The sequence below is a fragment of the Pseudophryne corroboree genome, chromosome 12, assembly GCF_028390025.1.
Source record: "Pseudophryne corroboree isolate aPseCor3 chromosome 12, aPseCor3.hap2, whole genome shotgun sequence".
NCBI lineage: Eukaryota > Metazoa > Chordata > Amphibia > Anura > Myobatrachidae > Pseudophryne > Pseudophryne corroboree.
The window spans coordinates 150956487-151100665 of NC_086455.1; the positions used below are offsets into that span (position 1 = coordinate 150956487).

A 144179-nucleotide genomic window follows, 5' to 3' on the forward strand; every position below is an offset into this window, starting at 1 on the left:
GGAGGACCTGTGATTGGCCATTCGATCACGGAACATACGCGTAGTGAGACCAACATAATACAACCCACATGGGCACTTCAAGATATATATAATGAAATCAAGACGGCAATGTAAATGGTACTTTAATCGGATGGTTTTCCCAGTATGCGGGTGATTAAATGTCGGTCCTGTAATCATGGACCGACACGTAGTGCAACTACCGCATGAAAAACATCCCGGTTTAGACTGCATCAAAGCAGTCCACTGGGTTTTGATGGGATCTTCAGGAAATTATCTTGGTTTCATGAGAAGCTGTATGAGATTAGCTCCCCTCCTATAAGCCATCATTGGTACCCCTGTTTTCGTGAAGGGTATAAGGATTCATCTGATTTAATAATTGGCCAATGATGGTGTAATGCCTTTTTCAACCTCGCAGCATTCCCATCAAACTGTGTAGAAAAGATCAGACGATCTTGTGTTTTCCTTTTAGGCTTAGTGCCAGTAATTGTCTGTTCAGCTTTATGTCTGCACCCCCGTAACAATTTTGGAGAATAACCACGTTCTAGAAACCGTGTAGTGATCTCATTACATTGGTCATTTCTGCGTATAGGATCGGAATTCAACCTCATTACTCTCAAGTACTGTGAGGTCTGTAGACTCTCTTTTAGAGCTGAGGGATGATGACTAGTTGTTAATAGTAACTGATTGCGATCCGTAGGTTTACGGAAGAGAGTGTAGCTCAACTGTGTACCTGTATTCATGAGTCACATCCAAGAAGTTAATTTCCAAATAAGAGCTAGTTTGTGTAAATTTAATCGGGCTAGGCAGTGAGTTCAACTCCTCCACCATCTTAATAAATTCCTCCTGCGTCCCTTTCCACAATAAGAAGACATCATCGATGAATCTACGAAAGAAAATGATTAGATGCCCATATTTGGGGAATATATGTGTACTCTCGTACCATGCCATAAATAAATTAGCATATGCAGGTGCCAGATTAGACCCCATTGCTGTACCGGCTATTTGCATATAGAAATCCTTCTTATATACAAAGTGATTCTGCGTGAGTACCAACTCGGTCAGCTCAAGCAGGAACTCTGTGGGGTACTCAGCACAGGGTGTACGTTCAAATGCTGTCCTAAGCACTTCTAGTCCTGCCTGATGGGGTATAACAGTGTATAGTGAACATACATCGAGAGTGGCCAGAAGAGTTCCCCTGGTCACCTCGATGTCTGTCACATGTTGGAGAAAATCTCCCGTATCCCTAATATAACTAGGGATAGAACGAACCAATGGTTGTAATAAACTATCCAAAAAAATGGCAAGTGGTTGGAGGAGAGACCCCTCAGCAGCAATAATGGGCCGTCCTGGCGGCTGTGTAAGTGTTTTATGGATTTTTGGCAATAGATATATAATAGGACATTTAGGATGTTCAACAGTGCAAAATCGTGCCAGATCATCAGAGATCCATCTCTGTTCAAGGCCTCTTCTAATAGCAGCATCAACCTTCCGTTTGACCATAGGGACCGGATTAGCTTCAAGTTTGGCGTATGTAGTGGTGTCGGAGAGCTGTCTCATGACCTCACGGTCATAATCACCCCAATCCTGCACCACTACCGCGCCCCCTTTGTCAGCAGGTCTTATTACCAAATGGTTGGCTTCTCTAAGTTGATTGAGGGCAACGCGTTCGGGGGGTGAAAGATTGTCGTACAACTTTTTAGGTGTCTTTTCTTTAGTTTCATTTTGCACTAAACGTAAAAACGTCTTAATGCTAGAATTCGTGGACGGTGGGTCAAACGTGGATTTGACTTTAAACTTGGGACGGTCTCCACTAGGAGTAACGTCTTTGAAGAACTCGCGTAAACGCATAGTCCTACCAAATTTAAATTGGTCAACCGTTTGTTCAAAAGTATTAACCTCGCATGTAGGCACAAAGGAGAGTCCTTTGGAAAGGAGTCTCATTTGTGCCTCAACGAGGGTCGTAGTGGACAGGTTAAATACCATATTCAAATCCGTCTCCGACGGCCTCTTCTTCGGCCAGTGCCCACCTCTCCGCGTGTGCGGTCTATGCCGCTTCGGAGCGGACGGCTGTGCAGGGTATAACGATCTGTTTTTTGTTCTAAAAAATTAGATTCGTATTGTCCTTCATTGTACTCTGTATCAGAGGTGGACGCTGAAGAGATATATTCTCTTGACATTGGGGCAGTACGCTGTCGCCTATTGAGTAGGTTATTTCTCTCATTGGTATTATTGCCCAATAGCCACCTATACACCGCATGGTTAGTGTAATCATTGGCAACAGTTGACAGTTTTTTTCGCTTAAAGGAAATAAGGTCCTGCTTGTATTTGTCAATCTGCGTCTGTAGCCTCTCAGTCCAGTTTTGGGACTTGTTTTCCAAGAGTATAGCTGTGCCCTTGATTACAGTCTCTGCATCAACCTGTAATTTTTTAAGTTCCTGCCCAACTTCTTCCACCACTAAGGTGATGAGGTCTAGAGAGCACTTATTTAAAACCCCGCACCAGCGGCTACAAAAGACCGGGTTATTTCTTCCCAAAGTGGGGATGTTATTTATTTGAAAACCACGTGGGATTTGTTTTCTTTCGCACGTATTCAGACAAAAATTGCCCATGCAAGGTGAGGTCGACTTCTCTTTGTCTGTGTTTTAACAATTTGAAGAAAATATCAGCCGATGTCTCAGCTGGTAATGCCTCAAAATCAATTTTATCAAACAAAAGTTTCTCTACTTCATCATCCGTAAATGAGACCGTTTCAATCTCAGCTTTAGCTAGAAGCCCATCGTCCATTAAATACACCCCTCCTTGCGCCATATCTCTACCCCAACCTAAACTGTTCACTCTTAATGAATTACTCCAAATGTTTGGGAGAGAAAGAGTAGATTTCACATACATAAATTAATTAACAACATAAACTGCTTTCATAAGTATAACAGAGTATATAAATACTGTATATTGATCATTGATCATGTAAATGCCTGTGAAATGTATACACTGCCTATGCTTGAGTGATGGGTGTCAGGAAATGAGAGCTACCATTAGTAGTAGACCTCACAAATACAAATAGCGATAATCCTGCACTCATCAATAAAAAGTTCATCAAATAGTGGGTGCTCCTAATGGACCGAATCGGCCCACACACATACAGTAGAGGACTCCAAAAGATTTGGAAGGTGCACTCGTAATCTTAGCCTACCGCTGTTTGTCACTGTACTTCCTATGCAATCTATAGATGATGAGAGTGATATGGTCTCCATTGGTGGCAATGGGTACCCAACAAACAGCCTCTCCAGCTTCCATGAAGCCTTCCAGGACTTCATTGCTAGGTCCAGCAGCAACAGAGCAGAAGGCACCACTGGACCTCATTGGAGGGGATGCATTTGATATGCCGCCTGTCAGGATCCCGGCGCTCACCATACCGATGCCGGATTCCCGACAGCCGGCATACTGACAACTATTCTCCCTCTTGGGGTGTCCACGACACCCCTGGAGGGACAATAAATAGCGCAGCGCGCCACCATGCTTGCAGCGTGGCGAGCGCAGCAAGCCTGCAAGGGGCTCTTGTGCTCACCCCGCTGCCTGCATGCCAGCGGTTGGGATTCCGGTTCCGGGATCTCAAGCACTGGCATAACATATTACACCCCATCACTGCGATACTAAATAGATTATGCTGCTGGTGATAACCTACCAGTATATTTTTGGATTGTGGGAGGAACTGGGACAATATTCAAATTCCACACGGTTAAGACTGGGACAATATACAAATTCCACGCAGTTAAGGCCGTTGTGGGTATGGAACCCCTGCCCTAAGTGCTGTGATGCTAACCATTACACCACCCTTACTGCTTACATGCATTACATGCTTAATGATACCGCGTTGGCAATCGCATAGTCCAACCTGATGTGCAGCAGGTCAGATGGGAAGATGCATCCACCCAAGCTATCAAACGAGTGTTTTTTTTGGCACACACTATATGATAGTCATTATGATCCACCGTGGAACGCAAGATCTGCCAATATATCGTATAGTCTGTTCCCAGCTTTACTTGTGGAGCCAATGTGTGAATTTATTTTAAAAAATAAATAAAAATTGGTTAATGTGTGGATATTTACCTGGTGCTTTCCATCCTTGTGATGTCACAGAAACATTTGCCCACAATTCCTAGTATCCTCCATTTTTTACTAATGACATGAGGAGGTGCCTCTGTTGGCCAATAAAAGATGGTGCTACAGATAAGAATTGTGCGACCATATTCTTATGGTAGGCCGTCACATGTTCACATCCCTAAACTAGAATTCCGATATGCGTCAGAATGCTTTATCGGTTAATATCTTATGGTGTGTACCCATCTTAAGGAGTAAATGTAATGGCCTCCGCTGTGGTTTGCCGTGAGTCTGCCCGATGTTTTGAAGTGCAGTAGCAATAATTTAAAAGTTAAATCCAAGTGTTTGCGCTTTAAATGATTGCCCCTTTAAACCATCAAAAGATACGATCCGTAGTATTCGTAAAGGATAATTTATTGATTGAATGAGATTATTTTGCATAAGTGATGCTCAAAATAAATCCAGTATTTAAAGAGTTCAATTCCTTTCCATTAACTAATGGGTAATTATGTGAAGATAGTAAATGTCTTATTTATAAGATTTCTTACATACCTGACACATTGACAAGTTGATTTTAAAGCTTCAATACCAGCCAGAGCTGCAATACTGTATGCTGCAATTTTAGCTGGGCTCTGGCAGCTATGTAATATGCAGTACTGCGCCAAGACACGGTCAAGCTTGGCTGTGGCACAGGGGCACCAGTAGGACTTCCCATTCCTCTGCAAAATTAGTCACAAGCTCTGTATGGCGGGCACCCATGCCATGATGCCATCAGGGTGCATTGAACTACTGACTTCATGCAATTAGCCAGAGGACAAAAGTAGTCTGTTCATTGCTGGAGTTACCAGTGGGCAACCCGGCGGCGGGGGGAGTGAAGTTTCTTCTCTTACCCCATCACATGGCTCCATAGCAATGCATGCTAATATGGACAAGATTGTCCATGTTGGCCTGCATGCATAAGCGACCCGGCACCAACGATGAACAAGCTCGGGGCCGCACATCGTTCATCTTTGGTGCCTACACACTGAACTATATGAGCGAGAACATTCATATTGTCCAGTGAAATCACTTAATGTGTACAGCCTATAACTTCTGGGCTGTGCAGAGACTGCACAAACTTCTGTTTGTGCGGCACTCCTGCACATGCGATTTCCCCCACCCCCTGTAGGCGGCGACTACCTGATCGCAGGGATGCAAAGAACGCACCCTAGCGATCAGGTCTGAATTAGGCCCTTACGGGCCCTACACACTGAAAGATTTCAGTGAACGATATGAACATTCTCGTTCATTAATGAATGAGAACTCGTTCATATCGTTCAGTGTGTAGGCACCAACGACGAATGATGCGCGGCCCTGCGCTCGTTGGTGCCGAGTCGCTTATGCATGCAGGCCAATATGGACAATCTCGTCCATATTAGCATACACTGCTATGGAGCCGGCTGACGGAGGGAGTGAAGAAACTTCACTCACCCCGTCATCTCCTCCCCGCCGCCGGGTCGCCCGTCTGCCATATCGGCCGTCGGGCAGCTCGGCAGCGGGTCGCCGAGTCTGTAGAGCCCTTAGGGTTCTATTTCGTAAGCCTTGGATGGAGATAAAGTCGCGGGAGATTAAGTACCAGCCAATCAGCTCCTAACTGCCATGTCACCGTCTGAGTTTGAAAAATGAGTTAGGAGCTGATTGGCTGGGACTTTATCTCTGGCCACTTTATCCAAGGCTTAGTAAATAGACCCCTTAGTCCAGTGATGGCTAACCCTGACACTCCAGCTGTTGTTGAACTACACGTCCCAGCATGCCCTGTATCAGTTTTGCTATTTGGCCATGCTAAAACTGATGCAGGGCATGCTGGGATGTGTAGCTCAACAACAGCTGGAGTGTCAAGGTTAGCCATCACTGCCTTGGTCTGTTAAACCCCTCCTCATATAAATGCCTTGGACACATAAAGCTATACATACAACATACTGCAGCACATTATGTATCTGACGGTATACACTACATCATGGTCAGACAGTGTAATGAGTGCACGGAGAAGGGTGACACTAATCACTATTTACAGACTGCATTCATGTCACATCTAGTAGCGGTAAGTACTACACGACGTACTGCAGTAGCGTTATATACAGGGGCGTGTTTCATGTCACTGACTACTAGCCACACCCTCTCTCACTCTGAGCCGCATGTCATCTACTCATGAGCCACGCCGGCCGCCGTAGCCCTGTCACGTGGTGCTGGCTGAGCGAAAGATGTCCGGTAACCTAGCAACAGCGGACGCTGCTGGCTGCGCAGTACTGGAGGCTCCGGTCAGCGCATAGGAGGTGAGTCCGGGTGTGACTTACCGCTGGGCATGTGGACAGCTGTAGAGACTGACGTCACGGACATCGGCCCATGAAGCAGACACGCTGTGACTTGTGGTTCTGCAGCAGCTGCCATTGTGGTAATGTTTGGGTGGAGATGGTGCATAGTATGGAGCGCAGGCATGCAGTGTTAGCAGGCAGTCACTATGGGGTCTATTTACTAAGCCTTGGATGGAGATAAAGTACCAGCCAATCAGCTCCTAACTGCTATGCCACAGGCTGTGTTTGAAAAATGACAAAGCCGATTGGCTGTTACTTTATGAGTGAAATGGGTACAGTTGCATGCAGGGCCGGTTCTAAGGCTTCCAGCGTCCCGGGCGGGTAAAAGGGGCGTGGCTTCATACAGGGGGCGTGGTCAGTTACGCCCTCTGTACAGTAGTGAAATGATGTGCGGTGCACGATGACGTCATCGCGCACCGCACAGCAAAGGTCTTTTCCACGAAGACGCTACGCGTCTAGTTCCCTTCACAGCGGGGGGCAGCGGGACAGAGCGGGCAGTGGGGGGCACAGCAGCAGCGGATCTTGCCATGGTGCGGCGCCCTCCGGAAGGCGGCGCCCCGGACAAAAGTCCTGCTTGCCCGTGGCAAGATCCGCTACTGGTTGCATGATGTAAGCATAGATGGGTGTAGTGGGTACAGGTGCATGATGTAGGCACAGATGGGTGTAGTGGGTACAGGTGCATGATGTAGGCACAGATGAGTGAAATGGGTACAGATGCATGATGTAGGCACAGATGGGTGTAGTGGGTACAGGTGCATGATGTAGGCACAGATGGGTGTAGTGGGTACAGGTGCATGATGTAGGCACAGATGGTTGTAGTGGGTACAGGTGCATGATGTAGGCACAGATGGGTGTAGTGGGTACAGGTGCATGATGTAGGCACAGATGGTTGTAGTGGGTACAGATGCATGATGTAGGCACAGATGGGTGTAGTGGGTAAAGATGCATGATGTAGGCACAGATGGGTGTAGTGGGTACAGATGCATGATGTAGGCACAGATGGGTGTAGTGGGTAAAGATGCATGATGTAGGCACAGATGAGTGAAATGGGTACAGATGCATGATGTAGGCACAGATGGGTGTAGTGGGTACAGATGCATGATGTAGGCACAGATGGGTGTAGTGGGTACAGGTGCATGATGTAGGCACAGATGGGTGTAGTGGGTACAGGTGCATGATGTAGGCACAGATGGGTGTAGTGGGTACAGGTGCATGATGTAGGCACAGATGGGTGTAGTGGGTACAGGTGCATGATGTAGACACAGATGGGTGTAGTGGGTACAGTTGCATGATGTAGGCACAGATGGGTGTAGTGGGTACAGGTGCATAATGTAGGCACAGATGGGTGTAGTGGGTACAGTTGCATGATGTAGGCACAGATGGGTGTAGTGGGTACAGGTGCATGATGTAGGCACAGATGGGTGTAGTGGGTACAGGTGCATGATGTAGGCACAGATGAGTGAAATGGGTACAAATGCATGATGTAGGCACAGATGGGTGTAGTGGGTACAGATGCATGATGTAGGCACAGATTGGTGTAGTGGGTACAGATGCATGATGTAGGCACAGATGGGTGTAGTGGGTACAGATGCATGATGTAGGCACAGATGCATGATGTAGGCACAGATGGGTGTAGTGGGTCCAGATGCATGATGTAGGCACAGATGGGTGTAGTGGGTACATGTGCATAATGTAGGCACAGATGGGTGTAGTGGGTACAGATGCATGATGTAGGCACAGATGCATGAATGATAAGTGAAGTGGGTACAAGTGGCTGAAGTACAGAAAGATTATTAACGTTCAAACTTCCCAGACATGGAAAGATCTAGTCATTATACCTTAGCACCAAACACTTGGCACCGTGTCCTGTTTGGCTACACATGTGGGTGACCACACTGAATGGATCCGTAGCCCAGCATAAAGTGGTGGTCATTCAGTGACCCCACATATCAGCAGTCACTGTAATAGCAGTGTTCCTAATTTGATAAGCATAAGGCAGACACAGATTCTTGTGGCATCCCTCAGCTGTAATAACTTAGATTTGTAGTAAATTGAGTTTTACTAGATATACTGTAAGTTACACATATAGGGTTATATTTATTAAGTGGCTATTTTTCGAAGCAGACAATTTTCAGCAGTTTTTCTCACTGAATATAAAATACTGAATACAAAACTGTCCCAGTCAATATTATTGACATCTTAATTCCTGCAGGAAATTTCCCTGAAAATCGGTGGCTTTGCAATCTCGCCACTTATTAGTAGATGTAGCCTGTGAACTTTTCTTCATATAGACTTTTAACATATTTAGTTGCTGTGTCTTTCAGCTTTGGCGCCGTTACCTTGTGTGTTGTGAACACGCTAATGTTCTAGTTCTTGGCCATCGCTGTGAATGTTCTAATGCACTGGCTGCAGCTCGTTTCTCTTCTACCCAGTTTACTGTTACTTAGATAATGACAAAAACATTCTCATCTGAATAATTCCTTTTAGCTGAAACCTGGTTGCAGGAGATGGATATAGTGAAAGGAAGTCTGGATGACATTTCCAGGCCCGCCTCAGTGTCTCGTTCCCGTCCCGGAAGTCGCATCTCAGGTTCCTTCCAAGCGGATAAACCAAAAATAAATTCCACCGTGAGATCTTTGGAAGTGTTGACTCCAGAGTCTGCGGTTTCACAGGTACAAGTGGATGTTTTATATACTACTGTAAGTATCTTGTCTGTCCTGCCATTGTGAAGATGGTGAAGAGCATCTTACATGTGAACAAATACCCATTAATATCTGAAATCTGTTACAGTTAAAAGGGTCTTATCTAGGGTTGTGCAAGTGGTGCCATTGCACGGGGCGCAGGATTTTAGGGGCGTCACCATCACTGCCCCACGACACCTGCATGTGGCTTGCAGGGTGTCTGGAGCAGTACGTCCAATGGATGCTCAGGGCAGACACACCTGCAGCCTGTGGGGCATCCTTTTGATGCTTGAGCTAGTGCTCTACTTCCCAAAGCTGGTGACCACACCATGTAGGCGTGACATCATGACATCATGAGTTTAGGGGGTGGAGCTGGCACAGGGTTCCCTGCTGTCCTGCTAAGGGGCTGATAGTTATAGGCCACAGGATGCCACTAAAAGCTTCTTTGGGCTGAAGCAGGAGAGCTCTACTGAGCATGTGTGGTCCGACATAGCAGAGTGTTGGCCTCAGGTGGGTTGCAGAGGCCTCAGGATTTGAGGGCATTTGGCCAAGTTTGGGATCCTTGGACCTGGAGGATAACCCACTTTCCTTTGGGACCTGTACCAGCCTAGCTTCCTGTGCCCACAATAACTACACCAAGGGCATCGCCGTAAGACGCTGATTTTCTGGAGCCTGCGAGATGTACCTGTTACTCTTGTGTGGTTTCAAGTTCTGGTCTGTGGTGTTATTATAGCAGCTTACTGTTCTCGTAACACCCTATTCCTGTATCTCAGTTTACTACAATTTTGATCCACAGAACAAGACTATTATGCATATTGTCAGCACACAAACTCCCTTCCTACAATTGTATACAAATTAACAGGTCCTTGGCTTAATTTTGTAACTACTTATTCTTTGGGTTCTCAGGCTAAAAGGACCAATATATAATTTTTTTTAATTGGTAATCTGTTAACCTAGATCACATACCATAGCACAGCTCTCACTGTAGCCGGGCTCTCTGCGTAGCATAGCTCTCTCCATACCCAGACTAATTTCTGCAGTCGGGCTCTCTTTGTTGCGATCTCTCTCCATAGCATAGCTCTCTCTGTAGCCGGGCTCTCTCTGTAGCCGGGCTCTCTCTGTAGCCGGGCTCTCTTTGTAGCTGACCTCTCTGCGTAGCATAGCTCTCTCCATACCCAGACTAATTTCTGCAGTCGGGCTCTCTTTGTTGCCGATCTCTCTCCATAGCATAGCTCTCTCTGTAGCCGGGCTCTCTCTGTAGCCGGGCTCTCTCTGTAGCCGGGCTCTCTTTGTAGCTGACCTCTCTGCGTAGCATAGCTCTCTCCATACCCAGACTAATTTCTGCAGTCGGGCTCTCTTTGTTGCCGATTTCTCTCCATAGCATAGCTCTCTTTGTAGCCTACCTCTCTCCGTAGCATAGCTCTCTCCATACCTCGACTCATTTCTGTAGTCGGGCTCTCTTTGTTGCGATCTCTGTCCATAGCATAGCTCTCTCTGTAGCCGGGCTCTCTTTGTAGCTGACCTCTCTGGAGCATAGCTCTCTCCCTAGCCAGACTCATCTCTGTAGCCAGGCTCTCTTTGTAGCCAACCTCTCTCCGTAGCCGGGACCTCTCCATAGAATAGCTCTCTCTGTAGCCGGGCTCTCTTTGTAGCTGACCTCTCTCTGGAGCATAGCTCTCTCCCTAGCCAGACTCATCTCTGTAGCCAGGCTCTCTTTGTAGACAACCTCTCTCCGTAGCCGGGACCTCTCCATAGAATAGCTCTCTCTGTAGCCAGGCTCTATCCATAGGTGGGCTTTCTTTATAGCCGACCTCTCTTCATAGCTGGGCCTTCCATTTACAGGTGTAGAAAACTGAATACTGGTCTACTTCACAATCATTTATACAGGAAAAGGAGGATGGTGATTCTCAAGGGACTCAAATAATGACTGGGATCTGACTGAAAGCATTGTTTGTGCAAATGCCCTTTTAGCCACTTATTTCTTAATGCTTTATATATATATATTTCTGATCAACAGTGGGATCTAAATATGGATTCAGATGATGAGCAGTTGAGTTCTCCTGAAGGCGAGAAGACCCCACAGAGTGTTACAGAGATAAGATTAGAAAGGGATAAATCAATGATTACAGGAAATATGGAGCTTACCCACTCGCCAGAGGAACCAGGTAGGAAATGTTTGATTAAAAGAATATTTTTAGTGAACCCACTTCTTTGTTTTATTATACCTTAATCAAAGAGTATTTATGTGATACATTTTTAAATAAAACTTTAAAAAAATATGTTGTCTACTGCTCACCTGTAGTTATTTGATTAGCGATATATTTACTATTGGGTGGTATGTCAACGCACTTTGACCCGTAGTTTTAAAATGGTGTAGCAGTGTGCAGGTAAATGACATTACTGACACGTGTTCAGTGTGGCTGGAGAGCTCCGTTCCCACAGAGGAGAAAAAGCAGGTGTGACCACACCTAAGGCCTGCTGCAGAGTTGAGAGTCAGTGTGGAAGACGCTGCAGGCAGGCAGGACAGGCTGGGGCCTGTATGTTCAGTCCAAATGGGACTGTGGAAGCCAGTTAGAGCTCAGTGCACATGTTATATCTGCCCCCCCCCCCTGCAGTGCACATGGTTTTGCCCATCTGCTAACAAATTTGCTGCTACAATCAGGTCTGAATTAGGCCCTCAGTCTCTACCTACCATTAAGTACGAGTAGTTAGATAAGTGCCTGATGCATATGAGTCTGTAAACTATTGCTACTGTTTCTTTCACTGTGCAACTGTATACGTTTAAACTCCTATATAAGGTAATGCAGTAGTATGTCTCTCCTACATACTTGAAATGTATCTGTAGTTGAATATGTGCTCATATTGCTTATTATAATGTATAACCTGTGACTGATTGCTAGTGTGATTGCTGACTTTACTATTTCTGTCAGTTTCTGTGTATTCTGATCCTCAATGCTGGTGCAAAGCAGGGAGGGATTTATTATTTTATTATTTATTACCAGTTATTTATATTGCGCACACATATTCCGCACCGCTGTACAGAGAATATTTGCACATTCACATCAGTCCCTGCCCCAGTGGAGCTTGCCATCTATATTCCCTATCACATGTACACACAGACACATTCACGCTAAGGTTAATTTTGTTGGGAGCCAGTTGACCTACAGGTATATTTTTGGATTGTGGGAGGAAACCAGAGTACCCGGAGGAAACCCACGCAAGTACGGGGAGAATATACAAACTCCGCACAGTTAGGGCCATGGTGGGAATTGAACCCATGACATCAGTGCTGTGAGGCAGTAATGTTAACCATTACACCATCCGTACTGATTGTATGTCACTTTAACGAGTTTTAAAGTGGTTTCAGTCTCTAATTGTTTAGTTAACACTGTACAAGTGTGTGATTTCTTTATCATGTTTAAGAAAGGCAAGGGTGAAGAGGATACACTCTCCACAGCAGCACCAATACTCATTTCATGTTTGTCTTGCAAAGCTGGGTTAACCTCTCAGGATCTGGTTCAAAATGGATTATGTGCAAACTGTTTTAGCTTTTACCAAATCCTCCTGAATAACCAAAGGCAGGCACAGGTTCAAGATGAACCCCCATGGGCTACTTTTGCACAGACATTATTCAGTATAGCTGAGTGGATAATTTCTCCTATACCAGGGATAGGTTACCCTATTAACCCTTACATGCACCATTCCTCCTGGGGTTTATCACATCCAGTCCAGGAATCTGCAGCCTTTCAACAAAAACAGGCTGAAAGGCCGGTGGAAAGTAAATCACATGAACATGAAACAACATATTCACCGTCTACACATGTTTCAGATGGGGACTCGTCGGAGGATGAGGACTCATCACACTCCGGGTCTGCATACAGAGACGAGGATGAATGTCTCAGTTCAGTGGACATACCCAAGCAAATTAGTGCTATGAAAGCCATTCTATCCTTAGAGGAAGCAGCAGAGCCTTTGTTAAAATCTAAGGCACCTGCGTTTAAACGTCCCAAAACATGTAGGACTGAATTTCCTAGGTCAGAGCAGCTGACAGAAATTATGCAAGAGGCTTGGGTAACACCCATTAAGAAGTTTAGAATTCCAAAGAAATGGTATTCCCATTATCTTCTTCCAGCTGGGGACTGTTTAAAAAGGGAGATGGCTCCCAAAGTAGATACGCATGTCATTCAAATGGTGCGAAAATCTACTTTACCTCTGTCTTCAACATCATTAAATGATGTCACAGATAGGAAAATAGATGTTTGTAGAAAGCAAACAAACAAACAACCCATTTTCTCCTTGTCTGAGGCAATCATAAGACCAGCCATGGCTTCAGTCTGGATGGCAAAAGCAGTGGCAGCGTGGGCTTTCAATGGCATCTATAGAGCAAAAATCCCATATTGCACATATTAAACAGGCAGTTATTTTTATGAAAGAAACAGCCTTGGATATGGGTACAATTGCCTCTCAAGCATCAGCCTCAGCAGTAGCAGCTCGCAGAGCTGTGTGGCTATGTACATGGAAAGCTGACTTAGAATCCAAGAAGGTTCTGGAGTCTTTGCCTTTTACTGGAGATATTCTTTTTGGTAAAGAATTAAACAGTATTTTGGAGTCAGAAGCAGACTCCAAGAAAGTGAAGTTTCCTTCTACACAGAAATCCAAGTCTAGATTAACAGCTTTTCTGCCCTTTCGGACTCAAGGAAAAGCATAAGGAAAGGGTTATGGCAAAAAGTCTCAATCTGACAAGTCTGGTAAGTCAAAAAAGCATTGGGCTACCAGAGGGCCGGCTTTCAAGTCAGAATATAAGCTATCAGCCTGATGGTGCGGGCCTCCACCTAGAGGTTCCCACGTTGGGAGGCCGACTACTTCATTTTGCACAGATCTGGCAGCAGTCCATGACAGATGCCTGGGTGCAAGAAGCGGTATCTCACGGTTATGCGTTTGCCTTCAAGAAACTCCCTCCTCAAAGTTTTTTTTGTACCAGCCTGTCTTCAGTGAAAACTAAGGCCAGGGTTTTACAAGAGGCAGTTCAGAAAATGCTTCAGTCAGGAGTGATAATTCCAATTCCTACTGCGCAACGAGGACAAGGTTTTTATTCCAACCTGTTTCTGGTGCAGAAGCCAAATGGGTCGTTCTGGCCCATACTCAATCTCAAAGTGCTGAACAAGTACATTTGGGTGCCTCAGTTTCATATGGAGACTTTACATTTCATGGATTTTATGGTATCTCTGGATATCCAGGATGCTTACCTACATGTTCCTATAGCACTGTCCCATCAGCGCTATCTCAGGTTTGCTATCCTCCAGCAACATTTTCAGTTTCAGGCCCTGCCATTTGGACTAGCCACAGCTCCCAGAGTATTCACCAAAATGATGGTGGTTATGGTGGCTTATCTCCGTCAGCATGGGATAAGAATTTTTCCATACCTCGACGATTTATTAATCCTGGCACAATCTCAGGAATTGCTTCAGTGTCATCTGCAACAGACAATAGCTTGTTTGCAGAGACATGGCTCATAAATCGAGCTAAGTCGTCCCTGGCTCCATCACAATGGATGACTCACTTGGGGGCTATGTTGGATTTGGGTCTTCAGGGAGTAATTTTACCTCTGAACAAAATATCCAAAATTCAGTCAAGGATCCAGGAGCTGCTACACAGTCAAATGGCATCCATTCACGCAGCAATGAGTGTGATAGGATTGATGGTGCAGACATTCGACATGGTGGAGTATGCTCAGTTCCACTCGAGGCCTCTGCAATGTCTGGTCCTTTCCAAATGGAATGGGTTACATCAGACAGTAAAAATTCAGACTATGGTCCTTCCTCTGGAAGTAAGGAGGTCATTAGCCTGGTGGCTACATACATCTCAGCTGGACTAAGGGAGACCCTTTTGGATAACAGATTGGGACGTTCTGACAATGGATGCCAGTATTCAGGGCTGGGGAGCAGTGTCAGGAAGAAGTTGCTTCAAAGGGCACTGGACCAAGGAAGAAAGTTGCCTGCCAATAAATATATTGGAACTTCGGGCCATATATATGGCACTCATTCAGGCAAAGGACATTCTTCAGGGAAAACTATTTCAAATTTGCTCGGACAATGCAACGGCAGTAGCGTACCTCAATCATCAAGGAGGAACTCACAGCCAAAAAGCAATAAAGGAGGTAAGCCGCAAGTTAAGGTGGGCAGAACTTCATCATCCAGCCTTGCCCGCAGTGTTCATTCCGGGAGTCCTAAACTGGGAAGCAGATTTTCTCAGTCGACACATAATTCATGCAAACGAATGGGCTATACAACCCGAGGTCTTCCAGACTCTGGTAGACAAATGGGAGTTCTCGGAGATAGATCTCATGGTGTCCCTTCTGAACAACAAAGTTCTCGCATACGGGTCCAGAACAAAGGATCCCAGAGCGACTTTTGTGGATGCCCTATCAGTGAGATGGGACTTTCGTCTTGTCTATGTGTTTCCACCGATCGCCCTGTTGCCCAGGGTGATGCGAAAGGTAAAACAAGGGTAGGGCGCCATGATACTAATAGCTCCGGCCTGGCCAAGAAGACATTGGTACACAGATCTGCAGAAGCTGTGGATGGATGCTCCATTCCTACTCCCTCAACGTCCAGATTACTGTCTCAGGGTCTTTACTTTTACAAGCACCTGGATCGACTGACTTTGACGGCGTGGCTCTTGAGACTTCCATCCTGAAAGCAAGAGGATTCTCACAACAGGTAATCCAAACAATGCTCAGAGCAAGGAAACCATCCACAGCTCGCATCTATCACAGAATATGGCAAGCCTATATTCAGTGGTGCAAGAACAGGAAATTTGACCCTAGATCTTTCAGAGTTTCCAGATTCCTAGCATTCCTTCAGGCAGGAATGGACAAAGGTCTGCGGGTAGCTTCCTTGAGAGTGCAGATGTCAGCATTGACTGTATGGTTCAAAAAGAAAATTGCTAACCTACAGGATGTTCGTACTTTCTTCCAGGGAATGCTTCACATCCAACCTCCTTTTGTTCCTCCTGCATTGCCTTGGGATTTAAGTTTAGTCCTAAAGGCACTTCAAGTTTCTCCATTTGAACCACTAAAGCAAGTGGATCTTAAATGGCTGACAGCTAAAGTTCTCTTTCTACTGGCTATTACTTCAGCTAGAAGAGTTTCAGATTTAGGGGCATTAATATGTCGCCCTCCTTTTTATGATTTTTTATCCAGAAAAGCAGTTCTCAGAACCAAATCTGGTTATCTTCCTAAGGTGTGTCTAAATCCCACCTTAAAGAAGAAATTGTAGTTGTGGCCTTCCAAGGGCCGGCCCTTTTGTGCGGGAGATGCATCATTGGATGTAGTCCGGGCCTTAAGGATCTACGTGGATCGTACCAGTGCCATCAGAAAGACAGACACTCTTCGTTATCTACGGATTTCACAAGAGAGGATGGCCTGCTGACAAGCAGACACTGGCGAGCTGGCTTCGAATAACCATTTAATGGCATATTCTCAAGCTGATCTCCCTATTCCAGCTAATGTCTCTGCTCATTCTACTCATAAGGTAGGTCCGTCATTGGCAGCACAACGTGGTGCTTCAACTGAACAGATATGTAAGGCAGCCACATGGTCTTCCATTAACACATTCATTAACCATTATGCCTTTGATACCTTTGCCTCTCAGGACACTCAATTCGGGCAAAGGATTCTCCTGTCCAATCAGGAGCGACATTTGCTTTGGGACATCCCAATGTTTATCCTGTGGATAACCTGTGGACCCTGCAGGAGAAATATGTATTTATGGTAGACTTACTGTCGATAACTCTATTTCTCCTAAGTCCACAGTATCCACAGTGATCCCGCCCTGACGCACCCGATTTAAGGATCTTCTCACCTACTAACCTCTTCCTTCTTGTACGTAGTGTGTGCATGTGTGTTCTTCTCGCCTGATTAGGGCTCTCTATGATGCTCCTGTCTTGACCTTTGTAAAACAACTGAATTGCCAGAGCCAGGAAGCGGGGATATAGAAGACTGGCCCGTTGCATTCCGGGAGGCCAAAAGCTTTGATCGTAGGTGCCAATCTTCTGTCGCTACCTCATATCCCAATGTTTATCTGGTGGATACTGTGGACTTACCATAACTACATATTTTTGTGGCCACTTATTATGGCGCTTCTTTATTAAAGCAGCTTTGTGGTCGGTACAAGACCACATTTGTAAGTATGAGTGGTTTTTATTATGAGGGTACTGCAGAAGATATGCACTTTAGGGGACTGCAAAACGGCACAATTTACCAAGCTATGAAAACGTAGCATTATGGTGTAGGGCATTGTAGCTATAGGCTTTGGTATCGCAATTATTTTAGAGAACAGGGATCTTCTTTTAAATGACATACATTGTTTTATAACATTTTTGTGTGCCAGCCCTTTGGTAGATAAATGACGGATTGGTTTCTGAATTTACATAAGTACTGTAGACAAATTAGTAGTGTTTCATGGTGTGAAGATTGGGCCTAATTCAGAGTTGATCGCATCAACAAATTTGTTAGCAGACGGACAAAACCATGGCTCTCATTCCAAGTTGATCGCTACCTGCCGTTGTACGCTGAGTAGAGATCAGTAAAAAAAAACGGCAAAACTGCGCATGCGTATGCACCGCAATGCGCACACGTGGCGTACAGGTACAAAGAGCATCGTTGCTGTGCAATGCTTCTAGCGACGAATCCATTCGCACAGCCGATTGCAAGGAGATTGACAGAAAGTGGGAGTTTCTGGGTGTCAACTGACCGCTTTCTGGGAGTTTTTGGAAAAACGCAGGCGTGGCCGGGCGTTTGCTGGGCGGGTATCTGACATCATTACCGTGTCACTCGTCGCAGCAATCATCGCACAGAATAGGTAACTACAGGGCTGGTCTTGTTCTGCACAAAATGTGTTTGCAGCCGCTCTCTTGCCAGGCGTTCGCACTCCTGCAAAGCGAAAATACACTTCCCGTGGGCGGCGACAATGCGTTTGCACGGCTGCTAAAAGTAGCTAGCGAGCGATCAAATGAGAATGAGGGCCCATATGCACTACAGGTGTGTCAGATGTAACATGTGCAGAGAGAGTTAGATTTGGGTGGGTTGTGTTAAAACTGACATCTAAATAGCAGTGTATAAATAAAGCAGCCAGTATTTACCCTGCACAGAAACAATATAACCCACCCAAATCTAACTCTCTCTGCACATGTTACATCTGCCCCCCCTGCAGTGCACATGGTTTTGCCCAACTGCTAACAAATTTGCTGCTGCGATCAACTCTGAATTACCCCCATAGTAACGGGATCTCATCCTATTTCTCTGTGACGTCTCCATTAAAATAACAATTTCACATTCTTTTTTTAATGCAGAAACGGATGAGGAATTTCAGAATGAGTTGTATGATATTCCAGTGACTGAGAATAATGAGAGTGATGAGAAAGTCAGAAAAGACTGTACAGAAGGTAAGTAGCTACATTTAGTCCTGTATCAGAAGAATGTCTATATGGCGTATGGCGAACTGAGCTTGGAAAAACCCTCATATTTCAGGTTATCCCCCAAGTTATACAGTATGTAGCCTTTTAAACCCCACCAGTAGTACATATGGGAATGATATGCGTAGTAGAATCCGTAATAATATATGGCAGTATAATTTATTTCAGTTACCACACTCGTTGAGTCGGCACATAAAACAGATCTGTGTGACTTTGAAATCTATAAAACATCCTTAGATTGCGTATAGACGCCTATACACATTAAAGAAAGAATATGTTTATAATAAGATGTTTGGCAGCTGGCTCGCAGAATTAAGTCTTTCCTAAAATTATCAAAATGTTCCTTCAGCCTGATCTGTGGAGAACACATGTGCTCCTCATGGTTTATCTTCTAAATGTGGCACCAGACTGTTGTCTGCAGACCACATCAGGATGTGTGTGATAAGAGGGGTTCTAGGGAATAGTAATTGTTTCATCCTCTTTGTGGGTTGGGCTTTAACGCTTTATTCTTTCTCCTTACTATGGGGGTCATTCCGAGTTGATCGCTCCCTAGCAGTTTTTAGCAGCCGTGCAAACGCTATGCCGCCGCCCACTGGGGAGTGTATTTTAGCTTAGCAGAAGTGCGAACGCGTGTGCAGCCGAGCTCTGCAAAAACAGTTTGTGCAGTTTCAGAGTAGCTCTGAATCTACTCAGCACTTGTGATCAGTTCAGCCTATTCGTGTCCGAATTTGACGTCATACACCTGCCCCGCGAACGCCCAGCCACGCATGCATTTTTGCAAACACTCCCTGAAAACGGTCAGTTGACACCCAGAAACGCCCCCTTCATGTCAATCACTCTGCGGCAACCAGTGCGACTGAAATGCATCGCTAGACCCTGTGCAAAACTACATCATTCGTTGTGCCCGTACGTCGTGCGCGCACATTGCGCCGCATACGCATGCGCAGAACTGCATTTTTTAGCCTGATCGCTGCGCTGCAAACAAATGCAGCTAGCGGTCAACTCGGAATGACCCCCTATATACTAGAAAATGTTCGTTCTGTGTAGATTGCCACCACATCCAGAGCCTTCCTACGTTGTTACTAGCATCAGATTGTGGACCTGGCTGCTTGCTATACGATCAACAGGCTGCTCTAGGTCATTGCTTTTAAACTCTGGGGGTCAGATGTGCAAAGCCTTGAAGAATAATAAATTGCACGGTGATAAAGTACCGACCAATCAGCTCCCAACTGTCATTTTTCAAACCCAGCCTGTAACGTGGCAGTTAGGAGCTGATTATCTCTGACTTTATCACTGTGAAATTTATCAATTTTCAAGGCTTAGTACATCTCCCTCTGTGAATTGAAACAAGTAACTTTGAAACATTCTAGGTGGAGAGATTAGTGGGAAAAAACACAGCATAACCCAGTTTAATTGGATCCTGTCAGAATACCGACGCCGAGATCCCGGCTGCCAGAGGTCTCACATTTGAATGTGTAACTTTTTGTAATCAGCGTTACACTGAGTGCATATTGCCATAACTTCATTTAGTCACTAGATGGCGTTCCTGTCCAAACTTTCAACCGCAGAATGGAGTTTCGCAACCCCTGTTGAGTTAACTTTAAAAACTCCTTTATATATTTTTTTATTCAGTTACTTGTTTGTCATTTTTACATTTGATATGATTAATGGAGCAGAGTTTTTCAGGTAACAAATATCTATCAGAGCGATGTTTTTGTTTGGCTAATTATTACTATATTTTATCGTTTTCTACCATGAGCTAACGGTTCCTATATTTATTTTGAGTGGTGTTGATAAAATAAAAAATTCAAAATCCCCCAAAAAGATTGTCAATAAAAAGATTAATTATTAAAATGGCTAATTTTTAAATGCGATGTACTTCTGCATCATTGCCAAATCATTCCACAATGAATAGGAGACAATAAGAATACTGTCACACTGGGCCGTATCTGAGCATCCGTCTTATTAATGAACAGAGTATAGTCTGCATGGAATCCGACCTTTTCTCTATGCAGAAGATAAGGACTATGGGGGTCATTCCGAGTTGATCGCTCGCTAGCAGTTTTTAGCAGCCGTGCAAACGCTATGCCACCGCCCACTGGGGAGTGTATTTTAGCTTAGGAGAAGTGCGAACGCTTGTACAGCCGAGCTCTGCAAAAACAGTTTGTGCAGTTTCAGAGTAGCTCTGAACCAACTCAGCGCTTGCGATCACTTCAGCCTATTCGTGTCCGGATTTGACGTCATACACCCGCCCAGCGAACGCCCAGCCACGCCTGCGTTTTTTCAGAGACGCCTGCGTTTTTTCAGAGACGCCTGCGTTTTTTCAGACACGCCTGCATTTTTACAGACACTCCCTGAAAACGTTCAGTTGACACCCAGAAACGCCCCCTTTCTGTCAATCTTCTTGCGGCTGTCAGTGCGAAGGAAAACTTCGCTAGAACCTGAGCACAACCACAAAGAGCTTTGTACCCGTACATCATGCGTGCGCATTGCGGGCCATACGCATGTGCATAAATGCCGTTTTTTCACCTGATCGCTGCTCTGCGAAAATCGGCAGCCAGTGATCAACTTGGAATGACCCCCTATGGGGGAGATTTTGAGTCGCATCTTTATGCTAATGCTGCAGCTGATTCTGGTCTTACTGAGATGCCAACTGGCTATGGCGCAAATCCATCTCCGTACGTCTTTAGATGTACCAGTGGCCTCGACACCGAAACTTACACCTTCCTTATGGCAGGCTTAGTTTCTCTATTTGAACATAGATGTCATAGCATAAGCGATCCAATGCGCAGTTTCCCAATAAACCGAAAACTGTGCACATGCATAGAACGAGCCCTGATTGCATTGCAGTTAATCAAGCAGAGGCGTTTGGAAAGAGGGACGGTGGCGGCCGGCATTGCTGAAAACGGTGGTGTGACGCCCCTGTTTTCCAGGAGTGACAAGGCCAAGGACTGCGTTGCATATGCAGTTTCCTTGGCCTTGCAAGCCTCCCTGCAGCATGTAGTCTGAGTAAGCTACGGACTGTGACGCGTCGCAGTATTGCTATCGCAAATGCACGAAGGAGATGCTATGCACCGCCTCCTGCTTTGCATAGCCCTGGATTGCATTTGCAAAGCTGCTCGCAATTGCAAGCCATGCTGAATTAGGCCCGATGTCCCATATTTGCACTGAGGTCCCTGATGAAGATCTTACCCTCAAATGCATTGCAAACCCACCCTGTCTAGGAAGACAGAATTGCTCACAGCAGATGCTGCTCTAGTGCTGATGGTGTCAGTAGGAGGTGACATGGTGATGCTCCTCTGCGATCGGAGGATAGAAGGCCACCACGGCTCCTATTCACTCTCATCTTTCTTCTACTAAAAAGTAAAAGTTACATATAAAAATTAATGACCTTTAAACTATTATGTAAAAAAGGAAATTAATAAACAAAGTAAAGACTATAATGACACAATAAAAATAAAAACACTTTTATAAAAGTAACTGCTAACACTTTGTAATGTAAGTTCTCACAAGCAGGGCTCTCTGCCCTTATGTCCTTTTACTTCTCTTATTTAGATTATTTTCTACCCCATACTCCCGACAACGGCACCTCACCCTCAGTTTCTGACAACCCTGATGCTTATTTCCGTGTTGTGACCGCTGATATAGCAATGTTTGTATACCATGTACTTGTCCTGATTGTCTTGTAAGTCACTGTTTTCTTTTTTTGCTCATTTGTTTATGTGCTTTTTGTGACCATTTTTGAGTCAACCTTTGTACCTGTCAAACTTAAGCACTGTTGACCGATGTCCACCTCTTGACCCTATTGACCTTTGGTCCCTAACGACTTAATGCATATCGACCTTTTGACTGTCGACCTAGAAATTGTTGATCTATTAATCCACACCCACCCAAACTTTAACGCTAATGTTAACCCTAACCCTCCTTGAGCTGTCAACATTTGCAGGTGTCGACAATTATGTTGACATTTTAGCCATGTAAACTAATCAATATTGAACTTCTGTTCATGTTGACATACCAAACAGAGACATACTGACGGCATACAGACTGCGTCTAGACTGAATCCACAGTAAGGGTCTGATACCTTTAGCTTTATGATTATTATTCATTGCAAAAATACACCCAATTAATAGATACTGGGGTATATTTACTAAGGTCCCGATTTTGACCGAGATGACATTTTTTCTTCAAAGTGTCATCTCGGTAATTTACTAAACTCAAATCTCGGCAGTGATGAGGGCATTCGTATTTTTTTTGGAAGTCCAGGAAAAAAAATACGAATGAATACACCATCGGTCAAATACGCCAGCAAATTAGCAGAACTCTGTCATCTACTAAAAAGTGCAAATCTCAAAAGAGCCAAACACTGCCGTGAAAAATTACAAATCGTAAAAAAGTGATAAAAAAAACAACAGACCTGCTTTTTTGAGCCGTGATTGTATAGGCATGCACGGATCCATGAGATCCGTGCATGTATATCAGTGGGAAGGGGTGGGAAAGTGTTAATTTTAACAAAAAAAATTGCGTGGGGTCCCCCCTCCTAAGCATAACCAGCCTCGGGCTCTTTGAGCCGATCCTGGTTGCAAAAATATGGGGAAAAAATAGACAGGGGTTCCCCCATATTTAAGCAACCAGCATCGGGCTCTGCGCCTGGTCCTGGTTCTAAAAATACGGGGGACAAAAAGCGTAGGGGTCCCCCGTATTTTTGAAACCAGCACCGGGCTCCACTAGCTGGACAGATAATGCCACAGCCGGGGGGTCACTTTTATACAGTGCCCTGCGGCCGTGGCATCAAATATCCAGCTAGTCACCCCTGGCCGGGGTACCCTGGGGGAGTGGGAACCCCTTCAATCAAGGTGTCCCCCCCCCCCAGCCACCCAAGGGCCAGGGGTGAAGCCCGAGGCTATCCCCCCCATCCAATGGACTGGGGGAACCCCTGTCCATTTTTTTCCCATATTTCTGCAACCAGGATCGGCTCAAAGAGCCCGAGGCTGGTTATGCTTAGGAGGGGGGACCCCACGCAATTTTTTGGGGGGTTTTACACTATTTTTTTTTTTTTTTTTAAATGCACAATGAACCCCAGCACGGATCTCACAGATCCGGCCGTGATTCATTGTGTTAAAGTCGGCAGTGTTTTGCTAATCACTGCCGTAAAACACAGGGGAAAAAAACGAATGACATCGACATCGGAACAAACGAAAATGCAGAATACGACAGCTTAGTAAATTAGTCGTAATAAATTCAAAAAGTTGCAATTTTACACTTTCTATGTCATTCGTGATTGAACTTTGACCTCAAACGGAAAATTACGAATGTTAGTAAATATACCCCACTGGGAGTTATTTAGGTTTGTTAGCAAACCAAAAAAGTTAGCAATTCGGCAAAACCATGTGCACTGCAGGGGGGTGAGGGGGGGGGCAGATGTAACATGTGCAAAGAGAGTTAGATTTGGGTGGGGTGAGTTCAAACTGAAATCTAAATTACAGTGTAAACATTTAGCAGCCAGTATTTACCTTGCACAGAAACAATATAACCCACCCAAATCTAACTCTCTCTGCAAATGTTATATCTGGCCCACCTGCAGTGCACATAGGCGTTAAGCCGCCGTTTAGAGGGCGCGACGCGGCCCGGCCAACGCAGGCGTGGCCGGACCGTTGGGGGAGCAGTCCACAGCGGCTGCGTGACGGGAAGCGACGAGTAGCTCCCGGCCAGCACGCTAAAGCTGCGCTGGTCGGGAGCTACTCTTGAAGTGCAAAGGCATCGCCGCTGTGCGATGCCTTTGCACTTCTGCGGGGAAGGGGGGGGGGGGCGGCACTGACTTGCAGGTCGTCCCCCCGCGTGTCAGTGTGAATGATCGTAGCTGTGCTAAATTTAGCACAGCCACGATCAACTCGAAATGACCCCCAATGAGTCAGTTTGTCACTTATGGTTCTCTATAGCAAAAACAGTCTAGATATCGTCATTCCTCCAAGAGTTGCTTTGAAGGCCAATGTGAATAAATAGAAAAATATCACCTTATTTATGTGCAAGAAAGCCATTTCTATAAGACACTCAGGAGCAGATTTATTAAGCCCGGTGAAGTGATAAAGTGAAAGGTGATAAAGTACCAGCCAATCAGCTCCTAACTTCCATGTCACAGGCTGGGTTTAAAAAATGACAGTTAGGAGCTGATTGGCTGGTGCTTTATCACCTTCCACTTTATCACTTCACCGAGCTTAATAAATCTGCCCCTCACTCTCTTGGTGAGTTTCCTGGACTCAGAGCAGGCCCCGAAGGTTGTGTATGGTTGGAAGCCGAGTGTAGAAAACTTGGAGGTTAAATGGGGTTTCTCCTCATAGGTGAAATGGAACGTATTTATTGATAAAGGCACACATACACATCTGTGGGGCAGATGTATTAAGCCTGGAGAAGTGATAAAGCAGTGATAAGTTGAAGGTGATGACGCACCAGCCAATCAGATCCAACTGTTATTTTTCAAACCCGTGATGATTGGCTGGTGCGTCATCACCTTCCACTAATCACTGCTTTATCACTTCTCCAGGCTTAATACATCTGCCCCTGAGAAGCACAGTATTACAGTCACTGTCTACCAGTAGGGGCTGGTGAACATAATGAAGAGAGGAGACTGCGGAGAGTGCGCGGTGCAGCACTGGCATAGAGAGTCTCTGAGAGATGCTTGTAGCTATGGGTGTGGTATGCGTGACCGGCAGCGGAATCCCAGCGGGTGGGGGTGGCGCTGCAATGTGGGCTCGGTGGCGACCTGCGGTTGACACAGGTTCTATTCCCACTCTAAGGGTGTCGTGGACACCCACGAGTGGGAAAAGTCCCTGTTGGTCGGCATGCCGTCCGTCGGGATTGTGAAGGGGCGGGATGTAGCGGGAGGTTATCTGACAGCCGGTCACATGACTACATCCCAGATACAACATATGATAGTTGCTGCACTAGAGACAATGGACGTTCTGATGACACTTCTGTGTGGAGGGCTTACACAGCAGCACTTAATATACTGGAAACTGATAAGTGCCCGGTAATAGTGACTGGCCCTGAGAGTAACATTGGTTGGTCTATTTTAAAATCAGAAGGATAACCTATAAACAAATCGCAGATACTATCTATCAGTGATCAGGATTATTTAGGCAGAAATCTCTCAGAAAGGAGCGATTGCCAAGGGCCCTCATTCCGAGTTGTTCGCTCGGTAATTTTCTTCACATCGCAGCGATTTTCCGCTAATTGCGCATGTGCAATGTTCGCACTGCGAGTGCGCCAAGTAACTTTGCTAAGAAGTTTGGTATTTTACTCACGGCATTACGAGGTTTTTTCTTCGTTCTGGTGATCGTAACGTGATTGACAGGAAGTGGGTGTTTCTGGGCTGAAACTGGCCGTTTTATGGGAGTGTGTGAAAAAACGCTGCCGTTTCTGGGAAAAACGCGGGAGTGGCTGGAGAAACGGGGGAGTGTCTGGGCGAACGCTGGGTGTGTTTGTGACGTCAAAACAGGAACGAAACTGACTGAACTGATCGCAGTGCAGAGTAAGTCTCGAGCTACTCAGAAACTGCTAAGAAATTTCTAATCGCAATTTTGAGAATCTTTCGTTTGCAATTTTGCTAAGCTAAGATTCACTCCCAGTAGGCGGCGGCTTAGCGTGTGCAATGCTGATAAAAGAAACTTGTGAGCGAACAACTCGGAATGAGGGCCAATGTCTGGTCAGGAATCGATGGAACTGTGGAAATGACTCATGCTATTAGTACACAATTATACTTCACATATGTTTGGTATGTCCCTTTTTTTTTTTAAAACAAAAGTTTTTATTATTCTTTTTTAAATATACAAAAGCAGCAGTACAGAGGGTAGGCATGCTGCCTGCATAACAAATAGTGCAAACAGCATAGAAAAGAAAATGTACCCCGAAATCTAGAGTACAGCCAGTGGACCAAGTAACCAGCCCAAGACCCACCAGGCAGTCGCCACAAACATACCATAATATACGCACATCGGAGTTTGTAAAAGAGACCATGGGGTCTTGCTTAAAGTGTTTTGCAAGCATGTAATGTACTCCTTTGAGGCCGCAAAATGAAAGGGTGTCCCTATTTAATGACATATGTACCGTAAGTCACTGAATGACTCCTGAAGTATAGCATAGTGAGTAGGAGATGGTGTCAATGCTTGACAGCCATAAACAATAGAGATTTTACACAAACAGCCTGTTTATATCATACTCCTTTCTTATGGCAGGATAGAAGGGCCGTATAGTTAACCAGAGTGGTTATATGTTATATAATGGGATGCCGACAGTCCAAATACGAACAACCATTGACTGATGATCAAAATACCGACATGGTCAAAATCCTGACATGGTCAAAATACCGACATTTAAAATACCGACAAGGTCATAATACTGACATTTAAAATATCGACAGATCAAAAAGTCGACATGAGTTTTTAATTGAAACCGAATTGTTCACACCTCACCATCCCAGTGGACCTGGAGGGGGAATATAATAGTGTGCTGAGCGAGCCGTGCGAGGGGACACGGTACACATATATGGTACCCATGTCGACCTATACACACCCCAAAAAATAATGAAAAACGTGTGTCGACTTTTTGACCGGTTGACATTTTAAATGTCTGTATTTTGACCTTGTAGGTAGTTTGACCTTGTCAGGATTTTGACTGTTGGTCAATTGTTGTCGGTATTTTGACCGTTGGGATTTTGATTGTAGGTGTTTCATAATAAACCCTGTGACAGCCATCGCGATCACATGCATAGTGCAGGCAGTGGTTCTCACCTAGTGGTAGGCAGGACCCAGCAGGTAGCATCCAATCAGGGAAGGGGATGGGATTGTGTAGACCCATTAAGGGGTGGGGCTAAGCTAGATGCCCCCTTCTCCACAGGAAGAAAAAAAAACATCACCGATTGCTTTGCCATCGATGGTGGAGAGCCGTCGTTCGCCACCATTGATGGCAAAACTATCAATCATCGGCAAACCATCAATAGTTGCTAACCGTCGATGGTCAATTGCCATGCCTAGCAGGCAGTGGTTCTACTCTTTTGGCTGGTCTGTCCGGGCTGTCCCACTGTGTATGACACAGATGGCATAGGTTAGGGCAGAGGAAGGTAACCTGTGGCACTTCAGCTGCTGTGGAAACACACTTCCCAGCATGCACTGCCATAGTTTTAGCATGCCTTAACAACAAAACTGACAGGGCATCATTGGCGTCTCTATAATGGATGCAATGTGTGTGGTGCGCATGGGCCCCTGGGTACAGGAGGGGCCCACACCACACACATTGCACCCATATTTTAATACTTACCTTTCCAGAGCCCAGCATTGGGTGTTGCAGTCGTAGCGAAAATCACAGCCAAAGTGCGGGAGCCATGTTTCTGGAGACCTGTGCATGTGCAGTAGACTCCGGCACAACGTCGGAGACTACTGCGCTGTGCAGAGGAGGGGGCCCACCCAGAGTTGCACACAGGCCCCCTCCTCTGTTGAAAAGTCCCTGCAGGGCATGCTGGGAGGTGTGGATCCACAGCAGCTGGAATGCCACTCGTTGCCTCCCCCTGGCTTAAGGCATTATGGGCCTAATTCAGGGTTGATTGCAAAAGCAAAATCTTTCTCTAATGGGCAAAACCATGTGCACTGCAGGAGGGGGCAGATATAACATGTGCAGAGAGAGTTAGATTTGGGTGCGGTGTGTTCAAGCTGAAATATAAATTGCAGAGTAAAAATAAAGCAGCCAGTATTTACCCTGCACAGAAACAATATAACCCACCCAAGTCTAACTCTCTCTGCACATGTTACATCTGCCCCACCTGCAGTGCACATGGTTTTGCCCATTAGAGAAAGATTTTGCTTTTGCAATCAACCATGAATTAGGCCCTGTGTGTAACAAAACAAGGGTGCTGTCTGCTTCTGGTACAGGATAATATATGTGTGTGTGTGTGTGTGTGTGTGTGTGTGTGTGTGTGTGTATGTGTGTGTTTATGTGTGTGTGTTTGCATCAGCACCTTCAATTTAGTTTTCTATTCTAACTAATCAGATTGCACTGCTGAGCGGACCCAGAGTACAGAAGGTGCGATTGACCCTAAACTGGAAAAAGCCATCAAGAGGATGAAGGTTCTGGATGAAATTTTACATAAGAAGATTGAAAGGGAGAAGGAGGTCAAGGCTCAGAGCTTAGAGATCCGAAAACAACTGTGGGAAGGCTTCCAGGTAGAGGAATATGTCATGTGTACTTCTGGAAATTCTGCTATTTCTCTCTTTCACAGCATATAAAATGAAAATGAAGAAAGCAGGGGGTGCTGACATTCTAGTAATCAATGTAAAGGTATCCTGGCGGTAGCAGTCTGTGATTGAGTAAGGCAGCTGGTTTGGGGGTTGAGTGTGAGGGGGGGTACTTTCTCTTCCTGGCAGGAATTAACATAAAATAATAGTAAATAAATAAAACCTGAATTTCTCTGACGTCCTAAGTGGATGCTGGGGACTCCGTCAGGACCATGGGGAATAGCGGCAGGGGTGTATCTAGGGGTCCGAGCGCCCCTGGCAAAGTAAGGGGCTGGCGCCCCCCCCCTACAAACATTTGGAATAAAGTCTGAGTATTGGAAATGGGGCATGGACTTTTGGGGGAAGGGCGTGGACACAATAGTACTTCCAATTCAAATTATGCGACACAGTAGTGTCCCTTATTCGCATTACACCGCACAGTAGTGTCTCGTATTCACGTTACACCATCCCTCCCCCTAACCCACCTTTCCCACAGCCTGACCTTAACCTGCCCCCCCAAAAGCCTCTTCAGTGGTGCCTAACCCTAACCCACCCTTCCTAATCTCCCTCCCTGCAGCCTAACCCTCCCACCCTCACAGCCTAACCCTAACCATCCCACGTGGCTTGCCAGTGGAGACTTTGGCACCAACTCGATCCGGATTTTGGCATCCTGCATCGCTATCTATGTTGGGATGAAAGCATCAGCATTCCGAACAGTTTTGGGATGCTGGAATCAGCTTTCCGACCGCCGGGATGCCAAACGCCGACATCTTGACTACATCCTGAATGAAATGCTTAAATGGACCCAGCCATTAACCAAACACCATTAGTTGGATGGTAGAAGTGCTTCCTGTTAGAAGAAACATCAGGGTGCCTTAACTTCCAAGATAAAATGATCAATTATACAATTAACTGATATACATTTCCTTGAACTTGGCCTTGAAATAGGTAAGATATGTATTTTCTTTATTACACTCAACAAGTTAAAGTTTTCGCTTACTACTTACTTACATCTAACATGCATGAAAATTGTGTAGTTTTCCAGGTACTACAGTCCCTTCTCCCAAACACTGCCACTTTTTTTTATTATCTTCAACAACAAATAGATCTATAGCACTGTGCTATATAACTATTGCTGTGTATCTGGTGATAGTCTGTTACTGCCGGCGCGGCTCCGGTGTCCGTCAGCACCGCACTGCACTTGTGATCAGACTAGTGTCTGGCAGAACCGCACTTGTAATCAGACTCACAATAAACTACAGTTCCCAGCAGCCCTTGCTGCCGGGAGCTCCCAGCAACAAGGGCTGCTGGGAGCTGTAGTTTATTTTGAGTCTGAGTACAACTGCGGTGCTGCCGGACACCGGCGCCGCTCCAGCAGTAACAGACTCTCACCAGGTACAGTCTGACAGTACTGCTTTTCTACCCTTTGGCCGCGGGTGGCACAGCCAGGCAGCGCCCCCTCCTTGCCTGGCGCCCCTGGCGAGTGCCATCCTGGCCAATGGTTAGATACACCCCTGAATAGCGGCTCCGCAGGAGACAGGGCACAAAAGTAAAAGCTTTAGGATCAGGTGGTGTGCACTGGCTCCTCCCCCTATGACCCTCCTCCAAGCCTCAGTTAGGTTTTTGTGCCCGGCCGAGAAGGGTGCAATCTAGGTGGCTCTCCTAAAGAGCTGCTTAGAGTAAAAGTTTTGTTAGGTTTTTTATTTTCAGTGAGTCCTGCTGGCAACAGGCTCACTGCAACGAGGGACTTAGGGGAGAAGAAGTGAACTCACCTGCGTGCAGGATGGATTGGCTTCTTAGGCTACTGGACACTAGCTCCAGAGGGACGATCACAGGTACAGCCTGGATGGGTCACCGGAGCCGCGCCGCCGACCCCCTTGCAGATGCTGAAGAGAGAAGAGGTCCAGAAATCGGCGGCTGAAGACTTCTCAGTCTTTATGAGGTAGCGCACAGCACTGCAGCTGTGCGCCATTGCTCTCAGCACACTTCACACCAACGGTCACTGAGGGTGCAGGGCGCTTGGGGGGGCGCCCTGGGCAGCAATGAAAGTACCTATGCTGGCTAAAAATACATCACATATAGCCCCTGGGGCTATATGGATGTATTTAACCCCTGCCAGGTTGTCAGAAAAACGGGAGAAGAAGCCCGCCGAAAAGGGGGCGGGGCCTATTCTCCTCAGCACACAGCGCCATTTTCCTACACAGCTCCGCTGCTAGGAAGGCTCCCAGGCTCTCCCCTGCACTGCACTACAGAAACAGGGTTAAAACAGAGAGGGGGGGCACTTATTTGGCGATATTATTATATATTAAGATGCTATAAGGGAAAACACTTATATAAGGTTGTCCCTGTATAATATAGCGTTTTGGTGTGTGCTGGCAAACTCTCCCTCTGTCTCCCCAAAGGGCTAGTGGGGTACTGTCCTCTATCAGAGCATTCCCTGTGTGTGTGCTGTGTGTCGGTACGTGTGTGTCGACATGTATGAGGACGATGTTGGTGAGGAGGCGGAGCAATTGCCTGTAATGGTGATGTCACTCTCTAGGGAGTCGACACCGGAATGGATGGCTTATTTAGGGAATTACGTGATAATGTCAACACGCTGCAAGGTCGGTTGACGACATGAGACGGCCGGCAAACCAATTAGTACCTGTCCAGGCGTCTCAAACACCGTCAGGGGCTTTAAAACGCCCATTTACCTCAGTCGGTCGACACAGACACAGACACGGACACTGACTCCAGTGTCGACGGTGAAGAAACAAACGTATTTTCCACACGTTACATGTTAAGGGCAATGAAGGAGGTGTTACATATTTCTGATACTACAAGTACCACAAAAGAGGGTATTATGTGGGGTGTGAAAAAACTACCTGTAGTTTTTCCTGAATCAGATAAATTAAATGAAGTGTGTGATGATGCGTGGGTTTCCCCCGATAGAAAATTATTGGCGTTATACCCTTTCCCGCCAGAAGTTAGGGCGCGTTGGGAAACACCCCTTAGGGTGGATAAGGCGCTCACACGCTTATCAAAACAAGTGGCGTTACCGTCTCCAGATACGGCCGCCCTCAAGGAGCCAGCTGATAGGAGGCTGGAAAATATCCTAAAAAGTATATACACACATACTGGTGTTATACTGCGACCAGCGATCGCCTCAGCCTGGATGTGCAGCGCTGGGGTGGCTTGGTCGGATTCCCTGACTGAAAATATTGATACCCTTGACAAGGACAGTATTTTATTGACTATAGAGCATTTAAAGGATGCATTTCTATATATGCGAGATGCACAGAGGGATATTTGCACTCTGGCATCAAGAGTAAGTGCGATGTCCATATCTGCCAGAAGATGTTTATGGACACGACAGTGGTCAGGTGATGCAGATTCCAAACGGCACATGGAAGTATTGCCGTATAAAGGGGAGGAGTTATTTGGGGTCGGTCCATCGGACCTGGTGGCCACGGCTACAGCTGAAAAATCCACCTTTTTTACCCCAAGTCACATCTCAGCAGAAAAAGACACCGTCTTTTCAGCCTCAGTCCTTTCGTCCCCATAAGGGCAAGCAGGCAAAAGGCCAGTCATATCTGCCCAGGGATAGAGGAAAGGGAAGAAGACTGCAGCAGGCAGCCCATTCCCAGGAACAGAAGCCCTCCACCGCTTTTGCCAAGTCCTCAGCATGACGCTGGGGCCGTACAAGCGGACTCAGGTGCGGTGGGGGGTCGTCTCAAGAGTTTCAGCGCGCAGTGGGCTCACTCGCAAGTGGACCCCTGGATCCTACAAGTGGTATCCCAGGGGTACAGATTGGAAATTCGAGACGTCTCCCCCTCGCAGGTTCCTGAAGTCTGCTTTACCAACGTCTCCCTCCGACAGGGAGGCAGTATTGGAAACAATTCACAAGCTGTATTCCCAGCAGGTGATAATCAAAGTACCCCTCCTACAACAAGGAAAGGGGTATTATTCCACACTATATTGTGGTACTGAAGCCAGACGGCTCGGTGAGACCTATTCTAAATCTGAAATATTTGAACATTTACATACAAAGGTTCAAATCAAGATGGAGTCACTCGGAGCAGTGATAGCGAACCAGGAAGAAGGGGACTATATGGTGTCCCTGGACATCAAGGATGCTTACCTCCATGTCCCAATTTGCCCTTCTCACCAAGGGTACCTCAGGTTCGTGGTACAAAACTGTCACTATCAGTTTCAGACGCTGCCGTTTGGATTGTCCACGGCACCCCGGGTCTTTACCAAGGTAATGGCCGAAATGATGATTCTTCTTCAAAGAAAAGGCGTCTTAATTATCCCTTACTTGGACGATCTCCTGATAAGGGCAAGGTCCAGAGAACAGTTGGAGGTCGGAGTAGCACTATCTCAAGTAGTTCTACGACAGCACGGGTGGATTCTAAATATTCCAAAATCGCAGCTGTCTCCAACGACACGTCTGCTGTTCCTAGGGATGATTCTGGACACAGTCCAGAAAAAGGTGTTTCTCCCGGAGGAGAAAGCCAGGGAGTTATCCGAGCTAGTCAGGAACCTCCTAAAACCAGGAAAAGTGTCAGTGCATCATTGCACAAGGGTCCTGGGAAAAATGGTGGCTTCTTACGAAGCGATTCCATTCGGCAGATTTCACGCAAGAACTTTTCAGTGGGATCTGCTGGAAAAATGGTCCGGATCGCATCTTCAGATGCATCAGCGGATAACCCTGTCTCCAAGGACAAGGGTGTCTCTTCTGTGATGGCTGCAGAGTGCTCATCTACTAAAGGGCCACAGATTCGGCATTCAGGACTGGGTCCTGGTGACCACGGATGCCAGCCTGAAAGGCTGGGGAGCAGTCACACAAGGAAAAAATTTCCAGGGAGTGTGATCAAGTCTGGAGACTTCTCTCCACATAAATATACTGGAGCTAAGAGCAATTTACAATGCTCTAAGCTTAGCAAGACCTCTGCTTCAAGGTCAGCCGGTATTGATCCAGTGGGACAACATCACGGCAGTCGCCCACGTAAACAGACAGGGCGGCACAAGAAGCAGGAGGGCAATGGCAGAAACTGCAAGGATTCTTCGCTGGGCGAAAAATCATGTGATAGCACTGTCAGCAGTGTTCATTCCGGGAGTGGACAACTGGGAAGCAGACTTCCTCAGCACGACCTCCACCCGGGAGAGTGGGGACTTCATCGGGAAGTCTTCCACATGATTGTGAACCGTTGGGAAAGACCAAAGGTAGACATGATGGCGTCCCGCCTGAACAAAAAACTGGACAGGTATTGCGCCAGGTCAAGAGACCCTCAGGCAATAGCTGTGGACGTTCTGGTAACACCGTGGGTGTACCAGTCGGTGTATGTGTTCCCTCCTCTGCTTCTCATACCTAAGGTACTGAGAATTATAAGACGTAGAGGAGTAAGAACTATACTCGTGGCTCCGGATTGGCCAAGAAGGACTTGGTACCCGGAACTTCAAGAGATGCTCACAGAGGACTCATGGCCTCTGCCGCTAAGAAGGGACTTGCTTCAGCAAGTACCATGTCTGTTCCAAGACTTACCGCGGCTGCGTTTGACGGCATGGCGGTTGAACGCCGGATCCTAAGGGAAAAAGGCATTCCGGAAGAGGTAATTCCTACCCTGGTCAAAGCCAGGAAGGAGGTGACCGCACAACATTATCACCACATGTGGCGAAAATATGTTGCGTGGTGTGAGGCCAGGAAGGCCCCATGAAGAAATTCCAACTCGGTCGATTCCTGCATTTCCTGCAAACAGGAGTGTCTATGGGCCTCAAATTGGGGTCCATTAAGGTTCAAATTTCGGCCCTGTCGATTTTCTTCCAGAAAGAATTGGCTTCAGTTCCTGAAGTCCAGAAGTTTGTCAAGGGAGTACTGCATATACAACCCCCTTTTGTGCCTCCAGTGGCACTGTGGGATCTCAACGTAGTTCTGGGATTCCTCAAATCACATTGGTTTAAACCGCTCAAATCTGTGGATTTGAAATATATCACATGGAAAGTGACCATGATGTTGGCCCTGGCCTCGGCCAGGCGAGTGTCAGAATTGGCGGCTTTGTCTCACAAAAGCCCATATCTGATTGTCCATTCGGACAGGGCAGAGCTGCGGACTCGTCCCCAGTTTCTCCCTAAGGTGGTGTCAGCGTTTCACCTGAACCAGCTTATTGTGGTACCTGCGGCTACTAGGGACTTGGAGGACTCCAAGTTGCTAGATGTTGTCAGGGCCCTGAAAATATAGGTTTCCAGGACGGCTGGAGTCAGGAAAACTGACTTGCTGTTATCCTGTATGCACACAACAAACTGGGTGCTCTTGCTTCTAAGCAGACGATTGCTAGTTGGATGTGTAGTACAATTCAGCTTGCACATTCTGTGGCAGGCCTGCCACAGCCAAAATATGTAAATGCCCATTCCACAAGGAAGGTGGGCTCATCTTGGGCGGCTGCCCGAGGGGTCTCGGTTTTACAACTTTGCCGAGCTGCTACTTGGTCAGGGGCACACCCTGGCTGAGGAGGACCTGGAGTTCTCTCACTCGGTGCTGCAGAGTCATCCGCACTCTCCCGCCCGTTTGGGAGCTTTGGTATAATCCCCATGGTCCTGACGGAGTCCCCAGCATCCACTTAGGACGTCAGAGAAAATAAGAATTTACTTACCAATAATTCTATTTCTCGTAGTCCGTAGTGGATGCTGGGCGCCCATCCCAAGTGCGGATTGTCTGCAATACTTGTACATAGTTATTGTTACAAAAATCGGGTTATTATTGTTGTGAGCCATCTTTTCAGAGGCTCCGCTGTTATCATGCTGTTAACTGGGTTCAGATCACAGGTTGTACAGTGTGATTGGTGTGGCTGGTATGAGTCTTACCCGGGATTCAAAATCCTTCCTTATTGTGTACGCTCGTCCGGGCACAGTATCCTAACTGAGGCTTGGAGGAGGGTCATAGGGGGAGGAGCCAGTGCACACCACCTGATCCTAAAGCTTTTACTTTTGTGCCCTGTGTCCTGCGGAGCCGCTATTCCCCATGGTCCTGACGGAGTCCCCAGCATCCACTACGGACTACGAGAAATAGAATTATCGGTAAGTAAATTCTTATTTTTTCTGGATAACGAGTTTCAGGATAACTGATCCCTTTACTTAACGATGGTGGCCATATACAGTATGAGATAAAACTATATGGAGGTATAATGTGCTGTGAGACGTAGGCTGTGTGACCCAGTAAAGTAAATAGTCAATGAAATAAATTCTAATCTAGAATAATTCTAAACTAATTAGAGAGAATACACGGTGTGATGTGATGACCTGTTATCCAATAAATGTTATAGAAAAAACCCTGACAGAAATAAACCTTAAAAAGCATAAATCAACAGTAATGCGATTTGCTAGCAGACTGGACCGTCTGCCACCAAGAAGAATGAGAGCTTATAAAAAGCATCATACAGTATTTCATTGTAAACCACAGGGAGAGACAGCTTGTAATGTAAAATCTCCTTTGGATTCACGTTACAGGAGAGACGGCTCTTGGTCTCCGCTTCGGGTTTAGCAGGTTCAAACTTAATGAACATGTAACGCAGGATGATTCAGAGCTGCAAAGCCCTGGCTGATCAGAGTGTAACGTCTAGTGTTGTGATTGGACGTACAGTCTGTGATAGAAGCAGATGTTTTCCCATTGCAAAATAACCTTTTTTTAACTAAACTTGTACCATTTGTGTGTCCATAAACTTGTTACATCTGGTGGAGTAAGCACTGCATCATGTGTCAACCGGCAGGAATGGAATTCCTGTACCACATTATTTGTAGGAACAGAGGGGGTCATTCCGAGCCGTTCGCACGCAGCGGTTTATCGCTGCGGTGCGGAATGCGCATGCGCGGCGGCCGCAGTGGGCGTGTGCGACGTTGACCGGCGACAGCGGTCGCCGGGTTACGTCGCGGCTTAAGAAGAAAGCGGTCGCAGGACGGACCGCAAAGAAGATTGACAGATTGACGGACCGTTTGGAGTCGTTTTCGGGGAGTGGTGAGTAAAACGCTGACGTGCCCAGGAGAACGGAGGGTGGAGGAGTGACGTCAAAGCCGAGCCCATCATCGCTGGATCCATCGTACAGGGTAAGTATATCCAGGGCTACTCTTGTTCTGCTTGAAATTTTTTTCGCTTAGCAGGGCTGCACAAGTGATCCCAGCCCTGCTAAGCTAAAATACACTCCCCCATAGGCGTGGACTAGTTGATCGCAGCAGCAGCAAAAAGTTACTGGCTGCGATCAACTCAGAATGACCACCCGAGGGCCTAATTCAGCATGGGTTGTAGAAAAAAAATCATGTTTAGGGTTGCCCTCTGCAAAGGCAGACGGCAACCCGCCATCTTTTGGGTCGCAGCGGCTGCGTGTGACTTCACGCAGCCGCCGCGGCCCGCCCCGCAAACTGTCCGGACACGCCTGCGTTGTCCGGACCACGCCCCCAACACTGCTGCGTAGCCTGTCAGTCAGGCAGAGGTGTTCGCACAGGCGAGATGCCGTCGCATCAGGGCATCAGCAGGCAAATGCTGCCGCAGCAGCGTTCCATGTTGAATTAGGCCCAGAGTTGGCTGTAGATCTCTAGCTATATGAGAAGTAATGGGGCAGTATAACTTTGCTCCATTGGAAGTTTTATAGAAGGAGGGATGAGTCTGCTCTGGTAATAAGAAAGGTGAGTATTTTTAGAATATATGAACCAATATGCTCAACTGTAATGTAAAATTTTGTACAGTGTTCTATTGGTGGTGCTCCCGGAAATTTTTTGTAGGTACGGACTACACAATTCAAGAGGAAAGAAAAGACAAAAAAAGTCTCTTCCAGGAGCACTCCTTAGTATTTGTTTTATACAATCATGCAATTAATAAGGTAGTAGAATATCCAGCTAGGCATCGTTGGAGAGGGTACAATGCATATACTATAATTAGAGGGATATGTTTCTGGTTCAGACTAGGATTGAATTGGTATGGTGGTAGTGTTAATTTGATTAAAACTATTTGAGTAACACTATATTGACACTATTTGATTAAATAGTGTCAATATAGTGTTACTCAAATAGTGTTAATCAAATTTTTGTTATTGCTTCTTCTTTTATAGAATTAAAAGTTATGTTTTATAGTATATGCATTGTACCCTCTCCAACGATGCCTAACTGGATATTCTACTACCTTATTAATTGCATGATTGTATAAAACAAATACTAAAGAGTGCTCCTGGAAGAGACTTTTTTTGTCTTTTCTTTCCTCTTGAATTTTGTAGTCCAGAGGTTCTCAAACTCGGTCCTCAGGACCCCACACAGTGCATGTTTTGCAGGTCTCCTCACAGAATCGCAAGTGAAATAATTAGCTCCACCTGTGGACCTTTTAAAATGTGTTAGTGAGTAATTAATACACCTGTGCACCTGCTGGGTTACCTGCAAAACATGCACTGTGTGGGCTCCCGAGGACCGAGTTTGAGAACCTCTGGTGTAGTCCATTGGAAGTTTCCCTGTCCGACATTCTCTGCAAAAATTTTCAGTGTATGGATTTTGCTGGGTAGAGAATTCTATAAACCAATAATAGGCCAATTATTTGTAAATTGATGAACTCTATGTTCTTTAGAAGATAATCCATAATGTTCTGAGTGGTGTAGTTATAAACCATTACAGTATGTCCTTTGACTCTATCAGGGACAAAAACCAAAAACTACAGTATGCGGATAATAAAACAGCATATTTCAGTGCACAATTTAAGATGAACTTATTAACATATGCACATTTTATGTAACATCTCCTTTTCATTTTTGGTCCATTTTTGTCTAGTGGACTTCATACGATGAAATATTAAGTTACATGTGAAGGTCTGTATTGCTGTTTGGAATTAATGGACCATCCGCTGAGTTGCATTTTGTGTGCATGGAATTAAATATGTATTTTGGCTGTACACAGAGTTGTATGGAGATTTTTAGCCTGCCAGCCTATGTCCCTGCTCATGGTTTGCTACCCTTCTATATGTCGACTTTCCACCATCCGGGGCAGTATGGATGGTGTAATGGTTAGCATTACTGCCTGACAGCACTGAGGTCATGGGTTCGATTCCCACCATGGCCCTAACTGTGTAGAGTTTGTATATTCTCTCCGTACTTGCGTGGGTTTCCTCCGGGTACTCCGGTTTCCTCCCACAATCCAAAAAATATACTGATAGGTTAATTGGCTCCCAACAAAAATGAACCCTAGTGTGAATGTGTGTGTGTGTGTGTGTGTGTGTGTGTGTGTACACATGTGATAGGGAATATAGATTGTAAGCTCCACTGGGGCAGGGACTGATGTGAATGGCCAAATATTCTCTGTAAAGCGCTGCAGATTATGTGTGCGCTATATAAATAACTGATAATTAATAAATAAATATTGATATTGACCATGTTGACATTCAAAATGTATACAATGATGAAATGTCGACATGATAGAATATGGAGATATCGTCCCTGGTAACTCAGAGGTGACTTACCTGCTCCTGACAACTGCAGTGGCTCCAGCTGCTTCTTCTGGGTCCCAGTGATCATGTGATACCCCTTTTCCACTTACGATCACGGGTCGCAGCCGGGAGCCTGACACGGGAGCTGCCCCCTGCTGCGACCCGTGCTCGTCCCCTTTCCCATCAGCAGTCACAACCCGGCATATGCCGGGTTGGTGACGCTTCTAGTGACGCGGCAGGGGCGGCGCAGGGAGATCACATGATCTCCCAGCGCCGCCCTTCCATACAGTGTAAACGGGAGCCGTGTCGCATCGACACGGCTCCCGTTTACACTAGAACCCTACCCGGATCTTTCCCGTGTCCTACCCAGGTAAATAGCCGGGTAGGATTCACGGGTCACTTGATCCGGGTTGACCCTTTTCCACTTGCCAAAAACACGGGTAAATGCGCGCCCCCGTGCATTTACCCGTGTTTTTTGAGCTAGTGGAAAAGGGGTATGACTGTCAGTTGCAGTAGAGTTATCTGACGATGTTCTGGTGAGTCTTCTCCCCCTTACCACCTACCCTTAACCCTATACTCCCCTGTAGTTTAACCCCAGCCCTCCCCCTTGTGCCTAATTCTAGCCTCTCACTTGAGCCTAACCCTCCCATCCCGCAGGCTATCAGTAATGTCGACATTCTGACAGTTTACATGGTGGTGCTGACATTAAGGGGGGTATTAAATTGTTTGAAAAGTCGGTTGGGTGTCTATTTTTTCATGTCTATTAGATAGGAAAAAATAGACACCCAACTGACTTTTCAAACAATTGAATACCCCCCTAAGAATGTCGTCCATTTTCATTATGGCACTAATGACTTCTCCCCTTTCTACTTTGTTGAAGTGCACTCAGCGGTCTTGGTGCTGGTGGTACACCTGGAAACCATCATGTTTATGCTTACATCTAACTGGCCCACAGTTACGTCGACGCCCCACTGACCTTTGCCTTCGGTGCAGTGTCCCATTGCAGCCCAGTTACAGTGACAAGCGGAAATGCGGCTGAAATGTGTACGACTATATATCGCCTACAGTTGCATATGGTTGGCTCCGGGAGCGCAAACTTGCAAGTGATGCTCTGCTAATGGGCATGTGTTCAGTGCTGCGTCAGACCCAATAACTGCAGAATACTGGCCTGTCCAGTACGATGTCAGACTATGCTAATGGCTTTATGTATGTTCTCCTCTATAAGACACACCTTGGAGGTGATGCTATGTTAGTGCTATGCAGGAGAGCAATGCTACACAAAGCAGCACAATTATTTACTTCTGAGCTGGGGAAACATTCCTAGTTCTCTGCCAAAGTTTTGTTCTGACTCTGGATCTTCATTTAGTGACACAAACCACAGAAACTCAGTTGTTTGTGAGTTGCGGGTAGGCAAGCCTTTTGGTTCTCTTCTGGCATCATCTGCCGTCCTTGTTTCTCTCTTCCGGCTCCCTCACCTGTGTAAAGTCAGCATTTTGTCATGTTGCACAATACTTCCCTGATTTTGCATTTTGTCTCTTGTTCAGCATGTTGCGCAGTCTTCAGCACGCAGCCATGAGGAAGATGTAAATACGATTACATTTCTGGCACTGACCCCACAGCTGGATGATGGTAAAGGTAAGTTATGTATTATTGCTTACTGTAGGAGAGCTTGGTGCACATCTGCTGCTTGTTAGCTTAGGTCCTGAGTCATATGTGGTCACTATTTCTGCAGTTGAGCTATTATCGGCCAACTGCTCAATGCATCTGAGCCGCAATGCGCACGTCCTGCACATATGCACAATGCAGACCCCCAGCCAGACCATCCTGCATACGCTCACAATGCAGACCCCCAGCCAAACCATCCTGCATACGCTCACAATGCGACCCCCCAGCCAGACCATCCTGCTCATGTGCACAATGCAGAACCCCAGCCAAACCATCCTGCATACGCTCACAATGGAGACCCCCAGCCAGACCATCCTGCATACGCTCACAATGCAGACCCCCAGCCAGACCATCCTGCATACGCTCACAATGGAGACCCCCCAGCCAGACCATCCTGCAAACGCTCACAATGGAGACCCCCCAGCCAGACCATCCTGCATACGCTCACAATGCAGACCCCCCAGCCAGACCATCCTGCTCATGTGCACAATGCAGACCCCCAGCCAGACCATCCTGCATACGCTCACAATGGAGACCCCCCAGCCAGACCATCCTGCATACGCTCACAATGCAGACCCCCAGCCAGACCATCCTGCATACGCTCACAATGCAGACCCCCAGCCAGACCATCCTGCATACGCTCACAATGGAGACCCCCAGCCAGACCATCTGATGCATATTCTACTGTTCTGTCCTACTGTAAATCTGACACATATACTACTGTTCTGTCCTACTGTAAATCTGACACATATACTACTGTTCTATCCTACTGTAAATCTGACACATATACTACTGTTCCGTCCTAGAGTAAATCTGACGCATATACTACTGTTCCATCCTAGAGTAAATCTGACGCATATACTACTGTTCCATCCTAGAGTAAATCTGACACATATACTACTGTTCTGTCCTAGAGTAAATCTGACACATATACTACTGTTCTGTCCTAGAGTAAATCTGACACATATACTACTGTTCTATCCTAGTGTAAATCTGACGCATATACAACTGTTCCATCCTAGAGTAAATCTGACGCATATACTACTGTTCTATCCTAGAGTAAATCTGACACATATACTACTGTTCCATCCTAGAGTAAATCTGACACATATACTACTGTTCCATCCTAGAGTAAATCTGACACATATACTACTGTTCCATCCTAGAGTAAATCTGATGCATATACTACTGTTCTGTCCTAGAGTAAATCTGACACATATACTACTGTTCCATCCTACTGTAAATCTGACGCATATACTACTGTTCCATCCTAGAGTAAATCTGACGCATATACTACTGTTCCATCCTAGAGTAAATCTGACGCATATACTACTGTTCCATCCTAGAGTAAATCTGACACATATACTACTGTTCTGTCCTAGAGTAAATCTGACACATATACTACTGTTCTATCCTAGTGTAAATCTGACGCATATACAACTGTTCTATCCTAGAGTAAATCTGACACATATACTACTGTTCCATCCTAGTGTATATCTGATGCATATACTACTGTTCTGTCCTAGAGTAAATCTGACACATATACTACTGTTCCATCCTAGAGTAAATCTGACACATATACTACTGTTCCATCCTAGAGTAAATCTGACGCATATACTACTGTTCCATCCTAGAGTAAATCTGACACATATACTACTGTTCTGTCCTAGAGTAAATCTGACACATATACTACTGTTCTGTCCTAGAGTAAATCTGACACATATACTACTGTTCTATCCTAGTGTAAATCTGACGCATATACAACTGTTCTATCCTAGAGTAAATCTGACACATATACTACTGTTCCATCCTAGTGTATATCTGATGCATATACTACTGTTCTGTCCTAGAGTAAATCTGACACATATACTACTGTTCCATCCTAGAGTAAATCTGACACATATACTACTGTTCCATCCTAGAGTAAATCTGACGCATATACTACGGTTCCATCCTACTGTAAATCTGACGCATATACAACTGTTCTATCCTAGAGTAAATCTGACGCATATACTACTGTTCCATCCTAGAGTAAATCTGACACATATACTACTGTTCCATCCTAGAGTAAATCTGACGCATATACTACTGTTCCATCCTAGAGTAAATCTGATGCATATACTACGGTTCCATCCTACTGTAAATCTGACACATATACTACTGTTCTATCCTACTGTAAATCTGACACATAGAACAGTAGTATATCCTACTCTAAATCTGACACATATACTACTGTTCCATCCTAGAGTAAATCTGACGCATATACTACTGTTCCATCCTAGAGTAAATCTGACACATATACTACTGTTCTGTCCTAGAGTAAATCTGACACATATACTACTGTTCCATCCTAGAGTAAATCTGACGCATATACTACTGTTCCATCCTAGAGTAAATCTGACACATATACTACTGTTCCATCCTAGAGTAAATCTGACGCATATACTACTGTTCCATCCTAGAGTAAATCTGACGCATATACTACTGTTCCATCCTAGAGTAAATCTGACACATATACTACTGTTCTATCCTAGAGTAAATCTGACACATATACTACTGTTCCATCCTAGAGTAAATCTGACGCATATACTACTGTTCCATCCTAGAGTAAATCTGACACATATACTACTGTTCCATCCTAGAGTAAATCTGACGCATATACTACTGTTCCATCCTAGAGTAAATCTGACGCATATACTACTGTTCTATCCTAGAGTAAATCTGACGCGTATACTACTGTTCCATCCTAGAATAAATCTGATGCATATACTACTGTTCTATCCTAGAGTAAATCTGACGCGTATACTACTGTTCCATCCTAGAGTAAATCTGACGCATATACTACTGTTCCATCCTAGAGTAAATCTGACGCGTATACTACTGTTCCATCCTAGAGTAAATCTGACGCGTATACTACTGTTCCATCCTAGAATAAATCTGATGCATATACTACTGTTCTATCCTAGAGTAAATCTGACGCGTATACTACTGTTCCATCCTAGAGTAAATCTGATGCATATACTACTGTTCTATCCTAGAGTAAATCTGACACATATTCTACTGTTCTGTCCTACTGTAAATCTGACACATATACAACTGTTCCATCCTAGTGTAAATCTGACACATATACTACTGTTCCATCCTAGAGTAAATCTGACGCATATACTACTGTCCCATCCTAGTGTATATCTGACACGTATACTACTGTTCCATCCTAGAGTAAATCTGACGCGTATACTACTGTTCCTAGAGTAAATCTGACGCATATACTATTGTTCTATCCTAGAGTAAATCTGACGCATATACTACTGTTCTATCCTAGTGTAAATCTAACGCATATACTACTGTTCTATCCTAGTGTAAATCTAACGCATATACTACTGTTCTATCCTAGTGTAAATCTAACGCATATACTACTGTTCCATCCTAGAGTAAATCTGACGCGTATACTACTGTTCCTAGAGTAAATCTGACGCATATACTATTGTTCTATCCTAGAGTAAATCTGACGCATATACTACTGTTCTATCCTAGTGTAAATCTAACGCATATACTACTGTTCTATCCTAGTGTAAATCTGACGCATATACTACTGTTCCATCCTACTGTAAATCTGACACTTTCGGAAGACCACTTGTACTACTTTAACTACGCAGTTGACTATCCAACAATTCTTTGCGAGGAATATGAAATATGACAGCAGTTACCTTGTTACAAAGCGGATTACTGAGGCCATAACAACTATGTTGGTGTTATACGTGCGTCCGGTATCCGCCATTAGTGCAGTGGGATTTAGACAGTTGATGGACATATTGTGTCCCCGGTACCAAATCCCGTCTAGATCCTTCTTCACTAGGCAAGCGATTCCCGGGCTGTACAGGGACATTAAGGGTGTGTACACATGGTGAGATATTTTCTTTCGATTTTGACAATATAGTCAAAAACGCAAGAAAAGTTTGCAGATCGCAAGGTGAAAGTCACCTTGCGATCCCGATTCGGTCCCGATGCGCGGTCCCGCCAGGTCGGCATCGCAAGAAAAGATAGACTGTGCAGGCAAGTCGGTGTACTATCTAGTTCATCTCACATGTCAATGACATCTCACATAAGCCAAAATTGTAAGCACACATAGGGGGTAATTCCAAGTTGATCGCAGCAGGAAATTTTTTAGCAGTTGGACAAAACCATGTGCACTGCAGGGGAGGCAGATATAACATTTGCAGTGAGAGTTAGATTTGGGTGGGTTATTTTGTTTCTGTGCAGGGTAAATACTGGCTGCTTTATTTTTACACTGCAAATTAGATTGCAGATTGAACACACCACACCCAAATCTAACTCTCTCTGCAAATGTTATATCTGCCTCCCCTGCAGTGCACATGCTTTTGCCCAATTGCTAACAGAATTCCTGCTGCGATCAACTTGGAATTACCCCCATAGTCCATATCTCAAGAAAAGTTAGTCAAAATCTGTGCTATCTGGGCTCCAGGGAGTTCAAGGGAAATCGCAAGTGAAAATCGGGCATAGCAAGGATCTCACCGTATGTACACACCCTTAGAAAGATGTCCTCAGTGTCCTCAAAAATGCGGTTGTACCCACTGTCCACTTAACCGTGGACAAGTGGAGCAGGGCAAACTAAGGACTACATGACTGTGACAGCCCACAGCAACAACAGCAGTGGCACCAGCAGCAGCATCTCACAAACGCCAACTCGTTCCTAGGAAGGCTACGCTGTGTATCACCAGTTTCCGTAAAAGGCACATCGCTGAGAACCTTTTACAGAAACTGAGGGACATCATCGCACAATGGCTTACCCCACTTAGACTCTCCTGGGGATTTGTGATATCTTACAACGCCACCAATATTGTGCGTGCATTACATCTGGGCAAATTCCAGCATGTCCCATGTTTTGCTCACACAATTAATTTGGTGGTGCTAAATTTTTTGAAAAATGACAGAGGCGTGCAGGAGATGCTGTAGGTGGTCCGAAAAATTGCGGGCTACTTTCGACATTCAGTGACTGCATTCCGAAGACTGGAGCGCCAGCAAACACTCTTGAACCTGCCCTGAAGCAAGAGGTAGTAACGATGTGGAATACAACCCTCTATATGCTTCAGAGGATGGAGGACCAGCAAAAGGCCATTCAAGCCTATACATCCACCTATGACATAGGCAAAGAATGGGGAATGCACCTGATTCAAGCGCAGTAGAGAATGATTTCCATGTTGTGCAAGGTTCTCCAACCCTTCGAACTTGCCACACGTGAAGTCAGTTCTGACACTGCCAGCTTGACTCAGGTCATTCCCCTCATCAGGCTTTTGCAGAAGCAGCTGGAGAAATTGAAGGAGGAGCTAAGACAGAGCGATTCAGCTAAGTATGTGGGACTTGTGGATGGAGCCCTTTATTCGCTTTGCCAGGATTCAAGGGTGGTCAATCTGTTGAAATCAGATCACTACATTTTGGTCACCATGCTCGATCATAGGTTTAAAGCCTACATTGCATCTCTCTTTCCGGCGGAGACAAGTCTGCAGAGGCCTGCTGGTGAGAACATTGTCAGCTCAAGCAGAACGTGACATGTCAACAGCTCCTCCTTCATTTTCTCCTACAACTGGGGCTGCAAGGAATTTTTTTTTTATTTCCTAGCCGACCCGCTGGCTGTGATGCAGGGCAGTCAGGAGCAAGTTTTGACATCTGGTCGGACTGAAGCAGCTGCCAACAATTACTGACACTGTTGAAAGAATGGTGGAGGGTTATATCGGTGACAGCATCCAAGTAAGCATGTCAGACAGTCCGTATGTATACTCGCAGGAATAAATAGGCAATTTGGAGGCCCCAACACAAACTGGCTTTATTTGACCTAGGTTGCCCCCCCCCCCCTTCTCCAGTGTGTACTCCGAAAGAGTGTTTAGTGCAGCTGGTAACCTTGTCAGCGATCGGCGTAGGAGGTTGCTTCTACAAAATGTGAGAAGATGCTGTTCATAAAAATGAATTATAAATTCCTCCGGGAGGACCTTTACCAGCAATTGCCTCCAGAAAGTACACAGGGACCTGTGATGGTGGATTCCAGTGGGGACAAATTAATACTCTGTGAGGATGTAAACACTGAAGGGGGTGATGAATCTGAGGATGAGGACGACATCTTGCCTCTGTAGAGTCCGTTTGTGCAAGGAGAGATTAATTGCTTCTTTTTTGGTGGGGGCCCAAATAAAGCAATCATTTCAGCCACAGTCGTCTGGCAGACCCTGTCGCTGAAATGATTGGTTTGTTAAAGTGTGCATGTCCTGTTTATACAACATAAGGGTGGGTGGGAGGGCCCAAGGACAATTCCATCTTGCACCTCTTTTTCTTCTTTGCATCATGTGCTGTTTGGGGACTAGTTTTTTTGGGTGGTCTTCTAGTTGCCGGCGGCCGGACTCACGGCGCCCACCTTACCAGCGCCGGAATCCCGACCGCCTGCATACCGACAATTCTTCTCCCTCTTGGCCGACAATTCCCTCTTGGGGGTCCACGACCCCCCTGGAGGGAGAATAGATAGGGCGGCGCGTGTAGCGCCTGCAGCGTGGCGAGCGTGTAGCGCCTGCAGCGTGGCTCATTTGCGCTTGCCCAGCTGTCGGTATGCCGGCGGTCGGGATTCCGGCGCCAGTATGCTGGTCGCCGGGACCCCGACCGCCGGCAAACCATACCACACCCATTTTTTCAAGTGCCATCCTGTCTGTAACTGCAGTGCCACTCCTAGATGGGCCAGGTGTTTGTGCAACCCACTTGTGTCACTTAGCTTAGTCATCCAGCGACCTCGGTGCAACCTTTTGGCTTATAAACAATATTGTGAGGTGTTCAGTATAGACTGGAAATTAATGGAAATTAATGTTATTTTGGCTAATAATACTATAGGAACAAATACAATTCTAAATTCTGTGATTTTAGCTGTTTTTATGTTTTTTTTTCAAGAGAATCCAGATTCAAAACCAAAACCTGAACGGGTGGTTTTGGCACAACCAATCCAGATCCAAAACATGAACGGAGATCCAGATCCGAAACCAAAACACAAAAGCCGAAAACTGTCAGGTGCACATCTCTAACACACACACACACACACACACACACACACACACACACACACACACACACACACACACACACACACACACACACACACACACACACACACACACACACACACACACACACACACACACACACCCCCCCCCCCCCCCCCCCCCCTACCTATGTATCTACCCATATATACATACATACACACACACATATATAGATAGATAGATACACACACACACATACAAACGACAAAACGGCGGCACTCCGGTCAAAGATTCCTCAGTAGAACGGGCCTGTTTGCAACGTTTCAGCGTCCTTTATTGATGCTTTTTTCAAGATGTATACATCTTGAAAAAAGCGTCAATAAAGGATGCTGAAACGTTGCAAACAAGCCTGTTCTACTGAGTAATCTTTGACCGGAGTGCCGCCGTTTTGTCGTTTACATGGGGACGCGTCCACGGAGGGCACCCGGTAATATTTGTCTTTATATGTGAACCCGTGGAGTGCCGGATAATGGGTCTTAATTTATATATATATATATATATATATATATATACACACACACACACACACATGTACACACGTACACACATGCACAAAGCACAAATGGTATGTATGGCCAAGCATTATAGTATGAGTGGATTACCTGAATGGGTTAGCCGCAGTTTAAGTAAAACATAACCTCAGGTTTCCAACCTGGGATGAGCAGTGCACATGTCTCCAACTTCTAGCTCACCGGATAAGCATGTAAGCAGATTTTTGTAACGGAGCCAGTCCTGGCCTAATACCAAAATGGTGCGTGCTACTCTCACTGAGGATCTATTCTCCTAACCTGAAATGTACTAGTGAGCAAAGCAGTGGTTTCTCATTTCCTATTTGTGTGTAAGAACCAGATTTCCACTATAGCTGAGGTGATTTTATTGTATCCTTATAAAAATATTAGAACATTTCACACTAGTTCTTTGAAACTTCCAGTGAGTTGACCATAAAAGTGGGATTTATGCGGCTAAATTTGGATGTTGATCGTCCTCCTAAAACAACATTACATACACTTCCTTCCTGCATGAATGGCCTGCAAACAGCATCTTGTCAGTAATAAAGGTGGAAATACACCACATAGTACAGCTGCACACATATTAGCCTATTACGTAGGCTGAGAGTCGGTAGTTTTCGTGAGCACCTCTGTGGGCTGCAAGGGGAAAATGTTCTGTTGCTGGTTGTGATGTGTTGGTCCTGGACATGAGAGATTCAATTCAATCCCTAAGCAGACTATCACCAGAGCATGTACAAAGATATGGAGAAGTGCAAGCTGATGTCATTTCACATGGTAGCCAAGGTTGGTACTGACAGAACCAAGGCACGTTGTCTAACAGATTCCTTCATGTTCATCGGGGACCACTGTAAGGAAGTATGGACTTGCTGCAGGAAGTCTGCAGATCATGGTCCTCAGATCTTGACCCAGGGTATGACAAGCAGGCAAGTATAACTGAGTCAAACGTGGTGCTGAGCCAAGAAACAGAAGAAGAGTCAAACAGGCTGCAGGTTGGTATCCTACCAGACCGCAGTATGAGTAAGGAGAATCCAAAAGCCAAGGCCTGCAACGTTGGAACACAAGCGATGTACAAAATCAGAATACTAAAGAAGAATCCAATAAGCCAGGGTGTGGAACGCAGGCAGACACAGGGGGTCATTCCGAGTTGATCGTAGCTAGCACAGCTACGATCATCTTCCCAGACAGGCAGGGGACGCCCGGCACAGGGCTAGTCCGCCCTGTATGTCAGTCTGCCCCCCGCACAACTACAAAAGCATTGCACGGCGGCGATGCTTTTGTACTTGAAGAGTAACTCCCGGCCAGCGCAGCTCCTGCAGCTGGCCGGGAGCTACTCGTCGCTGCCCCGGGTCGCAGCCGCTGCATCCCCCCCCCCCCCACACACACATACGGTCCGGCCACGCCTGCGTTGGCCAGACTGTGCCCCGAAAACGGCGGCCAAACGCTGCCATGCCGCCACCTCCCTCCCAGCGACAGCCTCTGCCTGTCAATCAGGCAGAGGTGATCGCTAGGTAACGTCTGCCTTCGACTGTCTGGTATGCACCGGCGCACTGCGGCGCCGGTGCATGCGCAGTCCCGGCCCGATCACTGCAAACAATTGCAGCGTGTGATCGGGGCGGAGTGACCCCCTAAGAGACCTATTATTTTGGCACTGAATTGTGCACCGAGTTGCGTTCAAATATGCATTCCTGATTTGACTCAGTGATGTCAGCAGCCAGGTGACCCCCAATAGATAAGAAACCAGAAGTACATTGGGCCTTAATCAGACCTGATTGTAGCTGTGCAAAATTTTGCACGGCTACGATCAGCTACTCAGACATGTGGGGGGACGCCCAGCACAGGGCTAGTCCACCCGGCATGCCTGGCCCTAACCCTCCACACACACACACACAAGTACAAAAGCATTGCACGGCGGCAATGCTTTTGTACTTGACGAGTAGCTCCCTGCCTGCGCAGCTCCTGTGCGCTGGCAGGGAGCTACCCGTCGCTGTCCGGGTAGCTGCGGCTGCGTGTGATGTCACGCAGCCGCTGCGGACTGCCCCCCGCACGGTCCTGGCACGCCTGCGTTGCCCGGACCATGCCCCCAAACGGCGCACGTCAATCAGGCAGAGGCGATCGCTGGGCTGAGATGGCCATCGGTTGTCTGGCATGCGCCGGCGCACTGCAGCGTTGGTGCATGCGCAGTTCAGACCTGATCAGCTGCTGTGCGAAAACGCACAGCAGCGATTAGGTCTGAATTAGGTCCATTGTGCAAAGATAATACGCAGAGCAAGAGCGGGGACAGTGAGAAGAAGAGAGCGCTGGATGCCGGGTCACTGCTGGACACGGTTCCGGTATGAATGGTCGACCATGTTATGGTCGACAGTCATTAGGTCGACCACTATTGGTCGACATTGACATGGTCGACATGGACACATGGTCGACACGTGAAAATGGTCGACACATGAAAGGTCGACATGAGTTTTTTTACTTTTTTGTGTCGTTTTTTGCGTAAAGTGACTGGGAACCCCAATTAGTGCACCGCGTCCCCTCGCATGGCTCGCTTCGCTCGCCATGCTTCGGGCATGGTGCCTTCGCTCCGCTACTGCTTCGCTCGGCACAGTTTACCGTTCCAATCGTAGTCCACGTGGATCGTAAAGTATGGAAAAGTTCCCCAAAAGAAAAAAAGTTAAAAAACGCATGTCGACCTTTTCATGTGTCGACCTTTCATGTGTCGACCATTTTCATGTGTTGACCATGTGTCCATGTCGACCATGTCAATGTCGACCAATAGTGGTCGACCTAATGAATGTCAACCATAACATGGTCGACCATGTGAACGGATACCGCTGGGCACAGGGTCCAACATGTAACGGTACTCCCCTCATAAAGGGTTTGTTGAAACACTTTGAGAAGATGGGCTGCATGACCATCTTGACCCAGCTGTACTCCTTGGGTCCATAACCTATGCAGTCCAAGAGGCATTGTAAGACACCCTTGGAAACATGAGAATCCAGAATTTGATTGACCATGTATTCTTTGTTCCTGTTCTGGAACGGAAGGTGGAGGAGACGCGATTAATGACCAAAGGATTTCATGGATAAATAGGAAATACATTGAGAATGCAGTTACAGCCTAAAGGCTTCCTGATTAACCATTTCAAGAATTGTGAATTATGCAATAAAACAAAAAGCAAATTTCATGGAAGGGATTCGGAAATCAGGATTCCAGGTTGAAAGCCATACTTTATCACTTGGAGCCAGCTGAGAGGCTATACATTTCTTATCAGCAGAGGCCTTATATCAGTACTTCCCAACCTCAGTCCTCAAGATAAACTGACATTCCAGGTTTTAGTGATATCTATGCTTGAGCACAGATGGTTAAATCAAAATAACTAAGGTACTAATGAAGTCACCTGTGCTCAAGTATGGCTTTCTGTAAAATTTGGACTGTGCTTTAAGGTTCATGGTTAGGAACCCTTGTTGGCTGTTTCTGCATGTAGCACACACATACTGGACCATTTTATTTTCACACTGCAATTTAGATTTGAGTTTGGACGCTTCCCTTTCAAATCTTAATCACTGCATATTTTAGCATATTGCAGCCTTTTTTTTTTACCAAGGTGCACAGTAACTTGCTGTGCTTTACTCCCAACTCAGGTGATATATTTTCAAAGTAAAATGTGTCCTATAGCTGACACTGCACGTGTGTGGTAATGGCAAATGCCAGAAGAGCTGATGGGCCGGTCTGGCCACGCAGAGAGACCAAGACTGGCCAAGTAGCTCTGCTGTGCTTCCCAGCTCACAGAAACAGGGGTGAGCTGGGCAGCTCCACCTCCTGGAACTCTGCTCAGCCACCCGACATACAGAGAGACAGGATGTGCCGTGAGGCCAGGCACGCCCCTGTGCGCCGCACCCAGACAGTATTTTGCCAAGGCTGATTCACATCAAATCTGTACTATTGCAAGACTATTACAGCATACTTACCACTCTCCCGTGAGCCTCCACAGAGAAGATTGCATGGCGATCCCTCATCCCACCATTTTCTTTATGACATGGACAGGATTAAGGGGGATAATGTCATAAATTCCGGTTCCACAGGGAAGGGCATTATGATGCAATTCTAATAGAATTGCATAATTTTGGCCCCGCATACACCCATGATTCACCGCATTATGCAGTGAGGGGGAGGGTACTAATGAAAAGAGATGCCTGCCCCCAACAAGGATCAGCTGAACCTCTTCTATGGGATGTAACTTGAATGCGTTTTGGTAAACAGCTTAAATATCAAAAATTGTATCCGTGTCCAAATGGGATCCGGTCTGAAGATCAACACTATCTAGGTTGACAATGTTTAGGTCAACCACTATAGGTCGACAGTCACTAGGTCGACAGGGTTGGAATGTGCTAACATGTAACATGTGCTAGGTTGACAGGTCAAAAGGTCGACATGAGTTTTTCAATTTTTTTTTTCTTTTTTGGAACTTTTTCATACTTAACGATCCACGTGGACTACGATCGGAACGGTAATCTGTGTAATCGAAGCATGGCGAGCGAAGCGAACCATGCGAGGGGACACGGTGCACTAATTGGGGTTCCCGGTCACTCTACGAAGAAAACGACACAAAAAACATCATGTTGACCTTTTGACCTGTCGACCTAGCACATATCGACCTAGAAACCCTGTCGACCTAGTACCTGTCGACCTATAGTGGTCGACCTAAACATTGTTGACCTAGACACTGTCGATCTAATGATCCACACCCGTCCAAATCTATATGGACCTACCTGTAGATGCATTTCGGTCTTCAGGAACATGTCCACTGCTTGTATAACTCAGTCAGTAATAGAGGGCCTAATTCAGAGGTGGGCTCAGTGCCCATGTTAGAGCAGTTGGGCGATTATTTGCCCCTGAATGCCCCTACAGCACATGAATTTCCCTGACTGTATGACTCTATACTCTGTTGAGTACGGGTTCGCTGGCATTAGGAACAGCCAGGAAAAACATCGGCATTCTTGGGTAGTGACTGGGAGGTGGCCTGAAGTGAACTCAAAATAAGGCCTTCTCATGGGCATGTCATGTGTCTGTCGTTGGCGCGTCAATGCAAGCAGCTGCGTACTCGGGTGCAGTAACGCAGCAACAGAGGCCTGGTTTAGCCGCGGTTGAGAAGGAGACACTACGCTTGCCATAGGCTGGTGCAAGTGATAATGATGAGCGATGATGCTCCAATGGTGGCTTATTTACAATCACTGGCAAATTAACACCATCCATGCAGGGTCGGACTACCTGAGGCAGCAGCACACACATATAGCTTAGATTTATAGACTTTTTTCATTGCATATTGAACTGCCCAATCTTCCCCCGGAGGGATACCCGGTGCACAAACCGTCGCAATAGACCTGCCATGAACTGCTTATTCACAGACCAGGATCATCTGTGCTGGCAGAGCCCCGTGCCTCCTTTCTCAATGGAGAATGGAGCCCCCCTCTTTCAGGGTGCCTGCCTAGTGGACTAGCGTGGAATGTCTGCTTTACATCCCCAGCCTGTCCAACCAACACATCCCTCCCCTGGCTTCCACCCTCTGAAGAACCCAAGAGCTTCAAATCAGTGCACAGTAGGTTAGCAATTTGTACAGACTGACTGGTGTATCAAATCAGAGCTACTGTAGGCTTAATGTGTGCAACATCAGGGGTGGGGCTGGAACAGTGGGCGATGCCTCCCTGTTACGGCAGTGTCTGCATATGGGTGAATATATGCATTTAGCTCAGTGCTCGTATTCAGACGCAGTTCTGGCCGTCATGCTCAACACTGCAATCACTTTGGATTTGGATTTTTATATTTTTAAAAAGCATCTAAAATCAGGGCTACAATCAAACTCACGACAGGGGGAATTCAATTGCGGGTGAATACATCCACCTGACACAATCAAAGCGGCAATATAGTAGCTGCACTTTATTGCATTTACTGCAATTTGGCATTCAGCTGGGCAGGCGAAGGGTGCAAGATGCGGTGTCGTTGCCGGCGTTTTAACACCTCAGCAATGGCAATTTGCACACTATGCCTGGAATTGAATTCCCCCTTAAGCTCTGTGGGCTTGGCGTACACCAGCCATTCAGGTTAATTTACCCTACCACCATTTATAAATTCCAGCTTTGGTCTCTACATACTGTATAATGGAGAATATTCAGCACTAAGATTATATTACAGTTTATTATCTCATAGTTTATAGCGTGCTACATTTTGACCTTCTTGTTGCTTTGCTCAGCAGATTCCGCTGTCTTTGAGAAAACATTTCATCCATTGTTTCCAACTCAACTTCCTCCTGAAGACTGTGCTGCTGACCCAGATGCCTTACAAGGTAACCGCCTCCATTTATCAGCCTGATCAGCACCACTCGGTATTTACTAATCTCATGCATATAGAATCTTTAATCCTTATTTGACCCCAGCCAGCAAGACAAATGTATAGAAAATGTATGTCTGAGCGTTACCTCACCTAAAAAATGAAAGAAGCGTAAAGGAAATCCAAAATGCTATGAAACAAAATATGTTTTATCTTTACTTTAGTATTCAAGCTAGGCCAGTGGTTCCCAAACTGGGGTGGGGTGGGGTGGGGTGGAGGGATTGTGAGAATCAGAAGGTGAGAGATTGTGTGAGAGTTCTCCTGTCTTTATATAAAGTGCCAATCGTCTACATGGCAAAACCAGGTTTATTGGGGTCATTCCGAGTTGATAGCACGTAGCAACTTTTTGCTGCTGGTGCGATCAGCCTGGCGCCGCCTATGGGGGAGTGTATTTTAGCATAGCGGGGTTGCGATCGCTTGTGCAGCCCTGCTATGCTAAAAAAGTTTCACGTAAAACAAAACCAGCCCTAGACCTACTTACCCAGTGCGACGGATCCAGCGATGAAGGTCCCAGCTGTGACGTCAGACATCCGCCCTCCAAACGCCTGGACACGCCTGCATTGGACTCACCACGCCTGGAAAACGGTGAGTATCCGCCCTGCAACGCCTCCTGCCTGTCTGTCTTCTTGCGATCGCCGCTGCGGTCACTTTTCTCGCTGGTGGCGTCGCGGCCAGGTGACGATCGCCACCAGGTAACGACGCGCTTGCGCAATGCGTCCGCCGTGCATGCGCATTTCCGACCCGTTCACACCGCAGCGTGCGAACGGGTCGAAATGACCCCCATTGTGCCATGTAAATGATTGACACTTTAAAAAAAATGGAGAATTCTCCGAAAATCTCTCACTTCCTGATTCTCACACCCTAGTACATTCCCCCAGGGTGCCGCTGCGATACTACAGGTTTGTGGTTCAGCACTAAATCACATTTTTTATGGTCAATGTGATAAGCAAAACCAGTGCTGTTTGCTCATAAAATACAGAGAGAAGCGTAATAGCTGAAGGGTGGCAGGTGAGCACAATAATGCACAAATGTAATATGTCTCAATAAGAAACTTTTTGTCTAGGGGTATCAAGAAGAAACAATTGCTGATACTGTAGTGCGCCATGATTGAAGAAAGTTTAGGAACCACTGAGCTAGGCACTGAATTACTCGATGTCCAAAGTAGGGACTCAGGATTCATTTTATCATTAAAAAAAAGAATTCTAGGCAACTTCTGCTGCCAATCGAACCACCTGCGCCCACTTACTGACCCAATCCTGTTGTTCCTCCTACAGATCTTTAACACAGCAATCAGTTTGATCTATTAGCTGATAACTTTTTGGCCTCAATTACCCAATAGGCTAGCACAGTGGTTCTCAAACTCGGTCCTCAGGACCCCACACGGTGCATGTTTTGCAGGTAACCCAGTAGGTGCACAGGTGTATTAATTACTCACTGACACATTTTAAAAGGTCCGCAGGTGGAGCTGATTATTTCACTTGTGATTCTGTGAGGAGACCTGCAAAACATGCACTGTGTGGGGTCCTGAGGACCGAGTTTGAGAACCTGTGGGCTAGCAGATTATTCAGGGTCTCAGTGGTGGAAAGGCCAGCCAACAAGGGTCAGTGCCTGCAACTGGGTACAAATATGGTGGTGCATGTTATGCCCGGCAGTACATATTACGTTTGTCATAACGTTTGGACTGGGTCTAACATTTTTTACCATCTTTGTCGAGACCTGCTCATACTATAAGAGCCTACAAGAGCACCAGTGTCTGTCCCGCTAGATGTATTCTAATCCTTTGCACCAAGGTATCATCTACAGCAGGCATTCCCAACCGCAGTCCTCAAGGCACACCAACAGTGCAGGTTTTAGTGATATCCAGGCTGCAGCACAGATGGTTAAATCAAGATAACTGAGCTACTAAGTAAGTCACCTGTGCTGAAGCCTGGATATCACTGAAACCTGCACTGTTATGCCGCTTTCAGATCGCAAATGCCGGATCCCACCCGGTAAGAGAAACGTGTCCTTACCGGGTGGGATCCGGCATTTGCTCTTCTCTGCTGGCTTACCGACCCGGCAATATACCGGGTCGGTTGCCATAGTAGCGGGGGGTGGAGGCGGCGCTGGGAGATAAGCTCATCTCCTGCGCCGCCTCTCCCTATGCTGTGAATGGGAGCCGTGTCGCATCGGAACGGCTCCCATTCACACTGCACCTGACCCGGTATTCAACCCGGTAATAACCCTTCTTTTTAACCGGGTTGAATTACCGGGTCAGGCGACCCACTAATTCCGCAAAGGAGTTTCACATCGCACACTGACCCATTTCGACGCGGCAATATGCCGTGTCGATACCGGGTTATTTGTGCGATGTGAAAGGGGTATTAGTGTGCCTTGAGGACCGTGGTTGGGAATGTCTGATACACAGCAATGGGGTCTTATCGCCAATCATCAAATATCCACAGCAGGTCTTGTTTTCAGGATTTCTGTCTGCAGAAACAGGTGAGTTCATTTATTTTGCCGTGTCAGTAATTAATCCCAGCTGTTTCTACCCAAATCCTGAATACACGATTTGCTGGGGGTTATTGAGAATTGGCTTGGGAACCACAGATCTATACTGATGTGGTATAAATATATGTATCTCTGTATGCATATATATATTTATAAAGCTGTTGTCTCTGCTTATCCATGAAATTACAAGTGAACCTAGGGGGTAATTCAGACTGGATTGCTGCAGCGGCATCGATTGCAGTCTGAATTCCCTGCGTGTGCACCCCGGGAGCCCATTGAGAAAAGCATCTCAGGGCTACGATCTGTCAATCAGGCAGAGGCGGTCACGGGGCGGGAGGGGGCGTGCTAACCGCATTAGAACGCAGTTGGCGGGGTGCGGTCCAGGCAACGCAGGCATGTCCGGACCGTTGCGGGGGCGGGCAGTGGTGGCTGTGTGATGTCACACGCAGCCGCTGCAACCCAGGGTGCGGCGGGTAGCCGCCTGCAGCGCACAGGACCTGCGCTGTCAGGGAGCTACTCACCTGGTGCAAAAGCATCGCCACCGTGCGATGCTTTTGCACCCGTGGGGGGGGGGGAGAGGGGGGAGCAGAGCCAGACATGTGGGGCGGACTAGCCCTGTGCTGGGCGTCCCCCCGCATGTCTTAGAAACTGATCATAGATGTGCTAAATTTAGCACATCTACGATCAGATCTGAATTACCCCCTTAGTTAGCGCTATAGAAATATGAAGTTGTTTTCTAATAACTTTCATGCTCACAAACCAGAATGAACGCTCCCCAGTTATTGTAAGTCCCTCCACTCCTATTTGGGCTTCAGTTATGCATGAAATGCAGTTCAGATCCTGTGCAGTTATCTGACTGCATATGAGGCTTGAGTGGGACAAGAAGGTTGTTTTCTGAGGCCAGCACAAGTTATGAATGCAAAAACAAGAACAATTGTCAGCGCATATCCTTGCCAGTAAAAGATGTTTGTTCAGGATTTGAAACCATATCTCATATTTATATTGGGCAAGTTACAGTCCAGTATTTTACTGGCAGGTATACGCAGTGTCAGTCAGCCATTGATTATTCCTTCGTATTCAGAGTGCCTCAATATTTGCCATTCAGCTGGTCCCTTAGAAATGTAAGCCAAGCTGAGCATATTTCCGTTTGGCTTTGCTTGTATAATATCTAAACAAAAACAATAGGGGTCTGTGCAATGGGTCAAGGCCCCACTTTGGCCCTGCAAGCTGCTGATTACCTAAGCCTGTATTAGACTAATCTGGGTGATCATTATGAATGAACGCTAAACTGAATGCCGTGGCTGCAGCCTACAGGATTATTACACACAGGGCAGTCAAGAGCCGGGCTGGGCCCAGGTACTTTTAAAGGGGCGTGGCCTAATCACAGGAGGTGTGGTCATGTATCCTTAGAAAAAATACTGGAAAAATAGTATTTTAAGCACCACCGTGGCCACAGTGCAGCCCAGTACACAGCAGCGTGTGCTGGGCTGAGGAGAAGAGCTGCAGCTGCTGCTGTCAGGTAAGGGGGAGCGGGCCTGGGCCCCTACTGGACCCTCTCTGGGTCTCCATTAGACCTAGGCCTGGGTAATTTGTACTCTCCCCCCCCCCTCTCTCAGCACCACTGATTACACATCCACTATGGGTGGGCTTCATGCCACCCCCTTTGGCCACAACGCCTCCTCCTAAAGACAGGAGGAAGGCAACCCCCGCCTCCCTCCCGCAGACACGGTGGCCAGGCATTAGCTATGGAGTAGCCCACTGGGGCTTCTCGGCGCGCCCGCGGCGCAAGCTGAGGGTGGAGGCGAAGAGGTGGTAACAGTGTGCAGTCAGCGGCAGGCGGCAGAACCTAGCCAGCCACCCCACTGACCACTGAATGCTGGTGTCTGAGTAAACATATGGGGGAGCGGTGAACTAAGTGGCATCCATTATAGAGTCGAATCTCTGAGAGAGCAACCATTGCCATTAAAGTGGTGAGATCTACACAGAGCACTGCACCACACTCACCACATACTGTATATTGGCCCTCATTCCGAGTTGATCGATCGCTAGCAGTTTTTAGCAGCCGTGCAAACGCTATGCCGCCGCCGCCCACTGGGAGTGTATTTTAGCTTAGCAGAAGTGCGAATGAAAGGATCGCAGAGCGGCTGCAAAGTTTTTTTGTGTAGTTTCAGAGTAGCTCAAAACCTACTCAGCGCTTGCGATCACTTCAGACTATTCAGTTCCAGATTTGACATCACAAACCCGCCCAGCGTTCGCCCAGCCACGCCTGCGTTTTTCCTGGCACGCCTGCGTTTTTCCGCACACTACCTGAAAACAGTCAGTTGCCACCCAGAAACGCCCCCTTCATGTCAATCACTCTGCGGTCAGCAGTGCGACTGAAAAGCTTCGCTAGACCCTGTGTGAAACTACATCGTTCGTTGTGCCCGTACGTCGCGTGTGCGCATTGTGCCGCATGCGCAGAACTTCTGTTTTTTAGCCTGATCGCTGCGCAGCTAACAAAATGCAGCTAGTGATCAACTCGGAATGACCACCATTGTTTGATCAGTATAGTAGAGGAGGGAGCATACTGTGCTAGACAGCTGCCATGTGAAAGTTCTGGGACAGGCACTACCATATTTCTCACAGCTTTACTGTAATCTGTGTTACCCATAGTGACTGCTGGTATGATATCCCATTTAGTGGGCAAACCATATGTTGTCCTTATACTGCCCAAACTGCCACTGAGGAGGCTCTGACAGAGCCTGCTGGGAAATGGCTATTTATTTAGCTCGATGCTCAATGTGTTAGGAATCCATTTCTTGCACATAGCACTGAAATGTCTCGTTACGGCACTGTGTTTGCTGTCAATAATGTATTTGGAGTCATCTTATTGTCTGTCTTTAGGTAATGTTTCTGGCAGTGAAATAAGTGACTTATTAAATAGCAGCCAAATATCACATCAGAGGACAAAGCAAAGGAATAACAAAGGCAGTAAGAAAGCAGTAAACTTCATTCAAAGGAACATTGAGGTATGTTTTTGTTAAAAGTTTATATCACACAGAGATGTTATGAGTATTGGATGCTTTGGACTTGCAGCTCACTTGAGGTGAATTGCCAATTTTTAAAGTTATTTCTGATTTCCACAATTGCTCCTAATAGTCAAATGTTGCATGTAGGTGGTCATTCCGAGTTGATCGCTAGCAGCATTTGTTCGCAGCGCAGCGATCAGGCTAAAAAATGGCAGTTCTGCGCATGCGTATGCGGCCCAATGAGCACGCGCGACGTACAAGTACAACGACCGATGTAGTTTTACACAGGGTCTAGCGATGCATTTCAGTCGCACTGGCTGCCGCAGAGTGATTGACATGAAGGGGGGCGTTTCTGGGTGGCAACTGTCCGTTTTCAGGGAGTGTTCGGAAAAACGCAGGCGTGCCAGGGAAAACGCAGGCGTGGCTGTCCGAACGCTGGGCGCGTTTGTGACGTCAAATCTGGAACAGAATGGTCTGAAGTGATCGCAAGCGCTGAGTAGGTTTTGAGCTACTCTGAAACTGCACAAAATAAATTTGTAGCCGCTCTGCGGTCCTTTAGTTCGCACTTCTGCTAAGCTAAAATACACTCACAGTGGGCGGCGGCATAGCGTTTGCACGACTGCTAAAAACTGCAAGCGAGCGATCAACTCGGAATGACCACCGTAATCCCTACTCCTACTAACAGAAGAGATCGCATGGGGATTGTCAGTCCACTGCCCGTACCACACTGTCACGTCACAAAGCTTTATACAAATAAACAGCAGCCTCACAACTTGACATAGTGAGTGACAGACAAGGAAAGTTATTTGCCAAAGCTGTTTTGCACAGATAAAACCACATGTCTCAACAGGGCTAAGGGATGAGTCGCATCCTTTATCTTTTTTAAGAAAGTCTTGTTTTATACTTATTTTATTGTCTTATCAACAAGGGACAGCTTTCAGCCAGGAGTCCATGGCAAGATCAGAATTAATGCGTTTTTTTAAAGATTGTGTCAAGGTGGGTACACACTAATAGATATATCTGCAGATCAATTGATCTGCAGATATATCTATGGACGGATCGAACAGTGTGTTAGGCATACACACTGCCCGATCCGTCGGGGACTGACGTCATGTACGCGCCCGCCCAGTTCAGCTGTCAATCACCGCCGGCCGCCGCAGCATGTGTACGGGCGGTCGGCCGACCGCCCCGTACACACACAGCGACGCGCCAATATATCGGTAGATATATTGGCCGTCGGCTGTGCAGCGCGGCCGACGCGATACGTCTGTGAACGACGGAGTTCACAGACGTATCGGCCGTACACACTGGCCGATGGACCCGCGATATATCGGCCGTTCAAGAGAACGGCCGATATATCGACCAGTGTGTACGGGCCTTCAGTTTAAGATAAAATTTCCCATAATGCAATTTGAGTTTCCCTCACATTCAGTTTTTGAACCAAATACCATATGTGTCTTCTATAGAAAAAGGAACAACTCCCTATAATTTGACTTCCCCAGATGAGGTCATTCAGTTCTAGGCAGCATGTTGTAGACATGGCTTGGGGACTGGTCTTTTATTGCTGAAGAAGGTTAATATGTTATTAACATGAACTGTAGACATTTCAGAAATATAGGGGGTCATTCCGAGTTGATCGCTCACCAGCAGTTTTTAGCAGTCGTGCAAACGCATTGTCGCCGCCCACTGGGGAGTGTATTGTCACTTTGCAGAAGTGCGAACGCTTGTGCAGCAGAGCGGCTGCAAAATCTTTTTGTGCAAAACAAGACCAGCCCTGTAGTTACTCTTCGTGTGCGTCGATTCTAACGACAGAGGGACGGCTTTTGACGTCATACACCCGCCCAGCGAACGCCCAGCCACGCCTGTGTTTTTTCTGCCACGCCTGCATTTTTCTAAGCACTCCCTGAAAACGGTCAGATCACACCCAGAAACTCCCACTTCATGTCAATCTTCCTGCGTTCGGCCGTGCGACTGGAATGTTCGTTACACTCTGTGCAAACCCACAATGCTCATTGTATCAGTACGACGCGCCTGCGCATTGCGGTGCATATGCATACGCAGACATGCCGATTTTTAGCCTGATCGCTGACTGCGAACAACGGCAGCTAGCGATCAACTCAGAATGATCCCCATAGTGAGGAAAAAAATGTAATTCCGTACTGTGGGCTCTGGTACCGCCTGCTTGTCAGGAGTGTTTGTGGAGCTGTTCTGTGATTACTAATTTAGGCCGCGGGGAAGCAAATCGTGTTAGTGCTCCTGTTCAATGTGATGTAAAAGGCCTGTTATTGTTGGCAGTGCTTGCATTATCATTCAATTGTAGCCAAGCACTAATGAGATCTGACTGACTGTTTATATTACAGCTAGCCAAAGACGCTGGCTCCCAAGTGCTTCTCATGGATGACGAAAAATTACGACTGGAGCAGCTGCTGGGGGATATTCAGGATGGCTGGAGTGATGATGACGTTACGGTGAGTAAGTCATAGAAACGTAGAAAATATATTTTTTATTTTAGTTAAAAGCCACGTTTACTGGTACTTTGCTATTAAAGGTACTATCTTTTATTGCTGTTTTCTCTAACGTCCTAAGTGGATGCTGGGGACTCCGTCAGGACCATGGGGTTTAGCGGCTCCGCAGGAGACAGGGCACAATAAAAAAAAGCTTTAGGATCAGGTGGTGTGCACTGGCTCCTCCCCCTATGACCCTCCTCCAAGCCTCAGTTAGATTTTTGTGCCCGGCCGAGAAGGGTGCAATCTAGGTGGCTCTCCTGAGCTGCTTAGAATAAAAGTTTAAGTTAGGTTTTTTATTTTCAGTGAGTCCTGCTGGCAACAGGCTCACTGCTACGAGGGACTTAGGGGAGAGAAGTAAACTCACCTGCGTGCAGGATGGATTTGCTTCTTAGGCTACTGGACACCATTAGCTCCAGAGGGAGTCGGAACACAGGTCTCACCCTGGGGTTCGTCCCGGAGCCGTGCCGCCGACCCCCCTTGCAGATGCCGAAGTTGAAGAGGTCCAGAGGTCCAGAAACAGGCGGCAGAAGACTTTCAGTCTTCATAAGGTAGCGCACAGCACTGCAGCTGTGCGCCATTGTTGTCAGCACACTTCATACCAGCGGTCACTGAGGGTGCAGGGCGCTGGGGGGGGCGCCCTGGGCAGCAATGTATTATACCTTTTTTATGGCTAAAATACATCACATATAGCCCTTGAGGCTATATGGATGTATTTAACCCCTGCCAGATCTCACAAACTCCGGGAGAAGAGCCCGCCGTTTTAGGGGGCGGGGCCTATTCTCCTCAGCACACGGCGCCATTTTCCTGCTCAGCTCTGCTGTGAGGAAGGCTCCCAGGCTCTCCCCTGCACTGCACTACAGAAACAGGGTTAAAACAGAGAGGGGGGGCACTTATTTGGCGATATGATTACATATGTGAAAATGCTATAAGGGAAAACACTTGTATAAGGGGTTGTCCCTGTATAATTATAGCGTTTTTGGTGTGTGCTGGCAAACTCTCCCTCTGTCTCCCCAAAGGGCTAGTGGGGTCCTGTCCTCTATCAGAGCATTCCCTGTGTGTGTGCTGTGTGTCGGTACGTGTGTGTCGACATGTAGGAGGACGATGTTGGTGAGGAGGCGGAGCAAATTGCCTGTATTGGTGATGTCACTCTCTAGGGAGTCGACACCGGAATGGATGGCTTATTTAGGAATTACGTGATAATGTCAACACGATGCAAGGTCGGTTGACGACATGAGACGGCCGGCAAACAAATTAGTACCTGTCCAGGCGTCTCAGACACCGTCAGGGGCTTGTAAAAACGCACATTTACCTCAGTTGGTCGACACAGACACGGACACTGACTTCAGTGTCGACGGTGAAGAAACAAACGTATTTTCCTTTAGGGCCACACGTTACATGTTAAGGGCAATGAAGGAGGTGTTACATATTTCTGATACTACAAGTACCACAAATAAGGGTATTATGTAGGGTGGGAATAATCTACTTGTAGTTTTTCCTGAATCAGATAAATTAAAGTGTGTGATGATACGTGGGTTTCCTCCGATAGAAAATTATTGGAGGTATACCTTTTCCCGCCAGAAGTGAGGGCGAGTTGGGAAACACACCTTAGAGTGGATAAGGCGCTCACACGCTTATAAAAACAAGTGGCGTTACCGTCTCCAGATACGGCCGCCCTCAAAGAGCCAGCTGATAGGAAGCTGAAAAATATCCTAAAAAGTATATACACACATACTGGTGTTATACTACGACCAGCAATCGCCTCAGCCTGGATGTGCAGCGCTGGGGGGGCTTGGTCGGATTTCCTGACTGAAAATATTGATACCCTTGACAGGAACAATATTTTATTGACTATAGAGCATTTTAAGGATGCATTTCTATATATGCGAGATGCGCATTCTGGCATCAAGAGTAGATGTGATGTCCATATCTGCCAGACGATGTTTATAGACATGACAGTGGTCAGGTGATGCAGATTCCAGACGGCACATGGAAATATTGCCGTATAAAGGGGCGGTCCATCGGACCTGGTGGCCATGGCAACAGCTGGAAAATCCACTTTTGTTACCCCAAGTCACATCTCAGCAGAAAAGGACACAGTCTTTTCAGTCTCAGTCCTTTCGTACCCATAAAGGCAGGCGGGCAAAAGGCCAGTCATATCTGCCCAGGGTTAGAGGAAAGGGAAGAAGACTGCAGCAGGCAGCCCATTCCCAGGAACAGAAGTCCTCCACAGCTTCTGCCAAGTCCGCAGCATGACGCTGGGGCCATACAAGCGGACTCAGGTGCGGTGGGGGGTCATCTCAAGAGTTTCAGCACGCAGTGGGCTCACTCGCAAGTGGACTCCTGGATCCTACACGTAGTATCCCAGGTGTACATTGGAAATTCGAGACGTCTTCCCCTCACAAGTTCCTGAAGTCTGCTTTACCAACGTCTCCCTCCGACAGGGAGACAGTATTGGGAAAAAAATCACAGGCTGTATTCCCAGCAGGTGATAATCAAAGTACCCCTCCTACAACAAGGGAAGGGGTATTATTCCACACTATATTGTGGTACTGAAGCCAAACGGCTCGGTGAGATCTAAAAGATTTGAACAATTACATACAAGGGTTCAAATCAAGATGGAGTCACTCAGAGCAGTGATAGCGAACCAGGACGATATGGTGTCACTGGATATCAGGGACGCTTACCTACATGTCCAAATTTTGCCCTTCTCACCAAGGGTATCTCAGGTTCGTGGTACAGAACTGTCACTATCAGTTCAGACGCTGCCGTTTGGATTGTCCACGGCACCCCGGGTCTTTACCATGGTAATGGCCGAAAGGATGATTCTTCCTAAAAGAAATATGGACGCTTTCCTGATAAGGGCAAGGTCCAGAGAACAGTTGGCGGTCGGAGTAGCACTATCTCAAGTAGTTCTACGACAGCACGAGTGGATTCTAAATATTCCAAAATCGCAGCTTTTTCCGACGACACGTCTAATGTTCCTAGGAATGATTCTGGACACAGTCCAGAAAAGGATGTTTTCTCCCGGAGAAGAAGGCCAGGGAGTTATCCGAGCTAGTCAGGAACCTCCTAAAACCAGGAAAAGTATCAGTGCATCATTGCACAAGGGTCCTGTGAAAAATGGTGGTTTCTTACAAAGCGATCCCATTCGGTAGATTTCACGCAAGAACCTTTCAGTGGAATCTGCTGGGAAAATGGTCCGGATCGCATCTTCAGATGCATCAGCGGATAACCCTGTCTCCAAGGACAAGGGTGTTTTCTTCTGCGGTGGCTGCAGAGTGCTCATCTATGAAAGGGCCGCAGATTCGACATTCAGGACTGGGTCCTGGTGACCACGGATGCCAGCCTGAGTGGCTGGGGAGCAGTCACACAAGGAAAAAAATTTCCAGGGAGTGTGATCAAGTCTGGAGACTTCTCTCCACATAAATATACTGGAGCTAAGGGCAATTTACAAGGCTCTAAGCTTAGCAAGACCTCTGCTTCAAGGTCAGCCGGTATTGATCCAGTGAGACAACATCACGGCAGTCGCCCACGTAAACAGACAGGGCGGCACATGAAGCAGGAGGGAAATGGCAGAAACTGCAAGGATTCTTCGCTGGGCGAAAAATCATGTGATAACACTCTCAGCAGTGTTAATTCCGGGAGTGGAAAACTGGGAAGCAGACTTCCTCAGCAGGCATAACCTCCACCCGGGAGAGTGGGGACTTCAGCGGGAAGTCTTCCACATGATTGTAAACCGTTGGGAAAAACCAAAGGTGGACATGTTGGCGTCCCGCCTGAACAAAAAACTAGACAAATATTGCGCCAGGTCAAGGGACCCTCAGGCAATAGCGGTGGACGCTCTGGTAACACTGTGGGTGTACCAGTCAGGGTATGTGTTCCCTCCTCTGCATCTCATACCAAAAGTACTGAGAATCATAAGAAGGAGATGAGTAAGAACGATACTCGTGGTTCCGGATGGGTCAAGAAGGACTTGGTACCCGGAACTTCAAGAGATGCTCACGGAAGAACCGTGGCCTCTACCTTTAAGAAAGGACCTGCTCCAGCAGGGGCCTTGTCTGTTCCAAGACTTACCGCGGCTGCGTTTGACGGCATGGCAGTTGAACGCCGGATCCTGAAAGGGCATTCCAGATGAAGTCATCCCTACCCTGGTCGAAGCCAGGAAAGATGTAACCGCAAAACATTTTCACCGCATTTGGCGAAAATATGTTGCATGGTGTGAGGCCAAGAAGGTCCCTACAGAGGAATTCCAACTGGGTCGTTCCTACATTTCCTGAAAACAGGACTGTCTATGGGCCTAAAATTAGGGTCCATTAAGGTTCAAATTTCGACCCTGTCGAATTTCTTCCAGAAAGAACTGGCTTCAGTGCCTGAAGTTCAGACGTTTGTAAAAGGGGTACTGCATATACAGCCTCCTTTTGTGCCCCCAGTGGCACCTTGGGATCTCAATGTTGTTTTGAGTTTCCTAAAGTCACATTGGTTTGATCCACTCACCACTGTGGAATTAAAATATTTCACATGGAAGGTGAAGATTCTATTAGCCCTGGCTTCAGCCAGGCGTGTGTCAGAATGGGCGGCTTTATCATATAAAAGCCCTTACTTAATTTTTCATTCTGACAGGGCAGAATTGAGGACTCGTCCTCAATTTCTCCTTAAGGTGTTTTCTGTTTTTCACATGAACCAACCAATTGTGGTACCTGCGGCTACTAGGGACTTGGAGGACTCCAAGTTACTTGACGTTGTCAGGGCCCTGAAAATATATGTTTCCAGGACGACTGGAGTCAGAAAATCTGACTCGCTGTTTAGCCTGTATGCACCCAACAAGATGGGTGTTCCTGCTTCTAAGCAGACGATTGCTCGCTGGATTTGTAGTACAATTCAGCTTGCACATTCTGTGGCAGGCTTGCCACAGCCAAAATCAGTAAAAGCCCATTCCACAAGGAAGTGGGCTCATCTTGGGCGGCTGCCCGAGGGTCTCGGCTTTACAACTTTGCCGAGCTGCTACTTGGTCAGGGGCACACCCTGACTGAGGAGGACCTGGAGTTCTCTCATTCGGTGCTGCAGAGTCATCCGCACTCTCCCGCCCGTTTGGGAGCTTTGGTATAATCCCCATGGTCCTGACGGAGTCCCCAGCATCCACTTAGGACGTTAGAGAAAATAAGAATTTACTTACCGATAATTCTATTTCTCGTAGTCCGTAGTGGATGCTGGGCGCCCATCCCAAGTGCGGATTGTCTGCAATACTTGTACATAGTTATTGTTACAAAAATCGGGTTATTCTTGTTGTGAGCCATCTTTTCAGAGGCTCCTTCGTTGTTATCATACTGTTAACTGGGTTCAGATCACAGGTTGTACGGTGTGATTGGTGTGGCTGGTATGAGTCTTACCCGGGATTCAATATCCTTCCTTATTATGCACGCTCGTCCGGGCACAGTATCCTAACTGAGGCTTGGAGGAGGGTCATAGGGGGAGGAGCCAGTGCACACCACCTGATCCTAAAGCTTTTATTATTGTGCCCTGTCTCCTGCGGAGCCGCTAAACCCCATGGTCCTGACGGAGTCCCCAGCATCCACTACGGACTACGAGAAATAGAATTATCGGTAAGTAAATTCTTATTTTTTTTGTACGATGTGTACGATGGATGGTGTAATGGTTATGGTACTAACTGTGTGGAGTTTGTATATTCTCCCTGTGCTTACGTGGGTTTCCTCCAGGTACTCCGATTTCCTCCCACAATCCAAAAATAAACTGGCAGATTAGTTGGCTCCTAACAAACATTAACCTTAGCGTGAATGTGCGTGTACATGTTGTAGGGAGTGACCAAATATTTTCTGTAAAGCACTGCGGAATATGTGTGCTTTATATAATACCCCTTTCACACCCCGCCAATGCCGGATCGCACCCGGGAATTGGAAACGGGTCCTTCCCGGGTGGGATCCGGCATTGGACGCTGATGCTGGCTACAACGACCCGGCAGTATGCCGGGCGGGTTGCCATAGCGGCGGGGGGGGGGCGGAGCCGGCAGCAGGGACTGAGGCGGCGCTGGGAGATGACATCATCTCCGCGCCACCTCTCCCTGTTGTAGTGAACGGGTCCCGGGTACGCCGCCATTGACCCGGTATTCTTCCCAGGGAATAACACTGCTTTATTCCCGGGTTGAATTGCCGGGTCAGGTGACCCGGGATTTCGGCTATAGCACTTTCACACCGCACGCTGACCCGGGTGATACCGGGTTATTTGTGCAGTGTGAAAGGGGTATGGATAACTGGTAATAAATAAATAAATCATTTTTATTTTGTCATCACATTAACAATGTTTCAATAACATCTACGTAACAAGACTGTAACATTTTGGTTCGCAGCATAACAATGTTTCAATAACATTTACGTAACAAGACTAACATTTTGGTTCGCAGCATAACAATGTTTCAATAACATCTACGTAACAAGACTGTAACATTTTGGTTCGCAGCATAACAATGTTTCAATAACATCTACGTAACAAGACTGTAACATTTTGGTTCGCAGCATAACAATGTTTCAATAACATCTACGTAACAAGACTAACATTTTGGTTCGCAGCATAACAATGTTTCAATAACATCTACGTAACAAGACTGTAACATTTTGGTTTGCAGCATAACAATGTTTCAATAACATCTACGTAACAAGACCGTAACATTTTGGTTCGCAGCATAACAATGTTTCAATAACATCTACGTAACAAGACTAACATTTTGGTTCGCAGCATAACAATGTTTCAATAACATCTACGTAACAAGACTGTAACATTTTGGTTCGCAGCATAACAATGTTTCAATAACATCTACGTAACAAGACTAACATTTTGGTTCGCAGCATAACAATGTTTCAATAACATCTACAAGACTGTAACATTTTGGTTCGCAGCATAACAATGTTTCAATAACATCTACGTAACAAGACTGTAACATTTTGGTTTGCAGAATAACAATGTTTCAATAACATCTACCTATAAAAACTAACATTTTGGCTCACTGCATTTAAATTTGTATTTATCCAAATACTAAGTAGTGCTTAATACTGTATTGAATTAATGGATTGCGCCAAGATGGCTTTGATAGGATCTTTCTCCCCGATTTGTGTCCACCACAGAAATTCAGCTAGGTAGGATTTGTGGTGGTGGTGTCGTGCAGTAACTTTGTGCTTTTTGATGTGCCACTTGGCCGAACCCCACATTCACCTTTCAGCGTGCGGAGTGTGGGTGCCGCTGTACAGATCCAGGAAACGGTGACTGCAATTTACCTGGAAGTGCTTGTGTCCTGAACCTTCTAGTTTCCTGGTCTTGCAACCAGGAAGACATTATAGTTAAACAGCTAAAGGGAGGGGGGTGAGTCAGGGCAGAGCTAGGTAGCGCAGTAGATCTCCTGTCTTTCTCTTGCCCCAGGAACGCAACAGAGATAATTATCTGCGTTAAAAAAAGACCAATAATAGGTGATCCCATGTAGTCCCTTTAACAGCAAAATACTCCCTTCCAAATTTATGTAATCTTTTATCAGACATTTTATGAGCTATATTGTATTTTCTGTGTGTGCAAAACCATCTGATTATAATCCCTTTCCAAATTGACTCCTCTGATACTGACCCCTCATCATCTCCTAATAGAACTGCGCGGCTTCCGTGCCCAGTATCTACGAAGTTCAAGATTTAGTCAACCTCATCTGCATCTGTGTGCGATGGTTATCTCATTCTGGCTGACAGACAAAGTGCATTCATTGCAGAGGCGTTGATGGCTCTCATTGCATGGCATCCACGCTGACAGTGAGGTATTGATAGCTCAGTAGTGAATGAAGTTTACTTTAAGTGCTACTGTTAGCCATGGGGGGAAAACTATCTAATACGACAGGATTCTAAATAACTATTAGCATCTGTAGGGTTTAGAAAGAAAAAAACTCTTATGTGGACAGAGTAATAGGCCTTACACATTGGACGATATCTAAGAACGATATGAACGATATCGTTCAGAAATGAATGATATATCGTTCATATTGTTTAGCGTGGAGGCACCAACGATGAGCGATGCGCGATCCCCGCAGTCGTTCATCGTTGGTTTTTCATTGTTACACATAGCAAGGAAATTTGGACGATATCGTTCAACATTCAGATCGATCATCGTCCAAATCACACAACTCGCTGAGTGTATAGGGCCTAACAGTCCCTCTGGTAAATGAATAAGTGGATAGATGAAAAGCTGGATACTTATGGTGGAATAAAAATAACCCACTCACTGGACTCCAATCCGAGCCAAAAATAGTCTGATGATGCTCATAGCACTGTGTGATTGGGTGTAGACACTTAGTACAGCTCGGTTCATCTGTTGAGCTTTCTGCTGTTACTCTGTCCTCAAATCTTACGCGTTTCATCTCCACAGGTAACATAATAACATAGTAACATAGTAACTAAGGTTAAAAAAAGACAATTGTCCATCGAGTTCAACCTATTTGTGGTCTCCTATGCAGTCTTATTATAGGACTAGTTATTTTTATGTTAGGACTAGTTATATTAACTGTAATGCGTGTCTACGCACCATAACCCTTAATATCTGTATCCAATAGGAATTTATCTAACCCATTCTTAAAGGTGTTGACTGAGTCCGCCATTACTACTCTCTCAGGCAGGGAATTCCAAACACGTATTGTCCTTACTGTGAAAAAACTTTTTTGCCTCAATGTACGGAAACTCCTCTCTAACCTAAGCGAGTGACCACGTGTCCTCTGTGCTGATCTTATAGAAAACAGGTCCCTCCCAAGCTCTGTGTATTGACCCCTTATATATTTGTAGATGTTGATCATGTCCCCTCTTAGTCTCCTCTTTTCCAGTGTAAACATGCCTAGCCTTGCAAGCCTTTCCTCGTATTCCAGCATCTCCATGCCCTTGATTAGTTTGGTCGTCCGCCTCTGAACCTTTTCTAGCTCCAGGATATCCTTTTTGTAATATGGTGCCCAAAATTGCACACAGTATTCAAGATGTGGCCTCACTAATGATTTATATAACAAAAGTATAATACTCTCGTCCCTTGCATCAATTCCCCATTTATGCATGCTAATATCTTATTAGCCTTCTTTGCTGCACTCCTACTTTGGGTTCTGCTGCTTAATTTGTTATCTATGTGAACCCCTAAGTCTTTTTCCAGTACAGAATCCCCTAGTATTACCCCATTTAGTATGTAGGTGATTCTCAAAAAGATGTCAGCTAGTCACTTTCATTGCCTGGTAGTCACTGTCACCAAATTGTAAAGTCCTACAGCAAATATTTTAACATCCGTAACAGAAATAATTTGCTAATTGTGACTCAAAATCCAAACCTATTTGGGTGATAAAAAGTCTGGTGAAATATATATGTTAAAAATGATTTCTGTTGAACACAGGTTTTATTTCTTAGTAATACCAGAGAAGCGTTACATGATATATATTTGGTCACCTAAGGTACTGTTTTGATTGAATTCTATTCATTTTGGCTTTCAGACACATAAGAAAATTGCACAAGATTAAATAACTAAACTAACAGTCCCACTACAAACTACAATGTTGCGCATTCATAAGACAGAGACTTACGGCACCGTAATGTACTGCTGCAATAATAAATAGAAAGAAGAATATGACTTTCCACGTTAACGAAATGAAGTGCTGATGTAATATATAGAAAGGCCCCTTGTGATCTTAACTGCTCACTACGAATGTCTAGCTCTAAATGAAGGGTGTGTAATTAATGCATAATGGTAATACACACTGAATGTATGCAAATCCCAATGTTCTAGCTCCTTGCTCAGTCCAATGCAAAGTAAAAGCCAAAGTTTATGAGTCATTGACTTTATATGCAGCATAAAGCCGTCCCACATTTCCGTACATTAGCTACAATTTATTACCATGCTTCATTTCATTACTGTGATGGAAAGCCTGTTGAATTAAATCACTGGTGAGAGTCCCTTAAGGGGTATTGTGGAGTAGTAGACACTACGTGCCGCTGGCTGAGTAGCTGTGTAGCTTACTCATCCCCAATTCTCTGATACACCTCTTCTCTGAAAAGGTCTCAAATACTAAGTAATGGGTACAATTGTCTAAGGGGGTCATTCCGAGTTGATCGCTCGCTAGCTGTTTTTAGCAGCCGTGCAAACGCTAAGCCGCCGCCCACTGGGAGTGTAGTTTAGCTTAGCAGAAGTGCGAACGAAAGGATCGCAGAGCAGCTACAAAGTTTTTTTGTGTAGTTTCAGAGTAGCTCAAAACCTACTCAGCGCTTGCGATCACTTCAGACTATTCAGTTCCTGTTTTGACGTCATGAACACGCCCTGCGTTCGCCCAGCCACGCCTGCGTTTTTCCTGGCACGCCTGCGTTTTTCCTGGCACGCCTGCGTTTTTTCGAACACTCCCTGAAAACGGTCAATTGACACCCAGAAATGCCCACTTCATGTCAATCACTCTGCGGCCAGCAGTGCGACTTAAAAGCTTCGCTAGACCTTGTGTGAAACTACATCGGTCGTTGTAATAGTACGACGCGTGTGCGCATTGTGCTGCATACGCATGCGCGGAAGTGCCATTTTTTTTGCCTGAACGCTGCGCAGCGACCTAAAACAGCTAGCGATCAACTTGGAATGACCCCCTAACTCCCTAGAGAATATCTGCATTTATAACTTTTTAAGCTCTGAAGTTTGTGATATCAAAGGCATTAAATCTTACTTAAATTGCCTATGTGATGTATTAAATATACTGGATTATATTTCTGATCATACATTAATGTGCAGGAGACTCCCAAATTTCAGGGAGCTGTCCTGGACTCTTGAGAGCCTCCCACAACTGCCCACTGCAGAGAAGTGGTCAGTCGGGGGGCTTGAGAAGGCAATTCATGATGAGTTTCACTATCGTGGCCCCATCACCACTGCAGAATGCAGAGACTTGGGGGGTCATTCCGAGTTGATCGCTAGCTGCATTCATTCGCTGCGGGCAAAAAAAGGCACTTATGCGCATGCGTATGCAGCGCAATGCGCACACGCGTCGTACTAATGCAACGAACGATGTACTTTCACACAGGGTCTAGCGAAGCTTTTCAGTCGCACTGCTGGCCGCAGAGTGTTTGACATGAAGTGGGCGTTTCTGGGTGTCAACTGGCCGTTTTCAGGGAGTGTTCGAAAAAACATAGGCGTGCCAGGAAAAATGCAGGCGTGGCTGGGCGAACGCAGGGCGTGTTCGTGACGTCAAAACAGGAACTGAATAGTCTGAAGTGATCGCAAGCGCTGAGTAGGTCTGAAGCTACTCTGAAACTGCACAAAATTATTTTGTAGCCGCTCTGCGAACCTTCCGTTCGCACTTCTGCTAAGCAGATACAATACACTCCCAGTGGGAGGCGGCATAGCGTTTGCACGGCTGCAAAAAACTGCTACCAAGCGAACAACTCGGAATGACCACCTTGAGGTATTGGACCAAGAGTACGCAATTATCATGCTTATTATTATTTTTTTTTGTTATTCAAATAGCGCACACATATTCCGCAGCACTTTGCAGAGAATATTTGTCCGTTCCCATCAGTCCCTGCTGCAGTGGAGCTTGCAATCTACAGTATATTCCCTACAACATGTAAACACACATTCACACTAGGGTCCATTTTTGTTGGGAGCTAATTAACCTGCCCGTTAATTTTTGAATTGTGGGAGGAAACCGGAGTACCCGGAGGAAACCCACGCAAGTACGGGAAGAGTATACAAACTCCACACAGTAAGGGCCATGCAGAGTGCTGTACGGCAGTAATGCTAACCATTACACTGTCCACACTGCACTTTCCACCTTGTCTTCTTCGGCATATTCCAGAGGTATGGGTAAAAAGTCATCAAGTATGTTATCGACAATATATCAAGAAATCTATATCAATATATTAAGAAATCATTTGTAACCAAACTATAGGACATAAATTCACATTTCAGCAAAGAAGTGTTAAATGCATTTTGTTTCTAGGCCGATTATTCTCTTTGCCTGGTGCCTGGTGAAGGCTATACACCAGAACCTGGGGAACTCGAGGAGTTGGCAAAGATAGAAGCAGAACTGCAGATGTTCTCCAGTAGTAAAGAGACCATAGCAACCAGTAATTGTGACCCTGCTGTATCATCCAGAGATTCAATACAGGTAAATCATGCTTTATCATAACGATCTACAGTGATGAACAACTCTTTATTGGATTCATGTCTGCCTCGTAAGAGCTCAATGGATGCACACTTCTTCCAGTGATGATTTGGTCCAAGATTTGTGAAGACCTCAGAATGAAGAATTACAGCTGCAGGGTGTGCAGTGCACACGGGCCCATGAGGTCCTTGGTCCAGGGGACAGGTACCGCACACCCTGCACCTAGGACTGGCCATCGTGTGATCACCCCCTCTTCCCTGCACTCATCTGGTAGTGCCAGAGTCAGTGGGTAAAAGGCAGTGCTCACATCAATTATTTAAGTACAGATGGTGCAGGATCCATATAAATCAGTAGCCTATCCGTATATATAGGGGGTCATTCCGAGTTGATCGCACGTAGCAACTTTTTTGCTGTCCACGTGATCAACTAGACGCCGCCTATGGGGGAGTGTATTTTAGCATAGCAGGGCTGAGATCGCTTGTGCAGCCCTGCTATTAAAAAAAAGTCTTGTGCAGAAGTAGCCCAGGGTATGATTTACTTACCCTGTGCGATCGTTCCAGCGATGCAGGTCCCGGAATTGACGTCAGACATCCGCCCTCCAAACGCCTGGACACGCCGGCGTTCGACCATCCACTCCCAGAAAACGGTGAGTTGACGCCCCGGAATGCCTCCCTCCTGTCAATCTTCTTGCGGTCGCCGCTGCGACCGCTTTTGTCGTTAGTGGCGTCGCTGCCTGTTGACGGCAGTCACCGGGCAACGACGCGCCTGCGCAATGCGCCTGCCACGCATGCACAGAACAGACCCGTTCGCACCGCTGTGACAAAGAGCAGTGTGTGAACAGGTCGGAATGACCCCCATAGATAGCAAGGTCTGCGCACTTACAATTGGCTGAATAAAGGAAATAGATTTATTACTGAAAAGTATACATTACATCAGCATGATTTTCTGCATGCCCCTGTGAAGAATCATGCTGATGTTGGAGATACTGTATGTATATATAAGCTATATAAATAAACACCACAAAATAAATAATTTATGGTCCTTACTTCGTTATTAAGGGGCATATTTATCACAATCTGCATTTTTATTACAAATGTGATAAATATTTTTCATGTAAATTTGCAATGTTAAAATTAATATTATCACTCAATTGTACTAAAAAGCTCTTTCCAGGAGACGGGCTCCGATAATAGCCCATCCTGGTGAAGAAGGAAGCAGTATGATAGCATTACACTGCTTCCTGGTTCAAGTTCCCGGCAGCCAATGCGCATGCCTGGTGATTGCCCAGTGCTTGCCGCATCGGAGGGCCAACGGGGAGGGAGCTTCCGGCACTCGCATCCTTTCTATCTCCTCCAGACGCCTCCCGCTTCCTTGCAGCTGTGCAATGCCATACAGTCATGAATCAGGCCTGTGATACATTTGGGGGATCCTTAAGATTTGTGGCTATCCCCCAAACACGGCTGTTTTGGGGGAATTTCATGCAAATATTGTTTGATAAAATAGGCCCCTAATTACTTGAGCAGAATTCTAAACGTAGGATTTCACAATAAAATCTTTTTATCAGTATTTTTTTACATTCCGATGGCATGCGGAGAGCAGGATCAATGATACCCAAAACTGCCCATTCGGGTGTAAAGGGCACATAGGTTATTAAGTTAGCCTCCGCATATCCCCTAATTAGATGCCAAAAATATTGCACATAAAATCTACATTTGAAAATTATATATGTATATTTTTTTCATCATCTTAAGCTAGATACAAACGATATGTAGAGATAATATGGTAACTCAACAAAATAACATTTAAAAAAATTAGAAAACCTAACCCATTGGGGGCCGCTGGCTGGGTATTTGTTTTTAACCCAGGATGGGGAGATCTGAGCACTACTGTCTTTCCAAACTCATCAGATACGTCTAGGCTGAAAACACCAGCACACAACATATTTATTAACTCTCTATTAACATTTATTTATAGAGCGCCAGCAATATACAGTTGAGAACAAACCAGTAATAAAACGAGACAGGGTAGTAACAGACAGACAGAGAGGTAAGTGGTACGTTTGTTCCAAAGAAGAAAGTAGTATAGCTAATAACCATAAAATGCAAAACATACTGCTATTGGTTAGGTTATCTGAGCATCTAGTTGTGTGCAAGTTCCCTTTTATGGCTAGAAAGCAAACATAGGCACAAAACATACATGTAAATGAGAACTTATTCCGATTATACTGTTACTCTATAATACAATACTCCCTTTATTTCCTCATATCAAAGCAAGAAGATCCCCTAGGTTTTGTTGTTGATGGATTTTGGCATTCTCTTTAGTTATTACCCGCAGGATGCTGGTGGTATCCATCAAAGGGACTCTCATGTGATAGCATCCAGGTGCTAGGTACCACAGATTTAGCTATTATGTAGTGTTAGGACTGCTGATATCGGAGAAGCCTTGAAGTGGCTCAGCAGCTAAACATATGTTTGCAAACATGTGTGACTAATTCTCTGATTTCTATTACCAGATAGGTTCAGGTATGGTTGCAGGTAATTTTTAGTGTGCTGAAGGGAAATTTAGGGGTGGGGATTTGCACCCCACCCTCTCTGTCTGTTGTTTGTCTGTGACACCTCCCCCTTTCCAGCACCTGATACATAATTATCTCCAGGAATGACCGAGCAACTATCATTGTTTGTCTACCACAGATTTAGGTACAGGTCCCCAGGTGGCTGGCTAAGAAGTAAGTCTATTTCTAATGCTGGCGGTTAGTATCGCTGGGGTGATGAGCATCGATGGGCAAAGAGCCGTGATTGACAGTCTTTTCTGGGTTATTTGATAAGTAGGCCTCTTAGACTGTGGTGCTTCAGTATGAGCATGATTAATTAGAAGAGACACGTGTGTATTAATGCAGTTGATGATGAAATGGAAGGAAGGCAGTGGAATACACGATATACCACTGGGTGGCCATCCTACCCATACAGACGCCTTACTAGGGACTAAGAACATAGATATCTTTACATGAGTAGGGTTTATAGGTCATACAAAAAAAACAAGTTAGAAGTTAAATTGTTTGTGGTGGGCAGTTTATAGTTTAACAGTTAAACAATACAGTGAACTAGCCAGCTTTCATATACAAACGTACTGAGTAACAGAAAAATTATTCCAGTTTTACTGGTGGCACAATTGTAAGGGCACTATCCTCTAAACCTCTGACCCAAAGCATTTGAGGTTCCACCTCCCCCGCTTCTCTGGAAAGCTTTCGCTAACCCTAGCAGTGATGTGACTCCCCGGACTCCCTGGTATAATGGGAAACAAAAGTGTCCGTAAGGGTGTGCAGAAGTCTTCCCGTCGTCTCTGAGCCAGTTTAAAACTAGAGCTTTTTCCACTGTTTTTCCTGTGGGAGTAGTCTCATATTGCCCAGAAGAAGGCCTACCATTAGAAGGCCTTTTCCAGATGCTACTTGTCCACCATGCAGTCCCCTGTGGGATGCGGTCGGGATCTCGACAGTCAGATGACCGTCGGCGGTATCCCGACGGTCAGAATCCAGATGGATCCCGGAGGTAAGTACGGGGAATTAGGGATAGCCACTAGGGGGTAGGGTTAAGCTGCAGGCGTGGGGGGGGGGGGGGGGGTAGGGTTAGGCTGTGGGGGAGGTTAGGGTTAGGCCGCTGGAGGGGGGCGGTTTGGGTTAGAGGAGGGAATGTTAGAGTTAAGCTGCAAGAGGGGTGGGTTAGCATTAGGGGTAGGGTGAACTTAACGGGATCCATTGGGATTCTGCCATCGGTCTTCTGACTGCTGGGATCCTAACTGCCGGGATTTCCTACATACCCAACCCCCATGTGTCCCAGACTGTTTCGGGACTTAGGGTAGGGCCACACATAGCGGCCAAGAGGGTCCCGTTCAGCGGGACCCGCTTGGCTGGAAGGAGACTGCCGGATGACAGGACGGCGGGATTTCAATGAGAACACATACATTTCACAGGATCCGTGTGAACACAAATCTCCCCCCCCCCCCCCCCTTCCTCCCGGCCAAGCTTGGCTGCTATGTGTGGCCCAGTAGCGGATCTTGCCACGGGCAAGCAGGACTTTTGCCCGGAGTGCCGCCTTCCGGAGGGCGCCGGCGCCATCCGGAGGGCGCCGCACCATGGCAAGATCCGCTACTGCTGTGCCCCCCGCTGCCCGCTGTGTCCCCCGCTGGTCCAGTTGGTTCCCCGCTGTGAAGGGAACTAGACGCTACGCATCTAGTTTCCCTTCGTGGAAAGGACCTTTGCTGTGCAGTGCGCGATGACGTCATTGCGCACCGCACAGCATTGTGGGACTGACAGACGCTAGGGGTCATAATTGACCTCTAGTGTCTGTCTATGCCAGATCCGAGGAGAGGAGCGGCGCCGGCGGAGGTCTGCAGCGGTCGGGAGCGGGGATAGTAAGTATTATTATTTTTTTCTTTTTCAGCGGCGCTACTCTACTGTACAGGGGGCATAACTGACCACGCCCCCGTATGAAGCCACGCCCCTATTTCCCGCCCGGGGCGCCAAAACGGCAAGAACCGGCCCTGGTGTGGCCCTAGCCTAATGGGTCAATAATGAGTAAACCTTGAGGTTAATGGGCATTGAATACTTTAAATGGGGCCATCTTTAAGATGACAAGTGATTTTAACTTATCTTGTAAGGCTTATTTTCTATCCCTTCACCGGATACTGCAGGATATTTCCACGTGGTAACTAAAATATGGGAGCTGAAGTTGATCATAATCCTAATTTTCTGTATGGGGAATTTATGCCTATTTGGAATTCTATGGGGGATATTCAGTTGTTTGAAAAGTCAGATAGGTGTCTGTTTTTTCCTTTGAATTCCCCCCTATGAGTGACAGAAGTATGTTGGTTGGGAGTCTGTCACAGCTCACGTTGGAACAATGGAAAACATTACACCAACACTGTACTGTAAATTAATGTAGAGGTGTTAGATACCAGTGACAGGTTTTTTTCTGTAATCCCAGCACATATTTCTGTGAGTAATAGGTAAAAGTTCCGACCTGGTACTGCACGCAACGCTAATTCATGCAGATGTCTTGCTGGCAGACACTGGGATGTGCGACTTGCACAGTAATTATAGGTAATTCCTCTCGCAGGAAGTAAACACGCCAAATCCTTGCTGTCCAAGTTATATTTAAAGCCATAATCTAAGCCTTATAGGTGTCATTTCGTGGCGAACACAAGTGAAAATCTACACAAATATGCAATTAACCCTCGCCACATACTGTTTAATTTGAGTCTTCCACTTTTAGCACACTTGATTTATATCTGTGCGGTTTTGAACTTGTGTGCAGGCTACGACTTTAAAGAAATCTCCCAACCAAAAGCACATATTATATCGGCTGAACAATATTGTAAATGTATATTATCAGTGCTTTATTTTCCAGTGTTTGGTTTACTCAAGATCCAGCCCAAGCAGAAAGACAGTTTGCTTTTTTTTTTTATGCGCCTTTGTTAACGCTTGAGCCAGGGTGTGTGGGCCCCCCTCCTCTCCCGTAGCCGTCACGCCGCTGCCAGCGCTCTGAGCGCTGTAGACTCTGGCACAGTGGCAGAGTCTACAGCGCATGCGAAGAACTCCGAAAAATGGCAGCCGCGCCATTTTTTCGGAGTCCTGCACATGCGCTGTAGACTCTGGCACTGTGCCACAGTCTCTAGTGGTCAGTGCCCTAGCAGCGGCGCGATGGCTACGGGAGAGGAGGTGGCCCACACATGGTCAGCAGTAGACTCCGGAAAGGTAAGTATAGGAGAAATGGGTGCAGTGTGTGCGGTGTGGGCCCCTCCGGGACTCGGGCCCTTGTGCACCGCACACACTGCACCCGTTATAGAAACGCCAATGGTTTGAGCATATGATGCACATTATGTATCTGATACTGCAATGCAGTTCATGTAACGGCTCTTCTCACTTACATGTTTGCTAACCAGGAACAGATTACAGTGTGCTTTTCATTATATGGTCTGTATTAGTAAGGATCATGTATCACTGTTATATAGGATGTTAAAGTACTGGCAGCTTTATTGATACATACCTAAAGGATCTGTTTTTTCACGAAAGCAAAATTTGTGATATGCGGGTATTTATCTCAGGAGTAAAACTAGAATTGTTACAGGGGGCATTTTACCTTTTGCCTTTTATGAGAATGTTAAAATTCTCTTTATAGGCATGTTGTATAAGTTTAGGTTATTTTATATACTGTATATCAAACATCATGTATGTATCTTGCTCTAGGAAAGTCTGTATATTGCATTGACTCCTTTACTTGAATAAATATTATAATATCACTGTTTTATGTCCTATATCACACAATGGTTTTAATGGCATAGGTTCATGCTTTTGGTTTGTAATTAATTAGACAGTGTTACAGGATATTTAATTTTTTGTAACATTTTCAACACAAAAATATCTAAATACATAGGGTACAACTTACTTGTCATAGGCGTTCATTTGGGAGCCCGAGATCAGTCCCGATGCAACCGGTTCTGGTTCTCAAACTGACACCTATACCGAGTAATCTTGGATGTCCTCGTACCACCTCAAGATCAATCTTTCAAAAACTGAACTAATAATGGTGGTTATTCCGAGCTGATCGCTAGCTGCATTTGTTCGCAGTGCAGCGATCAGGCTTAAAAATGGCAGTTCTGCGCATGCGTATGCGGCGCAATATACGGGCACAACGAACGATGTAGCTTTGCACAGGGTCTAGCGATGCATTTCATTTGCACTGCTTGCCGCAGAGTGATTGACATGAAGTGGGCGTTTATGGGTGTCAACTGACCTTTTCAAGCAGTGTTCGGAAAAACGCAGGCGTGCCAGGAAAAACGCAGGCGTGGCTGGCAGAACGCTGGGCGGGTTTGTGATGTCAAATCCGGAACTGAATAGTCTGATGTGATCGCAAGCGCTGAGTAGGTTTTGAGCTACTCTGAAACTGCACAAAAATATTTTGTAACCGCTCTGCGATACAACTGTTCACACTTCTGCTAAGCTAAAATACACTCCCAGTGGGCGGCGGCATAGCATTTGCACGGCTGCTAAAAACTGCTAGCGAGCGATCAACTCGGAATGTCCACCATTATTGCCACCATGTTAAAAATAACATCTTCATGATGATGATCTCTTGGGCATTCGGCTGCATGACCTGCAAAACATGAACCGTGTCGGGTCCTGAGGGCCGGCTTAAGGCTCCTCTCATCTGATCACTGGCTTCCACCTCTGTGCCCCGTCATCTGATGTCTGCTGCAAACTGCCGTAACTGCCAGTTTACAGAAGACATCAGATGACCGGGGTCACAGTCCAGAAAGCTGGCTATCAGATGACCGGAGTCACGGAGGAGTGCACCGGCACACTGATCACTGCAATGGAGGCTACATTTTTTAACATTTTTTTAAAGTGATCAGCCTGTGGTTTTGTTATATACAAATTGCTGGTCTCAGGCAGTGGTTTCCAACTCTGCTCTGCCTGCCAGAGTGGAAAACAGAGTCCGGAACCAGAGGGAACCTGTGGATAACGCTGTCTCAGGATAGCGTTATTATCACAGGGCTTCATCCATTATTTTTTCACATTTTTTATAGAAAAATCAGCATTTCCCATTATAAGTATGGTTATTATTAAAACAAAAATGTGAGTTAAATGGTTTGGAGTAGTTTTTCATGAAAAGTGCTCTAAAAGCCCTTTAATAAATTTTCAGTGAGACTAAAGTAATGTGAGAACACCCTTTTTCACATTACTTTAGTAAAAAAAAATATTAATAAATATGCCCATAAGTGAGAAGGACTGTGTATCACGAGTCCCAGGAGTGACGCCCCCTTCTCTCTGTATGCCGAGCAGGGTGATGGGAGGTCGAGCTGCTTGGCCAGGCTTTCGGGCTGGGCCGCCCCATCAGGCCACAGAAGTGCCAGATGGCCAGTCAAGCCCTGCATGTATGGCAGCTGGATGGGGAGATCAGTTGTATCTGGCTTGGAACAATGGGACAATTTGAAATAAAATGATTACGCTGTCCAGTCCTTGCTGTCCACTTACTGTATTATACGAGCATGGCTGCATTTGTTACTGTACACAGCTGTTACCCTGAATGTTGCCTGGAGAATAGTATCGCACATTTACAGGAAGTTTAATACGTATGTGAATCATCAAACACCCCCCCCGTTATATTATCATCTGTTCACCGTCTTTTCAGGATGATTTCATGGACAAGTTTGGGAATCCTGAGACTGCACCTGGGGAGAAAGTTTTACGTTACGCCAGGGAGCTGCGGGAACAGAAGATACGTCTGAAAGAAATAGACCAGCAATTGGAAGACATAGTGAGAAGCAGCGCTACGCCAAGTTGTGTATCTCGCTACAGCGCTCTGTTAAGTGAATCATCTGTAAATATGTCACAGTGTCAGCATACTGCTTTGGAAATCTCGTTCTCTAAAAAGCCAGAGTCCTCAAACACAGAAAGTGGTTCAGAGTCTAAAGTGTCATTTTTTTAAATTAAATAATATATTTCATGTTTGAGTTACTTTTCATTTTTTTTTTTTTTTTTACATGGTGTGATTTTTATTAAAGATTTTCACCCACAAAGAAATGTAATAACGAATCATTCATGAAGCGTGGCAGACAGGAATAATGGCTTGTGACAACACAAGATGTTGCTCCTGGTTCTGAGTCACACGCTACTGCAACCACTTTAGCGACTTTTGCCGTAGTTGTGTCTTTACCTTTATGCTAATGCCGGTATAAGCCCAGCCCTGGTGTACAAGCGTGCGCCTGTGACTATATGCTAATGCTGGTATCAGCCCTTCCCCCGGTGTACAGGTGTGCGCCTGTGACTATGTGCTAATGCTGGTATCAACCCTTCCTCTGGTATATAAGCGTGCGCCTGTGACTATATACTAATGCTAGTATCAGCCCTACCCCTGGTATATAAGCGTGCGCCTGTGACTATGTACTAATGCTGGTATCAACCCTTCCTCTGTTGTACAAGCGTGCGCCTGTGACTCTATACTAATGCTGGTATCAGCCCTACCCCTGGTATATAAGCGTTCGCCTGTGACTATATGCTAATGCTGGTATCAGCCCTTCCCCCGGTGTACAGCTGTGCGCCTGTGACTCTATACTAATGCCGGTATAAGCCCTTCCCCAGTGTACAAGCGGGCGCCTGTGACTATATGCTAATGCTGGTATCAACCCTTCCCCCAGTGTACAAGCGTGCGCCTGTAACTATATGCTAATGCCGATATAAGCCCTTCCCCAGTGTACAAGCGTGCGCCTGTGACTCTATGCTAATGCTGGTATCAACCCTTCCCCTGGTATACAAGCGTGCGCCTGTGACTATATGCTAATGCTGGCATCAACCATTCCCCTGGTATATAAGCGTGCGCCTGTGACTATATGCTAATGCTGGTATCAGCCCTTCCCCTGGTGTACATGTGTGCCTGTGGCCTGTAACTATATGCTAATGCTGGTATCAGCCCTTCCCCCGGTGTACAAGCGTGCGCCTGTGACTGTATGCTAATGCCGGTATCAGCCCTTCCCCCGGTGTACAAGCCTGCATCTGACTCTTCAATGACTGGGATTCCCACTTAGAGTGTCTTTAGACTGTAATACCTCTTGGTACACCACTATTGATTGCACCATCGAAACTTGCATCAGCCCTATGGTATGTGCTGATTTTTCATCTGAGTATGGCCTCCACTTTGAGTGATTTAATATCTGTGTACATCAGTGGTTCCGAAACTGGGTGCCTTGTGGCACTAGCAAGGGTGCACGGGGTTGGTGGTCCAGGACCAATTAAAATTATTTATGGTCAACGTAATAGGCAAAACCAGTGCTGGTGGCTTCCAATCATAACATATGTAGACAATCAGAAGTTGTTCTTGTTCCTCATCACATAACTGACCCTGAGGATGACATATAAACACATGTTACTTAATTCAGGACTTGCCAAATTTTTCTAAAATCGAGGAGCCAGGATAAAAGTATCTGAGCTAGTGTGCATACGTATAAGTCACACTGCACAATGACGTAACTGTAATTATAAAGAGGCTACTTACTGTACAGCATTGTAGATGGAGATGATCATGATACCAGCAACTTACAATGACATGAAACCGAACACGTAGATGGTTCTGCTGAAATCAGCTTACAATCTTAAACGTCTGGGGAACGCATGATAGATAGCGTACCATAGACTTGCACTGGTGGTGGACAGTAGATAGTAGACTCATTTTAAAGCTTCCATTGGCAACTGACAATTTTCTGTAGCTTCCGTTGGTAGGGTACAGCTTGAGTGAGAATAGTCGATAGTGGGTGGAAACAGGAAGTGAAGAGTTGTGGCTGCTGCCACCATAGGAACTGAGGTCTTCATGGATTCTGGTTCTTCATCTCTGGGTGGTCATTGGGCTTGGGAAAGTCATTAAGGAACTGACTGAAATTTGATCTCCAACTGTTTAAAAGGAAAACTTTGTGTACAGATTGTTTTTATAAATAGTCAATTTAAGGGAACTAATATTTTTAACACAAAAGCCACATTTCAATGTTTGGTGTGGTCCATCTGGCTCAGTACATTAATGGGACGAAAATTAAATAAAATAAATATTTTTGTGATTGATTGGTTGATTTACAGTCACAACGATCCTTGGAGAAAACAAAAATATTTAAATATAAATTGTTTGTTAGTCTTATGAGATTACTAATTCCTGTTGATCCTGCCTAGCTGTAGGATACAACAAATAAATCCTTAATAGCCCTTTGCATAGTTAAATAAGTCAGCGGAAGCTCTATGTAGTGGTTGCTAAAAAATGTTTTATTTGGCTCTACGCAGAATAACAGTGTGGGAATTACTTCTATTCAATGACTTCAGATACAAGAAAGCCAAAATCATATAGTCAGACAATGTTACATCATCCAGATTAACGGAAACATCTGCAGTATAACAAACAGATGAATATATTCATGTCTCTGAGGACTTTACATGGTTTAAAAATTTTTTTATATTTATCATCCTGATTATGAATTTGACATATAAAATTCTTAAAATATAAGTCTACAGAATCATTTTAAACTAACAATCTGGAAATATTTACTTTCTTTAGCAGGTATCAGGGCAATTTCCTGTTCTCCTGATGCCAGGGCCGGAGGATCGTGGGAAATCCAAAAAGTTGCAAATCCTCGATTTGCTGATTCCGACCACTTATCGGGATTGCTGAATCTGGGGATTTTTAACATGCTGTAATTTGCAGATTCCCATCCGGGTCGCCACTCATTGTTGTTCGCAAATCGAAAGCAGGGAATCGCCAGATGATGTATGGCCCACATTAAACAGAATTGATGTTTGTGTGAATTTCTACCTAGCTAGTGTCTGACTGTATACAGATAAAGACAGGCATATGTAATATTGTGAGTAAATATACTGTTAATATTAATTTTTCTTTAATGCAATGGGGAGATCATAAGGATTATAGGGAAGTATTGCAGCAGTGGTTGGTAATTAATGAAAGCTATATTGAAGCTCTATTGCAGTGCTTGTCTAGTCCTTATGTACTAGACAAGCACTAGCTATTTAATAGTTTGGCCGGAGACCCCACCCACGTGGCCAAGATGGCGGTTGCAGTTAATCCTCATGCTGAAGCTCCATTTTAAAATTAACTAATGGTGCCAGGACCAGTGTATATAAAAACAAGATATTTAAAAACAGTCCTGTGTCCCAGTTTAGCAATGCATAGATATTTCAAATGTTGAAAACCTTATTCTCTGGCTATCAGACAGTATTGTACTTTTGAAGAATATCTGTATGCTGTGTTGTCCCAAGCACCTTTGGAAGGGACTAGCCTTTTTAAATACTTCTAAGCAATAAATATCTTATCTTAAGACGCCTGTATCTGCTTGTATCCTGTGTCTACCAGAGGAGCACCAAACGCTCCTCCATTCTCTAGATGTTCTGGATTGAGCCCAGTGTCTCCAAGCTGAAACTCTTTGCCAGCTGCTCCGTGCAGACTGGTCCATAGTGAGGGAACCATGGGAATTAACCAACGCTACCCAGATGGTGTTGCTGCAACGTATCCACACATACCCAGAGTTAGGTGGTTACAGATGCCAGTGATAGGAGTCTGGTGGTGGCAGTGAGTTACCCACCCACTACGTAGTAGGAGGAGTCAGTAACAGGCGGGCGATTACTGATGGTGAGAGAGAATCCCTAGGAGTGGCGAAGCTCGTTCACTCAGGGAAGAGTAACCACTCTCTATTCTATCAGTATTTCTCTAACGTCCGTCAGGACCATGGGGATTAGCGGCTCCGCAGGAGACAGGGCACAAAAATAAAGCTTTAGGATCAGGTGGTGTGCACTGGCTCCTCCCCCTATGACCCTCCTCCAAGCCTCAGTTAGGTTTTTGTGCCCGTCCGAGCAGGGTGCAATCTAGGTGGCTCTCCTAAAGAGCTGCTTAGAAAAAGTTTTTAGGTTTTTTATTTTCAGTGAGTCCTGCTGGCAACAGGCTCACTGCATCGAGGGACTTAGGGGAGAGAAGTGAACTCACCTGCGTGCAGGATGGATTGGCTTCTTAGGCTACTGGACACCATTAGCTCCAGAGGGATCGAACACAGGCCCAGCCATGGAGTCCGGTCCCGGAGCCGCGCCGCCGACCCCCCTTGCAGATGCCGAAGATTGAAGAGGTCCAGAAACAGGCGGCAGAAGACTTTTCAGTCTTCATGAGGTAGCGCACAGCACTGCAGCTGTGCGCCATTGTTGTCAGCACACTTCACACAGCGGTCACTGAGGGTGCAGGGCGCTGGGTGGGGGCGCCCTGGGCAGCAATGTATAATACCTTTTTTATGGCTAAAAATACATCACATATAGCCCTTGAGGCTATATGGATGTATTTAACCCCTGCCAGATCTCACAAACTCCGGGAAAAGAGCCCGCCGAAATAGGGGGCGGGGCTTATTCTCCTCGGCACACAGCGCCATTTTCCTGCTCAGCTCCGCTGTGAGGAAGGCTCCCAGGACTCTCCCCTGCACTGCACTACAGAAACAGGGTAAAACAGAGAGGGGGGGCACTTTTTTGGCGATATTACTATATTTAAGCTGCTATAAGGATACAACACTTATATAGGGTTGTTCCCATATATATTATAGCGCTTGGGTGTGTGCTGGCAAACTCTCCCTCTGTCTCCCCAAAGGGCTAGTGGGGTCCTGTCTTCAATAGAGCATTCCCTGTGTGTCTGCTGTGTGTCGGTACGTGTGTGTCGACATGTATGAGGACGATGTTGGTGTGGAGGCAGAGCAATTGCCGGTAATGGTGATGTCACCCCCCAGGGAGTCGACACCGGAATGGATGGCTTTGTTTATGGAATTACGTGATAATGTCAGCACATTACAAAAATCAGTTGACGACATGAGACGGCCGGCAAACCAGTTAGTACCTGCCCAGGCGTCTCAGACACCGTCAGGGGCTGTAAAACGCCCTTTACCTCAGTCGGTCGACACAGACCCAGACACGGACACTGAATCTAGTGTCGACGGTGAAGAAACAAACGTATTTTCCAGTAGGGCCACACGTTATATGATCACGGCAATGAAGGAGACTTTACATATCTCTGATACTGCAAGTACCACAAAAAGGGGTATTATGTGGGGTGTGAAAAAACTACCTGTAGTTTTTCCTGAATCAGAGGAATTGAATGATGTATGTGATGAAGCGTGGGTTAACCCAGATAGAAAAGTGCTAATTTCAAAAAAGTTATTGGCATTATACCCTTTCCCGCCAGAGGTTAGGGCGCGCTGGGAAACACCCCCTAGGGTGGATAAGGCGCTCACACGCTTATCAAAACAAGTGGCGTTACCGTCTCCTGATACGGCCGCCCTCAAGGATCCAGCTGATAGGAGGCTGGAAACTACCTTAAAAAGTATATACACACATACTGGTGTTATACTGCGACCAGCCATCGCCTCAGCCTGGATGTGCAGTGCTGGGGTGGTCTGGTCGGATTCCCTGACTGAAAATATTGATACCCTGGATAGGGACAGTATTTTATTGACTTTAGAGCAATTAAAGGATGCTTTTCTTTATATGCGAGATGCTCAGAGGGATATTTGCACTCTGGCATCGAGAGTAAGTGCGATGTCCATATCTGCCAGAAGAAGTTTATGGACGCGACAGTGGTCAGGTGATGCGGATTCCAAACGGCATATGGAAGTATTGCCGTATAAAGGGGAGGAATTATTTGGCGTCGGTCTATCGGATCTGGTGGCCACGGCAACTGCCGGAAAATCCACCTTTTTACCTCAGACCCCCTCCCAACAGAAAAAGACACCGTCTTTTCAGCCGCAGTCCTTTCGGTCCTATAAGAACAAGCGGGCAAAAGGACAGTCATATCTGCCCCGAGGCAGAGGAAAGGGTAAGAGAGGGCAGCAAGCAGCTCCTTCCCAGGAACAGAAGCCCGCCCCGGGTTCTGCAAAGCCCTCAGCATGACGCTGGGGCTCTACAAGCGGACTCAGGAGCGGTGGGGGGTCGACTCAAGAATTTCAGCGCGCAGTGGGCTTGCTCACAGGTGGACCCCTGGATCCTGCAGGTAGTATCTCAGGGTTACAGGTTGGAATTCGAGAAGTCTCCCCCTCGCCGGTTCCTAAAGTCTGCTTTGCCAACGTCTCCCTCAGACAGGGCGACGGTATTGGAAGCCATTCACAAGCTGTTTTCTCAGCAGGTGATAGTCAAGGTACCCCTCCTACAACAGGAAAAGGGGTATTACTCCACACTATTTGTGGTACCGAAGCCGGACGGCTCGGTAAGACCTATTCTAAATCTGAAATCTTTGAACCTGTACATACAAAAATTCAAGTTCAAGATGGAGTCACTCAGAGCATTGATAGCGAATCTGGAAGAAGGGGACTTTATGGTGTCCCTGGACATAAAAGATGCTTATCTGCATGTCCCAATTTGCCCTTCACATCAAGGGTACCTCAGGTTCGTGGTGCAAAACTGTCATTATCAGTTTCAGACGCTGCCGTTTGGATTGTCCACGGCACCTCGGGTCTTTACCAAGGTAATGGCCGAAATGATGATTCTTCTGCGAAGAAGAGGCGTATTAATTATCCCTTACTTGGACGATCTCCTGATAAGGGCAAGGTCCAGAGAACAGCTGGAGGACGGAGTAGCACTAACCCAAGTAGTGCTGCAACAACACGGGTGGATTCTGAATTTTCCAAAATCTCAGTTGACCCCGACAACACGTCTGCTGTTCCTGGGAATGATTCTGGACACGGTTCAGAAAAAGGTGTTTCTTCCGGAGGAGAAAGCCAAGGAGTTATCCGAACTTGTCAGGAACCTCCTAAAACCAGGAAAAGTGTCTGTGCATCAATGCACAAGAGTCCTGGGAAAGATGGTGGCTTCTTACGAAGCGATTCCATTCGGCAGATTCCACGCACGAACTTTTCAGTGGGATCTGCTGGACAAATGGTCCGGATCGCATCTGCAGATGCATCAGCGGATAACCTTATCGCCACGGACAAGAGTGTCTCTTCTGTGGTGGTTGCAGAGTGCTCATCTGTTAGAGGGACGCAGATTCGGCATACAGGACTGGGTCCTGGTGACCACGGATGCCAGTCTGAGAGGCTGGGGAGCGGTCACACAGGGAAGAAACTTCCAGGGAGTATGGTCAAACCTGGAGATATCTCTTCACATAAATATACTGGAGCTAAGAGCGATTTACAATGCTCTAAGCCTGGCAAAACCCCTGCTTCAGGGTCAGCCGGTGTTGATCCAGTCGGACAACATCACGGCAGTCGCCCACGTAAACAGACAGGGCGGCACAAGAAGCAGGAGAGCAATGGCAGAAGCTGCAAGGATTCTTCGCTGGGCGGAAGATCATGTGATAGCACTGTCAGCAGTGTTCATTCCGGGAGTGGACAACTGGGAAGCAGACTTCCTCAGCAGACACGATCTACACCCGGGAGAGTGGGGACTTCATCCAGAAGTCTTCCACATGATTGTGAACCGTTGGGAAAAACCAAAGGTGGACATGATGGCGTCTCGCCTCAACAAAAAACTGGACAGGTATTGCGCCAGGTCAAGAGACCCTCAGGCAATAGCTGTGGACGCTCTGGTAACGCCGTGGGTGTTCCAGTCAGTGTATGTGTTTCCTCCTCTGCCTCTCATACCAAAAGTACTGAGAATCATACGGCAAAGGGGAGTAAGAACGATACTCGTGGCTCCGGATTGGCCAAGAAGAACTTGGTACCCGGAACTTCAGGAGATGCTCACGGAAGATCCGTGGCCTCTACCTCTAAGACGGGACCTGCTTCAGCAGGGACCGTGTCTATTCCAAGACTTACCGCGGCTGCGTTTGACGGCATGGCGGTTGAACGCCAAATTCTAAGGGAAAAAGGCATTCCGGAAGAGGTCATTCCTACACTGGTAAAAACCAGGAAGGAGGTGACTGCACAACATTATCACCGCATTTGGAGAAAATATGTTGCGTGGTGTGAGGCCAGGAAGGCCCCCACGGAGGAATTTCAATTGGGTCGATTCCTACATTTCCTGCAAACAGGATTGTCTATGGGCCTCAAGTTGGGGTCCATTAAGGTTCAAATTTCGGCCCTGTCGATTTTCTTCCAAAAAGAATTGGCTTCAGTTCCTGAAGTCCAGACTTTTGTAAAAGGAGTACTACATATACAGCCCCCGGTTGTGCCCCCAGTGGCTCCGTGGGACCTTAATGTAGTTTTGGATTTTCTCAAATCCCATTGGTTTGAGCCACTCAAATCGGCGGATTTGAAATATCTTACATGGAAGGTAACCATGCTACTGGCCCTGGCTTCAGCCAGGAGAGTGTCAGAATTGGCGGCTTTATCGTATAAAAGCCCATATCTGATTTTCCATTCGGACAGGGCAGAACTGCGGACGCGTCCTCATTTTCTGCCTAAGGTGGTGTCAGCGTTTTACCTGAACCAGCCTATTGTAGTGCCTGCGGCTACTAGCGATTTGGAGGATTCCAAGTTGCTGGACGTTGTCAGGGCATTGAAAATATATATTTCAAGGATGGCTGGAGTCAGAAAATCTGACTCGCTGTTTTTACTGTATGCACCCAACAAGCTGGGTGCTCCTGCTTCTAAGCAGACGATTGCTCGTTGGATTTGTAGCACAATTCAACTTGCACATTCTGTGGCAGGCCTGCCACAGCCTAAATCTGTCAAGGCCCATTCCACAAGGAAGGTGGGCTCATCCTGGGCGGCTGCCCGAGGGGTCTCGGCATTACAACTCTGCCGAGCAGCTACGTGGTCGGGGGAGAACACGTTTGTAAAATTCTACAAATTTGATACCCTGGCTAAAGAGAACCTGGAGTTCTCTCATTCGGTGCTGCAGAGTCATCCGCACTCTCCCGCCCGTTTGGGAGCTTTGGTATAATCCCCATGGTCCTGACGGAGTCCCCAGCATCCACTAGGACGTTAGAGAAAATAAGATTTTACTTACCGATAAATCTATTTCTCGTAGTCCGTAGTGGATGCTGGGCGCCCATCCCAAGTGCGGATTGTCTGCAATACTTGTACATAGTTATTGTTACAAAAAAAATCGGGTTGTTCTTGTTGTGAGCCGTCTGTTCAGAGGCTCCTACGTCGTCATACTGTTAACTGGGTTCAGATCACAAGTTGTACGGTGTGATTGGTGTGGCTGGTATGAGTCTTACCCGGGATTCAATATCCTTCCTTATTGTGTACGCTCGTGCGGGCACAGTATCCTAACTGAGGCTTGGAGGAGGGTCATAGGGGGAGGAGCCAGTGCACACCACCTGATCCTAAAGCTTTATTTTTGTGCCCTGTCTCCTGCGGAGCCGCTAATCCCCATGGTCCTGACGGAGTCCCCAGCATCCACTACGGACTACGAGAAATAGATTTATCGGTAAGTAAAATCTTATTTTTACTTTGAAACAAACAGAAAAGAGACGGATTAAAAAGATACCCACGTAATCTTTTCTTGTCTATTCTTTATAAATATTTATGTAGCACCATCATACTTCAGCACATTACAAGTGGGGAAAAACATAGTAACAAGACTGGTTACTAACAGAAAGATAAAAGTGTCCTGCTTGCAAGCTTACATCATATACAAAAATAGAAGGTTGATATACAGTATGAGATTAAATGTCACATATGGCAGAATGTTCCAGCCAAACTGAAATGGGACAAAGCATGGGATTTGCTTTGTAGTTCTTTATTCACTCTTTACATTTCAGTCAGGTAGACAACGTGGTTCATTCCGAGTTGATCGCACGTAGCAACTTTTTGCTGCTTGTGCGGTCAACTTGACGCCGTCTATGGGGGAGTGTATTTTAGCATAGCAGAGCTGCGATCGCTTGTTCAGCCCTGATATGCAAAAAAAGTTTCCTGCAAAACAAGACCTACTTACCCTGTGCGACGGATCCAGCGACGAAGGGAATGACGTCCGACATCCGCCCTCCAAACGCCTGGACACGCCTGTGTTCGGATCTCCACACATGGAAAATGGTGAGTAGACGCCCCGGAACGCCTCCTCCCTGTCAATCTTCTTGCGATCGCGCTAGCGATCACTTTCTTCTTTGTTCTGCCCGCTGCCCGGCGTGCGTGCGCAATGCAGCCGCCACGCATGCGCTGTTCCGACCCGATCGCACCGCAGCGAAGAACCGCTGCGTGAGAACGGGTCGGAATGACCCCCAACATACAGTTTGATCTACCTCACCTGTCAAAATTGCCATATTTTTTTTTTGTGGTTTGACTGTTTTACAAAGCGCATGTTCATTCATTGCACCTTCCATTTGAATCACATTTAGGACCCGATTCTAACTAATCTAGTGGTACATGTAGCCTAGCAGGTGTACCTATGTCATTCAGAATGGCTTGTCATTGTTAGCACTTAAAAATGTGTTATTATTTTGCTGTAGAAATCGCAGATGTCGGCATTCTAATTTAAACAGCAATTTAAGCCTTTTCTTTTTTTTATTTGTGCAGCCGTCCGGAGTATTTTACATAGCAGAGAGCAAATACTGTCCAGAATAACTTGTCTTTGTCCCAGCATCTCTGGCGTCATGCCCGGAGTAATGTAACTATATTGAATCCCACCCTGATGATAGACGCAGTCTTCCCCTGACAGGTATGTTCAACCTCACGCTGCCTGAGTTACCTTATTAGTAATGTTGATTGCAGACATTATCACCTGTTGATGAATACTGTTCTATTGAGCTTTTTAATTACTTTGTGAAGAAGAGGCTCAGTAAAGTCGCATTGGGAATAGTTCCATACATCGCAAGCTGTGTTTACTTTCATTTCCTCGAAATGTATGTAGATACAATATAATAATACATACATTGAATTTGACCTGATTGCATGTCTGCACTTATAATGATGTGGAAACTAATACATATTGATTGATCTTTTGACGTGATACGCAGGATTTTTTTATCATCTCTTGTGTGCAAAAGTCATCGACATTTTCCAACAATAAATCAATCATTGTGGCGGATGAGCGCTACTCGGCTGGGCTGATGATACTGGAGTGGAGCAGTAAGAGTTAACGTTCCGCTTCACTGGCCAGTATCTGTAGTGGCGATCAAGAAGAGTTCCAGAATTAGCCTTTCTCTGACGTCCTAAGTGGATGCTGGGGGACTCCGTCAGGACCATGGGGAATAGCGGCTCCACAGGAGACAGGGCACAAAAGTAAAAGCTTTAGGATCAGGTGGTGTGCACTGGCTCCTCCCCCTATGACCCTCCTCCAAGCCTCAGTTAGATTTTTGTGCCCGGCCGAGAAGGGTGCAATCTAGGTGGCTCTCCTAAAGAGCTGCTTAGAGTAAAAGTTTTGTTAGGTTTTTTTATTTTCAGTGAGTCCTGCTGGCAACAGGCTCACTGCATCGAGGGACTTAGGGAAGAGAAGTGAACTCACCTGCGTGCAGGATGGATTGGCTTCTTAGGCTACTGGACACCATTAGCTCCAGAGGGAGTCGGAACACAGGTCTCACCCTGGGGTTCGTCCCGGAGCCGCGCCGCCGACCCCCTTGCAGATGCCGAAAAGTGAAGAGGTCCAGAAACCGGCGGCAGAAGACTTTTCAGTCTTCATAAGGTAGCGCACAGCACTGCAGCTGTGCGCCATTGTTGTCAGCACACTTCATAGCAGCGGTCACTGAGGGTGCAGGGCGCTGGGGGGGGCGCCCTGGGCAGCAATGATAGTACCTTATTCTGGCTAAAAATACATCACATATAGCCCCTGGGGGCTATATGGATGTATTTAACCCCTGCCAGGTCTCAGAAAAACGGGAGAAGAAGCCCGCCGAAAAGGGGGCGGGGCCTATTCTCCTCAGCACACAGCGCCATTTTCCCTCACAGAAATGCTGGTGGGAAGGCTCCCAGGCTCTCCCCTGCACTGCACTACAGAAACAGGGTTAAAACAGAGAGGGGGGGCACTTATTTGGCGATATGACTATATATATTAAAATGCTATAAGGGAAAAACACTTATATAAAGGTTGTCCCTGTATAATTATAGCGTTTTTGGTGTGTGCTGGCAAACTCTCCCTCTGTCTCCCCAAAGGGCTAGTGGGGTCCTGTCCTCTATCAGAGCATTCCCTGTGTGTGTGCTGTGTGTCGGTACGTGTGTGTCGACATGTATGAGGGCGATGTTGGTGAGGAGGCGGAGCAATTGCCTGTAATGGTGATGTCACTCTCTAGGGAGTCGACACCGGAATGGATGGCTTATTTAAGGAATTACGTGATAATGTCAACACGCTGCAAGGTCGGTTGATGACATGAGACGGCCGGCAAACCAATTAGTATCTGTCCAGGCGTCTCAAACACCGTCAGGGGCGTTAAAACGTCCTTTTACCTCAGTCAGTCGACACAGACACGGACACTGACTCCAGTGTCGATGGTGAAGAAACAAACGTATTTTCCTTTAGGGCCACACGTTACTTGTTAAGGGCAATGAAGGAGATGTTACATATTTCTGATACTACAAGTACCACAAAAAAGGGTATTATGTGGAGTGTGAAAAAACTACATGTGGTTTTTCCTGAATCAGATAAATTAAATGAAGTGTGTGATGATGCGTGGGTTTCCCCCGATAGAAAATTATTGGCGGTATACCCTTTCCCGCCAGAAGTTATGGCGCGTTGGGAAACACCCCTTAGGGTGGATAAGGCGCTCACACACTTATCAAAACAAGTGGCGTTACCGTCTCCAGATACGGCCGCCCTCATGGAGCCAACTGATAGGAGGCTGGAAAATATCCTAAAAAGTATATACACACATACTGGTGTTATACTGCGACCAGCGATCGCCTCAGCCTGGATGGGCAGCGCTGGGGTGGCTTGGTCGGATTCCCTGACTGGAAATATTGATACCCTTGACAGGGACAGTATTTTATTGACTATAGAGCATTTAAAGGATGCATTTCTATATATGCGAGATGCACAGAGGGATATTTGCACTCTGGCATCAAGAGTAAGTGCGATGTCCATATCTGCCAGAAGATGTTTATGGACACGACAGTGGTCAGGTGATGCAGATTCCAAACGGCACATGGAAGTATTGCCGTATAAAGGGGAGGAGTTATTTGGGGTCGGTCCATCGGACCTGGTGGCCACGGCAACAGCTGGAAAATCCACCTTTTTTACCCCAAGTCACATCTCAGCAGAAAAAGACATCGTCTTTTCAGCCTCAGTCCTTTCGTCCCCATAAGGGCAAGCGGGCAAAAGGCCTGTCATATCTGCCCAGGGATAGAGGTAAGGGAAGAAGACTGCAGCAGGCAGCCCATTCCCAGGAACAGAAGCCTTCCACCGCTTCTGCCAAGTCCTCAGCATGACGCTGGGGCCGTACAAACACGTGCGGTGGGGGGTCGTCTCAAGAGTTTCAGCACGCAGTGGGCTCACTCGCAAGTGGACCCCTGGATCCTACAAGTAGTATCCCAGGGGTACAGATTGGAAATTCAAGACGTCTCCCCCTCGCAGGTTCCTGAAGTTTGCTTTACCAACGTCTCCCTCCGACAGGGAGGCAGTATTGGAAACAATTCACAAGCTGTATTCCCAGCAGGTGATAATCAAAGTACCCCTCCTACAACAAGGAAAGGGGTATTATTCCACACTATGGCCCTCATTCCGAGTTGTTCGCTCGGTAAATTTCATCGCATCGCAGCGATTTTCCGCTTAGTGCGCATGCGCAATGTTCGCACTGCGACTGCGCCAAGTAAATTTGCTATGCACTTAGTAATTTTACTCACGGCTTTTTCATCGTTCTGGCGATCGTAATGTGATTGACAGGAAATGGGTGTTACTGGGCGGAAACAGGCCGTTTTATGGGCGTGTGGGAAAAAACGCTACCGTTTCCGGAAAAAACGCAGGAGTGGCCGGAGAAACGGAGGAGTGTCTGGGCGAACGCTGGGTGTGTTTGTGACGTCAAACCAGGAACGACAAGCACTGAACTGATCGCAGATGCCGAGTAAGTCTGGAGCTACTCAGAAACTGCTACGAGGTGTGTAATCGCAATATTGCGATTACTTCGGTCGCAATTTTAAGATGCTAAGATTCACTCCCAGTAGGCGGCGGCTTAGCGTGAGCAACTCTGCTAAAATCGCCTTGCGAGCGATCAACTCGGAATGAGGGCCTATATTGTGGTACTGAAGCCAGACGGCTCGGTGAGACCTATTCTAAATCTGAAATATTTGAACACTTACATACAAAGGTTCAAATCAAGATGGAGTCACTCAGAGCAGTGATAGCGAACCAGGAAGAAGGGGACTATATGGTGTCCCTGGACATCAAGGATGCTTACCTCCATGTCCCAATTTGCCCTTCTCACCAAGGGTACCTCAGGTTCGTGGTACAAAACTGTCACTATCAGTTTCAGACGCTGCCGTTTGGATTGTCCACGGCACCCCGGGTCTTTACCAAGGTAATGGCCGAAATGATGATTCTTCTTCAAAGAAAAGGCGTCTTAATTATCCCTTACTTGGACGATCTCCTGATAAGGGCAAGGTCCAGAGAACAGTTGGAGGTCGGAGTAGCACTATCTCAAGTAGTTCTACGACAGCACGGGTGGATTCTAAATATTCCAAAATCGCAGCTGTCTCCGACGACACGTCTGCTGTTCCTAGGGATGATTCTGGACACAGTCCAGAAAAAGGTGTTTCTCCCGGAGGAGAAAGCCAGGGAGTTATCCGAGCTAGTCAGGAACCTCCTAAAACCAGGAAAAGGAAAAATGGTGGCTTCTTACGAAGCGATTCCATTCGGCAGATTTCACGCAAGAACTTTTCAGTGGGATCTGCTGGGAAAATGGTCCGGATCGCATCTTCAGATGCATCAGCGGATAACCCTGTCTCCAAGGACAAGGGTGTCTCTTCTGTGGTGGCTGCAGAGTGCTCATCTACTAAAGGGCCGCAGATTCGGCATTCAGGACTGGGTCCTGGTGACCACGGATGCCAGCCTGAAAGGCTGGGGAGCAGTCACACAAGGAAAAAATTTCCAGGGAGTGTGATCAAGTCTGGAGACTTCTCTCCACATAAATATACTGGAGCTAAGAGAAATTTACAATGCTCTAAGCTTAGCAAGACCTCTGCTTCAAGGTCAGCCGGTATTGATCCAGTGGGACAACATCACGGCAGTCGCCCACGTAAACAGACAGGGCGGCACAAGAAGCAGGAGGACAATGGCAGAAACTGCAAGGATTCTTCGCTGGGCGGAAAATCATGTGATAGCACTGTCAGCAGTGTTCATTCCGGGAGTGGACAACTGGGAAGCAGACTTCCTCAGCACGACCTCCACCCGGGAGAGTGGGGACTTCATCGGGAAGTCTTCCACATGATTGTGAACCGTTGGGAAAGACCAAAGGTGGACATGATGGCGTCCCGCCTGAACAAAAAACTGGACAGGTATTGCGCCAGGTCAAGAGACCCTCAGGCAATAGCTGTGGACGTTCTGGTAACACCGTGGGTGTACCAGTCGGTGTATGTGTTCCCTCCTCTGCTTCTCATACCTAAGGTACTGAGAATTATAAGACGTAGAGGAGTAAGAACTATACTCGTGGCTCCGGATTGGCCAAGAAGGACTTGTACCCGGAACTTCAAGAGATGCTCACAGAGGACTCATGGCCTCTGCCGCTAAGAAGGGACTTGCTTCAGCAAGTACCATGTCTGTTCCAAGACTTACCGCGGCTGCGTTTGACGGCATGGCGGTTGAACGCCGGATCCTAAGGGAAAAAGGCATTCCGGAAGAGGTCATTCCTACCCTGGTCAAAGCCAGGAAGGAGGTGACCGCACAACATTATCACCACATGTGGCGAAAATATGTTGCGTGGTGTGAGGCCAGGAAGGCCCCACGAAGAAATTTCAACTCGGTCGATTCCTGCATTTCCTGCAAACAGGAGTGTCTATGGGCCTCAAATTGGGGTCCATTAAGGTTCAAATTTCGGCCCTGTCGATTTTCTTCCAGAAAGAATTGGCTTCAGTTCCTGAAGTCCAGAAGTTTGTCAAGGGAGTACTGCATATACAACCCCCTTTTGTGCCTCCAGTGGCACTGTGGGATCTCAACGTAGTTCTGGGATTCCTCAAATCACATTGGTTTAAACCGCTCAAATCTGTGGATTTGAAATATCTCACATGGAAAGTGACCATGATGTTGGCCCTGGCCTCGGCCAGGCGAGTGTCAGAATTGGCGGCTTTGTCTCACAAAAGCCCATATCTGATTGTCCATTCGGACAGGGCAGAGCTGCGGACTCGTCCCCAGTTTCTCCCTAAGGTGGTGTCAGCGTTTCACCTGAACCAGCTTATTGTGGTACCTGCGGCTACTAGGGACTTGGAGGACTCCAAGTTGCTAGATGTTGTCAGGGCCCTGAAAATATAGGTTTCCAGGACGGCTGGAGTCAGGAAAACTGACTTGCTGTTATCCTGTATGCACCCAACAAACTGGGTGCTCTTGCTTCTAAGCAGACGATTGCTAGTTGGATGTGTAGTACAATTCAGCTTGCACATTCTGTGGCAGGCCTGCCACAGCCAAAATATGTAAATGCCCATTCCACAAGGAAGGTGGGCTCATCTTGGGCGGCTGCCCGAGGGGTCTCGGCTTTACAACTTTGCCGAGCTGCTACTTGGTCAGGGGCACACCCTGGCTGAGGAGGACCTGGAGTTCTCTCACTCGGTGCTGCAGAGTCATCCGCACTCTCCCGCCCGTTTGGGAGCTTTGGTATAATCCCCATGGTCCTGACGGAGTCCCCAGCATCCACTTAGGACGTCAGAGAAAATAAGAATTTACTTACCGATAATTCTATTTCTCGTAGTCCGTAGTGGATGCTGGGCGCCCATCCCAAGTGCGGATTGTCTGCAATACTTGTACATAGTTTTTGTTACAAAAATCGGGTTATTATTGTTGTGAGCCATCTTTTCAGAGGCTCCGCTGTTATCATGCTGTTAACTGGGTTCAGATCACAGGTTGTACAGTGTGATTGGTGTGGCTGGTATGAGTCTTACCCGGGATTCAAAATCCTTCCTTATTGTGTACGCTCGTCCGGGCACAGTATCCTAACTGAGGCTTGGAGGAGGGTCATAGGGGGAGGAGCCAGTGCACACCACCTGATCCTAAAGCTTTTACTTTTGTGCCCTGTCTCCTGCGGAGCCGCTATTCCCCATGGTCCTGACGGAGTCCCCAGCATCCACTGCGGACTACGAGAAATAGAATTATCGGTAAGTAAATTCTTATTTTCAGTGCCACTAATTATTATACTAGAATAATAAAAGACATTCTTGTTTAATAAACAGTTCAGGTCTCTGCCTTGAGTATGGCTTAGTCAGGAGTGAATAAAATAGACATGTATATTTCTAATCATTGTATGAGTTGCTTTATCCTGTGTACACCAAGGTTAAGTATTGTGGTATTTCGTTCAGAAAACTTCTGAGTGTCTGGGGCCTGGCACATGCTGGTTTGTGTACAGGGTCGGACTGGCCCACACAGGTACAGGGGAAACCACCGGTGGGCCCCACTGCCTGGGGCCCCTCCTCCTCCTCCTCTAGGGATCAGGTTCCAGACTGTGCACATGAATTATACATTATACATATGTTACCTTATACTGCACAGGACTATGGTGTATTCTCTACAGTGCATTGCCAATATTTATCTGGTACATTATCATGCACGCACTAGAAGTATTTATATATTTGTCAAGGGGCCCAGCCCATGCACTCACTAATGGTTAGGCAATCCAATGTAACAGCTGGCCACACCCCCTCTGGAGACTGACACACATGGGCCCCTAACACTGCATTCCCCGGTGGGCCCTTCATGCCCCAATCCGACACTGTTTGTGTATATGTCAGAGACGATTGGCACTCCATAACACGCAAGGCCGGTTCTAGACCATGTGGAGCCTAGGGCGAAAATTTCCTTTGGCATCCCCCAACCTCAAACAACCTTCCCCCCCTGGCCAGACCAGCCACATGTCCTACATAACCAGTAACTGGTCCTACATGTAGTGCTGTGCATGTGCTAAGCCAGTGGTTCCCAAACTATTTGAAATCACGGCACCCAAGATAATTAGAATTTTTTTTACCTCACCCCTAGGCCAAAAGTTTCTTATTGAGAAGTTTAGAAATAAATATTAAATGAAGTAAATTGTGTTTATATCATCCTTAGCCTCAGTTATGTGGTGAAGGACAAGATTTGCTTCTGTTTGTCCACTTATTTTATGATTGGCAGCCACCCGTACTGGTGTTGCCAATTACATTAACCATAAAAAATGTGAATTGGTCCTGGAACACCAACCCAGGGCACCCCTGCAAGTGTCCCGAAGCACCTTCGGGTGTCACGGCACACAGTTGGAGAACCACTATGCTAAGCTGTAAAGAGCCTGGCACATTGTGATTGTGCTTGGTTAGCAGAGACTGGGTGGCCAGAGAGCATGGGAAATCCCTGTAATCAGGGAGATACATGGAAAAAGTGATCAGGGAAATCCCTGTAATCAGGGAGATACATGGAAAAAGTGATCAGGGAAATCCCTGTAATCAGGGAGATACATGGGAACAGAGATCACATCACATACTGTACAGAGCCAGCTGTTAGCGGAGCCCAGGGTAAGTTGCACATGTTATAAATGAAGTGGTATGTAACATACATATAGCATGTACAGATGGAGCCACATTTATCTTGGCCTTTAATAGGATTAATTTAACCAGGGCAGTCAGACTTAATCCCCTGCTGTAAATACTTAATCCCCTGATGTATTGTTCTCTCTTATTGTGTTGCAGCTGAGAACAATAGATGAAGGGTTTATGCTAATAAACCATGGTGTGACTAGGCGCAGCAGAGAAGCCAAGATAATTGTGGCTTCATCTGTATGTAATAGTGTGCAGAGAATACGGCATGGTACTGCATGTATATACTTACAGTTAGAAATACCGTGTCAGGAATCACATGGGTAGGGCATAATCCAACACACTTTATTTCCACCTCAGGCAGGATACAGCTTCACATTCAGGTTTTGCAGGGCAGGTTTTACAGGCAGTATAAACAGCAGTATAACATTCCAAGTTCTGGTTATCACAAACAGTGCATATTCCAAATGGCTCCTAACATAACCCCAGACTCCCCCAAGCTATCGCCTGACCACTTGCTGGCATGAGGAGCAGTGACCTACTGAACAAAACACATTTTTAAAGACAGCAGACAAGATTAAGTGATTAGCCCAGCTGTGGCTTGCAACAGACTCAGCTAAAACCCGGACTGAATTCCATCAGACCTGTCACTGGTGTTCAAATCCTGCAAAATCCTGCCGTTCCACATTGACATCATGTGGAATCATGCTGTCCCTGCCACAATACTTTTTACTTACATGAAACAGCAGAACACCGCTTCAACTAGCACCACCTGGATGAGATCCCCAAACCAGTCAGTGAGCATCCTATTTTTGTAGTCTTGCGAGGCGGCTTTTGCCAGCTCAGTCATATTTGTGATCACTTGTTGAAGGATGGTATATTAACCAGATAGAAAAAAAATTAAACTGGTATCACAGGGTTAATGGCAGTTACAGGTTGTAACAGTTGTCCAGATGCAGCCAGAAGCATCAGGGTTATGCTGGTCATTGTGGTGCAGCAGGTATGTACAGTACTCAATGGTGGCAGTAGCAGGATGCTTAATATAGTTCATAATTGTGGCACAGTGTAATCTGGGGGTCTCATGGTGCCTCCTATTATAACGGAACACTAAGGGGTATGTTCACTCAACAGGATACCAAGGAGGAATGACGTGGCAGTGAGACGCACATGCACAAAAGACACGTCGGAGGTCACGCCTCGATGGAGAGCCTGTGTATCTTAGTGCTCTGAAGATGATGTTCGGGGTAACTGTGGCTGAGCCCCTGGCCACAGCTTTCTGGGCAATATTCCTGCCAGATCTGATTACACAGTTCTTTGGTGACACCTTCTGTCAGTTGACGGACCCAGAGTCCAGTTGTTTTTTTCGTATCTACTATATGGCATGCTGTGTGTTTCCCTCATCATCCTTCTTTTCCCAACACCGGATTCTATTGTAATTTTACTGCTGTTGTCCCACTCTCTATAGGAGATTTAAAGTGTAATGTGGTCATTGGAATTTTGGCTGACCAATCCAAGTCTATTTAAGACTATTTAAAAATGATCTGGCATATAGTCTGGTGGCAAAATATTCCGCTCCTACATTTACCGTCAAGGTAAATGTAGGAGCATTTAGTCAGTGTATGGTGTATTGTTCCTTCAGAAATAAGAGAAATACTGTACAATTACAGTACCTAACTGTGCTCATATTTGAATCATACACATAGTAACAATAAACATACATTGCCAATAGATATAATTATGGCGTAATCAAACGTTAAAATATGGATTGTTCATGTGAATTCCCTGTGTGATAGCAAAGCAATGAATCTCTGCTGACATACAACTGCGGGCTGGATTCAAAGAAGTACTAATACAGCTGCAAGTGCAGTTTTATACGCAATGCAACTGCAGATATTAGCAAGTGAAGCTGCCATCCAGAAATCAAAAGAGATGCCTACCGCAGCCTATTTGCAGGAATGGGAAACATCGACAGCTCGAGTAGGTCTACGGCTATGCAGACTGGCCATGGCAGTATTCACGCAGGCGCCATGTTTTTGTACGCTACAGTCTGCAGCTGACACAGACACATGCCACAAAAACAGCCATGACACGACTGTGTTTTAACAGCCACTCCCGACTAACACCATGTTAACACCCCAAAATGGTCACTTCCTGTCAATCACTTTGCGCAGGAATCCTTACTAGGTGTAGGTCTGCAGCGACACCTAGATGCATGTGCAATGCGATTGCAGCACACATGCAGTCTGACGATAATCGGTTCCATTGAACATCGTCTTTGCGTACTTCTCTAAATCAAGCACTGTGTCCTGTCGTAAAAAGGGTTGTTTCTACTAAAATAGACTTAGGGCGGTATTCAAATGATATATCACGCCCAATCTCCTTTCTAAAGTGATCCCAGTTATCGCGCCTATCGCATCCATAGTAATAAGGTTTATCTGCGTAAAGGGCTGGGCGCCCTCACTACACCAGGGGTAGCGAGCTGAAATGATTATACCATGCCCGTTAGCAGAAACAGAACGGGTGTGGAATAGAGTGAAAAGAATTGAATACCGCCCATAATCTCTCCCTTATCTAAAATCCACCTGTGAGATAACCTTATGATGAATTTATTATAGACATATGTACTAAGATTTAAGGTTCCTTTAAAGTCCCCCCAAAAATATGAAAATATGTGAGTTCTAGGCTTCTGTTTTTATCTTTAAGAAACTGTCTTGCACCTTTAATTGTGTAATTTTATTATCATCTTTTTTTAATACATAAAGCATTGTAACTGTTTTTGTCAAAATAAACTACATTTAATAATATTATGTCTTTGTGTCCTTAAAGGATTTTTTGTGCTAGACATATTTGGTTAATTATAGCTGCTAGATAAATAGATACGCAAAAATGTTTGGTCTGTGACTGCTTCATAAATGTTTTTGAATCACGGAGCCTTAGAGTATCAGCATGTCATCCCTAGGACAAAAGTTTCTGATTGACAAATTCAGAGAAAATAATTTAAATAACTTGTACTTACCTGTCATCTTTGGGCTTAGTAATGTGGTGGTGGACAGGGTTTCGTGTCTGTTTGTGTAATTGATGACTGGCCGCCATGAGAACTGGTTTGCCTATCACATTGACTATAAATAATTTGATTTGTTCCGGGACCACCAACCTGTGGCACCCAATTTCGGAAACACTGGTCTACGATATCTCTGGTCAATTTATGTTTTGACTATAGTAGATATGAGTTAGGGACAACAGAAATAGTTCCCCATAGTGTTAACTTTGGAAACAAATCTTGGTGGTGGCAGTATTTAATTATTATCATGTTTGAGATATAAAAGTGAGTTTAAATTATTTTATTCATTTAAAACGCAACTTATGCAGTCTCATGTGTGTGCTATATATCATTATACAAAAAACACAGATCTAAAGGGGTCATTCCAACCTGATTGCACGCTGCCATTTTTTGCAGCGCAGCGATCAGGTCACTACCGCGCATTCGTATGCACCGCAATGCGCAGGCGCGTTGTACGGGTACACAGCGGATCGTTGCTGGGCGTTTGATTTAACGAAGAATCCATTCGCACAGCCGATCGCAAGGAGATTGACAGGAAGAAGGCGTTTATGGGTGTCAATTGACTGTTTTCAGGGAGTGGTTGGAAAAAACGCAGGCGTGTCCAAGCATTTGCAGGGTGGGTGTCTGACGTCAATTCCGGGACTGGATAGGCTGAAGTGATCGCAGCGACTGAGTAAGTTCAGACCTACTCAGAAACTGCACAAACTATTTTTGTAGTGCTCGGCTGCACAGGCGTTCGCACACTTGCAAAGCTAAAATACACTCCCCAGTGGGCAGTGATTATGCGTTTGCACGGCTGCAAAAAGTAGCTAGCGAGCGATCAACTCAGAATGACCCCCTAAGTTAAGGAAGCCAAAGGTGTAAAGTAACAATAAAATCTAATTCCGAATACCATGCACTCTGAAAGTTTATACCCAGGGTTGTGCAACAGTGTTTATATACAGACATTCCATCCATAAGTACTTCTGGAGGTTAAATTACTATTTTATTAGCTGTGTTATTTATTTTTTTCAGATGAATTATAAGAAAAGAGTTTAAGATACTGTAATTTCATTATGATAAATAACTGCAGTAGCATGGTACTAATATATATGATTATTTTGATCTCAAGGGAAATGACTTACATTTGAATTGTGGTTTCCCTTGGCATTCCCTGCATATATTAGCACTTATTTAGGGCACAATATACTATTAATATATTGATGCATACCATGGGCAGTCTAGAATTTACATGATAATTAGTAGATGAATGCCATTACATCACTAATCCTTTTAAATCCCATTGCTCTCATTGAGAAAATTAACTGCACAGGATGTTGATGTCTTAGAAGAATGAGCTTTAATCAAATAAGAGCCGGCTCCAAAAATATGACAAAATGAATTACTAAACTAAAAACCACATGTTGAGCTACACAAAGGTAGTAAAGTCTGCAGGCATAAAAGTAACTAGAGATAGGGCAACATTGTACATTCAGTAAGGCTTTCATTGCAGTTGTAATGTGGGAAATGTGCTAAGGAAATATATACTGAGTGGCTAATGGATGATTGCAGATGTTATTGATATTATCCTTTACTAAAAGGTAACAGAAGGATCGGTTGCACCTTACAGAATGCACATACATGCCTACATTTCATTTCTCCCTTCTGGAAAATGCCTGGAAGGGAGATCCACCTCACTGCTGATGGGGGTGGTGCCAGGCACATCTTGTCATTATAACCCACCCCTCTAGGCATAATGCCACAAATCGTGGGCACACAGACATAGCCAAGCTCAGCTTGGCAGCGACTAGGCGCACCCGCGGTCCATTTGGCATAGGGCACGTGCGTGTGTATAATCAAACCCCATAGGCTATGGTGCGATTGCAGGTGCACATAGTCGCAGCCTGGTGTACCCAATGGCACCCGCGGCATTGTGCATGTGTTCCCGAGCCGAGGGATGAATTAATGCGGCTACTTCTGTGCGAAATGTGGGCGAGCTCAAAATGATTCATAGAAGTGTGACATGTTGACCCACTGCTCCTCATAGACCAGTGATTCTTGGCATTATCCTCCCTGTTCTACTCATTTCACTTAGAAATTCGGAAGTCTCCCAGACGTTCCAGGACAGTAGGTAAGTATTTTATGATACAGTGCACACATAACAGGATATAAAGTCAACAAACATTAACATAGAAACATAGAATTTGATGGCAGATAAGAACCACTTGGCCCATCTAGTCTGCACCTTTTTTTGGTGGTCAATCCGAGTTGATCGCTAGCTGCATTCGTTCGCTCTGCAGTGATGAGGCAAAAAAAGGCACTTCTGCGCATGCGTGTGTGGCGCAATGCGCACGCGCAATGTAATATTACAACGAACGATGTAGTTTCACACAAGGTCTAGCGAAGCTTTTCAGTCGCACTGCTGGCCGCAGAGTGATTGACATGAAGTGGGCCTTTCTGGGTGTCAACTGACCGTTTTCAGGGAGTGTTCGGAAAAACGCAGGCGTGCCAGGGAAAACGCAGGTGTGGCTGGGCGTGTTTGTGACGTCAAAACAGGAACTGAACAGTATGAAGTGATCGCAAGCGTTGAGTAGGTATTGAGCTCCTCTGAAACTGCACAAAAAAAATTTGCCGCCACTCTGCGATCCATTCGTTTGCACTTCTGCTAAGCTAAAATACACTCCCAGTGGGAGGCGGCATAGCGTTTGCATGGCTGCTAAAAACTGCTTGCGAGCGAACAACTCGGAATGACCCCCTTTATCCTTTAGATAATCTCAACCCTTTTGAAAGCAGAACATACAGGAGACAAATTAATTTAAACATGGTAGCCAATAAGTACACATTTATTCACAGTCACCATGATTACAACATCAGTGCAGCATTTCCAGGCTAAACCTGTAGCCTAGTTGCCACGGATATGAGACAGGTTCAGATCCACTGTTAGCAAGGAAGGGGGGGGGGGATGTGAGGTTTGGGTTGTGGGTTCTTATTATACTCTTTTGTGCATTAGTTTCAGTTACAGTTATATAGGCTTTGAGTTACATTGAATTACATTGGTTCCATTACATCCCCCAACAAGCCCTCCCATTGGATATTCTGGGAAAGGGGAAAGAAGTTTCTTTTCTCTGAATTGCACATTTCCTTGTCTCGTCCTCGCCAGTCATGTAGTTAAAGCAGATGGGTTCATTAATAACATACAGTATAAGTATAAGAAAATGGCTGCAAGTGTTACAAAATGGCGACTATAAATGAAGAACATGAAGTTGACTTTCTCAACTCCCTTCTTTTGATTAATTAACCTATTTATTTATTACCAGTTATTTATATAGCACACACATATTCCGCAGCGCTTTACAGAGAATATTTGCCCATTCACATCAGTCCCTGCCCCAGTGGAGCTTACAATCTATATTCCCTACCACATGTACACGCATTCATACTAGGGTTAATTTTTGTTGGGAGCCAATTAACCTATCAGTATATTTTTGGATTGTGGGAGGAAACCCACAGGGAGAATATACAAACTCCACACAGTTAGGGCCATGGTGGGAATCGAACCCATGACCTCAGTGCATTACACCATCCGTACTGCACCACACTCTGCTCCACGTACAAATAGACCTATTATCCTGATCTCCTGTTGTCCTGACATCCTGGTAAGAAGTGACTTTGTAGGGGTCATCAGCAAGCACCCCCCCCCTTCCCCTTAAAAGCTCGGAGACTGCATTTATACTGGAAGGTGGGGAGGGGGTGTTAGGGTACAAGCCCAGAGAACCTGTGTTGACAATCCCATCCCTATGTTGTACAGTATCAGAAGCCCAGGGCTTAATTTAAAATGAGTTTACAGCTGTCCCTGGAGTTCCAGATGAGTCTGCAGTCTCCCATAAGAGTCCCAGTGGATTAAGGGGTCTATTTAATAAGCCTTGGATGGACATAAAGTGGACGGAGATAAAGTGCCAGCCAATCAGCTCCTAACTGCCATGTCACAGGCTGGGTTTGAAAAATGACAGTTCGGAGCTAATTGGCTGGTACTTTATCTCCATCCGAGGCTTAGTAAATAGATCCCTAAATGTAGGTAACATAAACTGGTGGCTTCCTCCTGTGCATACAATCTAGCTGGCAGGTGAGATAGCACCTGTAAAGGATTGACAAGGACTTGGGCCACACAGTTTATTTTTGGATTGGGTATACTACAGGGCCATGGGGTGGATACTGAGCTAGAGCTGCCAGAACAGTGCCAGTGTGAGGTTCCCCTATAGGAACCCTTTTCCCTTAGAGCTCACTGATGGCCCACTGGTATGCTGCTGTTGCCAGAATTTAAGCATGTGGTAGTAGAGTCTTCACTACAGTGGACTTCTGTATCACAATAAAGTGCATAATTAGAGACTTGAGGTCATTAAAATATAAAAAACATAATTCACAGTTAGTGGCCCAGACCAGAGTCGGACTGGCCCACAGGGGTACCAGGGAAACCACCGGTAGGCCCCACCACCTGAGGGCCCACTCCTTCCTCTAGGGATCAGGTTCCAGACTGTGCACTTGTATTATACATGGTAGATATGTTGCATTACATGTTGCATTACACTGCACTAAACTATTGTGTATTTTAAGCCTCTGTGGAGGCTGGCCACACCCCCTTTGAAGGCTGGCCACACCCTTAAGTATGGGCTTCTATCACTGCATTCCCCCGGTGGGCCCTTCATGCCCCAGTCCGACACTGGCCCAGACACAGGGATACAGGGACATGCAATGTGTCAGACTGCTGGTTATGTCCTGACGTCCAGGTGTACAAAACAGATTACGTGAGCAGGAAATCCAGGACCACATCAGGTGAGTCAGATTTAGGCACCAGGCTCGAGGCAGACAGTAATCAGATAGCGTAGTCAGGTTCAGAGTCAGACAGGGCAGTGGCAATCAGATAGAATAATCAACCCTGGGCAGTCAGTGGCAAGTGCCAATTAGATGCAATAGTCTGCTCTAGGCACAAGGTCAGTAAAAAGTAAATCAGACAGAGACAAATTAAGAAAAGCAGCAGACCGAGACTAGTAACAGAAAATATAACCAGTGCTATGCTAAGATACTGCCAGATATAAAAAAAAGGACTGGCTGCCAATATAAGCCCACCTTTCTGATAGGAGCCATTGGGATCATGTTACCAATACACACATATTTTGGCTGCTTGGGGGATGCCAGGGCCGCCCAGCAGCAATGTGAGGGACCAAGGCCTCAGTACCAAAGGGGCATATGGTACTACAGCTCCAGACCTCCACATACAGATAGGCCTATTATCCTGATGGCAAGGTGATAGCTGCACAGCTGAAAACACGGCCGGCCATAAATGGTAGTCTTAAATTGTATTTCTATTTTTCCTCACACAGTTTTGTAATTTCTCTGCTTTTACATACAGTATTTAGTGAGACATTGAGGCTGATAGTGTACGGGGTGTAGAATACCCACATGGCACCTGCTACACCCTCAGGTCAATGTCACCCTTAATCTGGCTTTGTATCATACTTGCCTACCTGACCCTCTCCATGAGGGAGAAAATGCTCTGTTCCTGGACTTTCCTGGTAATGTATGATTGCCATCACCTGTGGTGAAACACCTTTCTTATCAATTAACTAGCTCACCACAGGTGATGGCAATCATACATTACCAGGAGAGTCCAGGAACAGAGCATTTTCTCCCTCATGGAGAGGGTCAGGTAGGCAAGTATGTTTTAGCCACCTGAAATAGTGGCTCCTAGATCCCTTTACTACTTATTAGCTACCATACCACTTTCATTGATACTATAGTCAGCCTTTGTATTATGCAGAATTTAGCATATTTATGGCATTAAACTATAACAGTTATACTCTAGACCAGGCATTCCCAACCGCGGTCCTCAAGGCACACAAACAGTGCAGGTTTTAGTGATATCCAGGCTTCAGCACAGATGGCTAAATCAAAATAACTGAGGTACTAATTAAGTCACCTGTGCTCAAGCCTGGATATCCCTAAAACCAGGACTGTTAGTGTATCTTGAGGACCGAGGTTGGGAAACACTGCTCTAGACCACAGGTTCTCAAACTCGGTCCTCAGGACTAGAGATGAGCGCCTGAAATTTTTCGGGTTTTGTGTTTTGGTTTTGGGTTCGGTTCCACGGCCGTGTTTTGGGTTCAAACGCGTTTTGGCAAAACCTCACCGAATTTTTTTTGTCGGATTCGGGTGTGTTTTGGATTCGGGTGTTTTTTTCAAAAAACACTAAAAAACAGCTTAAATCATAGAATTTGGGGGTCATTTTGATCCCAAAGTATTATTAACCTCAAAAACCATAATTTACACTCATTTTCAGTCTATTCTGAATACCTCACACCTCACAATATTATTTTTAGTCCTAAAATTTGCACCGAGGTCGCTGTGTGAGTAAGATAAGCGACCCTAGTGGCCGACACAAACACCGGGCCCATCTAGGAGTGGCACTGCAGTGTCACGCAGGATGTCCCTTCCAAAAAACCCTCCCCAAACAGCACATGACGCAAAGAAAAAAAGAGGCGCAATGAGGTAGCTGTGTGAGTAAGATTAGCGACCCTAGTGGCCGACACAAACACCGGGCCCATCTAGGAGTGGCACTGCAGTGTCACGCAGGATGGCCCTTCCAAAAAACCCTCCCCAAACAGCACATGACGCAAAGAAAAAAAGAGGCGCAATGAGGTAGCTGTGTGAGTAAGATTAGCGACCCTAGTGGCCGACACAAACACCGGGCCCATCTAGGAGTGGCACTGCAGTGTCACGCAGGATGTCCCTTCCAAAAAACCCTCCCCAAACAGCACATGACGCAAAGAAAAAAAGAGGCGCAATGAGGTAGCTGTGTGAGTAAGATTAGCGACCCTAGTGGCCGACACAAACACCGGGCCCATCTAGGAGTGGCACTGCAGTGTCACGCAGGATGTCCCTTCCAAAAAACCCTCCCCAAACAGCACATGACGCAAAGAAAAAAAGAGGCGCAATGAGGTAGCTGACTGTGTGAGTAAGATTAGCGACCCTAGTGGCCGACACAAACACCGGGCCCATTTAGGAGTGGCACTGCAGTGTCACGCAGGATGTCCCTTCCAAAAAACCCTCCCCAATCAGCACATGATGCAAAGAAAAAGAAAAGAAAAAAGAGGTGCAAGATGGAATTGTCCTTGGGCCCTCCCACCCACCCTTATGTTGTATAAACAAAACAGGACATGCACACTTTAACCAACCCATCATTTCAGTGACAGGGTCTGCCACACGACTGTGACTGATATGACGGGTTGGTTTGGACCCCCCCCAAAAAAGAAGCAATTAATCTCTCCTTGCACAAACTGGCTCTACAGAGGCAAGATGTCCACCTCATCATCACCCTCCGATATATCACCGTGTACATCCCCCTCCTCACAGATTATCAATTCGTCCCCACTGGAATCCACCATCTCAGCTCCCTGTGTACTTTGTGGAGGCAATTGCTGCTGGTCAATGTCTCCGCGGAGGAATTGATTATAATTCATTTTAATGAACATCATCTTCTCCACATTTTCTGGATGCAACCTCGTACGCCGATTGCTGACAAGGTGAGCGGCGGCACTAAACACTCTTTCGGAGTACACACTTGTGGGAGGGCAACTTAGGTAGAATAAAGCCAGTTTGTGCAAGGGCCTCCAAATTGCCTCTTTTTCCTGCCAGTATAAGTACGGACTGTGTGACGTGCCTACTTGGATGCGGTCACTCATATAATCCTCCACCATTCTATCAATGTTGAGAGAATCATATGCAGTGACAGTAGACGACATGTCCGTAATCGTTGTCAGGTCCTTCAGTCCGGACCAGATGTCAGCATCAGCAGTCGCTCCAGACTGCCCTGCATCACCGCCAGCGGGTGGGCTCGGAATTCTGAGCCTTTTCCTCGCACCCCCAGTTGCGGGAGAATGTGAAGGAGGAGATGTTGACAGGTCGCGTTCCGCTTGACTTGACAATTTTGTCACCAGCAGGTCTTTCAACCCCAGCAGACTTGTGTCTGCCGGAAAGAGAGATCCAAGGTAGGCTTTAAATCTAGGATCGAGCACGGTGGCCAAAATGTAGTGCTCTGATTTCAACAGATTGACCACCCGTGAATCCTTGTTAAGCGAATTAAGGGCTCCATCCACAAGTCCCACATGCCTAGCGGAATCGCTCCGTGTTAGCTCCTCCTTCAATGTCTCCAGCTTCTTCTGCAAAAGCCTGATGAGGGGAATGACCTGACTCAGGCTGGCAGTGTCTGAACTGACTTCACGTGTGGCAAGTTCAAAGGGCATCAGAACCTTGCACAACGTTGAAATCATTCTCCACTGCGCTTGAGACAGGTGCATTCCACCTACTATATCGTGCTCAATTGTATAGGCTTGAATGGCCTTTTGCTGCTCCTCCAACCTCTGAAGCATATAGAGGGTTGAATTCCACCTCGTTACCACTTCTTGCTTCAGATGATGGCAGGGCAGGTTCAGTAGTTTTTGGTGGTGCTCCAGTCTTCTGTACGTGGTGCCTGTACGCCGAAAGTGTCCCGCAATTCTTCTGGCCACCGACAGCATCTCTTGCACGCCCCTGTCGTTTTTTAAAAAATTCTGCACCACCAAATTCAAGGTATGTGCAAAACATGGGACGTGCTGGAATTTGCCCATATTTAATGCACACACAATATTGCTGGCGTTGTCCGATGCCACAAATCCACAGGAGAGTCCAATTGGGGTAAGCCATTCCGCGATGATCTTCCTCAGTTGCCGTAAGAGGTTTTCAGCTGTGTGCGTATTCTGGAAAGCGGTGATACAAAGCGTAGCCTGCCTAGGAAAGAGTTGGCGTTTGCGAGATGCTGCTACTGGTGCCGCCGCTGCTGTTCTTGCGGCGGGAGTCCATACATCTACCCAGTGGGCTGTCACAGTCATATAGTCCTGACCCTGCCCTGCTCCACTTGTCCACATGTCCGTGGTTAAGTGGACATTGGGTACAACTGCATTTTTTAGGACACTGGTGAGTCTTTTTCTGACGTCCGTGTACATTCTCGGTATCGCCTGCCTAGAGAAGTGGAACCTAGATGGTATTTGGTAACGGGGGCACACTGCCTCAATAAATTGTCTAGTTCCCTGTGAACTAACGGCGGATACCGGACGCACGTCTAACACCAACATAGTTGTCAAGGCCTCAGTTATCCGCTTTGCAGCAGGATGACTGCTGTGATATTTCATCTTCCTCGCAAAGGACTGTTGAACAGTCAATTGCTCACTGGAAGTAGTACAAGTGGGCTTACGACTTCCCCTCTGGGATGACCATCGACTCCCAGCAGCAACAACAGCAGCGCCAGCAGCAGTAGGCGTTACACGCAAGGATGCATCGGAGGAATCCCAGGCAGGAGAGGAATCGTCAGAATTGCCAGTGACATGGCCTGCAGGACTATTGGCATTCCTGGGGAAGGAGGAAATTGACACTGAGGGAGTTGGTGGGGTGGTTTGCGTGAGCTTGGTTACAAGAGGAAGGGATTTACTGGTCAGTGGACTGCTTCCGCTGTCACCCAAAGTTTTTGAACTTGTCACTGACTTATTATGAATGCGCTGCAGGTGACGTATAAGGGAGGATGTTCCGAGGTGGTTAACATCCTTACCCCTACTTATTACAGCTTGACAAAGGGAACACACAGCTTGACACCTGTTGTCCGCATTTCTGGTGAAATACCTCCACACCGAAGAGCTGATTTTTTTGGTATTTTCACCTGGCATGTCAACGGCCATATTCCTCCCACGGACAACAGGTGTCTCCCCGGGTGCCTGACTTAAACAAACCACCTCACCATCAGAATCCTCCTGGTCAATTTCCTCCCCAGCGCCAGCAACACCCATATCCTCCTCATCCTGGTGTACTTCAACACTGACATCTTCAATCTGACTATCAGGAACTGGACTGCGGGTGCTCCTTCCAGCACTTGCAGGGGGCGTGCAAATGGTGGAAGGCGCATGCTCTTCACGTCCAGTGTTGGGAAGGTCAGGCATCGCAACCGACACAATTGGACTCTCCTTGTGGATTTGGGATTTCGAAGAATGCACAGTTCTTTGCTGTGCTGCTTTTGCCAGCTTGAGTCTTTTCATTTTTCTAGCAAGAGGCTGAGTGCTTCCATCCTCATGTGAAGCTGAACCACTAGCCATGAACATAGGCCAGGGCCTCAGCCGTTCCTTGCCACTCCGTGTCGTAAATGGCATATTGGCAAGTTTACGCTTCTCCTCCGACAATTTTATTTTAGGTTTTGGAGTCCTTTTTTTTCTGATATTTGGTGTTTTGGATTTGACATGCTCTGTACTATGACATTGGGCATCGGCCTTGGCAGACGACGTTGCTGGCATTTCATCGTCTCGGCCATGACTAGTGGCAGCAGCTTCAGCACGAGGTGGAAGTGGATCTTGATCTTTCCCTAATTTTGGAACCTCAACATTTTTGTTCTCCATATTTTAATAGGCACAACTAAAAGGCACCTCAGGTAAACAATGGAGATGGATACTAGTATACAATTATGGACTGCCTGCCGAGTGCAGACACAGAGGTAGCCACAGCCGTGAACTACCGTACTGTACTGTGTCTGCTGCTAATATAGACTGGTTGATAAAGAGATGTCTATGTAACTATGTATGTATAAAGAAGAAAGAAAAAAAAACCACGGTTAGGTGGTATACAATTATGGACGGACTGCCTGCCGAGTGCAGACACAGAGGTAGCCACAGCCGTGAACTACCGTACTGTACTGTGTCTGCTGCTAATATAGACTGGTTGATAAAGAGATGTCTATGTAACTATGTATGTATAAAGAAGAAAGAAAAAAAAACCACGGTTAGGTGGTATACAATTATGGACGGACTGCCTGCCGAGTGCAGACACAGAGGTAGCCACAGCCGTGAACTACCGTACTGTACTGTGTCTGCTGCTAATATAGACTGGTTGATAAAGAGATGTCTATGTAACTATGTATGTATAAAGAAGAAAGAAAAAAAAACCACGGTTAGGTGGTATACAATTATGGACGGACTGCCTGCCGAGTGCAGACACAGAGGTAGCCACAGCCGTGAACTACCGTACTGTACTGTGTCTGCTGCTAATATAGACTTGTTGATAAAGAGATGTCTATGTAACTATGTATGTATAAAGAAGAAAGAAAAAAAAACCACGGTTAGGTGGTATACAATTATGGACGGACTGCCTGCCGAGTGCAGACACAGAGGTAGCCACAGCCGTGAACTACCGTACTGTACTGTGTCTGCTGCTAATATAGACTGGTTGATAAAGAGATGTCTATGTAACTATGTATGTATAAAGAAGAAAGAAAAAAAAACCACGGTTAGGTGGTATACAATTATGGACGGACTGCCTGCCGAGTGCAGACACAGAGGTAGCCACAGCCGTGAACTACCGTACTGTACTGTGTCTGCTGCTAATATAGACTGGTTGATAAAGAGATGTCTATGTAACTATGTATGTATAAAGAAGAAAGAAAAAAAAACCACGGTTAGGTGGTATACAATTATGGACGGACTGCCTGCCGAGTGCAGACACAGAGGTAGCCACAGCCGTGAACTACCGTACTGTACTGTGTCTGCTGCTAATATAGACTTGTTGATAAAGAGATGTCTATGTAACTATGTGTCACGAACCTCGGGCAGCGGCGACCGCGCTTGTCCCTGCGGGTGGCCTGGTCTGCCCGGCGCCTCTCTTCCCCTGTCAGTCTCCGGCTTCAGCGGCGGGTCGGCGCTGCTCTCCGGCGGCTTCCCGGAAGCAAGGGCGCCGCCATCACAAGCAAGGGCAAGGAGGCGGAGCAGGTCTGACGTCACCTGCCTGCTCCGCCAATCAGGCTAGGGCGGGGAATTTAAAATCAGATACCAGGCAGAGATCCGATGCCTGAGTATCTTCGTTTCTCCTGTGGAAGCTATGATCCAGAGCTCCCTCGTCCCTGCAAGCATCCTGTGCTTCCAAGCATCCTGTCCCTGCAAGCATCCTGTGCTTCCAAGCATCCTGTCCCTGCAAGCATCCTGTGCTTCCAAGCATCCTGTCCCTGCAAGCATCCTGTGCTTCCAAGCATCCTGTCCCTGCAAGCATCCTGTGCTTCCAAGCATCCTGTCCCTGCAAGCATCCTGTGCTTCCAAGCATCCTGTGCCTACAAGCAACCTGTGCTTCCAAGCATCCTGTGCCTACAAGCACCTCCGTGCCTCCAGTTACCTCCGTGTCTCCAAGCACCTCGTGCCTCCAAGCACCTCCGTGCCTCCAAGCACCTCCGTGCCTCCAAGCACCTCGTGCCTCCAAGCACCTCGTGCCTCCAAGCACCTCCGCGCCTCAAGCACCTCCGTGCCTCCAGTTACCTCCGTGCCTCCAGTTACCTCCGTGCCTCCAGTTACCTCCGTGCCTCCAAGCACCTCCGTGCCTCCAAGCACCTCGTGCCTCCAAGCACCCCGTGCCTCCAAACACCTCCGCGCCTCAAAGCACCTCCGTGCCTCCAGTTACCTCCGTGTCTCCAAGCACCTCGTGCCTCCAAGCACCTCGTCCCTCCAAACACCTCGGTGTCTCCAAACACCTCCGTGCCTCCAAGCACCTCCGTGCCTCCAAACACCTCCGTGCCTCCAAGGGTCTCCCCGCACTCCCTGTACTCCCAGTACCTCAGTGCCTTCAATACCACAGTGTCTCCAATATCTCAGTACCCCAGCCTTCATTATTTCTACAAGTCTTGTCTTACAGGAGACCTACAAGAATTCCTCTGGGCCTCCCGCCTGCCGTCTTAGTTCTGCATGAGGAAGACCTACATCCGGCCATCTCTACTACGACCCAGTGGCGGTTCCTCTTCCCGGTCATCGGAAGAAGCCCCGAGTCCACAACACTCCCAAACCAGGTCAGTGATAGTATACTCAGGCCTCATGGACTCGGGGGATCGGAACACGGACTCTAGTGCCATCCAGAACCTGGCTTCTCGAGTGCAAAGTCAGGAAGCAGCACAAGGTCAGGTGATGCAGTACCTCCAGCAGTTGTCCGGGCGTCTGGATCAGATTCAGGCGTCTCTGGCCTCAGTAATTCCGGCTCCTGTTCCAGCAGTCGCACCAGTTGCCGTTGCCAGCAATGTTCAACCATCGGCCGGTGTCACTCCACGCCTTCAGTTGCCTACTCCGTCCCGCTATAATGGGAATCCCAAAAATTGTCGTGGTTTCTTGAACCAGTGCGAGGTACATTTCGAGCTACTTGCACACAACTTTCCTACAGACCGGTCCAAGGTAGCATATATTATTTCTCTGTTGGAAGGTTCTGCTTTGGATTGGGTGTCTCCATTATGGGAACGATCTGATCCCATGGTTTCCAACTACACCAACTTCATCTCGTCCTTTCGAAGGATTTTCGACGAGCCCGGCAGAATGACCACTGCTTCTTCCGATTTGCTCCGTGTTCGGCAGGGCGCCCGTTCCGTGGGCCAGTACGTGGTTCATTTCCAGACCATTGCTTCCGAACTACGCTGGAATAATGATGCCCTGAGAGCTGCCTTCTGGAACGGTCTTTCCGACCGGCTGAAAGACGAGCTGGTTACTAGAGATCTGCCGGATCCATTAGAAGATTTGATTTCCCTTTGCGTCAAGGTGGATCTTCGGATGCAGGAGCGTGGAAGAGAACGTAACCGTTCGGATCGTTCCAGGTTCCGGAATCCTACTCCTAGGCCGGTGGCCTCACCTAGCTCAGATGAGCCCATGCAAATTAACCGCTCCCGACTGTCTCCGGAAGAACGACAGCGTCGTCGTGAGGGTAAACTCTGCCTTTACTGTGGAGCCGCAGATCATTTTCTTAAATCTTGTAAAGTCCGTCCGGGAAACGGGCAGACCTAGCTTGTTCCGGAGGAGTCAAGCTGGGAGTTACGACAAAAGCTTCTCCAACTTCGGACTGCTTGCTTCCAGTAACTCTAGTCTCCAATTCAGTCTCCAGGTCTTGTGAAGCCCTATTGGATTCCGGAGCTGCAGGGAACTTCGTTTCTTCCTTCTGTGCCCAAAGTTTGGGTTTAAAGTTACGGCCTATCGAGCGGCCAATTTCACTGACGGCTATCAACGGGACTAGAATTTCCAAAGGTCTCATAATGTGGCGCACGGGGCCAGTTAAGCTGCGGGTCGGGGCTCTACATCAGGAAGATTTGGAACTCTTGGTAATCCCAGAAATGCCCCATGATCTGGTTCTTGGAATGCCTTGGCTGAAAAGTCATAACCCCCACATCGATTGGAAGTCGTCACAAATTCTGTCCTGGAGTTCCTTTTGTCACACTAATTGTCTTACTCCTGTTTGTCCGCTCCGTGTTACCTCCAAAACGGATGAAGAGCACATTCCGGAGGCATATCAAGGGTACAAGGACGTATTTTCGGAACAAGCTGCTGACCTGTTACCACCTCACAGGCCTTGGGACTGCCCTATTGACCTTGTCCCAGGGAAGACGCCACCTCGTGGTCGCACATATCCTCTGTCTCTTCCCGAGACTCAAGCCATGTCGGAGTATATTAAGTCCAATATGCTCAAGGGATTCATTCGCCCCTCTTCCTCCCCTGCTGGTGCAGGCTTCTTTTTCGTGAAGAAAAAGGACGGGGGGTTGAGACCATGCATCGACTACCGCGGCCTAAACGACATTACTATTAAGAATAAATACCCCTTGCCACTAATCACAGAGTTATTTGATAGGGTTCGTGGTGCCCGCATTTTTTCAAAACTCGACTTGAGAGGAGCTTATAATCTTATACGCATCCGAGAGGGGGATGAATGGAAGACTGCCTTTAATACCCGAGATGGGCATTACGAATACTTGGTGATGCCGTTTGGTCTTAGTAATGCTCCCGCGGTTTTCCAGGGATTCGTCAACGAAATCTTTCGTGATATGCTGTATCAGAGCGTTGTGGTATATCTGGACGACATACTGATTTTTTCCAAGAATCTTGTCGAACACAGGACTCAAGTCAAAGAGGTGCTACACCGTTTACAAGAGAATCATCTCTACGCCAAGCTTTCCAAATGTACCTTTGAAGTAACATCTATTCCGTTCCTCGGTTATGTCATCTCGGGGACGGAGCTTCGCATGGATCCGGAAAAGTTGTCGGCCATTCGTGATTGGACTCAGCCTCTTTCCCTGAAAGCAATACAAAGGTTCCTGGGCTTTGCGAACTACTACAGGAAATTCATTAAAGGTTTCTCCACCATTGTTGCACCCATTACTGCCCTGACGAGAAAGGGTTCTAATCCTAGTTTGTGGCCTCCGGAAGCCATTGTAGCTTTTTCTCGCTTAAAGTTAGCTTTCACGACGGCTCCAGTTCTCCAACAACCAAATTTCGAGGAACCCTTCTTCTTAGAAGTTGATGCATCTTCAGTCGGGGTGGGGGCTGTCCTCTCCCAGCATTCCTCTGATAAGAAATTACATCCGTGTGGCTTCCACTCTCGTAAATTCTCTCCAGCCGAACGAAATTACTCTATTGGAGACCAGGAACTCTTGGCAATCAAATCTGCCTTGGAAGAATGGAGATATCTTCTAGAAGGGGCTAAACATGTGTTTACCATCTACACGGATCACAAGAATTTACTGTACATCAAATCCGCACAATGTTTGAATCCTCGCCAAGCGAGATGGGCACTTTTCTTTTCCCGATTCTCGTTCATTATCAAGTACCGTGCCGGGACTCTCAATATTAAAGCAGATGCGCTTTCCCGTTCACAGGTTCCCACAGACGAGGATGAACCTCCGGAGCGGGGTTTAATTCTGAATCCAGTTTCTGTCTCTGCTGCTTTAACTACTCCAGCTCCTCCTCCTGGAAGAATGTCCGTACCAGCTAGATTCCGCCCAGGAATACTACGGTGGGTCCATAACTCCAAGTTTTCCGGTCATCCCGGCGCTCAGAAGATGTACAAGTTTCTGCAAAGGTCTTACTGGTGGAACACCATGAGGAAGGATGTACAAGATTGCGTTAATTCATGTCCCCAATGTACACAACATAAATCTCCTCGTCTGCCTCCTGCAGGGTTACTTCGTCCTCTGCCTATCCCTGTGAGACCCTGGACTCACATTTCCATGGACTTCATCACTGACTTGCCCTGTTCCAAGGGTTGCAACACCGTTTGGGTTATCGTTGACCGTTTTTCGAAGATGGCACACTTTGTGCCCTTGACTGGTCTTCCGACAGCACCGAAACTGGCTCTATTGTTTATCCGAGAACATTTTCGTTTGCATGGGTTGCCACAAGAGATTGTTTCTGACCGTGGAGTACAGTTCACCGCCAGGTTTTGGAAAGCCCTTTGTTCAACTCTACACATTAAACTTAAGTTTTCGTCGGCTTATCATCCCCAAACAAATGGACAAACGGAACGAGTCAATCAAGATCTAGAGACTTTTCTTCGGTTGTATCTCTCTCCTTCACAGGACAACTGGGTGGAGTTGTTGCCTTGGGCGGAGTTTGCCCATAACCATCTGTTTCATTCTTCCACTGGGGAATCACCATTTTTCGTCAACTACGGGTTCCATCCCCGTGTTCCGGAATTTCCAAGCCTTCCGATAATAGAGGTTCCTGCTGTAGCGTCCACTCTACGACACTTTGGACAAATTTGGAGAAAGGTTCATGCTAATCTTAAGCAGGTTTCTGTTCGGTACAAGTTCTTTGCAGATAAGAAACGGCAAGCCGCACCTCAATATAAAGTTGGGGACAGGGTATGGCTGTCCACACGGAATCTCCGGTTGAAGGTGCCCACCATGAAATTCGCTCCAAGGTTCATCGGTCCTTACCCTGTGCTACAAGTCTTAAATCCTGTGGTCTGTAAACTGGGTTTGCCTGCCCATCTTCGCATACCTAACGCCTTCCATGTTTCTCTACTCCGTCCCCTCATACTGAATCGATTCCACTCAGCACTCCCAAGGCCAACGTCCGTAGTGGCAGAAGCTGGAGCGGAGTTTGAAATCAAAGCTATTCTGGACTCTCGTTATCTTCATAAAAAATTACAGTACTTGGTGGACTGGAAGGGTTATGGACCTGAGGAGAGAAGTTGGATTGGGGCTACTGAAGTAACGGCTCCTCGTCTGATTCGGATCTTCCACTCCAGACATCCGACTAAGCCCGGGAAGTGTCCAGGGGCCACTCCTGGAGGAGGGGGTACTGTCACGAACCTCGGGCAGCGGCGACCGCGCTTGTCCCTGCGGGTGGCCTGGTCTGCCCGGCGCCTCTCTTCCCCTGTCAGTCTCCGGCTTCAGCGGCGGGTCGGCGCTGCTCTCCGGCGGCTTCCCGGAAGCAAGGGCGCCGCCATCACAAGCAAGGGCAAGGAGGCGGAGCAGGTCTGACGTCACCTGCCTGCTCCGCCAATCAGGCTAGGGCGGGGAATTTAAAATCAGATACCAGGCAGAGATCCGATGCCTGAGTATCTTCGTTTCTCCTGTGGAAGCTATGATCCAGAGCTCCCTCGTCCCTGCAAGCATCCTGTGCTTCCAAGCATCCTGTCCCTGCAAGCATCCTGTGCTTCCAAGCATCCTGTCCCTGCAAGCATCCTGTGCTTCCAAGCATCCTGTCCCTGCAAGCATCCTGTGCTTCCAAGCATCCTGTCCCTGCAAGCATCCTGTGCTTCCAAGCATCCTGTCCCTGCAAGCATCCTGTGCTTCCAAGCATCCTGTGCCTACAAGCAACCTGTGCTTCCAAGCATCCTGTGCCTACAAGCACCTCCGTGCCTCCAGTTACCTCCGTGTCTCCAAGCACCTCGTGCCTCCAAGCACCTCCGTGCCTCCAAGCACCTCCGTGCCTCCAAGCACCTCGTGCCTCCAAGCACCTCGTGCCTCCAAGCACCTCCGCGCCTCAAGCACCTCCGTGCCTCCAGTTACCTCCGTGCCTCCAGTTACCTCCGTGCCTCCAGTTACCTCCGTGCCTCCAAGCACCTCCGTGCCTCCAAGCACCTCGTGCCTCCAAGCACCCCGTGCCTCCAAACACCTCCGCGCCTCAAAGCACCTCCGTGCCTCCAGTTACCTCCGTGTCTCCAAGCACCTCGTGCCTCCAAGCACCTCGTCCCTCCAAACACCTCGGTGTCTCCAAACACCTCCGTGCCTCCAAGCACCTCCGTGCCTCCAAACACCTCCGTGCCTCCAAGGGTCTCCCCGCACTCCCTGTACTCCCAGTACCTCAGTGCCTTCAATACCACAGTGTCTCCAATATCTCAGTACCCCAGCCTTCATTATTTCTACAAGTCTTGTCTTACAGGAGACCTACAAGAATTCCTCTGGGCCTCCCGCCTGCCGTCTTAGTTCTGCATGAGGAAGACCTACATCCGGCCATCTCTACTACGACCCAGTGGCGGTTCCTCTTCCCGGTCATCGGAAGAAGCCCCGAGTCCACAACACTCCCAAACCAGGTCAGTGATACTATGTATGTATAAAGAAGAAAGAAAAAAAAACCACGGTTAGGTGGTATACAATTATGGACGGACTGCCTGCCGAGTGCAGACACAGAGGTAGCCACAGCCGTGAACTACCGTACTGTACTGTGTCTGCTGCTAATATAGACTGGTTGATAAAGAGATGTCTATGTAACTATGTATGTATAAAGAAGAAAGAAAAAAAAACCACGGTTAGGTGGTATACAATTATGGACGGACTGCCTGCCGAGTGCAGACACAGAGGTAGCCACAGCCGTGAACTACCGTACTGTACTGTGTCTGCTGCTAATATAGACTGGTTGATAAAGAGATGTCGTAGTAGTATGTATGTATAAAGAAGAAAAAAAAACCACGGTTAGGTGGTATACAATTATGGACGGACTGCCTGCCGAGTGCAGACACAGGTAGCCACAGCCGTGAACTACCGTACTGTGTCTGCTGCGACTGGATGATAAATGATATAAAAAATATATATATATCACTACTGCAGCCGGACAGGTATATATTATATATTATATAATGACGGACCTGCTGGACACTGTCTGTCAGCAGAATGAGTTTTATTTTTATAGAATAAAAAAAACAACAACACACAAGTGAAGTCACACGACGAGTGTTTAACTTTTTCAGGCAATCACAATATAAGTATACTACTAACTATACTGGTGGTCAGTGTGGTCAGGTCACTGGTCAGTCACACTGGCAGTGGCACTCCTGCAGCAAAAGTGTGCACTGTTTAATTTTAATATAATATTATGTACTCCTGGCTCCTGCTATAACCTATAACTGGCACTGCAGTGCTCCCCAGTCTCCCCCACAATTATAAGCTGTGTGAGCTGAGCAGTCAGACAGATATATAATATATATAGATGATGCAGCACACTGGGCTGAGCCTGAGCAGTGCACACAGATATGGTATGTGACTGAGTCACTGTGTGTATCGCTTTTTTCAGGCAGAGAACGGATATATTAAATAAACTGCACTGTCTGGTGGTCACTCACTATATAATATTATGTACTCCTGGCTCCTGCTATAACCTATAACTGGCACTGCAGTGCTCCCCAGTCTCCCCCACAATTATAAGCTGTGTGAGCTGAGCAGTCAGACAGATATATAATATATATAGATGATGCAGCACACTGGGCTGAGCCTGAGCAGTGCACACAGATATGGTATGTGACTGAGTCACTGTGTGTATCTCTTTTTTCAGGCAGAGAACGGATATATTAAATAAACTGCACTGTCTGGTGGTCACTCACTAGTAAACTCTCTGCACTCTCTACACTTCTACAGTACTCCTCCTAGTCCTAAGCTCCAGTAAATCTCTCTCTCTTATAATCCAAATGGAGAGGACGCCAGCCACGTCCTCTCACTATCAATCTCAATGCACGTGTGAAAATGGCGGCGACGCGCGGCTCCTTATATAGAATCCGAGTCTCGCGAGAATCCGACAGCGTCATGATGACGTTCGGGCGCGCTCGGGTTAACCGAGCAAGGCGGGAGGATCCGAGTCTGCTCGGACCCGTGAAAAAAACCATGAAGTTCGGGCGGGTTCGGATTCAGAGAAACCGAACCCGCTCATCTCTACTCAGGACCCCACACGGTGCATGTTTTGCAGGTCTCCTCACAAAATCACAAGTGAAATAATTAGCTCCACCTGTGGACCTTTTAAAATGTGTCAGGGAGTAATTAATACACCTGTGCACTTGCTGGGATACCTGCAAAACATGCACTGTGTGGGGTCCTGAGGACCGAGTTTGAGAACCACTGCTCTAGACCATTGCTATCATCTACATACAAGTACAGTACCATCTGTCTTTCTGGTCATCCCCAAATCCTAACGCTGCATCATTTGTAAGAAAAGGATAAAAGGATCTTTTTTAGTACTGTAGTGTAACCAATCATTAATGACCTCTCGTTCTGAATATATTTTATTTTTCATGTATTACAACTATTTGTCGACAGTCCTTTAGCCAATATTGTGTCCACTCAGCCACCTTGGAATCAGGAGTGCTCAAGCATATTTTACCAACCTTGTTCAGAGCTGATACTGACATCTAGATAAGACACGTCTACTGCTCCACCTTTATCTCTTATCTTAGTCACCCAACAAAAGTGTTTTACTTTGTTTCTACAGAGATCTTGCACCTAGGGATTATTTTTGGAAAGGGTAATTGTAGCTGTCCACGTGCTTCTTACATGTATAAGGGCACAAGGGCTCTTGTTATGTCCGCACCTGCCCGTGCCATCTGGATTTCTTATTTGCCGGTAGCACGTTTGTGCTGGGAAAAGACCACTAACTGGAAATGTGAAGAAGCCTTGTTATAGGCAGACAAACAAGACTTAAGGGGGGTACTCACGGAGCGATCGCTGCTTAAAAAATCTAAGCAATCTTACTAGATTGCTTAGATTTTAAGCATGATCGCTCCGTGTGTACTCCTCACAGCTATCGCTATCACTGGTGCTAGATTGGCCTGCATGCAGGCTCAATCTAGCAGGTCGCTCATTTCACCCGCTGGGTGAAATGAGCGCCCCCCCCCCCCTCACCCCGTCTCCCCCCGCACGCTCAGCACACATCTCTCCCCATATTGGGCCGTGAATACGGCTCTTTACACACTTTCCTAATTGCACTTAGTTGTAGCTGACAGTAAAGGCCAGTACTCACCTGCAGATGTGGGAGAGGTGTGTGCTGAGCGTGCAGGGGGAGACAGGGGGGGGGGGGGGCGCTCTTGCATGCAGGCCAATCTAGCACCAGCGATAGCGATGCGTGGGGCTGCGCATCGCTATCGGTGTGAGGGGTACACATGGAGTGATCGCTGCTTAAAATCTAAGAAATCTAGGGGGTCATTCCGAGTTGATCGCTAGCTGCTGTTGTTCGCAGCGCAGCGATCAGGCTAAAAATTGGCATTTCTGCGCATGCGTATGGGCCGCAGTGCACACGCGCAATGTACTTTCACAAAAAAAAACAATGCAATTTCACACAAGGTCGAGCGACGCTTTTCAGTTGCACGGCTGATCAGTGAGTGATTGACAGGAAAGGGGCGTTTCTGGGAGGTAGCTGCCTGTTTTCCGGGAGTGTGCTAAAAAACGCAGGCGTGCCAGATAAAAACGCAGGCGTGCCTGGGGAAACGGGGGAGTGGCTGGCTGAACGCAGGGCGTGTTTGTGACGTCAAAACAGGAACTAAACAGTCTGCAGTGATCGCAAGGTAGGAGTTGGTCTGCAGCTACTCAGAAATTGCATGAAAATATTTTGGAGCAGTTCTGTGAACCTTTCGATCGCTATTCTGCTAAGCTAAGATACACTCCCAGAGGGCGGCGGCTTAGCGTGTGCAATGCTGCTAAAAGCAGCTAGCAAGCGATCAACTCGGAATGAGGGCCCTAGTCAGATTGCTTAGATTATAAGCAGCGATCGCTCCGTGAGTACCCCCCTTAACCGTGCACACTGTATTAATGCTAGAGTGATACAGTAAATTGTGAGATGGTTGACCTTCATGGGAGCCATACCAAAGTCTTCATTGTTCGTCCAGTATAGAGAACCAACATTGTGTGAACAGAGTAATGGGCCGGATTCTGAGTCACATGCAGCAGCATCTATTGGAGATCGCCCATTGGTGTGTTTATGCAAATGCCGTTACAAGTTCCTTCCCTTGTGTACATCCCTAGGGCTACATGTGTAAGGACTGAGATGCCCATTTGCAGCTTCTGTACAAGTAGTAATACAGATTGGTGCTTAGATCACACTATCTGTTGCGCCATCGAAGCTTGCAAAAGCCATGTGACGTTTCTGATACAGTCTTTGCGTGTACAGTGGGGATCGAAAGTTTGGGCACCCCAGGCAAAAATTCATTTTAATGTGCAAAAAGAAGTCAAGGAAAGATGGAAAAATCTCCAAAAGGCATCAAATTACAGATTAGACATTCTTATAACATGTCAAAAAAAGTTTGATTATAGTTCCATCATTTACACTATCAAAAGAACAGAAAACAAAAAATGGAGTCTGCAAAAGTTTGGGCACCCTGCAGAGTCAATACCTTGTACTGCCCCCTTTGGACAGCTGAGACCTGGCAGTGTCATGGATTGTTCTCAATCATCGTCTGGAAAGACCAGGTGATGTCAATCTCAAAGGTTTTAAAAGCCCAGACTCATCTGACCTTGCTCCAACAATCAGCACCATGGGTTCCTCTAAGCAGTTGTGTAGAACACTGACACTGAGAATAGTTGACGCTCACAAAGCAGGAGAAGGCTATAACAAGATAGCAAAGCGTTATCAGATGCCCATATCCTCTGTACGGAATGTAATTAAGAAATGGCAGTCATCAGGAACAGTGGAAGTTAAAGCAAGATCGGGAAGACCAAGAAAAATATCAGACAGAACAACTCGCAGGATTGTGAGAAAAGCAAGTCAAAATCCACGTTTGACTGCATGATCCCTCCAGGAAGATCTGGCAGACACTGGAGTTGTGGTATACTATTCCACTATAAAGAGATACTTGTACAAATATGGTCTTCATGGAAGAGTCATCAGAAGAAAAACTATTCTATGTCCTCACCACAAAAATCAGCATTTGAAGTTTGCAAATGAACATATAGACAAGCCTGATGCATTTTGGAATAAAGTTCTGTGGACCAATGAGGTTAAAATAGAACTTTTTGGCCGGAATGAGCAAAAGTACGTTTGGAGAAGGAAGGACACAGAATTTAATGAAAAGAACCTCTGTCCAACTGTTAAGCATGGGGGTGGATCAATCATGCTTTGGGGTTGTATTGCAGCCAGTGGCACAGGGAACATTTCACGAGTAGAAGGAAAAATGGATTCAATAAGATTCCAGCAAATTTTGGACGCTAACTTGATGCCATCTGTGAAAAAGCTGAAGTTAAAGAGAGGCTGGCTTCTACAAATGGATAATGATCCTAAACACACCTCAAAATCCACGGTGGATTACATCAAGAGGCGTAAACTGAAGGTTTTGCCACGGCCTTCACAATCTCCTGACCTCAACATAATTGAAAATCTATGGATAGACCTTAAAAGAGCAGTGCGTCACAGACAGCCCAGGAATCTCAAAGAACTGGAAGACTTTTGTAAGGAAGAATGGGGGAAGATACCTCAAACAAGAATTGAAAGACTCTTGGCTGGCTACAAAAAGCATTTACAAGCTGTGATACTTGCCAAAGGGGGCAGTACAAGGTATTAACTCTGCAGGGTGCCCAAACGTTTGCAGAAGCCATTTTTTGCTTTCTGTTCTTATGAAAGTGTAAATGATGGAAATAAAATCAAACTTTTTTTGACATGTTATAAGAATGTCTAATCTGTAATTTGATGCCTTTTGGAGATTTTTCCATCTTTCCTTGGCTTCTTTTTGCACATTAAGATTAATTTTTGCCTGGGGTGCCCAAACTTTCGTTCCCCACTGTACACTCTGTGTAATGCATGCGCCGTAGGCGGTGGCATAACTAGAGGCTTGGAGGCCCCTGGAAATCTCTAAAGGTGGGCCTTCTATTTAGGTTCAGTATGATTTCCCCGGGCGGGATGCTGGCCATCAGTATACCAACAACGGCATCACAGCCACCAGTATGCCAGCAGCTGGGGGAGCCCAAAGAGTCCCCTTGCGGGTTCGCTGTTATCGGCATTGCCAGCTGTTGGGATTCCGATGCCGTCTCCGGACCACCGGGATCCCGACAGCCGGAAAATTAACTGCATCCCTCCTATTTGACCCCTGTGGGGACCCGTGTGAAGACTCTGTGTATGGACTTCCTCCTCTCCTGTAGCCATCAGCGCCGCTGTTAGCGCTCTGAGCACTAGAGACACTGGCACACTGCCAAAGTCTACAGCGCATGCACAGGTCTCCAAAAAAATGGCGTAACGGCCATTTTTTGGAGTCCTGCGCATGATCTGTAGACTCTGGCAGTGTGCCATAGTCTCTAGTGCTCAGAGCGCTAACAGCAGCGCTGACGGCTACGGGAGAGTCGGGGGCCCACACACGGACACGGATGGACACCAGAAAGGTAAGTATAGAAGAAATGGGAACATTGTGGGCAGTGTGGACCCCTCTGGACCCAGGGGCCCGTGTGCAGCGCACACACAGCACCCATTATAGATACGCCACTGACTGCGGGGATTCACATTTACTTAGCCACAAGGGAATTGGTGAGGTTGAGCACTGAGGTTGGGTGATAGGGCCTGGCTTGCAATCACCATTCCAATTCATCCTGAATGTTTGATGAGGTCATGGTCAGGGCTCTGAGGGGTATGGATTATGGGGCCAACCATAATCAGGTCAATAGTCATTAGGTCAAACACTATTGGTCACCATGGCAAAGGTCAACATTTTAAAAATGTTGACATGTGGAAGTTGACATGGTTTAAAAACGTCAACACTGGTAAAGACCTGCATGGCAATAGTTGACGCATGGGTGGTAAAGTATGAAAAAGTTGAAAAAAAATAAAAATAAAAAAAGCTGTGTCGACAATATGTGTGTTGACAATATGTATGTCAACTATGTGCACCTGTCGACCTTTTGAACCAATTGACCTTTTGAGCCTGTCAACCATAAGCACTGTCGACTTATTTCATTTCGACCTAATGACAATGTCGGCCTAATGCATGTCAGACTTTAGTGGTTGACCTGCTGTCTGTCGACCTATCATCTGGATACCCCTCTGAGCAGGACAGTCAGGTTCTTCCACACAAAACTAGACAGACCATTATTGATGGACCTCACTTTGTGCACTTGGGGCAATGGGGGGTCATTCCGACCCGATCGCTCGCTGCAGTTTATCCGCAGCGCAGCGATCGGGTCGGATCTGCGCATGCGCCGGCGGCCGAAGGCCGTTGTATTGTAGCGATCGCCACTGCCTGATTTACAGGCAGAGGGGGTCGCTGGGCGGGAGGGGGATGGACAGTGGCGTTAAGCCGCCGTTTAGGGGGGTGCGGTCCGGCCAACGCAGACATGGCCGGACCGTTGGGGGGGCAGGCCGCGGCAGCTGCTTGACGTCACACGCAGCCGCTGCGACTCGGTCAGCGAGGAGGTTCTCCCGGCCAGCGGCAGGAGCTGCGCTGGCTGGGAGTTACTCCTGAAATGCAAAAGCATCGCCGCCGATGCTTTTGCATTTCTGCGGGGAGGTGGGGGCGGCACTGACATGCGGGGCGGACTAGCCCCGTGCTGGGCGTCCCCCCGCATATCTGAGTGCCTGATCGTAGCTGTGCTAAATTTAGCACAGCTACGATCAACTCGGAATGACCCCCAATGTCAGGCTGAAACAGGAAATGGCCTTCCTCAAGATGTTGTTACAAAGTTGGAAGCATTCATTTCTCTAGAATGTCGTTGCAGAATTAAGATTTTGTTTCACTAGAGCAGGCATTCCCAACCGCGGTCCTCAAGGCACACCAACAGTGCAGGTTTTAGTGATATCCAGGCTTCAGCACAGATGGTTAAATCAAAATAACTGATGTACTAATTAAGTCACCTGTGTTCAAGCCTGGATATTACTAAAACCAGGACTGTTAGTGTGCCTTGAGGACCGAGGTTGGTAAACACTGCACTAGAGGGTCCAGGCCAAACCCTTATGCCTCCTTACAATAGTTAGTATGCATTTGGGCAAGGTTCTTTCCCGTGTGATTCCTCACTGCAGAGAATGCGTTTGCACGGCCTCAGAGTCCAATGACGATGTGATGTATGTACCTCTCCTGATGACTTTTGGCAATGGACGTATTGATTGGATGCTTGTGTGTGGCTGTTCAGCCATGAAATCCGAAACCATGAAGCTAAAACCCTCTTTATCGCTAATGTTTGACCGTGGACAGCCGCATTACAGGGTGGAAGTGTGCCCTGACAGCTCCCGCCCCCTGAGGGCATGACATCATGACATTGCACAAATGGGGCGGGGCCACCTGGAAGTGCAGCACTGCCAGAAGTAGGGGCATGTGGTGCATTGTCTATTGTATATACAGTATGTATATGTTAGGAACTGCCGCAGTAATACAAAGTAATGTACTGTAATTGCAAAATTATAAAATATACTTCAATGATAAAAACAACTACATCTGCTATGGAAAGCCAGCAACCAAGTCACAGTAGAAAAATGATTGAAGCTGGAATTATGAAAACAATAGTGAGAGCCCAGAAACTATAACAAACTGTTTTAGCTCATCTAAAGCATTTTCTGCTCGAGAGTTTTTTTTTTTTTTTACTTAATTTTTTTTTTTTTACGGGAAATAATTATTTTGATGTAGGAATTTATAAACTTTAGCCTTTTAAAGTATCACAGATGAAGATCTCCTTAAATAACTTTAATAAAAAGCATGAGACGTGCACATGTGAATGATGACCACTATTCTGTATATCTTATGGTGTCGGTTTTCTCTCCCTTGGAAAAGGAAACTTGGCAAAAACAAAAGGAGAAGTTCATCTACTCTTCATATCACATAAAATTCTGTAAATTCCTTCTTTAAATGTCAGTCATGATGAAAGGGGGACTTTAAAATGTCTGAACATTTTTGGAACACAGTGGATTTTTTACAATTTGCTTGGACACGTACGCTTAGAACAGACATAGGCAACCTGTTGCTCTTCAGCTGTTGTCACACATGTACTCCCAGCATGCACCGCTAGTCTCTGCAATGAAACAGGTTCGCATTTTATGGATTGACGTGTCAAGCAGTGAAAAGAGCAGAGAAGTGGTCAAATGGAGACGTTGCCTTTAGCAACCAATCAGGTTAGCGGTAGCTTTTATCAAGTAAATTCTATAAAATAATAGGTAACATTTGCCGACTTTGTGGCGAGGGGGCAGCCAGGTCGTCACAACAAGCGGGTGGCTTCGGCATATGTGGGTGGGGCGGGAGCGTCCCGTCCACTGCTATGTAATCCATAGATTACAGGCTTTGTAGAGCAGGGGGCACGACTACGATGATGCGATTCAGCACAAATCGCATCATCACCCCGCCCACTGAACGGGTAATCAGACAGCTGTGGCGAGGGGTGTGCGGCTGCAGGCGGTGCCGACAAGTGGATGCTGGCTCTGGGAGACTTTCCTTCTTTCCCGGGAGTGACAACCGATTTTTGGAAACCTCCCAGCCATTCCGAGAGAGTAGGCAAATATGTGATAGGTAGATGCTGATTATCCACTCTTTTCCCCGCTTGATATATTAAATCCATACTGGAAAAAATATACAATGAAGGCGCACAATTATGTGGACAATTAATTTGTCTATATAATGATAATATATCATTTGATTTGATTATAAAACACTATAGTTTATTGAATCAAAAAAATTGTTAGCTAAAAATAACACTTTAAAAAAGTAGTTTGTAGTACATATACATAAACAACAAGATTAGCACTAAATGTCCCACATATAATATGTCAGTTACCAATCAACTGGATTGCTTCTTTGTCGCACACAATTGTTAATTGGCATGCACAAGCAGTCAGTTAGAAGCAATTAGTAGGGTAAGAGATATGACTTGATGAAAGGTGGAAGATAATCCGCAGACATTCCTCCTACCGCAGATAAAAAGCCGTGCCTTCTCTATGATTCTCCCTGTTTGTAATGGGAGCATTGGTGTTTCTATAATGGGTGCAGTGTGTGCGGTGTACACGGGCCCCTGAGTCCAGAGGGGGCCCCCACCGCGCACACTGCACCCATTTATAAAATACTCACCCCTCCAAAGTCCAGCGCCGGCATCCGCAGCGCCGCTAGAACACAGTGAAAATGGCCCAGCAGCCAGTTTCACAGTGTTCTGCGCATGCGCAGTAGAGAAATCTCAGGGAAAATGGCCGCTGCGCCATTTTCCCGGAGATCTGCGCATGCGCAGTAGAGTCTGAGCCCTCTAGTGCTCAGACTCTACAGCGCTCCGGGCAGAGAGTAGGGGGCCCGACGGAGAAGGCTGAACACGGGCCTCCTCCTCCTCCTCTCTTAAAACGCCCCTGAATGGGAGTCCCAGTTAGCACTTGGTCTGGGACTAGCTGTGTACTGGTGCTTTTGGAGACCGGAGGACACTGGCAGTGTCGGACTGGGGCATGAAGGGCCCACCGGGGGAATGCTGTTATAGGGCCAATACTTAGGGGTGTGGCCAGCCTACAAAGTGGGTGTGGCCAGCCTCCACAGAGACTTGAAATACACAATAGTTTAGTGCAGTGTAATGCAACATATCTACCATGTTTAATACAAGTGCGCAGTCTGGAACCTGATCCGTAGAGGAAGGAGTGGGCCCTCAGGCAGTGGGGCCTACTGGTGGTTTCCCTGGTTCCCCTGTGGGCCAGTCCGACCCTGGACACTGGCTATAATCACGTGCCGCAACTTCCGGGTTCGGCACTTCCGGCTTCCGGTTTTGTGTTCCACCTGTGGGCCTCTCGTTGTTTAGGTCACCTGATGCGTTTCTTCAACTGATTGGACCACGGTTTCATCACCGTCCAATCGGCGGAGAAATGTCAGAAGCACCGAACACGAGTGGGGGTTCCGGGCAGCGGTTGGGATTCCAGCTTCGGCCTCCTAACCACCAGGATCCCGGCAGCCGGCAACTTGAATGCCTCCCTTGGTTCTGCCACTGCCTAAATGTGTGCAGAAAATGGCACTATTGTTAGTACAATATAACTATTACTTCAACTACATACTGTCATTTAATGATACATTAACAAACATATTTGGCTGCAATCCAGGTTTTTTTTTTATTAAATGCCACCGGAAAACAAAAAGCCATTAGAAATCCCGCACTCACCTTAAAGGGTTCAGTCCCTTTACTCTCTTGTCTGTCATTGCAGCGACCTTGTAGACGTTTCTTACTTTTCGTCTTTGGATTTTACTAATGTTGTTCCATGTCTAACAGAGAATGTAATCCAGATTTAACTAATGTCATTCTTACGGCTTTTGGAAAAAAGTGACACTGTCAAGTTTAAATACTGATCAACCTCGATGAAGGGTTAACTATGCATGTTACTATAATCCATCTTGCAGCACAGTTAAATATTTGCAGTGCAGAAATGTATTTACACAATGTATGGAAAAATACCTAGAAGGTCAGTGTCAAACTCCAGATATGAATGATATAACTTAATACATTTTTGTTACTACAAAACAGTAACACAGAAAAGGGCTGATGGAGTGAGCACTACACTGGATGAAATAGTCCTACACATGCACAGGAAGTGGGCACAATATTATGGGAATGTGAACATTTGTGTGATTCTAGCCCTTATGGTAAGGGATGTAGACAGCGGGATGGGTCAGGGTACTATAGGGGGCGTGGCCCAGTGTCGGACTGGGGCATGAAGGGCCCACCGGGGGAATTCTGCTGTAGGGGCCCATGCTTAAAGGTGTAGCCAGGTTCCAGTGGGGGCGTGGCCAGCTACCACAGAGGTTTGGCTAACCATTACATGTTCTGTGCCCCCTGGTAAATATGTAATAAACCAAATTATTGTGAAGTATAATGTAACATATGTATAATGCATAAATCCAGTGCACTAGAATAGTCTGGAACTTGATCCCTAGAGGAGGAGGGCCCACAGGCAGTAGGGCCCACCGGTGGTTTCCCCTGTTCCCCTGTGGGCCAGTCCGACCCTGGCGTGGCCTAATTGTGGAGACATGATCACTCCCCTGTTCCAAAAAAGTGGAGCGCGGCGCCGCATGAGCTGGCATGGTGGGGGGATGTGATGCCGAAAACGTACAGAACTGAGGGCGTGACAGCTTAACCATGTCATTGTCCTCCATCCCCGCTATACAATGGCAAAACGCTTCATCAGGCATCCCCGCTGCGCAACAACTGCAGGGGGAAGTGTTGACTGCAGGTGGGGGGAGATTTTTGGAAGCCTCCCGGCCAGAAGAGAATGCAAGTATGGATCAGTGTGATCACTCCCCCCACCGACCACACAACATACAGGGGGAGTCATTGGCGTTTATATTATGGGTGCATGTTTTTTTTAAATATTTACCTTTCCAGAGTCCCGCGATTTTTGCGCAGCAGTAACCACGGCAAAAATCACTCCCAAAATGGCTGCTGCGCGTGTGCAGTAGGTAATTAATATCCGGACCATGGTGGGCGCCATGTTTCTGGAGACCTGGACATGTGCAGTAGGCTCTGGCACAATGCAGGAGCCTATGGCGCTGTGGAGAGTAAGGGGCCCAGCCAGAGTCTGCACACGGGCCCTCTCCTCTATTAATACATCCCTGGAGATAAGAGACTGCTCCCTGGATCCACCGCAAGCCCAGTACACAGCAGCGTGTTCTGGAAGAGAGACTGCCGCTGCTGACAGGTAAGAAATAGGGGTGGAGGGTTCTGGCCCCCGCAAGCCCCTCCAACAAGCCTGGGCAATTAGTACCTACTCCCTTCCCCCTCTTGCCATCCCTGCTTACAGTACCCCCATCTATGCCAGCAGAGGCAGGTCAAGGGAGGTAGAGGTGTTCTAATGTAGGCTTTTATTGTACATCTGTGAATATATACAGTCTGGGACATAGATGTATCGGTGCCTGAGAAAGTTGTCTTACTTTCTGGTAGAGAGGAACAGGTGCAAATTCTGGATGATAATGATGATTTACCAGCACTAGCAAACTGCAAACACACTGCTGACGCTAATATGTGATTTCTTTGTTGTCCAGGCCAGTATTATGGGGGTGATTCAGACCGATCACTGCTGTGCGTTTTCACACAGCGGGTGATCAGTAATAGACTGCGCATGCGTATGCACCGTAATGCGCACGTGTGCGTCAGCCAACAACAACAGTCATCGCCGGTCAGCGACAGGATGGTGTGAAAATTTCATTTGCACGGGCGTTCGCAAGCCGATTGACAGGAGGAGGCAGTTTATGGGCGGTAACTGACCGTGTATTGGGAGTGTCCAGAAAAATGTAGGTGTGCCCAAGCGTTTTCAGGGAGGGTGTCTCACATCAGCTCGGCCCCGATCAGCCTGTTCTCATCACACTGTAGGAGTAAGTTCTGGGCTGCGCACACACTGCACACACTGGATTTTTGCAGCTTGGCGTACACATGGGATCGCACACTTGCACAGAGAATTTACACTCTCCCTTGGGTGGCGACTATCTGAACGCAGGACAGCAAAGTTAGTAGCCCAGCGTCTTTGCCCGCGCCGGCTGTTGTCGGGCAGCGACGCCACTGACAAAGAAAGCTGTCGCATCGGCAACTGCAAGAAGATTGACAGGAGGAAGGCATTCCGGGGCGTCAACTCACCGTTTTCTGGGCGTAAAAAGCCGAACGCAGGCGTGTCGAGGCGTTCGGAGGGCAGATGTCTGATGTGAATTCCAGGACCTGCAACGCTGGGTTCATCGCACAGGGTAAGTAGGTCTGACCCTGGTCTTTTTTTACACAAAACTTTTTTTGCATAGCAGGGCTGCACAAGCGATCGCAGCCTTGCTATGCAAAAAAACACTCCCCCATAGGCGGCGACTAGTTGATCGCGCGGGCAGCAAAAAGTTGCTACATGCGATCAACTCAGAATAACCCCCAAAAGTACCAACCAATCAGCTTCTAAGTTACATGCTACAGGCTGTGTTTAAAAAAGATCTCGCTCCACTTTTTAATTTTCCAGATCTTAGTACATCGGCCCCAAAACCTGTAACATTTTTCTTTTAAATAGCTAAGCACTGCCATGTACAGTAAGAGCACAGTATAAGCCTTTGCTGGAGTGTTGTCATTTTTACACATGTATGTTCATCGATCTATGCTTTTAACGCTAGTGAAATGAAATATAGTGTCCTAAATCAGGCAACAATGTGTATCATATTCCTGCGAGTCTAAACACAGACTGGCTCTATTGTCAGAAGGGATTAGAGTGTCACTCACAAAATGTCTGTATTCCTAAAGGATTAGAACCTTTCTGTCCTGGAAAATGTCTGTAGGCATCATTGTCAGAGAATTCCTAGATCTCTGCCCGATGTCATACATACACAATACAGTCAGGTTACAGAAACTGTCTAGTAAAGAGAGGACAGTGCTTATTCACTTCTGCTATAAACAGGCACAAGTTACAAACATAAGAGAAGACAGTATATAAATCAGTGCCCAATATACAATACAGATAATAAAAGTAATAGAACCTTGTCACTGTACATTCTGATATACCACAAAACAACCTTATGGCATGCTTATCACAAATACACGTTTCTTAGCTACAATATTGGTAATTTTTCTTTCTTTCTATTTTGTCCTGTGCTGAGACATAAACCCATATGCTAGTACTTATAAAATGAAAACGATGGTCTTGTCGGGTGTGGATTATTGCATCGACAGGTTCTAGGTCGACGATGTTTCAGTCGACCACTACAGGTCCACAGGCACTAGGTCGACAGGGTTGGAAAGTCGACAGGGGTTCTAGGTCGACATGGTCTAGGTCGACAGGTCAAAAGGTCGACAGGAATTTTTCATGTGTTATTGGTGTAGTTTTCTCCGTACATTGACCGGGAAGTCCAATTAGTGCACCGTCTTCACTCGCCATGCTTCGGGAAAGGTGCCTTGCTTCACTCGGCACAAATTACCATTCCAATCGTAGTCCACGTGGATCGTTAAGTATGAAAAAGTTCAAAAAAAGAAAAAAAATGGAAAAAGCCATGTCGACCTTTTGACCTGTTGACCTAGAACATGTCGACTTAGAAACCACGTCGACCTAGGATCCATGTCGACCTAGCGACTGTCGACCAATAGTGGTCGACCTAAACATTGTTGACCTAGACAGTGTCGACCTTCAGACCGGATCCCGGTCTTGTCATGGCAGCTTCAGTGAGGAAGAAGATATTCAGTGTATTGTTTTAATGCTTTAAATTACATTGTCCTCTTAAACTCATATTTGCCTTCTCTTCCAGAATGCTTTAGGTATGTGTCATCATATCGACCCTGGGATCCTGGCTGCAGGATGCTGGGGGGAGGGGGGTATAGAGGATGAGCACAACAAAGCCCCTTGTGGGCTCACTGCGCTTGCTATGCAGCAGGCTCGGTAGCTTGTTGCCGTTGCCACAGGTTCTATTCCCACTCTACGGGTGTCGTGGACACTCACGAGTGGGAATGAAGCCTGTGGGTTGGTATTTCATGCACCGGCATTGCTAGCGTTTGGGATTCTGGCGTTGGCATGCTGACCGCCAGGATTCCGGCGTTTGTATGCTGACCACTGGAATCCCGAGTGCCGGTAAGATAACCGCATCCCTTCCAGAATATCCAGGAGACTCATGAATTGTGGGAAGCTCTCCAAGACTCCCTAAAAGAGTGGACCAGCCTTCAGGTTTTTCTAGGGAACTGCGTAGTGCTGGACCTTGATGGCGCAACATCCTGGGTTAATGCTGGGTAACCCAGCTCGCGGCTCAGTATGAAAGGGTCCCACAAAAATAACCCAGGTGCAGTGATCCAGGAAACCATCCTGGGTAGCTACCCTGGTTGGTGTGGGAAGGACAAGGGGATCGGGGCAGTGTGAGTCCTGTTCAAAACCTATGAAGAGCCAGCTCACCGGCACTGGCAGAAGAGAAGCCCTGGCAATATACTGAGTCCAATCTGCAGTGTGAAAGTGTTTCAGGCCACTGTGACACTGCTTGAACCTCATGGACAGTGACCCAGGCTGGGCCCGGGAGTTTGGTCTGAAAGGGGTATTAGTTATGCAAAGGTGGTCCCACCAACCGCTTCTGGAAAATGCAGTGATTGGTGGCTTTGTAAAGCAGGAGCTGGGCTGCAATGATGTGAGTCTCCGAACCATGCCCTACACACCACCCACATGGAACTCCAGCATTTCCTGAGGAGTCTCGGTAAAATGTCACCAAGTATACTTCATTTCAGTTACTAGGTCAACAAAACTGATTTTACTAGACTAGACTAGAATAATATTATTGCAAGCCTTTCAATGGATGATTTATCGTTGTGATGTCTGGACTCTTGGTGGAGGGTGATGCTTGGTAAAGGGTAACACTTGTTTGCTTTGATCTGAGAAGTAAATGCATTGTGACTGTAAATACATAAGATGCACAGTCATCGTTCTCTTTTGCCATTTTTCAGTCTAAGGCCACTGAAACTAATAACCTCCCACAGAAAAGATTGTTTTACATGACTATCAGAAAGTGATTTGTGATTTCAATGCCAGCTTTCTTGACATACTCTATGGATCATTTATCTAGTGCAATTATTTTTTTTTTTACAAACTGTTCATAAATAATAGCCAGTAGTAGCTGGCAGTAGCGGATCTTGCCATTGGCAAGCAGGACTTTTGCCCGGGTCGCCGCCTTCCGGAGGGCGCCGCACCATGGCAAGATCCGCCACTGCTGTGCCCTCCGCTGCCCGCTGTGTGCCCCGGCTGTGTCCCCCTGTGAAGGGAACTAGACGCTGCGCGTCTAGTTTCCCTTCGTGGAGAGGACCTTTGCTGTGCGGTGTGCGATGACGTCATCGTGCACCGCTCAGCATTTCAGCGGCACTACTACTGTACATGGGGCGTAACTGACCACGCCCCCTGTATGAAGCCACGCCCCCAATGTCCTGCCCGGGGCGCAAAAAGGGCTCGAACCGGCCCTGGTAGCTGGATTATATTAGGAGGATGGACGCGTGTGTGTGTGTGTGTGTAGCGTTAACCTTTTATAAATATAGATGCTGTGTATCTGTAGTGGGCAGGCAATAATGATGCTGCACTATGTATACCAATACTAGCACGTGTATGCTCACCAGTCCCCGCAAGTCTGGGGTGTAGAGGACAAGAGTACCTGGCCGCAGGGGTCTGGGCATGGCCTGTCTGGGGTGTGGGTGGGGTGAGCACATGACCCTGCCTCTTCATCGGCACACAGTATATATAAATCAGTTCAGCCAGGTAACTTCCGCCTCGTCACCCGCATCATCTTCAGCCCCAGCACTGACCCCTCCTCCTCCCGGTCACCGCACTGCTCACCCCACACAGGGTCTCACCTCTTCCTGCCAGACTGATTCACCTTCTTTCCCCACTGGTAAGTGGCCACATGTGTCCCCGGCGTCTCCGCTCTGAGCGCTGGGGGACCATCTGGTGGTTCCTGCATCCTTTTCCTGGTTACTGCTGCTACTTGTTGCTGAGTCCCAGGATGGCATGTAACCTGGCGTTGCCGCATGGTACAGTATATGGAGGAGAGGGTGCAGAGTATGCTGTATATGGCGGGAGCAGAATATGGAGAAGGGGGTGCCATGTATATAGGGGAAACTATATGGAGGGGTATGGGTGTGCAGTGTGTATATAGGGGCAGTATATTGGGGGTGCAGAATATGGAAGAGGATGGGGGTGCAGTGTATATAGGGGCAGTATATGGTGGGGATGCAGTGTACATAGGGAGTGTGTGTGTGTGTGTGTCCGTGTCACACAGAGGTCTCTCCACTGTCCCTATCTGCCCCTACCACTCCACTCTCTCCCCAGTCCTTATCTAACCCCCCCAGTGTCAGACTGGGGCATGAAGGGCCTACTGGGGGAATGCAGTGGTAGGGGCCCATGCATAGGGGTGTGGCCAGCCACCACATTGGTTTACCTAACCATTAGAGACTGCATGGGTTGGGGCCCTTGATATATATACAGTCAATATTGCTAGTGCATGCATGATAATGTAGCACAGGGGTGGCCAACCAGTCAGAGACAAAGAGCCAAAAAAAAACGTGTTAGGTACGTCAAAGAGCCGACATCGAGCCAAAGGCACACATGCAAAAATGAGGTGTGGCCTTGTGCCTTCTAGGCCACGCCCCTGGTATAAAATACATTGAAAAATCTAGATCCAACATAAAATACATTAAAAAAGCCACTTCCACATAAAATAATTGTAAAAGCCAGATCCACATAAAATATACTGAAACATCCAGATTCACATAATACACTTCAGCTCCCCCATGTGTCACTCCAACCAGCACCCTCCTGTCACTCCAGCCAGCACCCGCCTGTGTCACTCCAGCCAGCACCCGCCTGTGTCACTCCAGCCAGCACCCTCATGTGTCACTCCAACCAGCACCCTCCTGTCACTCCAGCCAGCACCCTCATGTGTCACTTCAGCCAGCACCCTCATGTGTCACTTCAGCCAGCACCCTCATGTGTCACTTCAGCCAGCACCTCATGTGTCACTTCAGCCAGCATCCTCATGTGTCACTTCAGCCAGCACCTCATGTGTCACTTCAGCCAGCACCCTCATGTGTCACTTCAGCCAGCACCCTCATGTGTCACTCCAGCCAGCACTCTCATGTGTCACTTCAGCCAGCATCCTCGTGTGTCACTTCAGCCAGCACCTCATGTGTCACTTCAGCCAGCACCCTCATGTGTCACTCCAGCCAGCACTCTCATGTGTCACTTCAGCCAGCACCCTCATGTGTCACTTCAGCCAGCACCTCATGTGTCACTTCAGCCAGCATCCTCATGTGTCACTCCAGCCAGCACCTCATGTGTCACTTCAGCCAGCACCCTCATGTGTCACTCCAGCCAGCACTCTCATGTGTCACTTCAGCCAGCACCCTCATGTGTCACTTCAGCCAGCACCTCATGTGTCACTTCAGCCAGCACCCTCATGTGTCACTCCAGCCAGCACCCTCATGTGTCACTCCAACCAGCACCCTCCTGTCACTCCAGCCAGCACCCTCATGTGTCACTTCAGCCAGCACCTCATGTGTCACTTCAGCCAGCACCCTCATGTGTCACTTCAGCCAGCACCCTCATGTGTCACTTCAGCCAGCACCCTCCTGTCACTCCAGCCAGCACCTTCATGTGTCACTTCAACCAGCACCCTCATGTGTCACTTCAGCCAGCACCCTCCTGTCACTCCAGCCAGCACCCTCATGTGTCACTTCAACCAGCACCTTCATGTGTCACTTCAACCAGCACCCTCATGTGTCACTTCAGCCAGCATCCTTGTGTGTCACTTCAGCCAGCACCCTCATGTGTCACTTCAGCCAGCACCCTCCTGTCACTTCAGCCAGCATCCTCGTGTGTCACTTCAGCCAGCACCCTCATGTGTCACTTCAGCCAGCATCCTTGTGTGTCACTTCAGCCAGCATCCTCGTGTGTCACTTCAGCCAGCACCCTCATGTGTCACTTCAGCCAGCACCCTCATGTGTCACTTCAGCCAGCACCCTCCTGTCACTCCAGCCAGCACCCTCATGTGTCACTTCAGCCAGCACCCTCATGTGTCACTTCAGCCAGCATCCTCATGTGTCACTTCAGCCAGCACCCTCATGTGTCACTTCAGCCAGCATCCTCATGTGTCACTTCAGCCAGCACCCTCATGTGTCACTTCAGCCAGCACCCTCCTGTCACTCCAGCCAGCACCCTCATGTGTCACTTCAGCCAGCACCCTCATGTGTCACTTCAGCCAGCACCCTCCTGTCACTCCAGCCAGCACCCTCATGTGTCACTTCAGCCAGCACCCTCATGTGTCACTTCAGCCAGCACCCTCCTGTCACTCCAGCCAGCACCCTCATGTGTCACTTCAGCCAGCATCCTCATGTGTCACTTCAGCCAGCACCCTCATGTGTCACTTCAGCCAGCACCCTCATGTGTCACTCCAACCAGCACCCTCCTGTCACTCCAGCCAGCACCCTCATGTGTCACTTCAGCCAGCACCTCATGTGTCACTTCAGCCAGCACCCTCATGTGTCACTTCAGCCAGCACCCTCATGTGTCACTTCAGCCAGCACCCTCCTGTCACTCCAGCCAGCACCTTCATGTGTCACTTCAACCAGCACCCTCATGTGTCACTTCAGCCAGCATCCTTGTGTGTCACTTCAGCCAGCACCCTCATGTGTCACTTCAGCCAGCACCTCATGTGTCACTTCAGCCAGCACCCTCATGTGTCACTTCAGCCAGCACCCTCATGTGTCACTCCAACCAGCACCCTCATGTGTCACTTCAGCCAGCACCTCATGTGTCACTTCAGCCAGCATCCTCATGTGTCACTTCAGCCAGCACCCTCATGTGTCACTTCAGCCAGCACCCTCCTGTCACTTCAGCCAGCATCCTCGTGTGTCACTTCAGCCAGCACCCTCATGTGTCACTTCAGCCAGCATCCTCGTGTGTCACTTCAGCCAGCACCCTCATGTGTCACTTCAGCCAGCATCCTCGTGTGTCACTTCAGCCAGCACCCTCATGTGTCACTTCAGCCAGCACCCTCATGTGTCACTTCAGCCAGCATCCTCGTGTGTCACTTCAGCCAGCACCCTCATGTGTCACTTCAGCCAGCACCCTCATGTGTCACTTCAGCCAGCACCCTCATGTGTCACTTCAGCCAGCACCCTCATGTGTCACTTCAGCCAGCATCCTCGTGTGTCACTTCAGCCAGCACCCTCATGTGTCACTTCAGCCAGCACCTCATGTGTCACTTCAGCCAGCATCCTCATGTGTCACTTCAGCCAGCATCCTCATGTGTCACTTCAGCCAGCACCCTCATGTGTCACTTCAGCCAGCACCTCATGTGTCACTTCAGCCAGCACCCTCATGTGTCACTTCAGCCAGCACCCTCATGTGTCACTCCAGCCAGCACCTTCATGTGTCACTTCAACCAGCACCCTCATGTGTCACTTCAGCCAGCATCCTTGTGTGTCACTTCAGCCAGCACCCTCATGTGTCACTTCAGCCAGCATCCTCCTGTCACTTC

The 144179-nt window shown here is 46.8% G+C and overlaps 1 protein-coding gene across 10 annotated transcripts; it reads left to right on the forward strand.

Moving 5' to 3' along the window:
- Positions 1-6267: 6267 nt before the first annotated feature.
- Positions 6268-83589, forward strand: FSIP1 (fibrous sheath interacting protein 1). 10 transcript variants are annotated; one of them, XM_063948188.1, is made up of 13 exons: positions 6418-6529; positions 8937-9148; positions 11148-11295; positions 18482-18574; positions 28643-28815; positions 40840-40930; positions 47903-48019; positions 54805-54894; positions 60312-60436; positions 62797-62904; positions 74924-75091; positions 77063-77134; positions 83275-83361. In XM_063948188.1, the coding sequence occupies exons 1-12, from the start codon at positions 6481-6483 to the stop codon at positions 77096-77098; spliced, it is 1410 nt and encodes a 469-aa protein (XP_063804258.1). In that variant the 5' UTR covers positions 6418-6480; the 3' UTR covers positions 77099-77134; positions 83275-83361. The 10 variants fall into 10 exon arrangements, with proteins under 10 accessions (XP_063804254.1, XP_063804259.1, XP_063804258.1 ...); XM_063948184.1 differs by lacking the exons at positions 6418-6529; positions 77063-77134 and adding an exon at positions 6268-6410 and having other exon boundaries at positions 83275-83589; XM_063948182.1 differs by lacking the exon at positions 77063-77134 and having other exon boundaries at positions 6419-6529; positions 83275-83589.
- The last annotated feature ends 60590 nt before the right edge of the window (positions 83590-144179 follow it).

Excerpts from the sequence above, each read along its gene's own strand:
- FSIP1 (XM_063948182.1), top strand. The coding sequence starts at position 6,481 with ATGAAGCAGACACGCTGTGACTTGTGGTTCTGCAGCAGCTGCCATTGT. Across the intron at positions 40,931-47,902 it reads ACAGCTGGATGATGGTAAAG|AGAATCCAGATTCAAAACCA; the intron begins GTAAGTTATGTA and ends TTTTTTTTCAAG. Across the intron at positions 60,437-62,796 it reads TCATTCAAAGGAACATTGAG|CTAGCCAAAGACGCTGGCTC; the intron begins GTATGTTTTTGT and ends TTTATATTACAG.